Source organism: Cricetulus griseus, chromosome 7 (assembly GCF_003668045.3).
Source record: "Cricetulus griseus strain 17A/GY chromosome 7, alternate assembly CriGri-PICRH-1.0, whole genome shotgun sequence".
NCBI lineage: Eukaryota > Metazoa > Chordata > Mammalia > Rodentia > Cricetidae > Cricetulus > Cricetulus griseus.
The window spans coordinates 129,477,422-129,602,421 of NC_048600.1; the positions used below are offsets into that span (position 1 = coordinate 129,477,422).

At 51.9% G+C, this 125,000-nt stretch overlaps 1 protein-coding gene across 2 annotated transcripts; it reads left to right on the top strand.

Moving 5' to 3' along the window:
- The first annotated feature begins 4,334 nt into the window (after positions 1 to 4,334).
- On the top strand, positions 4,335 to 65,854 carry Mgat5b (alpha-1,6-mannosylglycoprotein 6-beta-N-acetylglucosaminyltransferase B). 2 transcript variants are annotated; one of them, XM_027425561.2, is made up of 18 exons: positions 4,335 to 4,402; positions 8,003 to 8,115; positions 15,350 to 15,497; positions 27,535 to 27,650; positions 28,183 to 28,256; positions 29,146 to 29,316; positions 29,833 to 29,997; positions 30,713 to 30,882; positions 49,265 to 49,396; positions 50,606 to 50,739; positions 55,023 to 55,153; positions 55,840 to 55,845; positions 58,547 to 58,702; positions 60,071 to 60,217; positions 60,360 to 60,476; positions 63,912 to 63,986; positions 65,075 to 65,331; positions 65,656 to 65,854. In XM_027425561.2, the coding sequence occupies exons 1-18, from the start codon at positions 4,335 to 4,337 to the stop codon at positions 65,852 to 65,854; spliced, it is 2,379 nt and encodes a 792-aa protein (XP_027281362.1). The 2 variants fall into 2 exon arrangements, with proteins under 2 accessions (XP_027281362.1, XP_035304217.1); XM_035448326.1 differs by lacking the exon at positions 55,840 to 55,845.
- The last annotated feature ends 59,146 nt before the right edge of the window (positions 65,855 to 125,000 follow it).

Below are 125,000 nucleotides of genomic sequence, written 5' to 3' on the forward strand. Positions count from 1 at the left end.
CAACTACATGGTGGCTCACAGCCATCTGTAATGAGATCTGCAGATATACATGGAAGCAGAATGTTTTATACATAATAAATAAATAAAATCTTTAAAACAAACAAACAAAAAACCCCAGATGAGCCCCCCCGTGTGACCTCTGGGACCTAACTAGAGTAGTGCTTCTGTTTTGGTAAGTTTCACAGCTGAGTCTGCCGTGGCCCAGGGCTGTTGACCTGGGATTCTGAGACTGGGACTCAAGTGCAGTGGTTTGTGTGAGAGCTGATCCAAGAGCAATGACTGAAGAAAGGCAGATGACACAGGGCAGAGAAGGCAGCTGTTCCCTAGCAGTTGGCACCACAGAGCAATGGCCCCCTGAGAAGCGGGAGCACAGTTTTATCAGGATCTTGTGGGGAGTGTGGCTCAGTGTCACACTTGGGGGCATCTGTCTCCTGCTGTGGGTGCTTCCGGGGCACTGCAGTCCTCTCCCAGCTCATCGCTACAGCCGTCAGACAGTCGAAGGGGTGTCTCAGTAACTTGCATTTTAGTGTGTAGAGGGGAATGTAGAGGAGATCCGGGCAGGGCACCTGCAGTGCCAGCCTTGGCAGACGGGAACAACGGCGTGCCTCCACAGGCTCCATCCTCACAGCAACCTCGGGAGACAGGTGCTATAAATAGCCTGATTCACAGTGGGGGAACTGAGGCACAGAGCTGCTGTGTTCAAGGTTGCATAATGCAAGATTGATAATTCCTCGCCTGACATACGCAGCAAGGGGGGCATGTGTGTGTGTGCACCGAACTTCACTGGACGGATGAGGCTGACAAAAGGGGGCAGGAGGCTGGACAGCCTGTCAGATCAAGCATCTCTCGCTCTCTCCCTCTGCCTCTCGCTGGCCCTGAGCCTGCCACTCAATGGTAGAGGGGGCAATCCCTCTGTTACCCGTGTGGACAGATCCAATAGAGCAAGGTCCAGAGGAAGCAGGCAGTGGGGAGCGACCTCTTTTTGAGACAGAGTCTCATGCAGCCTAGGCTGTACTCGAGTTCACTATGTAGCTAAGGCTGCATTTGAATTCCCGATCCTTCTGCCTCTACCTCCCAAGTGCCAGGATGCCAGATGAGCATCATCACGCCAGCTAGGAGGGTCCTTTTCCATCTGGTAAATCCTGATTGAGGGAAGGCCACCTTCCCAGATGGTACACTACGGTCATACCTACTAGGGAGGTATCCAGTCCTACCCTCGGTAAGTATAAATCTGGTGTAAACAAATCTCTTCTTGAGCTTGGGAGAAAGGAGGGTGTCTGGTGGGAATAGACACTGGTTTTCGTTGTTATTACATTTTATCTATTTATTATTTTTTTTTTCCCAAGACAGGGTTTCTCTGTGTAATAGTCCTGGCTGTCCTGAAACTCTCTCTGTAGCCCAGGCTGGCCTGGAACTTACAGAGACCCTCTTGTTGTAGAGTATTACTTTGACTAGGAAGCAGAGGCAGGTGGATGCTGTTTTACCCTGCTGGCTGCACTTACTGGGATTAAAGGCACGCACCACCACTGCCTGGCACGTTTTATTTCTTTTGTGCGCATGTACACCATGGCGCATGTGTGAAGGTCAGAGGACAACTTGAGGGAGTCAGTTCCTTCCTTCTCCCATGTGGGTCCTGAGGCTGGAACTCAGGTTGTCAGGCTTGGTGGCAGATGCCTTTCCCTGTGGAGCCACCTTCCCGGACCCCATTCAAATTTCTCCACTTTGAAGAACTAGGGAAGCCTGAATGGCTTCTAGAAAGTACTCAGTCTGGAGCAGCACTATCCAAGACCAGACCCCTACCACGCACAGATATGACACCCTACTCTCACTAGTAAGTGTCCCAAAGCCTTGGGCACTGAGTACAAAGATGGTTTGTGAGGTGTGCCCCCTCCTTACTCAGGAGAAAACCCTGTGCCCCGTTAGTTGTAGTTGTTGGTTGTTGTTGTTGTTGACACAAGCTAGAATTATCTGAGAAAGAGGAAATGCCGCCATCAGATTGGCCTATAGGCAACCCTGTGGGCATTTCCTTTCCTTACCTTTCCTTTTTTTTTTTTTTTTTTAAAGTGATCTGTAAACTTATGTGTATTGGTGTTTTGCTTCCTTGTATGTCTGTGTGAGGGTGTCAAATCATTTGGAGATGGGTTACAGACAGTTGTGAGCTGCCATGTGGGTGCTAGGAATTGAACCTAGGTCTTCTGAAAGAGCAGCCAGTGCTCTTGACCACTGAGCCATCTCTCCAGCCCCTGGGTTTTCTTGATTAATAATATAGGTGGGCCCAGCCCACTGTGATGGGGCCACCCCTGGGCAGGTAGTCCTGGGTGGAAATAGACTGAGCAAGCCTTGGAGAGCGAGCCAGTGAGCAGCACTCCCCCAAGGCCCTGCTTCAGTTCCTGCCTCCAGGTTTCTGTGTTGAGTTCCTGCCTGACTTCCTTTGTGACAGACTGTGATGTGAACTTGTCAACCAAACAAAACCTTCCCTTCCAGGTTGCTTTGAGTCATGGTGTTTATCCCAACCATAGACACCTAATTAGAGAATCCTTATTGTCTTCCATCCCCAGCCCCTTTGCAGCCTGCCCTGCCCCTCCGGGAGCCTTTTCTCACCGGAGGCGGTGGGTGGGTGACTCATTCTGCCTGCTTTCCCTGCTTCTTCACCAGCGTTCACCCGTCCTATTATCTCATTGCCTTATTCCCCGCCAATGTGAAAACGAGTGATAAATTGGTGTTGGCGGGCTGATGTGTTACCTCAGCTAGGTAACACATTTGCATTGAACAAGGGCAGTCTGACCCTGCCTCAGTCAGAAAGTGACTGATGGTGGAGGGAAATTTGGGCACTCCAGCAGGCTGGCTAAGGAAACGTTTGAGGGCAGTGGGGTCTCTGCTAAGCCTCTAAATCATGCCTCTTGTCTGCGTGCTTCCAGCTGACACAAGCTTGGGTGTCATTCCTGGCTGTCAAGGCCAAAGCCACATTGACGCTAAGGAATGAAGTGACAGGCCAGTAAAAATGGTTAGAGGGTGAAGAAATCTGTCGTTAAGCCCGATAACCTGAATCTGAGCCTCAGAACCCACCCCAAATAAATTCAGGAAGGGTGTGCACAGGGCTCAACAAGGCTAAAATTCAAGCCGTGGGGTTGGGAGTTGAAAGGGCCCGGGTGAGCTTTTTGGTCACCAGTTGTACAGTAGTGGAAAGTCCCGTTAACTCCAGCCCTTCCTTCCTCACTGATGGAGAGGGTCTGAGGCTAGACCCCAGACACGCAGCTGACGATACGACCTGGCTCGCGGCATGAATGCCACAGACCCAGCTTATTATAGACCAGTGACAAGTGGGAGGGCTCGGGGGAGTTTCTGAGGATGGGTGGGCGCTGCTGAGAGAACCGGGGGTGCGGCTGCAGGTACCGAAAGAAGCTCTTGGGGGCGGCTCGTGCCCGCAGGACGGACAGCTGTCCCCTCTCCGCGCCCTTCTCCCCTAGGCTTTGCAGTTGCCGGAGCAGCCTCGGCTGCTGGATTCCCTGGGAAGTTGCGTGGCCGCGGGAGAGGCTCAGCCACGCACGCACGGCCCGTGGCTCCCGCGCTGGTGTCCGCCTCCTCCGCGCACAGCCGGGGGAGGGTGCGCGGCGGGGCCGCGGCCACCAGGTGGCGCCCACGCGCCGAGGAAGCGCGAGGCGGCTCCCGGGCCGCCTCCTCACCGGGAACAATGCGGCGCCTCCGGCTATAGCGCCGCGCGGGACCCCGGAGCGCCGGTGGCCGAGAGATCGAGCGAGCGAGCGGGCGGGCGGGCGGGCGAGCAGGCGAGGGCAGGCGTGCGCGCAGCCGTCCTCCCCCGGAGCCATGGGCGCGGCGGGGGCGCGCGGCTGCCGAGCGGCGCGGCCGGGAGGTGCGAGGGGCGGGGGGCGCGGGCCTGGGGCCGCCTCTAGCCGGCTCGGAGGGCGCGGGCCCCGGGGATGAGGGCGCCCGCCGCGGGAAGCCGGTCTGCGCGCCGCGGCGCCGTCCCGCCCAGCCAGCGAGCCTGAGCAGGCAGACGCGCGGCCGGCGATCTGGGGGCGCGCCGCCTCTCCGTCCCCAAAATGTGAAGCGGGGAGGGCGGAGACGCAGAGACCGCCCGCCCGGCCGGGAGCCCTCGCCGAACCCCCCTGCCCTACGCGCCCAGGCCGCGCCATCCCCCCCCCCATCCCTGTGCGGTGGCAGAGCAGCGAAGCCATCGCGCCCCGCGCGCCCTCGGCGCTGCGACCCTCGGCTGCGGCCCGCAGCGGCTTCGCGTTTCCCGAGGTGGCCGGAGCCGGGCCCAGGACGGTGCGTCCGGCCTCGCCCGCGGCTTCTCGCCCAGACAAGTTTGAACAATGATCGCAGTCAACCCGGATGGGAAGATAATGGTCAGAAGATGCCTGGTCACCCTGAGACCCTTTCGGTAAAGTTCTCTACTGGTTGGCGCGGGGAGATCAAGACCTCCCCAAGGGGGAGCGTGGTGGAGCTGGGCGAGGTCCATCCCCTCCGGGGTTGCAAGTCCGGGTGGCCGGGGAGGTTCACGAGTCTGTCCTCGATGAGGGCCTTGGGGATGGGAAACGGATGGAGATGGGACTGTGTGTGTGTGTGTGTGTGTGTGTGTGTGTGTGTGTGGTGCAGGTCTGGATCTGTCCTGAGTTCATCAAGATCGGGGCGATACTAGGCATGGATAGATCAAAATGGGGTCAGAAAACGCCTAAATCAAGGAGGTCCTGGCTTCCAAAGTGGTCCCAGCCAGCAAGCCTCTTTCCTGCCCCTCACGTCGGTCCCGTCTGAGCCGTGAAGTTACTGTGGGGTGCCTAGGAGGCACCCCTGCTGTCCCGCCTGTCGCCTTCCAGGTCGGCCCGCCCATCCTTTCTGCCTAGTCCAGCCCCCTTTTCCCGCCCTTGTTGCTTTCCCACCCTTCTGGTTGGGCACGAGCCTGTGTCTGACAGGAGGGTCCCCAAGATTGGGGTAAAGGCCCTTTCTGCTGGGGATTTGCTTCCAAATGCAGACCAGATCGTCAACAGCCTACACAGGCGCAGGAACATGGGGCACTGACCGAGTCTGTTTCCCTCCCCTGGGCAGTCCTAGCCAGGCAGGGGCGTTAGTTTGTGAGGGACTCACTAGGACCTGTTGGGCCAGGGAAGGGACCCCGCTTCCTTCTCCCAGAGTCCAGCAGAGCTAGGCCCTCAGGCCAGGCTGGGAAGAGGGTCGTGTGTGTGTGTGTGGGGGGGGCACACGCCGGAGTGTTGCCTTGCTTGGCAGCTGGGCCCCAGATGACCTAGAGAGAGGTGGTCACAGTAGTGGGGTGTGACTAGGCCACAAGTGAAGTCTGGTCATAAACCTTGAGGCATGTGCAGGCTTTCCCTCCAGGCTCTGGGCTGATCCCCGGGTGCCTCCAGACATTCCTCTGTGCCCAGCTGGGTTGGAGATGGGGAGACATGGCCCACCTGGCTGTTGCCATCAGCATGCTGGGCAGTTTGGGGCCTGAGATGACAACCTCTGGGGACAGTTGTCTATGTGAATGCAAAGGCTGCAGAACCAGAGAGCTGTGGGCAAGGCTTTCAGAGGGTTATTTGGAGAGTGTCTCAGAAATCCCTGGCCTAAGGTGCCCCATGGGAACCAGGTCGCCAAGAAGCATCTCTGGAAAGACTCTGGCTTCTCCAGAGAGACCCTGGAATCCTGACCTGCTGGGCAGCTTAAGAGGGTACTTGCTGGTCTCAAATCCCAAATCAGCACTGTATCCGGCTCCTGAAGGTTCCTGGTGTGATGGTTGCAGGCAGCCATCTCCAGCACCACGGACAGCGCCCTCATCCCTGAGCTGGGTTTCCCTCCTCTGTGTGCCTTTCCTTGAGGCGGGATTCCCAGTGCAACCACAAACCCCTTCCAGCCTTACAAGTTCTGCTCCTGGTCTGTCTAGGATGGTGGGGACCCACAGCTACCAGTCTTCTCCGTGTCCCCCTCAGGCCTTTAGACTAGATGCCAGGGGCAACCCTCTGGTTACATCACCCTAACTTGGTTTATCCCCAGGGGAGCTCTGGGGATGCTTCTAGAGCAGAGCTCGGGGCAGGGCCTTTATTTTGTGCATATCCCCGAGATGTCACTTGGATGGATATATGAATGGATGAGACCATTGAACCCACTATAAATGACCACCAAATGCTTGGGGGGGGGGCTGGGCCCCAGCTGTGGTAACTGGTAGAGAGAGAAATGCCAAGGCAACAGATTGGGGTCTCACCTTTTCCATGGCAAGCATCCCTGTCTCCAGTCCTAAATTCAACCCCATGTCAGCAGCATGGGAGGAGAATAGTGGGGCTCCCACATGATCTCCCCGGGTGTGCTTTGAACCCCATTCTGGGCTTGGATTCAATGAGGTCCCTCTGAAGTAAGAGGTGTTCCATGTGCCACCTGTCCTACTGTAGCTCACCAGGCTCTCCCACAAATCAGGAACCTGGTTGTCCCTGCGGGGGCTGTCCTACTGGGACCTCTGAGTATAGGTCCTCCCTATCTCTGACTCAATCTCTGTAACAGCTTCCTTTAAATATGGGCTAAGAATTTGTTGTGTTTCTCCTTTTCTTTCACAATTATGTGTTTTCTGTAATGGACCAAATTTTAATTAAACACTACACTGCCAATTTAAAATAATGAAGATTAAAATGTATAAAGCAAGTCTTGCAGAAAGACACAAACGGGCACCAGGATTGGAGGCGGGGCAGGTGGGAGCATCTGGCATGACTTTTGGGGGGCTCTTCTCGGTCATCCTGGCTCTCTATCAGGTGTGGATATAGGGCCCCTCACTCTGACCTGGGGGAAGGGAGGGTACCTTTGCAGCTCTGCCAGCTCTTCAAGTCCTCTGAATTTGGGTCTCAAACCTCTTTTGCCTCTACCTTCCCTCTGGTCTGGCTGCCAGCTCAGTCATTTTTATGACCAGCATGGAGCACTGGGTCTTGCTGAGCTTGAGGCAAGGACTCTTAGCCTAGATTCCTGCTGTCACTTTGGGTTACTCCAGTGTCTGGCACCTCTTAGAAAATGAGTATGTTTTGAAAGAATGAATGATGTCATGTTTTTGGCCTGCTCTCCCTTCCTGCATGACTGCAGGAACACTTGTGTGACACTCCACCCCTGGGTGAGACGATGTCCTGACTCACGGTGGCGCAGGTTGACAAGCATGACTGACAGAGAAGGACATGGGCAGAGTGGGCACAGAGGGGGTGGAGGGGATGTGCTTGAGATATTATCACCTAAGAGTGATGGGGGCATGTGGCACCCTATGAGGACACAGATAAGTGAGCTCATGACAGATGGTGGAGGTTGTATACACAGTGCCAAGTGTGGCCCAGGTGATTGATGGGAACCAGGTGGGTCTCACTGTTCCATTTGTACCAGTGGTTTTCACGTTAGTGTAGACCAGAATCATTGGGGAGATGGCTAAAACAGATGGCCTGCCCTGTCCCAGGGTCCCATCTAGGAAGGGAGATTTCTAATATCATCTCTCCTGCCCTCCCCATCTCTTGTGCTGGGGTTGAACCAAGGGTCTAGTGTATGCCAGGCAAGCAATCTACTGTTGAGCTACATCCGTAGCCCCAGAACAGTCATTCCTAATGGTTCTTGGCAATTGGTTCACACCCTGTGCTACTCCATGTGAACGTGCCCTATCTGAGTCTGGCCTTGTTCAGGTTTCTTCCTGTGTGCACACTCTTCTTGTTTGTGTTTTTTTTCCCCCATGTGGTCAGTTTCTCTGTCCCATTGAGGTGGGAGCCTCCCAGGTCTGGGAGCTCAAGCCCCAGATCTGATTCTTCCGTGCATGCCCCAGCTCCCCTCTCTTACTTGCTCGTTCTTCATTGGCTTGAGAGCTCATTTAGCAGAAGGTGGACTGGAACTTGCTATGTAGCTGAGGGTGACCTTGAACTCCTGACTCACTGCAACTACTTCACCTGCCGTTCTCTCGTGACTTTCCTGGCTGGGAGTGGGCACTGGATTGTTGGTGTGCCCTGCTGACCTGTCTTGTTTCTCTCTCCTGCAGGCTGTTTGTCCTGGGCATCGGCTTCTTCACTCTCTGCTTTCTGATGACATCATTGGGAGGGCAGTTCTCTGCCCGGCGCCTGGGGGACTCACCCTTCACCATCCGCACAGAAGGTATCTTGAGGGCAAGGAGAGCCAACAAGAAATATGAGTGATCTTAAGTCAAAGGGGAGATGCCTCTGCGCTCAGCCCCTGTAGCAGGCTTTCTGGGACCTTGGCCTCTGAATATGTAAATGTGTAACGGGGTGGGGGGTGCAAACTTGCACTGTGACATGCATGCTGCTTGGGCTCTGGCCCTGTCACTGCTACCAGGATTCTCAGGCCTCGAAGGAGGATCTCCCAAGTGCCAGAAGGGACCCCTGTGTTGCTGGGGTGTTGGGGATGGTGTCTTTGAATGCAACATCCTTTGAGACCCATGTTTGTAGACGTGGTTTTCTGTCCCATCAGCCCTCTCCCAAATAACCACACAGAGACTTCTTATTAATTGTAGGTGCTTGGCTGATATCTTAGGCTTGTTATTAACTAGCTCTTACAAGTTAAATTAACCCATGTTTGCTATCTGCACTTTGCCACACCACGTGGCAGTACCCATGTTTGTTATGTGCGCTTTGCCACGCCACGTGGCAGTGCCTTTTTTCAGCATGTTGGTCTCCTGCTTCCTCTGCATCTGGCTTGAGACTCCCTGTGACTCCGCCCTTCTTCCCCTGAGCTTTCATGTCCCGCCTAACTTCTATCTGCCTAGCGATTGGCCATTTAGCCCTTTATTAAACCAATGAGAACAACAGATATTCTCGGGGTACAAAAAGATTGTTCCACATCGTACGTTCTGCGTCTTTGACCCCAGCAGAGCTGTGGTAGGGGACAGGCCTGCAAAGGGCTCACGGGGTTCCTGTCTGAGCTCTTGTGACGTTGGTCTTACCTGGTCCTTCTCTGTCCCTGGCCTGCACGATGCTGGCTAGGTATGGGGTGGAGATGCAGAGTGTGGGCTTTGGGGAGCAGACAGTCTGCATCTCTAGTCACTAGCTTTGTAGTGTCACTCAAATTCTTAAGTCACAGAGGAAAGGAGAGCGGAGGGGTCAGGGGAGTAAAGACCCTCTCAGGTGTGGATTCCTCTCAGGTGTGGATTGAGCAGAAACCCCCTGGCACCGTGCTGCTGTCACACAGCTTGAAGGTCCTTGGCCCTGCCTTTCCTCCTCTGTACGGCAGCGTGGCATGGCGGGGAGAGTGAGTGAGGCAGGCAGGGCTGCTGGAGCTGTTGGTGTTGTGAGATCCCCTCCTGTCTAGAGTCTCTTGGAGATCACCTCCTTGATGGTTCCCAGTGATGAGTACTGAGTGGCGAAGGTTGTCAGCTCAAGTGGGCTGAGTGGCGCTTACTGTGCCATCTGGTAGCCATCCTGCAGCTCATTCCTTGGCTTAGCACGAGTCTCTAAACTTGCAAAGGCCCTCAGAAGCCAGCAAATACTTATCATCATCAGCTATTCCAGACAAGCACGACACCCTGTCTCTGGCTTCCAGGGACCCTTCAGTATCTGAGCCTCGGGCCCCCTTCTGGTAAGCAGGATGGGGCACTGCCTCCCGAGGGTGCCATGAGCTGTGTTAGTACACTCGGAGAGGGGACCCGAGCAGTGACTGTAGTGTAGTTTCCGTGCTCATGTAGTGCGGATGCTGTGTAAGGGGGGGTGCTGCAGGGGTGGGGCTGAGGGGAGCAGGAGGACCAATGAGGTGTGTGGGTCTCTCTGCACAGGAGATGCTCAAGGGTTGAGGCTGGAGAAGAGGGGGCGGTGTGAAGGCTCCCTGGGGAGGAGACAGGGGATAGATGATTGGGGGCTCAGCACCGAGAAAGATGCTTGTCACCTGGGAATGCCCTTAGAAGTTGGCATACCTGTGTGGGCTTCAAGAACCTAGACCTCCGGAACTTTCCAGAAGCTCAGGAGTCTTCTGGGTGAGAATAAAGCCATTTCAGGAATGGAGATTGTGCCTGGGCTCTGGTTCTTTTGTCTCTCCCCCCGAAGGGCTGGGGCCAAGACTACACCCCCACCTCATGGTCCCTGCCCTGGCCTGGCCTGGCATTGATTTGGGAAGGGTCTAGCTCAAGCCCTACATCTTGTACCAGGGAAGGGAGAGAAACTTCTAGGTTATACATGTAGTTACACTGGAGTTGTGCGCGCGCGCGTGCGTGCGTGCGTGCGTGTGTACACCTGCAGGTGCTTCCCATTTCTAAACTGAAGTCTCAGAGATACAGAGCACGCCCACAGTGCACGCAGCTGGATCCAAGAGCAACATGCTCAGCCTCTGGCTCTCTCATAGGTGTTTCCTGCCAGTTTTTATAGCCCCGGTGTGGCTGTGGGAGGCCCCTCCTCTGGGCCAGTGTACACTTCAGAATAACAAAGCTGTCCAGTTTGAGGACACAGTGTGACACAGTCTCCTGAGATTGAGAAAACTCTCACTGAGTAGGGATCACTTTGGGAGGGACTTGCCTTTGGTCCTGTTCCTCCTCTCTCTGCTCCTGAGGAGGTCCTTGCTTTCTCCTCCTGGAGTCAGACCTGAGCAAGTTTCCTTGCAGACATGGGCAGGAGCTTCTCTAGGGCACATGGGGGCTGGGGGTCCCGGCTCAGCTGCTGTGTCTGCCCTCAGATGATTGCCTGTGTCCTGGCTCTGCTAACCACGCAGGCCCCAGGCCAGACAGTGAGTAGAGGGTGCACCAGGCTCTGTGGATGGCTCTTGGTGGCTGACCATAGATTTGAGGAAGGAGGGGTAACAGGTGGAAGAGCCTCATTGGGCCTCTGGGGGCCTGTCCTGGTCTCTGTAGCCCAGAGCCCACACTTCACTGCCTCAGCAGGGCCTGCTATACAGGAGCCAAAATATGCGAATTTTCCCAGCTGTCCAGACACCTAGTCTGGACGAGCCAGGGAGGGCTCTATTCTCTGGCAGGTGGGGGCTTGATTAAGGTAAAGGGGAGGGATGGAGACACAAAAGAATGGGAGAAACAGCCACAGAGAGGGTTCTGGGAGGGGGGGAGATAGACTAGCTGGCCTCAGGGGGCAATAAAAACACACCCGTCTCTAAGTGCCGGGTCTATTCATATCTGCAGTATTCCAGCCTTCCTTATTTATATGGAAATCAGAGGGGAGTATGTGCATTAGCCGACTTACTGTTGGGGCCTCATAGTAACTTCATTTCAATTCAGTCAATGCCAGGAATGGAAAGTGACTCAGGGAGGGTATGTCAGCTTGCTTTGCTGATAGTCCTGGGGCCAGTGGTGGCATCTGAGAGTGTGTCACTTGGGGAGGGCCTGCCTCCTGGCCCACTCCCTTCCTGGGTACCTGTGTCTGGCTTTATCCTTAGGTATCTCCTCACCAAAAACAAGAGCTTCTCAGGCAGGGTGGAGCTTTTGCAGGACGAGAGGGTCACTCCTGAGCCCCGGGAACGGGAGCAATCTTGCTGTCTTGGTTTAGGAACAGGAGAATGCCATGAGAGCCATCTAAATTGGGTCTCTCTCCTCAGCCAAAGCCATAATGAAACCTGGGCAGTGGCCACTTGCATGTCCCTAAGTCCTCTGGTTTTGGGGTCACACCTCCTGCTGGCTCCTTATTAATTCCTGCAGTGAGGAGTAGACTCTGACCCCCAAATGTCTCCAGAGAGTCTTGTGTGGGGATGACCTATATTTCCCTGTTCATTTCTTCCTCTGATTTCTTGCTTCAGCAACGGAACCAGCTCATGCCCCCTCTCCTGACTCCTTTGTCTTTCTGGCCCTGACTTGTTGGGAAGGACACCCCATTCTTCTCAAGTCCCTTGTCCAAAAGCCTGTGTGTGTGTTGTAATCAGTCGCACAAGGACAAAGAGGGTGGGTGTCATGGGGCAGGGACTTCAGACCACTGCCAGGCATGGAAGACAGATTCTGACTCCTCCAACGGTGGCAAGAAGACCCCCTACCTCACCCCCAACACACACGCCATGATCGTTCCTGCAGAGGGTTTTCCCTGTGTCCTCCTTAGACCTTCTACACTGTCTCTAGACCCCCTTTCTCCAGTCTTCTCAGCTGTGCAAGGAAACTGTCTTTCTGTGTGAATACGCAGAGTCACGTCTCTGTGTTGGTGCCCAGGCCCACCAGCGGCCAGAGGAACCGTGTGAGGCTCCAGTGCCAGCTCTTAGGGACTCACCCATTCCCCTCATTTCTACTTTCATGGGACCCATCTCTTTTTCCTTCCTTTCGATTTCCTTCCTCCCCTTCCTCTCCTGGGATCCCAATTTCTATCGGCACTAAGGAGGTGACAAGAGGAAAGAACTACTAAACTTGGCGTCTTCAGACTCCCCCGCCCCCCAAGGAGAAACTGAGTCAGAGAAGGAAGCGACCTGGTCCGGTTAGGTCCATGGCAGAGCAGGGCTGGAGCAGGGCGGGAGTCAGCCGATGCTTTAATTCTTCCTGCAGCCTGCCCCAGGCGCCCCCTCCCCTCACTCCCAGACTCTGCTAAGCTGTCCTGGGCAGCCTGGATAGTAGTGCTGGAGTGTGGACGGGGCCGGTGATGGCGGTGAAGGCAGTGAGGAGCGCCAAGAAAGCCTGGGCTGGGCTAGGGGAAGGGCAGCGGAAGTGGGGTGGGGTGGGGGTGGGCGGATGGGTGGATCTCTCCAGGAAGCACAGAACTCACCTCCAGTGAAGTCAAGGAAGGCATGGATGTGCTCCTGCCGAGCTGCTGCCAGGCTCTGGGGGCCCTTCCTGCCTGAGTGCTCTGTCCAGTGCATGGCTAAGCAAGTCCCAGTCCTAGGGGGGTTAGCTGTAGTTTTCTTCTTTCTCATCTTGCTCCCTTGGGAAAAGGGCTGCCACAGATGAAGCTATGGACTGTGGTCCCCCGGGGTTGCCCAGGAAGGCTGAGCAGGCTGTACACCGCGCAGCTCAACACCCCTCGGGCATCCACGGTACAGATGGTACCTCTGGGGCTCTGCAGCACAGCGGTCAAGTCAAAACTTGCATTCTCCCTTCTCTTGTGAGCTGAAGTCATGCCCCCCCCCCCGCCTCTTCTTTCTCTTTGGTGCTGCAAGCACTAGCTGAATGCTGGGTGCTGGGTTTGGGCTCAGTCAGGAGACAGAGTGATGGCTGCCCTGGTCTCTGAGAGGCTGGGATGGAGGCTGCTGTTTCTGTCTTGTTGAGGGGACTAATTGCCCGACTCACAGATTGTGTATGAGTGGCAGGGGATGGGTACAGTGATGAGGAAACTCAGGTTGATTTATCTGAGGCTGTTGTGGGATTTCCCCAGGCTGACTTATTTTAGAGGAGCACACTTGAGAACTGGGTGTGTAGCTCAGTGGTGGGGCATTGGCCCGGCATGATGCCTGAGGCTCTAGGCTCTCTTCTCCCTCCCTCTCTCTTCTCTCTCTCTCTGTCTGTCTCTCTCTCTGAGATAGGTTTATCTGGGTGGCCTCAGTTGTCTTGGAACTCGCTCTATAGACAAGTCTGGCCTCAAACTCAGATATCCCCCTGCCTCTGCCACCCAGGTGTTCGCCGCCACCACCTGGCTTGGGCTTAGTCGTTTAATACTACACGAAAATACCAAAACAAAGGTCACCTTCTTGGACTAGGAAGGCCCTTTGCTGTTTCCCTTGCTGAGGGGCTGACGGATCCATTTCCTCTCCCTCCCCGTCCCCTCTCTTCCTTCCTTTGCCCCCCCTCCCCCCCATCTGTCTCCACCATCCGATGTGACTCCTAGAACATCTCCCTCTCCTTTGTCCTTCTCTTTCCACTGAGGACACATCCTCTGTCTCTCATGCCTCTTGAGTGTCTGTCATCTTGGGAGTTCAGCTGTGTGCACCCAGCTGGGCTTGCTGACTGTTTTCATCCTCGTGAGGGGTGAGGAGGGTCATGACACCTCACCGAGTGTCCAGCTTCTCCCTACCACATGCTGTGTGTAACTCTGCCTGGGGGGGGGGTGGAACTAGAGTAGGTAGGGGGAGTTAAGAGGAAGGCTCCCTCTATGCAGCAAGTCCTCACCCCTGCTGGGTAAAGGCTTTCCAGGCTGGCCAATGAGGGAGGAGCGTCCATATCCTTGTAGTAACCCCTCACCTGTGCTCTGTAAGGAAGCCTAGGAAACATTGGTCCCCCCACCATAGTGAACTTTGGTGGAACCACGCCTCCGTTTGTGATGGGGATCTTAAGAGAAAGGGTAGATATTGTTTTAGTCTCCCTCTGAGGAGGGATTTTAGCAGCAGATGCCTGGCTGCTAGTTCCCAGGCGATGCTGTGAGAGATCCCTCCTGGTTCTTGTGGCTTCCCTCTGACTGCAGGCTCTGCTGGCAGGGAAGCCCAGCCTGAGGGGTCCTGTGTCAGTTTGGGGAAGCAGGCAGTGTCTGGGCCTGGCAGAAAAGTGAAGAGGGGATGGGTCCCGGGTAGCCTGGATAGTCCTGAACAGCCACAGCGGCTCTGTCCCTCCCTGCCCTGCACTGGTTCATCGGCTCGTCGCCATCTAGCTGCTTCCCTTGCCTCTCTCTTTCTTCTTCCTCTTGTTCTCAGTGGCTCTTGCTGCCTCTGCAGGGTGCTGGGCTGCAGGCAGGCCTTGATATCCTTGCCTTGAGTTAGGGATGTTTTTACTGTAAGACGCTTCTAAGCCTAAGGTTCTTCATTCGGCAAGACAGTCTCACACGGGGCATACACAGCTGATGGTGGAAGGACCAGAAGAGAGACACCCGGAAACTTGGGGAGTTGTGGGGATCTTAGTGCGCTGCGTGCCTCACTTTCACTCAGGCAGGGGGTGAGGGACTCACCCTGGAGGAGCCTGAGGCTCAGGACAATAGCACTGTCATTTTCTAGAGAGGTTCAAGGAAGTTGGATGGGAAGGGCTTCAGGCCAGGCATGGGTGGGACCAGGAACAGCACACTGGACGCCAGAACACAGGAGGACCCAGTGTCAGAGTCAGTCACACAGGAGGCAAGCACAGTGAAGGTTCCAGAACCCCAGGCCCAGAACCTCAATCAGTGCACAATGCTATTCTTACAGAAACCTGCCTGGGGAGTCCTGGCTCATGCAAGGCACGGGGCTCCAGGCCTCCCCTTCTACTGGGGCCTTCTTGGAATTCACAGACCCTTGATGCCCAGAGCACTCCAGAGGCTACACCTGGAGTTTCATTGTACATTCCACAATCCAGAGGCCAGAGAGATAGAAAAAGTCCTTCAGCTTACCCAGTGGGGAAGGGGCAGGTTAGCCCAACAGATTGACACTTCCACAAGCAAGGTAAAGGGGTCCCTGCGGGGAGAATAGGCAGGAGGCACACTCTGCTGTCCCCTCCTATGAGGTGGCCTGGGAAGATGGAGGTGGGGCTGGGGTGTGACTGCCCCTGACCATGCCCACACTCTGTCCACAGTGCCAGGTGGCTCCGAATCCCGTGGCGCCCTCCGCAAGATGAGTGACCTGCTGGAGCTGATGGTAAAGCGCATGGACGTGCTGGCCAGGTTGGAGAATAGCAGTGAGCTGCACCGCACAGCCAGCGTTGCGCACGTAGCTGCAGACAGGTGAGGAGAGGTGGGGCAGGGCACGGAGCTAGGGGTGCCCCTGGGTCCTGGGGGCTCCGGCATAGCCTCAAATGTACCTATAGAGCTCAACCAAGGTCCCCTTTCTGGTAAACTAGAAAAACTTCAAGATTGCAAAAACCAGGCCTGGGGAGATGGCTCTGCGTGTAAAACCCCTTGCCACTCAAGCGTAAGGACGTGAGTTCAAATCCCCAGCACCTGTGTAAAACCTGGGTCTGGCTGTGCTGCTGTGGGAGATCAGGAAGACCTCTGGGGCTCTGGCCTAGCTCCAGGCTCAGTGAGAGGCCCTGTTTCCAGGGAATATGGTGGCAGAGAATGGTGGAGCAGGACCCAGACTTGCGGCTCTGCATACACACACAGCGTGCAGGCATTTGATTCTCTCACCCCCTCCACCATCAACCCCCCCACACACACAAAAGGTAAAAACCACATCAGAATGCAGGCTTCTCCCTCCCAGACTCAACAAGCATTAGCGTCTTGTCTCAGCTGTAGACTGTCTTCTGTCCTCACTAAATACCGTAGGTGAAAACCAAAGGCCCTACAGCTTCTCCCTGGAGACAAGCCGTTCACACTTAGTACTGAGTTTTCCCATTGTATCCTTTACACACACTTATCATACTCCTTAGAAATGTGTGTGTGTGTGTGTGTGTGTGTGTGTGCTCGTGTGCGTGTGTGTGTGTGTGTGAGTGTGTGTGAGTGTGTGTATGTGTGTGTGAGTGCATGTGAGTATGTGTGAGTGTGTGTATGTGTGTGTGAGTGCGTGTGAGTGAGTGTGTGTGAGTGTGTGTGTGAGTGAGTGTGTGTGAGTGTGTATGTGTGTGTGAGTGTGTGAGTGTGTGTGAGTGTGTGTGTGAGTGAGTGTGTGAGTGTGTGAGTGTGTGAGAGTGTGTGTGAGTGAGTGTGTGTGAGTGTGTGTGTGTGAGAGTGAGTGTGTGAGTGTGTGAGTGTGTGTGAGTGTGTGTGTGTGTGAGCGTGTGTGCGTGTGTGTGTGAGTGTGCGTGTGAGTGAGTGTGTGTGTGAGTGTGTGTGAGCGTGTGTGCGTGCGTGCGTGCGTGCGTGCGTGCGTGCGTGAGTGTGTGAGTGTGTGTGTGTGTGTGTGTGTGTGTGTGATGTGCTGGCTGGCCCAGGATGGCCTTGAACCTACGATCTTCCTCCTTCAGCCTACTGAGCGCTGGGGCAGGGGAGTTGTTAGTGGTCCCCTGTGAGTGAAGAGGGACACAGTATGCTTCTGTGGGTTGGCTTGCTGTTCCGGATTGCTGGTCCTGGGTCACCCCCAAACTGACCTGGCCAGTTGAACAAAAATGCCCCGGGTACCCAGATGGGCACTGTCAGCCACACGCTGAGGGGACATTTAACTATAGAACACTGGATATTTTGTGTCCTTCTCATGGGATCACGTCTAGCACAATCACACATCAACCCGGCAAGAACTGTACAGGATGTATTAGGGGAAACTGAGGCACAGATGTTCAGATGCAGCCAAAGTTGTACCCCTGGGAGGCACTAGGCCAGGCCCCATGGCTCACCTTCCGAACCCTGATGCTCCTCTCTGCCAGCCATCCCTCTGTGGTCCACCATGTGTAGCTCAGGTTTGGTTCGTTGCTGACACTGGGGACTGAACATTTAATGCACGCCATGGCACACAGTCAGCTCCCTTCTTCCACCGCGTGGCTCTTGGGATCCAGCTCTGGTCCTCATGCTTGGCAAAGTGCTTTACACAGTGAGCCGTCTTTCCCCCTTTGTGGGACTTTTCATATTTGTGGATTTACAAACTAGGAAAGAAAATCTTTTCTTAGTTTGCACTCTGTTTTGAAAGTTTTCTTTTCCTCTCTCTCTCTCTCTCTCTCTCTCTCTCTCTCTCTCTCTCTCTCTCTTGAGACATGGTCTCATGTTGCCCAGGCAAGCTTTAAACTCAGTCTGTAGTTAAGAATGGCCCTGGGGGCTGGAGAGATGGCTCAGCACTGACTGTTTTTCCAGAGGTCCTGAGTTCAATTCCCAGCAGCCACATGGTGGCTCACAACCACCCTGAATGAGATCTGGTGCCCTCTGCTGGCATGCAGGGACAAGACTGTATACATAATAAATAAATAAAATCTTAAAAAAAAAAAAAAAAAAAAAGAATGGCCCTGAACAGCCAGGTGGTGGTGGCGCACACCTTTAATTCCAGCACTCGGGAGGCAGAGGCAGGTGGATCTCTGTGAGCTCGAGACCACCCTGGTCTACAAGAGCTAGTTCCAGGACAGCCTCCAAAACCACAGAGAAACCCTGTCTTGAAAAACCAAAAAAAAAAAAAAAAAAAAAAAAAAAAACAAAAAAAAAAAAAAAAAAAAAAAAAGGAATGGCCCTGAACTTCTACGATCCTTCTGCCTCTACCTCCCGAGTACTGGGATTATAGACCTGCACCACTTGGTGCTGGGGGTGGAACCCAGGGCTTTGAGTATGTACCGGCTGAGCCACTCCCTGGCCCCTGTGCTCTGGTTTAGAAAATGTTTTATTAACATTACAGTGCTGGGACCAGGGCTTCAGGCAGGCATCCTGGGCCGTGCCTGCCACAGAGCTGTGATCCCAGAGGGAGCTCTTTCCTCTTCCCCCACTGCAGGGAGCTCTGCCTCCTTGGCTCTGGTTCCCTACTCAGAGCTGATCCACTTGGGATTTAGCATCAAACAGAATAAAGGAGAGAGCTGGATATTGGGGCTACCAAGAGGCAAAGTAAGGAGCTATGTAAAGGCCTGCGTGGGAGGCTGGTGATACCTGTAAGGAGCACATGAGGTCATCTCAGACTCCGGCACAGGCTCCAAAGGATTGTAAGAGGGGTAGTGAGTAATACAGGTGACAAGGGAGGCAGACATGGAGCCGGGAGGAGGGGTGTAAGAGAGAGCAGTAAGTGCAAAGGCCCTGGGGTTGGTGTGGTGAAGGAGAGAGGCAATATGGCGGCTGATAGGGCAGAGTGTGGTGAGTAAGGGGGAGGCCTAAAGAGGCAGAGGCCACGTGGGGCTGTGTCAGCCATCGGACACTGTTCTGAAGAGTCCTGAGTAGCTGTTCATGAGTTACTTATTTATGTGTTTTGCTCTGATTTTTGCTTGTGTATGTGGTGTGCACGCACGAGTGTGTGTTTGCACGTGTATGGGTGGTTGCACGTGTGTGTGTGTGTGTGTGTGTGTGTGTGTGTGTGGGTGTGGGTGCATGAATGTGTGAGTACATGTGGAGGCCTCAGTGTGCCTCTTTTGGTTGCTTTCTGCTTTATTTATTGAGGCAGGGTGTGTCACTGAACCTGGAGCTTCCCGATCCCTCTAGTCTACCTAGCCAGCTAGCCTCACGGATCCCTTTCTGATTCCCCTGTGCTGGGATTGCCGGGGGCCGACACACCTGCCTAGATTTTACATAGGTTCTGGAGATCCAACCCCAGTTCTCATGGCTGTGCAGCAGGTGTTTTATTATTCATTGAGCCCACAGTTTGGGTGTTTTGAGACAGGGTCTCATGCAGTTCAGTGTAGCCTTGAACTTGATGCTCACCTGAGGGTCACCTTGAACGTCTGATCCTCCTGTCTCCGTCTTCGGAGTTTGGGGATTATGGGTATGCACCACCACACCTGATTGGATTTACTTATTTTTCTTTTTTAAATTTATTTTTATTTTTAATTTATCTGTGTTGCGCGCACAGTGTGTGTGTACAGGTGCCATGGCACATGTGTGAAGGTCAGAGGGTAACTTGTGGGAGTCAGTTCTCTCCCTCCACCAGGTTCAACTCAAGATCTCATTTAGGCTGTCGGGACTGGGGGTAGGGATGCCTTTGCCTGCTGAGCCATGTCACCAGCCTGGGGTTTCAAATTTAAATTTAATTTTTGTCTGTGTGTGCTGAGATGCAGGGTTGAATGGATTTATTTAAAAATATATCTCTGACTGCTGTGTAAAAAATGGATTATACATTGGCAAGAGCAGAAGCAGAAGGCTGCTGGGAAAGAGACGGCAAGGGGGCTAAGGTGTCTAGCTTCCTCGAGTCAACATGAAACTATTTTCTCTTCTGTATGGACTGCCATCACCCTTGTGTCAGGCCTAGTCTCTGTCCCTGTCTGTGGCTCAGCTCCACCTTCTGTCTAGGCTCAAGAATAACCTCAGGCCACAGGTGTGTTTTTCAGGGGACAGAGCCCCCCCCCCCCACCCCGCATGGCCCTTGCTCAATGAGCAGCACTGTTAAGGGTCCAGGGACCCAGCTTGGTGGAAAACTGCACATTCACTGACTCTGGCTCCCCAGGGCTGGCCTGCCCCTCCCTCCACTCCTTGCCCTTCATCTGCTCCCGGGGAAGGAGGGAGCCCTGCGGGTGGGGGAGCATGCACCACCTCCAAGCTCTGTCTGGGGAAATAGCAGCCATCCATCATGACCAGCGGAGCCCATCAAACTCCACAGGCAGAGCTATAAATTGCAGGGACACTGTGGCTTTGGGACACAGGGAGAGAGGTGGGGGTGTGCCAGGGCTCATGGGAGTCTGGGTGCTCACATACACCAGCCCTATCCCACCCAGCCACCCTGGGGTTAACCAGCCAGAGCCACAGGGGCACCCTGCAGAAGCCCTCCCACCTCCGCTAGCCAATGTTGTCACCTGCCCTTGGATCCCCACTTCAGAATTGTCTGGGCTGTCCTTCTGTCCTTCTGGAAGCTTCTTGAAGCTTCTGAGCTGCCTTGCCTTCCGCTGTGGCTGGGTGTCCTTGGGGAAAGCAAATTTGCTATTTTAGCCTAGGAAAACATAATTAGGAAGGCAGCTCTGAGGCAAACACCACTGTGTTATGCATCCTACAGCCAGATAGCTATGATCTTTGAATTTCCCATCAGGCTTCTTTGCTGTGGCGATAGCTCTGAAGTCGGCGGCTGGCCGCGTTCAAGTACATCTGTCTGTTGACTGTTCCCTGGGTATGTAGAGTCTGGGCTGGGGGTTCTGGAGTTGGGGAGGGGGGCACGAAAATCAGTGAGGGACTGGCTGGAAGTAATTACAGACAGACCACCACCTCAGCAGCCACACACCCTGTGCCCATCCCGGCCCATGGGCTGTAGGCTGCAGCACCTGAGCCCATCTGAGATGACCCTGGGGGAAGGGTTACCTGCTTGGCACTTGGAAAGGACAGTTTTAAGGGTTATAGGTGTGAGCCACCATGGCCATTCTTAAATGCTGGGATCTGAGTGTTAGGTGGGAAAGCAGGTTCTGGGTGTATAAACAGCACCATAGAGTAATTGTGGAGAACTCAGTACAGGAACTCAAGCGTCAACATTCTTCTCTTCCTTCCTTCCTTCCTTCCTTCCTTCCTTCCTTCCTTCCTTCCTTCCTTCCTTTCTTTCTTTCTTTCTTCCTTTCTTTTTTTCCCGAGACAGGGTTTCGCTGTGTAACGGCCCTGGCTATCCTGGAACTCGCTTAATAGATCAGGCAGGTCTCAAGCTCACAGAGATCCACCTGGGATTACATCAGCATTGGTTTTTTGAGACAGGGTTTCTCTGTGTAGTCCTGGCTGTCCTGGAACTCACTCACTTTGTAGACCAGGCTGGCCTCACCCTCAGATATCCACCTGCCTCTGCTTCCCCAGTGCTGGGATCAAAGGCGAGTGCCACCACCAGCTGGCTTATTCATGTTTGGGGAAAATGAAGCTGGGAGGTCAGCCTCCTGGGGACTGTGTGAGCGCAACTGGGCAAGCTTCTCTTAGGATGACATCAATCTGGATTTTACAAGATGGGTCCCATTTTTTTCAGGTCCTGTGCTGGGCGAGGCTCTGGGTTTGACACAAGGCTGGCTGACAGGAAGGCATTTTGGTAGATCACCCATGGCTGGTCTTCTTTAGGTCTGGAGAGGGACCAGGCTGTCAGGGAGGGACTATGGGAGAGTGGTGATGTCAGCAGCCAGCTAGACCACCTGAGGAACAGGCCTTCAGTGGGTCAGGGTGAGGAGAGGGCAAGTTCAAGGTAATCTGTAAGGAGCCAAAGTCAGGGTATGAGAGCAGGCAAGGCCCTGGGGCCAGTAGGCAGCAGAGGAGGGATTGGGCCAGGAGGCCCAGGTGGCCCTAGGTCCTTCCTGCTGTGTCTTCTAGGCTGTGTTCAGGCAGTGCCTCAGGCCTCTCAGGAAGTCCTCAGAGTGAAACAGACCTGACAATGGCCAACAATCATCCATTATATTAGAGTCTCATCACTGTGGCAAAATACCTGACAAAAGCAATTTAAGGAACAAAGGGCTTATTTTGGCTCACAGTTTGAGGGTGCTGTCGATCATGGCATGGGAAGAGGTGTGGTCTCGGGTGGGTAAGGCCACTGGTCACATTGAGTCCACAGCTGAGAGGGAGACTCGCTGTGTGCCTTTTATTCAGAGACGACCTCAGCCCATGCAGTGGTACCGCCTACTCCAGGTGGATCGTCCGCCTCAGTTAACCCAGACTCCCTCTGTGTCATGCCCGCAAGTTTGTCTCCTGGGCGACTCTAGAGCTTGCCAAGCTGATGAGCTCTTTTGAGGTATCGGGGTGAACTGTCCATTCTCTTCCCACTGAGCAAGGGGCAGGTCAAGCTCATACCGTCTGTTTGCACCCTCCAGACCCCCCTCATCAGGGGATGAGGCTGGGGTGAGCGGAGACAGAAGAGCACAGGAGGGAAAGGCACACTACACAGGGATGTCCCATGTCCCGTAGAGCCTGTGAGATGAGGGAGACACAGAACACACTTCCCACCCACAGTGTGTGTGTGTGTGTGTGTGTGTGTGTGTGTGTGTGTATGTGTGTGTGTGTCTCTGTATAGTTTCGCAGGCACCCAGGCCCTGAGCAACGTCTCGAGGTCACAGGGAGACACTGCAACAGGTTTGGGCATTATCAGTATGGGAATCTGTGGCCCCTCTCACCATCACCACTCAGAGTCATTGTCACAGGTCACCACCAGGCACTGTCACTAGAAGAGAAGTCTGAGGGTATCTGGCCTTTTCCAGCCAGGACCACATGCAAGGTGGCCCTGGGTCCCAGTAGCACGTTGTAGACTCAGTGGACTCTGTTTTAGAATCAATAAAAGTGAGGGGGTGATGACTGAGTGGCCATAGGCAAGGTGACACTCCCCTCCCCCAGAACTCTGGTGAGCTTCATTTTCACCCAACAATGAAGGTGTCCAGGCTACAGACGACAGAGCAAGGACCGCTTCTGATCACAGAGCTGAAGGGGCCAAACCAGGCCTGCTTCGCCTCCACAGGAGAGCCAGTGCCGCAGTGTAACTGCCACTTTGTCGGGGGTGAAGAGCCTGGGATTCTAGGTCAGGCGGAATGGGTCCTAAGAAAGGCACCCGGGCAGTGGAATCCCACCAGGGTGACTGTTGAGGTCTCCGGTCCCTGCCCCTCCCTGCCCATACTGCTTTTCTGGTGCCCACCTGCCCAGGTTAGTGAGGGCTCACACTTGGATCTCTTTCCATGGAAACACCTAAAGAGGGAAAGAGAAGGAGATGAAATGTGTAATTACCACTGGGATCAAAGGGCTCATGGTCACTGCCCCAGCTGGAGGACGTCCTGCTGATTGATGGCCCTGTGGGAACAGCATGGTTGTTGCCAAGGAAACTCTTCAGAACAGTTTTGGCTTTTGCCACCTGCATTGGGGGTGGTTGCACCTCAAAGGCTTCAGTTTGTACCACCTGACCTTTTTTTTTTCAGCCCAGGCCTTACTGAGTGAGGTCCCTCCTGAGTGACATGGTACATTCCTGTCTGTCTCAAATCTACTTTGTAGCACCTCCTTCTTGTAGGGATGAGAAGTTCTCTCTCTCTCTCTCTCTCTCTCTCTCTCTCTCTCTCTCTGTCTCTCTGTCTCTCTCTGTCTCTCTCTCTGTCTCTCTCTCTCTCTCTCTCTCTCTCTCTCTCTCTCTCTCTCTCTCTCATCTCTGATCTCCTGCCTCCACCTCCCAAGCATTAGTTACAGCCACATCCCTGGGCCCAGTTCATGTGGTATTTAGGGGTCAAACCCAGGCTTTGTGTATATGAGCCCAGCATGCTATTGATCGGACCTCAGCCCCTCCTTCCTGTCTACCTGGGCATTTCCCAAGTCACAGATCTGGGTTCTGAGGCCTGAGACTCTGCTTTTACTGCCTTTTGTGGAAAAGTGTCTCAGCGTGAGAACCCTAATTGTCTATTATTTGAAAATAGAAAGTGCTGTGTGAATGGTAAGTCCAGTTTAATAATAGTGACGCCGAGTGATTTTGTTTTGAACGACTTGAACTTGTTAAGTCCAACAGATGCCATGGTGCTATTTAAAACCCATGCTGGCGATATATTTTATGCAAAAACCGCTTATTGTAGGAGAAATGCTGAATCCTTCAAAAAGTTCAGTTTTTCTCAGCTGAGCCTACACCACTTCCTCTTAGGGATAGGGTGTCTGTTTAAATAGGGAAGAGAAGCGTGTCAGCAGAGCTGGGGAGGTACCACAGTGGTAGAGCACTTGCCTAGCATGTGGGAGGTCACAGGTTCAATCCTTAATAAGCACCCACTGTATACCGAGGTGTCGCCATTCTGCCTCAGCTTGAACCCTCCAAGTATCTTTGCTTTGATACCTGGGTTCTGAGAGGTTATGTAACCCTCCCCAGGTCACGCTGCTGCAATGGGAAACCGGGCTTTCTGTCCAGGCCCTCTGGCTCCCAGACTCACTGTACCCAACGATCTAAATAAGTTGTCCAGTCACTGGCTAGGTGGGACAGTCAGCCGATGCCCCTGTCCCCCAGTGAGAGCCATGGCAGAGGATGACGCTTTAGTTCAGTTGGGAGAGTCAGCTAGAAAAGAACTTCCTAACCAATGGAACCTGACAGGCTGAAGGAGAGAAAGCGGCTTCCTTTGTTCAGCAGATGGCGGGTGGTTTGTGTTGTAGGGTAACTAGATGAAGTGACTACAAGCCACATGGCAGAAAAAGGCATTTCATTATCTTCTCCCGGTTCAAGGGGCTGACGTCTGCAGCTGCGGCGCCCTCCCTGGGCTCCGGGTAGGTCCTAGCTTAGCGGGAAACTGCTGACCTTGGACTGCATCACTGTAGGACCCACCTGTCCCTTGGCTTTTGCTGGGAGACACACAGAAACTCCCACTTATCCCAGATATAGCACCCACAGACCAAATAAGTCCTGTTCAAGTCCAGCATGGGGCCTCATAGAGGAGGAACAAGGGTGACTCCAGCAGCTGCACCATTACAAATGCCCATGTCAGCTTGGGTGACAGCTCACAAAACTACATCCCAGTCAGCCTTCCCCTCTATGCCCTTGTACCCCTAAGGCCATGTCCAGCTGGCAGGGTCAGGAGCAAATGAACGGCTAGAGTCTCAGGTGACATCTTTCTTACAGGGGAATGTTAAAACGATGGCTGTGTGACAGTCTTGTGCTGCTGGTCACAATGGCTCTTACTTCAAGATGACAGCATTCTACTGTACCTTGCCTGACCCAGTGTGGTTCTTCCCCACCCCCCTGTCACATGACCTCTTGACAAGGACCCCAGTTATTGGATTTAGTGTTACCCCTACTCCAGCATGACTTCATTTCCCCCAATCTCAAAGACACCATTCCCACGGGGGGCACACTCCCAGTTTGTAGGAGGACGTGAGTTTAAGAAGCTGTTACCCAGCCTACAGTGAGGGGTCCCTGAGCACACCTCTGTTCTGGCAGCGTTGGTCCCTGTGTGTGAAAGCCTTCCTACCCTGAGGACTCTCCCAGGGATCCCATGCAGGCCCTGTGGTGTGGGAAATGGTGGGGTTCAGTGGGAGCAGACAGAGAGATGCCTAAAGGAAGGTGGCTCTGTGGTGGTGAGGTGGCATCAGTTTCATGCCTGCCGGATGCCGGGATGATCCCTGTGTGAGTTGCTTGGCCCTTTCTAATCCTGTGAACCCCAAATCCTGACAGGAGTCACAAGCACAGGCTTAGCTGCCCTCTGGGTCAGCAGCCTGCCCTGGCAGCCAGGGAGGCACCACAGCCTTGTGCTGGGGCACCTCTTCCAGGCGCTTCAGCCCTGGGTTAAACTCACTGCATCTCATAGACAGGCATGGTAACACATGCCCGTAGTCCCAGCTTCTTGGAGGGGAGAGCAGCATTCGTGAGAAGAGGTCCTGTCCTGTCCCTTGTTGGTGTAGAGGACAGCCCCAATCTGCCTTTGGAACTTCCTTAGTGTTCTGTCACTCTCTGCTCCTCCCTGGGTGAAGAGAAGAAAGGAAAGTGGTCAGACATGGTGGTTTGCTGTCCAGGTCTGCTATTGTGCCTTCTCTGGTGGGCAGGTCACCCAGCCTATGAGAGGTGAGGTTTGCATGCCCAGGCAGAGCTCAGGCTGCAAAGACCCTTCATTCACTTTCCAGGCCAGGATCTGTGCAGACCAAATACCTGTCTAGGAATAAACAGAGCGTAAGCAGCAGTGTGTGTGTGTGTGTGTGTGTGTGTGTGTGTGTGTGTGTGTGTGTGTGTGTGTGTGCGCGCGCTCGTACTTGCGTGCGTGCATGTGTGCATGTGCCAGAGGTGAGGTGAGAATCAAAGCAAGTGCAACAAAAGAATCGAAAGCGAGCAGCTTCCTGGAGAAGGCCCCAGGGCTGTGCTTGACAGGAAGATAAGGCCAGCAGAGTGGGATCCATCTCAATCGCAGCTTGTGCAATGAGATAAATACTGCGTCTAACAACTAATACAATTCCCAGGGCACTGGCCAGTCATCAGCAAGGAAATAAATCCTCCAGAAATCAAAGCGGCCCCATGCTGATGAAGGGAAATAAAAGGTTTAGCATCCTCAGCCAAAACTCTTTCAGGATGCAGGGAAGCGGGCTGGAGATGTGGTTCAGTCTGTGGAATGCCTGCCTGGCCCCAGCTCCATGCCCAGCACGGCATGGACCTGATGTGGTGGAGCATGTCTGTCATCCCGGCACTCGGGAGGGGGAGGCGGCAGGAGCAGAAGTACAAGGTCATCCTCTACTACATAGTAAGTTTGAGACCAACCTGGCTGCATGAGACTGTCTCAGAATGATAAAAGGGAGTTGGGGGTAGGAGACTGACGAGATGGGACCGTGGTTAAGAGCACTTGCTGCGCACACATGAGGACTTGAATTCAGACCTTTGCGCCCAAGCTGGGCTACTCACAAATAACTGTAACTCCAATTCCCAGGATCGAATGCCTCTGGCCTCTGCAGGTAGCTGCACACACATGTACACTCACACAGGCATGTACACACATAAAAAAAGAAATCTTAGTTTGTCTTACTTATTTGAGACGCTGTCTCACTCTGTAGCCCTGGCTAACCTGGAACTCCCCATGGTAGACCAGGCTGGCCTTGGACTCACAGTGATCTGCCTGCCCCTGCCTTCCGAGCATTGGGATTAAAGGTGTGTGCCACCTCACCAGCCCATAAAATCTTAAAAATTAGCAAAGGGGGTGGGGCTGGAGTGATGGCTCGGCAATTGAGAGCACTTGCTGACTGTTCCTGCACCTGGGCTGACATATTGTCACATGCCTATTACCCCAGCCCTGGGGGTGCAGACACAAGAGGATCCCTAGACCTCGGTTCCCAGTCTTCTAGCCAACCAGGAAGCTATAGGTTCAGTGAGTAACACTTCCTCAAAATGTAAGATGGAGAGCAAAAGAAGAAGACACCAATCAGCTATGCCCTGCTCCTGCCCCAAGAATGTGTCCTCAGGAAGCCAATGCCAGTTCACTGACGGCCCCCAGATTGCCGGGAGTGTAGTGGGTCATGGTGTGATGCAGAGTGAACAGACTCTGGTGAGCTGGCAGTGGCTAGGAGAAGGCCTCTGTCATCTGGGGGTTCCTGGGCTCATCCATTCAGGGTCTTGTCAGGAAGACAGCAGTTTCTTTGTCTTCAGTCCCAGACGCAGTGTCTTACATACTCAGCACACTGTAAACACACCTGGCTCCTGCAGAGAAGGGGCTTCCCTGCTGCCTGATAGGTGTGAGTTGATGCAGGCAAGCCCAGCTCCACCCCCAGCTGGTTTCCACGGTGGCCTCTGCTGGTTGGGACAGCTGACTGTCCCTGTGCTCACCTCTGGCTCTCCCCTCCCCTCTAGGCTCACCCCTGGGGCTGGCCTCATTGAGAGGATCCAGGCCATTGCCCAGAATGTGTCTGACATCGCTGTGAAGGTGGACCAGATCTTGCGCCATAGCCTGATTCTGCATAGCAAGGGTGCGTTGTGGCCAGGACACCGCCCTGCGTCCCCAGAGGCCAAGGCCCTGCTGGGTAGGGCAGAGCCTCCAGGAGGTCCCATTCCTCTGGTAATGCTAGCCTGGTTCTTGAGGCTCTCGGCAGGGGCACCCGGTCACCCCACCCTGGCCTGCCTGAGGGTGTGGAGGACAGACTGCGTCACTGCAGTTCTAAGAGTAAGGCCACCATTCCTTTTGGATGGGAAAACCATCTGCTCAACTGCCATCCTCAGGAAAAGCAATGGTATATTTGTGGGGAGTCTGGGGTGGGTCCATCCAGAGAGCTGCTCTGTAGCTATTGACAAGAGCTTGCTGCTCTGAGGATGGAAGAGGAGGCTTAGTGTATGAAGGAGGGTAGCGCAGATTCCAGGACTGTGCGGTTGGAGAAACCTCAGGTGGAGGGGGCAGGGACAGTCACTGCTCTGTCGCACCACAGACCTCTCCACCTTGCTTTGTCTACGTGGCTGCTTCCAGGCCCAGGTGCCTCAGTAAGCCATCCTCTTATTTTTTTGCAGTGTCTGAAGGTCGGAGGGACCAGTGTGAAGCCCCCAGTGATCCCAAGTTTCCTGACTGCTCAGGGAAAGTGGAGGTGAGGCCTAGGGCTCTCCCCAAGGCAGGATGCAGACAGGTGGAGGCTTCTTCTCAGGGCTCTGCCCAGCTTACCTCTGAGTTTCTGCCCGACCTGGGCTCTTTGTTGACCAGGTCCCTAGCCCAGCACAAGCTGGTGGCGACCAATTTAGAGAAATATTTTCTTCACTGAGCCTACCCCCCCTACCAATACAAACAGTCACTTTCAGGGCTTTGGCACTCTCTTACACCTAAACGTAGGTGGCCACTTAGAGCCCCATTCTGACACGCTGGCAGGAATGGGCTTCGGTTCTTGGTTCTTCTTGCCTGACTCGAGGCTGGTTAGACCAGGGCCTCTCCTGTCTACCTCCAGGGGCTGCTTCTGACTGCACAATGTCCCTGTATATAGAGGGCCAATCCACGGTCTTAAAGCCAGTTTCCCTCTAGTTCTGAACCTGTAAGGGGGGGAGTCCTGTGGGACAACAAACCCCAACCTTAGGGAGTGTGTGGGGACCTCTGTGGAAAGAACTTCCCTGGCCCTGGTCCCCATGGTCTCTAATTGAGGTGGCAAAGACAAAGGGAACATGGGGTGCAGCTACTGAGCCTCCTGGATCTTTGCACAGGTGCTTGGCCTCTTTATGTCTGCCAAGTCTTGGGTCCCAGTCCCTCTTCTGTGAGTCCTCAGGGAAGGTGGCCCACCTCTTTTTCTGGTCCTCGGTAGCAGAGGGCAGATCTTGGATCAGGCTCCCGATCCAGTCATGTGTCTCCACTCTCTGCATCTTTCAGGTTGGGGCGTGCCTCACAGCTCCTGCACAGCCTGGAAGATTTTGGGGTCCCTGTGGCTGGGGGAGTCTATGAGGTGGTCTGTGGGTGGATTGCTGGCTGCCTGCCCTAGCCTGACTTTCTTCTAGTGGATGCGTGCGCGCTGGACCTCTGACCCCTGCTATGCCTTCTTTGGAGTGGATGGCACCGAGTGTTCCTTCCTCGTCTACCTCAGTGAGATTGAGTGGTTCTGCCCCCCGCTGCCCTGGAGGAACCAGACTGCTTCCCGGAAAGCCCCCAAGGCCCTTCCCAAAGTCCAGGTAAGACAGTGAGAGGGAGCCCCAGTCCTGTCAGCGCCCCCATGGGATGGGGCTCCCAGCTCTGCCAGATGTGGAGAGTCCCCAGCTCACCTACGGAACTTGCTGGAGTTGTCCTGGAGTCATTCCTATTGGGTCAGAATAACAAGTGATAATAGCTATCATGTCCTGAGGGCTTTCCGCTCTGGGGGCACTGTGTTTGTCCTTCTGTGGTTATATTTAATGGATGAAGACTCACAGGACTAGAAAGTTAAAGGTTCAAGGCATCATTGACTGAGGTACCATTGAAAGGCAGCCAAGTCCCTGGTCAGAGCTGACCAGCTCTCCAGGAGGACACAGGGCAGGTGGCAAATGAGAGCTGGAGGGGTGAGCACCGGAAAGAGAGAGCAGAGCCCCTGACCTGATGTTGCAGCAGGTGCCCACCCTACAGTAGGTAGCAGCCTCCATCCTGGGAGAGCGAGGACAGGATGGTGAGGGTGTGACCGGGGATTCAGAGAGCTGGCATGTGGCCCAACACAGGCAGTGTTCCGGAGCAACCTGTCCCACCTGCTGGAGCTGATGGGCAGTGGGAAGGAGTCCCTCATCTTCATGAAAAAGCGAACCAGGAGGTTCACTGCCCAGTGGACCAAGGCTGCCAAGCACCTGGCACAGAAACTGGGGGACATCCGGAGAGACCAGAAACAGGTATGGCATTCTCTCAGGGAGTGCTTGGATAAAGGGCTCTGGCGGGGGAATGGGCACAAGGTTCCAAGAGACAGAGTTGTAAGTGGGAATGAGTGTGGAGTTCCAAGTGGGCACAGGGTTCAAGGAGGACACAGGTTGTTGGGGGTTCTGACTGGGTGCGGTACATGTCCTCAGACCAGTGGCATTAAATTCAGATAGAGGACTTGCAGGTGACGGGGCCAGGATAGTTGGTGCAGCCCCTGGCCCTTTCCCAGGCCGGGGCAGGATGATCATCCCTAGTGGGCCTGCGTCCTTGGGCCATTTTTATCTGGCCAGACAGAAAAGTTATAGGAGTCTGGGAATAATGGGCTGAGGAGGGTTTGCTGGCCCATCTGTCCATCCATCTGTCAATCTGTCTACACTACCATCTATCCATGTAATAGAGCATTGCATGCTTGTCACCTCCCTCTCTGTTTCTTCCAGAGTCCTTGTCATTTCATAAAACTGTCTTGTCTGTGTGTACCGTTGCCCATCTCATCCATTTGCGCAGTAAGCTCCGTGAGGCAATCGCACAATGGCCTCATTGATGTACAGCCCCAGTGTCCTGTCTAAAAGCAGTCAACCAGGCCTGGCCTGGAGACCCTGTGTGCTGTGGGCGGTCTTCTCGGGTGATCCTGGGGGTGGATGTACCTAAAGGCTGCTGCTGCTGCTGACCTCCAGTGTCCTGCTCATCTAGATCCTTGTCCACATCGGCTTCCTGACAGAGGAGTCCGGGGACGTGTTCAGCCCAAGGGTACTGAAGGGCGGGCCTCTGGGGGAGATGGTGCAATGGGCCGACATTCTGGCTGCTCTCTATGTCCTGGGCCACAGTCTACGGATCACAGTCTCCCTGAAGGAGCTGCAGAGGTGAGTGCCCAAAGAGCCATTCACACCCTGGGGGTGGGCAGGGGTGAGGTGGGGTGGGGGGTGGAGCCTGGCCGACCAGCTGATGCTCCACCTGCAGGGCCCACAGCCTGGCCATGGGCTTCTTTCAGATGTTGGTCTCCCTGGTTCCCTCCTGCACCTGCTAGTCTGTTCCCAGGGCCTGTCCCCCGCAGATGCCAGTTTGTGTTTAGAATGCATAGAGGAAGTGTGTTTGTCTAGTGCCGCTCCACAGGCTCCTGACCCTGCTAGCACTGGCACTAGGGCCTGGATTTGTGCTCAGAGGCTAATGCATTCTCTTGAGAGAGGAGTGTGGTATGCGCATGGGGTCCCCTCCTCCTGTCTTCCTAGTGGGCTGGGCGGAGTCTCTTCTGGAGCTGGGCTCATCGGTGGGCCTATGAGGGTGCTAGGATTGGTGGGTAATGCTGACTCTCCCAGTGCTGGGCTTGTCAGGGTGCTTCTGGCACCATGGAACAGAGTGGTAGACACACCCCCTTCCTGGGCTTGTTGGGGATGGGGGTCTAAAAGAGTGTGTGTGAAAATTTTGGGGGATATGGGGAGTGGGATACTAAGGGATTGGAGTGTGTGTGTGTGTGTGTGTGTGTGTGTGTGTCAGAGAGAGAGAGGGAGAGAGAGAGAGAGAGAGAGAGAGAGAGAGAGAGAGAGAGAGAGAATGACAGACAGACAGATACTGAAGGGTAGGAGCCTATGTGTGTGTTGATTTTGTTTGTGTGTGTCTTGTCTGATATCTTGTTTGGGTAATATTTTTTCTTTTAACCACTCATCTGTTGGATACCTCTCTCTCTCTCTCTCTCCCTCTCTCTCTCTTTTTCTCTCTCTCTCTGTGTGTGTGTGTGTGTGTGTGTGTGTGTGTGTGTGTGTGTGTGTGTGTGTTCGAGCGCACGCTTTTTCTGGCTTTGTTATATTTCTGTAAGGCATTGGATACATACAAATGTGCCTCTAAAATGTGTGCTAATGAAGCTGTGGTGCGCAGGAATCAAATGACCCACAGGGCTGTGGCCATCCATCTAAGACAGAGGTCAATGCCAAGGACCCGCGTCCAGGTAGACCTTCCCTCAGCCAGCCTCTTCCTATTCCACAGGAAACCTGTAGCTTGAATTCTGTCTCATGGGCCAGGATCATTGAATGAGGGGGATGAGGAGTTGGGGACCGGCTGTATTGTTGAGAGGAGCACTAAAATGAGCTGGTGGTTTTGGGGGGGTTGTTCATCCCCATGACCTGGATGTCATTCTTTATGGTAATTCTCTTATCTCCAGTGGGCACAGAAAATGTGAAAAATAGTCTGTAGCGAGAGTTGACGGGGACAAGGTAGAACAGCTCTGCTGGGGAGAAGGCGATGGCACTGCTGTAGACAGCTTGCATGCGGGCTGCTGCCAGTGAGAAATGCGCCCCCCCCCCCCCCCCGCCTCCAATAGCCAAAGAACCCCAGGAACTAAAGGATGGACAGGGAGCTGTCCACACGCCCTGGTGCTGAACTATTCCTGGACGTGGGGAGGCAGGCAGCAGTCTCTTGCCTGGGCATCAGTGGGCAGTTTTGTGTGTTCAGCTGCACAGGCCACCTCAGTGCTGCTCCCCAGTGCCTTCTGCCTGAACCACACCCACTTTGCTCACTCAGGCAGGGCTGGCTCAGGAGGTGTGCTGATGAGGATGCTTCGATGGCAACCAACCTTTGCAGTTAATGAAATGACCATTCTCTGCCTAGGAGGCTTCCTATAGGAAAGCCTCCTGGTTCATGGAAATAGGAGGAGGACCAGAGACACAGGTCCAGAGTCTCACACCAAGTAGCGTCAGCAGTCTGGTGGAAATTCAGGCCCCCTGGGTTACAATGGGACGAATACCGAGGATGCCCAGGGACGCTTATCCCAGGCCCTAGCCTCCAAAGACCCTTAGGAGCAGGGACATCCTGTCAGGCTCACCCACCTCACCCTGCTTTGGAATCACAGTTATTGACAGGGCACTCAGCTTGATGCTTTTTTTTCTGACCCACTGGGATCTGTGCCAGAGAAGTGAGCTGTCCTAACCGTACTCCTGAGGGATGGGAGTGTTTTCTTCCACACACCCATCACAGAGCCACTGGTGTACAGTCCTGCTGGGAAGAAGCAGAGAGACTGCAGATCTTTCTGGGAGGCAGAGATTTAATTCAGTTGCTCTGTTGCAGCTCCTGCCAGGGCTCTCTTCTCCCAGCTCCCGCTCCACGTCCTTCCCCGCCCAGAGCACCGCCAGCCCCGCTGTCCACTTCAGGAATGGGGTGCTGAGCCTGAGGTGGCTGCCATTGCTCATCGTGGCCAGAGCAGTGACTGTGGGGTTCCTGGACTGGTAAAAGTCATATGACTGAACAATGTCGAGCCGTAGCTATTCGCTTGTGAGTTACATGTACCCGTCTATGCACATATACACGCCTCCACATGATCTTATGTATGCTAATACTCACATGCATGTATGTCAGGGATGTATGCATGTAACATACATTCACACATATGAACTTATGTAACACCCATATACATATACATACATGAACTTATGCATATAGCACATGCATTCACATGAACCCATATATGCATGTGAATGTGTAACATCCACATCCATGCACACATGTGAATGCGTGCATGCAACATCCACATTTACACACGTGAATTTATGTGACATCCACATTTACACACATGAACTTATGTGATATCCACATTTACACACATGAACTTATGTAACGTCCACATTTACACACATGAACTTACGTAACGTCCACATTTACACACATGAACTTATGTAATGTCCACATTTACACACATGAACTTATGTAATGTCCACATTTACACACATGAACTTATGTGACATCCACACGCATAAACATGAACATTTTTGCATGCACACATGTACTGCTACATGAAGACATGTGCATGTTCACCTGCTCACACACATGTACAATGTGTCCATATAGCCTCTTCTCTCATGTGCACATGTCGGCTATGTACCCATGCATACATGATCACATGTGTGCCTATATGCTTATGCATGTGCAACACACACATGTAACCCCAAACACGTCACCAGAAACTGTCTTTTCCCTAATTCCAGCAGGGGCCTCTGCAGTGACCCCATCTCAGAACTGCTGCTCAGAAGTTGGTGGGCCTGGCTGTGCCTAAGTGCCCGGGACTTGGTCCCCTGAGGGACATAAGTGTGAACGAAGGTGCCCTGACAGGATAGATGGGTGTAGACAGCCCAGCCCCTCCTGGGGTATCCTCAGAAGGATGCTTTCAAGACCCTGTTACCAGACACAACGGAAAAATGACTAAGAGTCCAAAGAAAAGCAGAACTGCCTTCCCCGGGGGATTCCCACCCAGGGCTAGTGCTCAGTGTAGGGCTGCATTCCTGGCTGCAGCAGGCACCTGCTTGCTTTGAGCATTTGCCAGCACAAGGATCCCACTCTTGACACTCTGGTTCAGTGGCTCTCAGCCACGCTCATGAGCGTTACGGTCAAGATGCTGCAAAGCCCCAGAGCTGTGGCTTTTCTCAGTGGCCTCCCTCTGTGTAGTCTCAGTGCTGTGAGGCTGGGAAACCATACAGTGGGGCCGGCTTTGCCTGGCTTGTGCAAAAGGGCTGTCCTCGGTGTACCTAGGCCAGGGCCAGGGGAAGGGTTAGGGCCTGAAGTGTAGCTTAGCCTTGACAGATTTGTAGGAGTGTGAGGGCTCCTCCTGAGGCCCACTCATGCCTGGGAGCTCTCAGGATCCCCTTGGCTGTAAGGGCTGAGGCAGAGGGGTGAGCGCTGAGACAGAGGGTTGAGGGGCTGAGACAGTAGGGGTGAGGGCTGAGACAGAGGGGTGAAGGGCTGAGACAGAGGGGTGAGGGGCTGAGACAGAGGGGTGAGGGCTGAGACAGAGGGGTGAGGGGCTGAGACAGTAGGGGTGAGGGGCTGAGACAGAGGGGTGAGGGCTGAGACAGAGGGATGAGGCCCCGGGGTGGGAGATTAAGGCAAAGAGGATCTCATTGACCTGGTTCCTTTTTGTCAGTTTGATACAAACTATAGTCACCTGAGTAGCAGGAACTTCAATTGAGGAATTACCCAGCTAGGCTTCCCTCAGTGTTGGCGTGTGACCTGAAAGTGTAAGGTGACATAAATCCTTTCCTCCCTCAAGTTGCTTTCGGTCATGGTGTTTATCCCAGCAACAGAAAAAGTAACTAGACAACACTGGAGGTGACCTAGGTAAGGAGGCCTCTGGTGTCCTTCCTTGAATACCAGAAGGGACCTGCTGGCCCAGAGCTTGTGGCCTCACACTTTCTTAAATATACACACCTTTTTTCTTTCCTACTGTAATTGGAGGGAAAACTGACAGGTGTAAACCATGTGGATGCTGAGTTGTGGTCCTCAGTACACACTCTGGCGCTACAGAAACACAGGCCTTTCTCGGCAAAGGACAGTTGAGTACAGTGTGGGACGTGCTGGTTTTCTCTAGCGCTGTGGCAGCAAAGGCGTGATGACTCGGTGGTTTAAACAGGTGCTTCCTCGTGGCTCTGGGGGTTAGAAGTCTGAGATCTGCTGTTGCAGGCTGAGCCCTCCTGAGCCCTCAAGGAAGGTCCATTGTGGGCTGCTTCTGGAGCCTGGGTTGCTTGGCTCAGGGTTAGCGTGTATCTACATCAGCCTTACCCCTGTCTCCCTCTGCTTGGCCTCCTCCGTGAATACGTATCACTATCCAAAGCTCCTCCATTACAAGGACTCAGTCCTTCATATCTGTAGTCCCGGCACTCAGGAGCCTGAAGCAGGAGAATTGCCATGAGTTTGAGGCCAGCCTATGCCACGGAATATGACCTTGTGATAGGTTTTTGTTGTTGTTGTGTTGTTTTGTTTGTTTGTTTTCTGTTTTTTCAAGACAGGGTTTCTCTGTGTAGCTTTGGAGCCTATCCTGGAACTCACTCTGTAGACCAGGCTGGCCTTGAACTCACAGAGATCCACCTGCCTCCACCTCCCGAGTGCTGGAATTAAAGGTGTGAGCCACCATTGCCCGGCAACCCTGTGATAGTTTTGTCAACTTGATACAACCTAGAATCGCAATGAGGGGTTGTCTAGATAAGCTTGGTCTGTCGGTATGTCTTGATTACTTTAACTGATGTGAGAAGAGCCAGCCCATCGCAGGCGCCACCATTCCCTAGGCAAGGAGTCCTGGGCAGGTAAGAATAGAGAGATAGCTGAGAATGAAGCATTTGTGCATTCACTCTCTCTGCTCCTGACTGGACTATAACTGGAATTGCAGTCATAGGCCCCTTTCTCCCCTGAGCTGCTTTCTGTCAGGGTATTTTTTATCATAGCAACAAAAGTGAGGCTAGGACAGACAGACCCTGACTCAAAATTCAGAAACATGTCACAGTCACATGGGGCAGGATCCAACCTACTGAACCAAGTTTCTTAAAAAAAAAAAAAAAAAAGGGTTTTTTTTTTTTTTTTTTTTTTTTTTTTTTTTAAATGCGTATGGGCATTTTGCCTGTATGTATGTCCATTCACCACAGGTGTTCCTGGTGCCCGTAGAGGCCAGAAGACAGCATTGGGGTTCTCTGGAACTAGAGTTACAGATGGTTGTGAGCGGCCATGTGGGTGTTGGGAACTGGACATGGGTCCTCTGCAACCTTTGCTCTTAAAACCATGGGGCCATCTCTCTAGTCCTTGTTTTATCCTCTTTGTAAAGATGCTGTCTCCAAATAAGTCTACATGCTGAGAAACTGGGGGAGGGGTCAGTATGCAACCTGTGAGCTTTGTGGGGGAGGGAACAAGGCAACCTATAGCAGTACAGCCAGCCTGGATGGGCCCAGGACAGAAACCACGGAAGGATGGAGTAGGAGGCATGGTCATCCTTGTTAGCTCCGGGCAGCAGGATGAGGAGGTGGCGACCACTGCATTCTGAAAGCTCTCTTGGCTGCAACTAGGCCCTGTGTGGGGCAAGCATCGGACAAAGACACGGCTTGTACACTGGTCATAGCTCACTCACAGATGTTCCCGCCAGGTGTCTCGTCCGCAGACTCTCAAGAAGTCTGGATGGATGAGCCAGCTTTTCTCTGTTCCTTGTGTTTTGGTGTTTTAATTAACCGGCTCACTGGAGGGATGTCTAGGGCAGTGTGCAGAATCCACATTGGCTCTGGTGCAGCAAGACATTCCCAGATGAGGGAGGTGGCGTGCAAGAACAATGCCCTGGATAAGTATGCAGTGAGGAGGTGTCAGACACCCACCCCTGGCTCCTGTGGGTCGTGCACAGGGAAGGAGATGTGAAGCCAGGGACTCTGTCCCCTGGCGCATCCCGAGCCATCGTCTCGAAGGCTTGTCTCCACAGTGGATGTTTGAAAGGGAAGCCTTGCCCTTCCTCCCTGTGGAGAATTGGCAGCGCTCATCAATTTTATTTGCATAATTTCAAACATTAACAATACATGGCACAGGAAAAAAACGATGGGGCTCTTCCTCCATCCATGAGTGAAATTGGGTTTAGGAGAAAATTAGTTGACTTAACTGGCAAATGATGGGAGCTTGAGAGAGGGGGCATTTAAACAAGGAAGCCAAGGAGGGAGGACTCATGGCTGTCAGTGTGCAGCCAGGCAGGGAATCGGACTCCAACACAGGGGCGTTTGTTCTCAGGTCCATGGTAATGTCAGAATCAGGGACCACATCTGGTTCATCTTGTGCAGCCTGCCTTGGCCAGCTGTGCCTGTTAGACTTCTCTTTACAATGACACTTTAAAAGGAGGGGTGATTTATTTTTAGCTTATGATGTACGCTGATTCAGTCCAGGGTCCACTGGATCCTTTGCTTCAACATGAGATGAGACAGAGAGAATAGCACGGTGGGAACACGTAGCCTAGGCTGCTCACATCAAGGCTCCTAGGGAGAAGAGAGCAAGACAGGAAGGGGTTGGGGAGATGGCTTGGTGGGTGAAGTACTTGCCGTGTAAGTGTAAAGACCAGGGTTGGGTCCTAGAGCCCCGTGCTCAGGAAGTAACCACACAATCCTGGGGCAAGAGGCCTGGCTGGGCTGCCTGTGTGGATGAGCTCTAGCTTCAAGGAGAAACTCTACCTCAATATATAAAGTGGAGAGTGTGCCAGGCACACGCCTTTAATCCCAGCACTCAGGAGGCAGAGGCAGGTGGATCTCTGAGTTCAAGGACAGCCTGGTCTATAGAGTGAGTTCCAGGACAGCCAGGGCTACACAGAGAAAAACAAAAATATAAAATAAAAAATTAGGTGGAAAGTATTGAAGGAAGACACCTAATATCAACTTCTGGCTTACACACACACACACACACACACACACACACACACACACACACACACGCACTCACTCACGTGCGCGCACACACGTGCACACACACGCATGTGTGTATATGCATGCATGCACCCCCCTCTCAAATGTGCACCCACATGGGTGAAAGTGCATATACTTACATACACACACCACACATACATAAAATATGACGGGAAGGGAAGAGAACAAGATACCTTTAAGACATGCTGCCAATCACCTACTTCCTTCAACCAGCCTCTACCAGGTCCTAAAGATTCTACCACTCCTCAAAATAGCACCACCAGTGAGGGACCAAGCCTTCAGACCAGAACCTTCGGGAAATACCGCCTGTGGAAAGTCCTGGGATTTGAACCTGTACAGATCTGTAACTGTTCTGAGCCAATGGAATGTGGCCCAGCTGTTATCAGCAGATAGAACCAGAGGTAGGCGATTGACAACAGTGACTGGGTGGAGGTGCTGCTGTTCTCTGAGGTGAGCTATGGTGTGTCCACTTGACACCATTTAGAGTTGCCTGTGAAGGGAGTCTCAATGAGGGATTGTCTAGATTAGGTTAGCCTGTGGACATGGCCCTGGAAGATCATTTTGATTACATTAGTTGAGGTGGGAAGACCCACCCACTGTGGGTGGCATATTCCCTAGGCAAGGGATCCTGCCCTGTATATGACCCACTGTGGGTAGTGTCATTCCCTAGGCAAGGGATCCTGCCCTGTATATGACCCACTATGGGTGGCATCATTCCCTAGGCAAGGGATCCTGCAGTGTATACCAGTGCAGAAAGCAAGCTGTATACCAGCATGAATTCACAGATTCATTGCTGTCTGCTCTGGACTATAGATATGATGACTAACTGCTTTAAGTTCCTGTCTTGACCTCCCTCCCCACTGTGACGTACTGTAACCTGGGCTTGTACGTTTAATAAACAATAAACTCTTAATTCCGTAAGTTGCTTTTGCCAGGTGTTTTATTACAGACACAGAAAAGAGACTAAAATGGAGGGTGTCCCCAAGACTCAAGTCTTGTGAGTAAGAGACTTGCTTGTCACAATCATGTGAATGGCATTTGGAGGTAGGGTCTTAAGGAAGTAATCAGGTTAGGTGGGTCCCCAGAATGGCACTTATGACTGTAAGAAAAGGGAGAGAGACCAGAGTTAGCACACTTGCTGTCTCACCAGGTGGCACCCATGTAAAAAGGCCAGACATGGCCATGTCCTTTAACCCCAGTGCTGTGGGATTAGAGGCTGAAGGACACTGGGGCTTGCTGGCCACCAGCCTCCACCCAGGTCCAATGAAAGAGTGTCTCCAGAGAATGAGGCAGAATGCTAGAGCAGGGTGCTTGGCATCCTCTTCTGGCCTCCACATGCACATAGGCATGTGTACCTGCAAATAAATGCACACACACACACACACACACACACACACACACACACACACACAGTAAGAAACCAGCCAGGATGTGCACCTCTAAACTCACTACTTGGAGTAGTGAGATAATTGTCCTCTTGGAGATAAGAGGACAGATAATTCAGGGCCAACCTGGACTACATACCAACACCTTGTCAAAAGGTAATCAAGGAAAAGAAAATACACTGTTCTAGTTAGGGTCACTGTTGCTGTGATGAAACACCATGACCAAAGCAACTTGGAGAGGAAAGAGTTCACTTGGCTCACACTTCCACATCAGAGTCCATCACTAAGAGAAGTCAGGACAGGAACTCAAGCAGGGCAGGAACCTGGAGGCGGGAGCTGCTGCAGAGGCCCTAGAGGGGTTTTGCTTACTGTCTCGCTCCCCATGGCTTGCTCAATCTGCTTTCTTAAAGAACCCAGGACCACCAGCCCAGAGATGGCACCACCCACAATGAGCTGGGTCCTCCTCTATCAATCACTAATTAACAAAATGTCCTACAGGCTTGCCTACAGCCTTATCTTATGAAGGCATTTTCTTTATTGAGGGTCCCTTCTGTCTGATGACTTTGGCTTGTGTCAAGTTGACATGTGTCAAGTTCAACATATCCACCAATAAAAGTCATGTAAGAAGGGACGGAAGCTGGGCGTTGGTGGCACACGCCTTTAATCCCAGCACTCGGGAGGCAGAGGCAGGCGGATCTCTGTGAGTTCGAGGCCAGCCTGGTCTCCAGAGAGAGTGCCAGGATAGGCGCCAAAGCTACGCAGAGAAACCCTGTTTCGAAAAAACAAAAAAAACAAAAAAAACAACAACAAAAAAAGGAAGACGGAAAGGTGTACAAGGAATTTGGTGACACGGGTGTCATTGCCAACTGTTGAGTGAGATATTTTGGTTGAGTTGTGAGCACAAAGACTATAGAAAGAGAAGACAGTTGGGTAACAGTGACTGGGTGGCCTCGTCCACGGTGAAACCTGATTGAAGGAGGGAATGATTAATCAAAATGCCACAGACTGGGTCCTGCCATTGTAGGAAAATGTTGCCTAAGGTTCCGAAGGCTGGAATCTGGGGTTAGTGCTTGGCAGGGCTTAGGCCTTTTGAGATGGTCCAGCCCCGGGCCTGCTGTGGGGGCCTCTGTATTCCTGGCTTGCAGGTGACCCGTTCCTTGGCCTCCTCACCCTCTTCCCTCAGAGTGTGTCCCCTCTGTCACCTTCCCTCCTTTACTGGGAACACCAGCCATGTTAGATTAGGGTTCCACTCAGCGACCCCATCTTAGCACAGATTCTATCTGCTAAGACCCTTTTTCTAAGTGCCATCATAGCCATAAGACCTGAGGTGAGCACTCGTGCCTTCTGTTGACATAGACTCTGTCAGAAGGTTTGCAAGGTGGGAGACGTCTTAATGCTGTTGTGAAGGGACCCACTGAGGGGGGGTGTTGGGGAACCATTGCTGAGGGTAACCCTCGGGATAGCCCGAGACAGAGGTTCAGCCTTCTGTACTAACAGGAGAGAAAAGAGGGGGGAACCTAGCATTGTGGGCAGACAGGTCCAGTGATGGGGATCAGGGAAGTGACCATCACCTGTGATGACTTCTGCTTTGAGACCAGATGGCAGAGGTTTTGTGGCAAGTGGGGTAGGGTTGGGAGATGCAAGGAGGACGAAAGAGGCTCTCCTGGCAGCCTCTCCCCACACTCACGGTGCGTTATTCTGTAAAGCAAAATAATTAAGCCAAATGTGGTTGCTATGAGGTCAGAGCCAGGCTGGGTAGTGGAGATGCAGTATTCGTGAACTCGTTATATTGTTTTCTATAATTATCTGGGTGCTTTGAATATTTTCTAATGTGTAAGTAGGAGCAGGAGAAGGAAGGGGTGAGCCTGCTTGGACTTGACAACTCCTCTGTACACAGCGCCCCACCCCCAAGAGGAGGCACAGCTATCTCTAATGGGGCCAGTTGAGCTGGTCACACTCCGGCTCTCCCTAACCTTCCTCATTGCTTAGGCTCTCCCCTCCATCCTGATCCTCCAGCGGTGCCTGCTGGGTCCCTGGTTGGCGCTGCCCACTCTCCCTGCCTGGGGGCCATAGTGGGGCATTCCCCTGAGCCACCTGGCCAGGCTTTGGCACCAACAACTGGACACTGGGTCCCACCCACCAGACCCACTCAGCCTTTTCCTGGGAGTTGGGATCAGGCTGTCCTGGTCCAGCCCCTCCTCTTCTTTCTAACCCAGGACAAAAGCATCCTTGCGAAGCCATCTCCTTTCCCTTCATGTTCCAGCCTCTCATTTAGGGGTCCATGCTTTGTGGGCCCCACCACACACAGGGCAGGGGGAGTTCTGTCAGGTGGTGACTGGGAAGGAGGAGGGAGGGGATGGACCAAGAGCCCTTAGGAAAGCAGGAGAGTGCCACCCCCAGAAAAGCCCCAGGTCTGCTCCCTTGGGAGCAGCCTGGTGGGGCTGGTGGAAGTACTAGATAGCATGGGTAACCCCTAACACCTCCAGATTCTCAGCTTATAAGGTGACAGGAACAACTTTTCCTGGGAGCTGGGCTGAGCTTGCTCCCACTCTTCAGGGGGAGATTCCCAGATCCTTGGCTAGTCTCACTGGGAACACTCAGGCTGCTTCTTTCAGCCCGAATCTCTTGTAGGAAGTCTTGCTCTGGGGTTGGAAGCAGAGCCCCGCCATCTTTGTGTATGCCAAGACCTCTAAACAGATTGCTCCTCAGGGGAAACTTTGTGGGACAGCACTGGCTCATGAGAGTGGCTAGGATGTGATGCTCACCTGGGAGATTAAGGAGAAAACATCCCAACACTAGACCCCACCTGAGAGAGAGCTCCTTAGGGATAATGACCACTGAGGGCGGCTGAGACTGCCTGTGCAGCTCCTTGGCAACACAGTGTGGGTGAGAGGGTCTGTGGTTGTGCCCACGTTAGCAGAGCTGGGTTATATAAACCTGCCACTCCTCACTTCTTCCCAGAGCAGCAGCAGCTCCATAGCTGGAGGGGTGAGCGTGCGGCTTCCTGGACTCTCCTGGGAGAGCCACAATCCTATTATTAGCCTTGAGTTTGCTAACCCGCAAAGCACACCGGGGAAGAAGGTGTTAGCCTTAGACAACCCGCTCACCGCTCACCGTGTCTGCCCAGCACTGGGAGATGTTGCTTCCTGAGTTTCCGTTTTGATCCCCCTGGTCCAGGGCCTCAGTGGCGAAGGGGCAGCCCATGTCCCTGAACCTGTCTCTGTGCTCCGTTCCCTCTGAGTCACTCGTCTGTGGGAACCTGGTGGTTCTCCTTGGCTGTGGTCCAGAACACCTGTGCATGCTGCAGGGTAGCCAAGGACACGCCTTTCCAGGAGGCGGGAACTCAGGGTGAGCTCATTGGGGTGGCATCAGAAGCCCTATCTCAGACAAAGGATGGCGGGCACTGCTGGCTGGAAACTGTAATTCCCCTAAGAAGCTCGACAGATGCCCAGTTAGGTCTCTGTGTCCCTTCTTTATGCCTCCTGATGCTCTGGGACGGGGACAATGACCTGCGGTAGCGATGGATTGTGGGAGAGGGAAGGGCAATGTCAGTGATGTTAAAGTGATGGGACAGCCTCCAGGAGAGACAGAGGCCGCCTGGTCACGCTCCCAGCGGCGCAGCACGTCTGGGGAAGCCGAAGACCCCTGGGTGCCCTTGGCAGTGGATCCAAAGGTATTTGAGCACTTTGTAGCAAAGTGTTTTAATTAGATCCCTCCTGTATACATATGCGAGTGTGTGTGTGTACACGCGCGCGCGCGCGCACACACACACACACACACACACACACACACACACACACAGGGAGGGAATGAGAATGAAAATAGTTTCTCCCCAAATGTGAGCAGTACCTGGAGATTATTTCCAGCCCTGGACCAAGGGCACAGAGAGAAGTAGAGTGGAGGATTTTTAGCTTAGGAGAGACAGCAGAGATGTGTCTGAATAACAGTACAGAAGCAGAGGCAGACAGCAAGGAGATAGATGCAGGGGCTTCCGCAATATGGAGAGCCCATGTCCACAGAAGTTGTTCGTTGCTCCAGAATCCATCACATTGCTTCCTACTCTGCCTCATCCTACTCTGATCTTTTGGCAGAAAATGAGGGAGCTGATTTTTGCCCTGTGCTATCTGCAGCCAGCTAGGACTCCCAGGCAGGATGACATACCCCAGTGCCTCTGGGAGGCAGAATGCTGGGCACTGAGCATATGGAGGAGGTGGCTGTTTTAATTATTGTAAAATTCACATCACATAAAACGTGTTGTCTTAACCATTTTACAGGGTACAGTCTGATGGTTTCAGGCCTGGCAAACTTAAGACTGTCCCCGCTGTTCTGTAGATCTGTTCCTCCTCTCCCCAGAAGCCAGCAGCGTGTGTGCATATACATGATTTATCCACATGCATGTGTGTATACATGCTAGTCCATGTGTGTATGTGCAGAGGACAATGTTGAGTGTCTGCCTCTATCATGCCACTTTATTCTTTAAAGGTATTATTTGTATTATTTTTGGTTATATGTATATGTCTCTGTGTGGATGTGTGGATGTGAACTCGGGTGCTTGCAGAGGCCAGAGGCATGGGATCCACCTGGAGCTGTTGGGAGCCATCCAGTGTGGGTGCTGGGACTCACACTCAGGTTCTCTGCAAAAGCAGGACATGCTCCTCACTGCTGAGCCATCTCTGTAGCCCCCTCCACCTTACTTTGTGAGACAAGCTCTCTCGGTTTACCTAGAGTTCCTGGAATCCTCCTGCCTCTACCCCCAAGAGCTGAGGTTTCAGGCTTGGGTTGCCACACTCAATTTTTCAAAAGAGATTTGTTTATTTTTATTTTGTGTTTATGAGTGTTTTGCATGTATGTCTGTGCACCACGTATGTGCCTGGTGCCCACAGAAACCAGAAGAGAGCATCGGATCTCCTAGAACTGGAGTTACAGACAGTTGTGAGCCACCTGGTGGGTGCTGGGAACTGAACCAGGCCCCAGTAAAGCTTTTATGTAGGTTCTGGGGTTACAAACTCAGGTCCTCAAGTTTGCTTGGCAAGTACTTTGGCCCCTGAGCCATCTCTCAAGCCTGTACCTTGTTTTTTGAGGAAGTATCTCTCACTGGGATGTGGAGCTAACTGGCTAGGCTAGGCTGTCTGGCTAGAGAGCCTGCGGGATCTGCCACTCTTGCCTTGACAACACTGAGTTTATATATACACACTGCCACCTCCAGGTTTTTACAGGCTTGCAAGGCTCATGCTTGCAAAGCTACTGGTAGCCATCTCTGTAGCCCGGGATGCTGCTTTTCTGGGTGGATTGATTTGTTTTGAGCACAGAGATGGGGGTGGAGGGACCCAGGTGACCTGTGAGTATGTTCCATGTCCTTAGTCAACCACCCTAGCCACCGCCTACCACTGTGTTAAATTGTGTGTGTGTGTGTGTGTGTGTGTGTAAATCAGAGGACAACTTGCTCCAGTCAGTATTCTAACACCATGTGGGTTCTGTGGATCAAATACAGGCCATCAGCCTTGGCAACACGAGCTTTTGCCGGCTGAGCCCTCACACTGGCCCCTCTGCTTGTGTAGATTCCACCCAGGTGGCCCAGGGGACATCTCTCTGGCCACCAGGTTTGGCAGTTCTAAAAGTTTGCAGTGGGGTGACCTTTCTCCGGGAAGCTCTGAGATCTGATTCTGTGGCTATGGGTCCATGGAACAAGACCTGGTCCTAGTGATGCTGAGGCATCAGGAGAGTCTTCCGGCTGGAACAGTGTGCAGCCGCCTGAGCCACCTCTGGCTGGAGACTGTCAGGCTGGCGTTTTCTCAATTCAAGTGGCAGCTCTAGCCAGCCACTTAGTGGAAAATCGCCCATAAAAGTGCACTTGAATTATAGGCCATAAACCCACAACCCCCCTGAGTAGCTGACCTTTCTGCTCCCTGGAACTCAGGTGCCTTTGGGATCAATGAAGCTCTGCCCGCCTCCCCTCAGGGAATCAGCAGAAGGTGAAAACACACACAACACACTCCTGGCTGCAGCTTCTCATTCCCTCCTCCCAGAAAAAGGCACAAGGGAACCAGCGTGCTCCTTCTCCCCGGCCCCTTCTGCAGTACCTTCTCCTTCTGTACGGGGGCCCTGGTGTCAAATGGCCAAGGGGCTCTGTTAGATGCTGCTCTCCACCTGGGCTAACCTGGGCTAACCTAGCAGGTGCTGGATGGAGCGCCCGCATCTAAACTGCCCCCCCAACCCAGGGTCACCACATGCTTTGCTCTTTATTCCTCCGCCTAGAGAGAGTCATTTGGCTGACATTATTGGGTAAGATCCTGAACTCAGTCCTGAAACTTCAGATCTGACCTGCTTTCTAGGAGCCCACAGTTGAGACAAGGTGACTTAGGGCAGGCATTAGGTATGTCTCCTGGTGTAAGATAACAGGAAAGGGAGAGGCAGCTGGAGGGGTGGCTGGAAGTTGTCAACTGTGACCAAAAGAGGACAGAGAATTGAGGGGGCTTCTGGTTCCAAGTCTGGACGTCTGCTTGGAGCTCTAGCTAATTATATGTATATAAAAAATACAGAGCCATAACTTGTGCCTTTCTAGAGGAATGGGCAAATCTTACCGAGTGCTATTTAGAATTACAATAGTCACAGTGCATTAGTTTAGATAGAGCAAGCCTAAGGACCTGGGTTCGGATCCTGGCACCCATGTAAAAAACAATACTTGGCATACTCCCAGAGATGTGTTTCCATGTAAATTCAGTCAAGGTGACAACTAAGACAAACTGAGGAGTTCAGGTGTGGTGTCAGACAACTTTAAACCCAGCACTGGAGAGGCAGAGGCAGGTGGATCTCCACGGATTCAAAACTAGTCTAGTCTACATAGAGAGTTCCAGGCCAGCCAGGGCTACAACATAGTGAGACCCTGTCTCAAACAAAACCAAACCAAGGAAATCTAAGAGCAGGGTGACACACATTGCCTGGAAGCAACCAGAAAGATGTGAGGAGACCTGTCATTTCATAGGTGTGGGCTCCTGGGCCCAGATCCGATCGATCCTCCTCTGATTCAGATTTTCAGAGCTGTCTTCATTTTACCAACCCAGATTCCCATCAGGAGGAGAGTAGCCACCCCTTTCTCACAGCCGAAGGAGACCAGGGTCTTTCGTCTGTAGTTCTCAGCTGGGTGAGGCCAAGAGAAGGGCCGGCGCTGCCTCCCACTCAACAGGTGCTCTAGAGGTCTGCAGCAGTGAGGCTCCTTTGAGGGGTGATGGTTTTGCTACAGGAGTTTGGAGGTGAAGAGGACACAGCAGAGATACCCCGCACAGTAGAGATGATGGTTCAGCCCTGGAAAAGTTTCCGACTGGGAGCTGGGTACCACAGCTCATGAGCTCCCTGCACATTCCCTATCGCTGGTTAGCTCAGGAGATCCTTGCCTTAGAAGCCCCTATTCTGTGACACTTGGGTGGTCATGGGAAAGTAGTCCCTGGAAGGGAGGAGGGACAGGGCAGAGGCTGTGTGGCCAGATGAAAGCTTTCATATGTAGGAATGAGGTCCTCAGGGTCTTTATTTCCTGGGCTCTGCAGCACAGCTTCTGGCATTAGGGGAACATGTGGTTGGGGGACAGCTCAGCAAGTCAGGTTGCTGGTCCCACCCTTCATGCTGTCATGGCCCATAGGGACAGATCCACCCTGATGCCACTATAATCATCTGTAACCCCAACCCTGGCATCTTTGCTTTGCAGTTCTTTGGGCAGGTGCCATCTACATCACTGGAAAGGGACCACTGTGGATGGTCTGCTCAGAGGACAGTGTGAGCCAGCCCCTCCCCCAGCCTGGAATGGGCTGAGCACGCAAGGACAGTGCATTCTGGGCTGGTACTTTTCCACCTGGCTTGAATTATTTCAGAGAGCCCGACACACAACCAGGCAGTGGATCAGTCATGGCCTCATGTCTTTAATGAATCTGTCCTTGTCAGAGCCGTCACCTCCCTGACCCAAGGTTGCTCATGGTGTGGGCTTCCAGGAGGCTTTGGGGCCTCTTCCAGCATCCTGTTTTTGCAGGCAACCAATGGCCTGCCAGAAGCAAAGGGTGGGACACCCAGCTCACTGACAGGCCACTTTGCGTCCCTAGGAGCTGAGATAGGAAGACAAGGGCTCTTAGCATCCTTGGCCTATTTGGCCATGGTCCTCCTTGCTCTCAATACCCAGTCAGCTCCCAGCAGCTGGACCAGATGCCTGCCCTATCTGCACATAGCTTCATCCCTCTCCAGGCCACTAACTCTTCCTGGAGAGTCTCACAATCCAAGGACCACGAGTTTCACAGGGCACAGGGCCTGGCGCCCTGTAATATCCTACAGAATATGTGTTAAATGGGAGCACCTGAGGGGGTGATACATGTGCCCAACAGGCACAGCACCTGGTGTTATTTCAGCCCAGGGCTTTATACTCTGACTCAGTATAAGGTGAAGGCGGAGGGGGTCATGGGTAGCAGTGGCTCATCCTCCATCTCACACTGGGGCTCAGTGCAGACTCACCGAATGCCAGAGCATGAGGCCCAAGGGGGAGAAACCAGGGGGCTTCCCAGTCAGTTCTGCAGGGGCCCAAGTGGGAGGTGATGATTTTATAGACTGAGAGCAGAGTGCTTATTTAACAATGTTGAAATCGGCAGCTGTGGTGGCTGTGCCAAGGCTTAGAACCTTCTCCAGGGAGACCGCCGGGCAGATGGTTGTTCTAGAAGAAGCTGCAAGGCCATGGCCATGTCCTTCAGGCTTCAGTGAGATGAGCTGACTGACACCTGGGTTCCTGCCAGACAACAGAGGGTCACCACTCCCTCTGACCCAGCCATAGCTTCTGGGTCACTGAAAGCAGCCCTGTCCCAGGCAAAAAACATTGTTTGTAAAGTGCCATGTACAGGCAGGCCTCTGGTCCCAGGAGACTCAGTGCAGGGAGGGGGGTCTCAGAGGCCTGTCTAAGCTGGGTCAGCCATGGCATTTGGAATCCTTGGCACTGAGTGAACACTGAAGGGACTCTGAGGACTTTGGCTCACATTCATGGCACTTTGTGAAACAGACTTGTTCTCCAAGCAAAGCTAGCCTTGTTGGAGTTACAGAAACCCCCTTCCTCCTGGCAGGTGGACTAGGCCAGGTGTACTGCTTGGCAAAGTAGCCGGGGTGGATTTCTGTGTGTGTGTGCATGAGTGTGTGTCCTGCATTGTGTGTGTGTGTGTGTGTGTGTGTGTGTGTGTGTGTGTGTGTGTGTCCAGCCCTGTGTGTGTTCAGCCCATGTCGTGTGTGTGTGTGTGTGCGTGTGCGTATGTGTGTGTGTGTCCTGCTGTGTGTGTGCATGTGTGTGTGTGTGTGTGTGTCCTGCTGTGTGTCCTGCATTGTGTATGTGTGTGTGTGTGTGTCCAGCCCTGTGTGTGTACAGCCCATGTCATGTGTGTGTGTGTGTGTGTCCTGCTGTGTGTGTGTGTGTGTGTGTGTGTGTGTGTGTGTGTGTGTCGCCCCAGGTGGATGCCCTTGTACAGTGGAAAGTCCATATGACTGTAGAGGGCCATCCCATTTGATTCATCTCTGAGAGTGTGCTCTTGCCTCCCTGACCTTGGGCTGAGTCCCTTGGCTTTCCAGCCTCGGCTGTGGGAATGGGGTAGGTGCAGGGCTGGTTGAGAAGGTGGGTTTCTCTGGGCTCTGACTCTAATGGGCTCTTCTCTCAGTAACTTAGGGGTGCCTCCAGGCCGGGGGAACTGCCCACTCACCGTGCCTCTGCCTTTTGACCTCATCTACACGGACTATCATGGCCTGCAGCAAATGAAACAGCACATGGGGCTGTCCTTCAAGAAGTACCGGTGAGAGGCCCAGGGACCATGGGACCACAGCTCGTCACCACGCCTTTCCTCCTGCCAGCTAGCCCAGGACGGAGCACTACACGACCCCCCTTCTTCCTGTTTCAGCCTTCACCTTCCCACCCCAACCAGATCACTGACAGCCCTCAAGAGCCCTCCATCCCTCTGTGGGATGGGAGGTGACCTGGAAGGAGGCCCCGAGGCATCCTGGGGCTGAGGAGGGTGGGAGAGAGCCCCTCTGGGGTCATGAGCTCTGCCCTGGAGCCTGGGGTGGGAGAGTCGGTCAGTGCCCTTCAGTGACCCCAGGATAAGGCAAGTGTGCTGCAGCCGGCAGCAGAGGGTTCGTTTTGCACTGTTTATTCCTGTGCTCTAATGCCATCAATACCCAGTGTGATTTTATTAGAGGAAGGTGACGGCCGGCGTTATTGCTTTTATTATTAATGTGTGCTGTCTGAGCATTGCCATCTTGCCCGTCCCGCCCCCTCTCCCTGGGAATCAGGAATCCTGCTGGCCTCAGCAGTCTGCAAGATTCTGGGTCACCCGGAAGGATGCTGGACGCTGGCAGCTTCGTGTGGGGGTGTCTAAGTGTCAGTGTCTTTCATTCACTCAGGGTAGGATGGGCGGGTGGGGTTTCTAGAGCTGTGGCCTCAGAGGTGACCTGGTCCTAGGTTAGCTGATCCTGTGAGAGCTCTGGGCTTCAGACCAGAAACTTTGGGGATGGGGGTGGCAGTGGAGTACGGAAGCCGGGGTCGGGACCTCTTTTGAGACCTAGGAGGGGTCACCCTTGCAGAGGAGGCTTGGGGCAGCCTCCCAAGCCCAGTCTCCAGGCCCCTACCCATGGACACTGTTCTTCCCAACAAAGCATAGCTTACAAATGACTCTGGGCATGAAGAGTTGCCCCAACCCCTTCAGATACCACCACACTTCCTAGCCTTCCTCCAGTGGAGGTTTGGCTTCTGGGTACCAACCAGGGGCCAGGCATTAAGAGTGACCAAGCTACCCTGAGGCAGCTGGACTGCTATTCCTGTCAGGGAGGCTGGCACGGAGAGGGTGAAGCTCCTGCTACGGTCACACAATGAGGCAGCGCCTAAGTGAAGCTCTTGCCAAGCACTGTACTTCCCTGACCTAGCCACAGCATTGTCACAGGGGTGGCCCTAGTCCAGGGGCACACAAGGGTATGACCCGAGTCCTGTTTCTCCCGGGGGAGGGCAGGTGCAGAATCCGAGTCATCGACACCTTTGGAACGGAGCCAGCGTACAACCATGAGGAGTACGCCACACTCCACGGCTACCGGACCAACTGGGGTTACTGGAACCTTAACCCCAAGCAGTTCATGACCATGTTCCGTGAGTGCTACCAGGAGAGACGGGGTCTCCCCAAATGTGCAGGGGTGGGTCTCCCCAGGTATACAGGGGTGGGTCTCCCCAGGTGTACAGGGGTGGGTCTCCCCAGGTGTGCAGGGGTGGGTCTCCCCAGGTGTGCAGGGGTGGGTCTCCCCAGGTGTGCAGGGGTGGGTCTCCCCAGGTGTACAGGGGTGGGTCTCCCCAGGTGTGCAGGGGTGGGTCTCCCCATGTGTGCAGGGGTGGGTCTCCCCAGGTGTGCAGGGGTGGGTCTCCCCATGTGTGCAGGGGTGGGTCTCCCCAGGTGTGCAGGGGTGGGTCTCCCCAGGTGTGCAGGGGTGGGTCTCCCCATGTGTTCAGGGGTGGGTCTCCCTATGTGTGCACTCTTCCTCTCAGGCCAGTGGAACTCATCAAGCCCCTGTCATCCCTTTGGGTAGAGGGAAGCAGGAATCACAGAGACTGAACGAGGCGTGCCCAGTGCTGACACAAGGCTGGGAGTCCTGAGAAGCACCTAGCTCAGAGCAGGGGGCCCAGTGGCCTTCCTTCCAGAGGTTTCCCAAACCAACCAGAGAAACTGGGGGTGGGGCAAAGGGATGGCAATGAAGCAGGTGAATGAGCTTGAAGGGTGTGAAAACTTGGAAACTCCAGGCCTGGGGTGAGCCTGAGGAAGGGAGTGAAGGAAGCCGTGGAAGGTGAGCCTTAGGAGCCGAGTGTCAGCCATTTGTTTTGTTTGTTTGTTTGGCTGGTGTTTGCTTTCTCAAGACAGGGTTTCTCTGTGTAGTCCTGGCTGTCCTGGCACTCGCTCTGTAGACCAGGCTGGCCTCAAATTCAGAGATCCACCTGCCTCTGTCTCCAGAGTGCTGGGATTAAAGGCATGTGCCACCACCGCCCAATTGAGTGTCAGCCATTTGTATCTTGCTTTTTATTTCTGGTGCTGGGGACCACATGTAGGACCTTGTACATGTTAGGCCAGTTGCACCCCAGTCTCTACCTTTTAAAACTTTGAGATAGGGAGCTCAATATGTACCCCGGTCTGGGTTTGAACTCCTGCCTCAGCCTCCCAAGTGCTGGGATTTCGTTCCTGTGTGGTTCTTGCCTAAGGGCCTATTAGGTATCAGTTATTCCATTTATTTACTCTTTTGTGCTTACTGGGGGTGGCGGCATTAGAGCACACACATGCTGTGGAGGTCACACGACAACTTACAGGAACCTGTTCTTTCCTTCTGACCCTGGGATCGAACTCAGGTTGCCGGGCTTGGCAGCCGGCACCTCCCCCACCCTGAGCCATCTGCCTGGCCCTCAGCTGTCACTCTTAATTGTAGTCTTCCTTTGCTGTGAGCAGAGTAGCATCATAAGCATCTAATTTGTGACACTTCAGAGGCTCTGGGCCAGAAAGCCAGATAAGCCGCCTCGTTAGGGATGTGTCTAAATTAAGAGCAGAGTGGGTTCCGCGCAGTTCCCGGGGCCTTGCAGAGGATATGATCTTTATTTACGGCGTCAGACTCATGGCATTTCTGTCAATAGCTTAGGTTCAGACTGCACTGGGCAGACAGGAGATACCATGGTCAGAGAGTAATGGCTTCACTAACTTCCAGAACTGGAGTACAATTCCTGCAGCCCAGGGTCTAGATTAGGAAACTGAGGCCCAGGGAGGTATTGCACCCTGTCTGGGGGCACACTGCTCTGTGGAGATCACTGTTTACAGGGGACCCCTTTTGGAAGTTCTGTGGGGCCCAGAGGGAAGTGTGGTTCCTGTATAATGTGGAAAGCCTCTGACAGTGGCACACTGCTCTGGTCAGTGTGGAGACAGAAGACAGAAGAGGCTAAGAGGTTTCTGCAAGAACCTGACAAGATGGCTCACCAAGTACAGGAGCTTGCCTCTCAGCCTGATGACCTGAGTTCAATCCCTGGGGCCCACACTGTGGAAGGAGAGAACCGACTCCCACAAACTTCTCTGACCTCCACACATGCACTATATAACACACAAGTGCACACACGTATGCATATACACAGCTAATTAGTTAATTAATGCTAGAAAATATTTTACAAGAATCTGCATGGGTAGAGCTCTTTGAACGTGGAGTTCTAGACTTGGCAAACTCCAGCTCATCCTCCTGAACCCCAAGTCAAATGTGCCTTCTTTCTCTCATTGCTTACACTGGTCTCCTCGTCCTCTGTTCCCCACAGGGTGTGCTTCCTTACCTGATCATTAATCTGTCCTTCCTAGTATTTTGAGACAGGGTCTTGTGTAGCCCAGGCTGGCTCTCTTTTCCTCCCTGGTCTAACCTTCACCTGCCCTTAGAGCTCTTTGTGTAATTGTGCCTGTCATTTTAATTGGTCACCATGCTTCCCTGTCCATTCACACTGACTGATTCAGCTAATTATATATTCTAAATCTGTCCCTTCTGGTGCAGTGCAGGGCAGTCCTGATGTGTCCTCAGCTACTGAGCTGAGGGAGGCCACCAGCCCAGCTGGAGGCAGAGGGAAGGGAGGCAGCCAGGCATCCATCCAGGAGGGTCTGACTGCCTTTCTGGGGGTGCTTCTAAAGTTGAGAAGAGTCTAGGTGACAACAGGACTGTCACCTGTCCTCGTTACCACACGGAGAGCTCCGGGCAGGGCTCTGCCTCACCTTCTGAAGCCAAAAAAAAGGCCTGGGACTGTGCTGTAACCAGCCAAGGGCCATGAGCATTCCCAGGCATTGTGGTGGGAAGCACCAGGGGCTGGGTGTGTGGTCCAGTTGGCAGAGGGCTTACTTAGCATGGATGGGACCCTGGGTTCCCTCTCCAGCATCACATAAGCAGGGCATGCAGGCATACACCTGTAATCCCAGCAGTTAGAAGGCGGAGGCAGGAGAATCAGAAGTTCAGGATCACCCTCAGTTACACAGGAGAGAGCCTAAAATGCCCCAGGTATGGATTGGAATGTCCTGTGGTGCCCACCTCTCCCTGCTGAGGGAGGCTAGGGCATGGATCATTAGCATCTGGAGTAGGAAATGGGGTGACAGGAGTTTAGATTGTCCCAGCAGACTGAGCACGCCTTGCTTGCAGCCAGCACTCCCCAGAGTTCCACCCTTTCAGGAAGGCAGTGAGCTCTGGAGACACTTGGTTCCAGGTCCGAGCCCCTCCCAGGAAGGCTATCTGAAGATGGGCAGGTTTACCCCCGTTGGATCCCAGGACCTCAGCTGTGTTCAGTACTGCAGACTGCTGCAGGAGGAGGAGGAATTTCTTCATTACCTTAATTTTTAAAAGCATTACTTAAATAAGGAGAGAGCCCTTTTGATTATATAACCTGCTGGGCAAATTGTATGTATTGGGTAATCTTTTAACAATAATGCAATAACAATGCTTTTCTGAAAATCTAACCAAATAATAAATAAATTATTAAAAGGAGCTAAAACTCACTTTGCCCCTGAGGGGTAGTGAGGAAGCCAGACCCTGCCTGGGGCTGGGGCTCTGGAAGTGAATTCTCTGGAAGAGAATCTTTATCTTAATTCTCTGTTGTGTTCTCAGGAGAGAAATGGTCAGGGGACCCCAAGGGAGCCTGGTAGACCCCAGAGAGACTCCTGAGGGTGTGTGTGTGTGGGGGTAGGGACCCTGTCAGAAAAGGGAGGGGCTTAGTCCAGGCAGAACAAAGGCAGGAAGGTGTGATAGTGAAGGTGTTTTGGCTGGGGACACTGAGGTGAGCTGGGGACACTGGTGAGCTGACACTGCTGAGACCTGACCTTATTCCGGCAAGAATAACTGAATAGTCTGTACTAGAACTTCCTCCAGTCAGAGAGTGCCATGTGGAAGACTAGGCCCCCAGGGTAGAGGATGTCCCCACCTGGAGTGGGTGGAGCCTGGAGATTGTGAGAGGGAGCACCCCTACCCATGGGGCTTTGGGCAGGGTTAGGAACCTTATAGGACCCAAGTCAGAAAGGATTGTTCTAGAGAAAAGAACTTTGGAAACAGGGAGACAGCTGTCAGTGTGCTGGGGACTGTAGAGGAGAAACCCCTGTGGTGACATGTGTGGGGTGGAGAAAGGAGCCAAGATGGAGACAGTGCCCTGGAGAAGGGAGTGAGCAGAGAGGGGAGTCCCAGCTGGGTTACCTAGACTCAAGTCAGCCATCTGAAAACAAGCCGGAGCCAGGTGGCCCTGCTGGTTCTCTTCTCCAGGCCAGACCACCCATGGGTGCTGTCCCCATGTGCTCAGTGGGAGTTCCTGGGAGAGGTAGGTCCAGGGAGGCCGGGGCTGCTGCTCAGATGTTTGTTTGATAACCCCGTCTTCCCCTCTCTGTGGCCCAACTGTAGCTCACACCCCAGACAACTCCTTCATGGGCTTCGTGTCTGAGGAACTCAATGAGACTGAGAAGCAGCTCATCAAAGACAGCAAGGCCAGCAACATGGCGGTGGTGTACGGCAAGGAGGCGAGTATCTGGAAGGTGAGCCCCGGCAGGCCCACTGCCCTGCTCCAATGCAGGCCATGCCCACTGCAAAGCCACGCTTGCCAGAATGTAGGCCACGCCCATGCCTGTGCTGGACATAGCCACTGTACTTGCCATGCCGACTCAAGTATAGGCCACACCCATTCTGGCACAGCCCATGCCCACTGCACTAAGTGCCTGCCACAGCCACACTGCTGCACCTGATTCCAGTGCAGGTCACATGCAAGACTGAAGGCTCCAGCCACACAATCACAGGACTTGTCCAGCCCTGTGTCGGCGAAGCCCATGGCCGTGCATGGGTTCAGGGAATCCAGAATGCAGCTCCATCTACTGCACTGCACCCCAGAGGAGAGACTGTATGTCTTGCTAATGGTTCAGGGCAGTCCCCAATAAGATGGTGACAGGCCCCCTCACCCCTGGGCTCTTCCCAGAGACCTAGATGGTTTCTCAGTGGAGGAAACCCCCTATCCCCACTTCTTGGAACTGATGAATGAAAGAAGCCCCACAGGCAGGCTTAGGCTGGACGGGAACTTTGTGGGGTGAGAGGTGGGGGTGGGGCTTACAAATTAGAACCCTACCTTCCAGCTTGGGTCCCCCATCCCGGGAAACTTGTGAGGGGTGATACCTGCTTCTGGTCACTAACCTGCTCTCTCTGTTCCCTGTGCTCCGTGGTGCTGAGGCAGCTCCAGGTATGGAACAGACCCCTCCCTCCCCCCACTGCGTGCGTGCATGCCTTCCTCCAGCAGTGGCTACATTGTGGGGTCTCTGTGAGGATGTGTCCTTGACTCTGACTTGAGCTTCACGGATGTACCAGGGTGGGGAGGGGTGAGTGGGGAGAGCAGGGTCCAAGGAGCAGTCTTCCCTGGGGTCCCTGTGAGGACAGAGACAAGTTCCTGGGCACAGCCACAGACAAGGCTGAAGGTGGGAGGGACAGAAGACAGGCAGGAAGCAGATTGTATGAAGTCAGATTTGGGCTGGGGAGTGTGGCTTATCTGGAGTGCACAAAGCCCAGAGTTCAGGCTCCAGTACCCATAAGCATCGTGGTCGGAACAAGCCTGGAGTGTCAGAATTTGGGAGGTAAAGACAGGATGATGACAAGTTCAAGGTCATCCTGGGGTACATAGCTAGTGTCTTGCATCAAGCTGGTGACACTTTGTCTTATTTGAAAATTCTCATGCCAGATTGGGTAGGATTAAGTCAGCTGTCACAGGTTTATAGTAGTCTGACAAGATGGGTATCTCTGAAGACAGGGTCTTGCTGTGTAACCCAAGGGCTCTGAATTTACTATGTAACTCTGGTCATGCGTGTGGCAATTCTCCTGCCTCAGCCTCCCAAGTGTTGGGGTTACAGGTCTGCACCACACCTGGCTAAACCTTGACTTTAATAGAAATCAAAGGCTGTCTTTTATGGACAGTACTTCTGGTGCTGTGGCCAAGAAGTCTGTTTCCCCCAAAGTCTCAGCTTCTCTGCTTTCCTCTGTCAGTATCATGGTTTTAGTTTTTGCTTTTGAGTCTATGATCCATTTTGAGTTAAGTTTGCCATGTGATGGGATATACGGATTCAAATTCTTCCAATTCTGAGTTACCCCACTGGGTCCCAGGCTCGGACAACCTCTCCCTTTCTTTTGTGTGGATGGCAAGTGCTCTAGATCTCTTGTTGAAAATGCCTTCTTCCCCCTCAGAAACCCCCTCCCTATTCAGCCGTGGGGTGACTGGGTGTGGGATCTCAGTCTAGACTCATATGTCATCACAATGTCAGTACCACACTGTCCCCACCGCTCCTGCTGCACTTAGATCTGGGGTCAGCTATTCTGTGAGTCTTTCCTTGGACTGCCAGCTCCCAAATAATGACACAGAGACTTCTAAGTATGAAAGCTTGGCCTTAGCTTAGGCTTATTCTCAACTAGCTCTTATAATTTAAATTAACCCATTTATATTAATCTATATTTTGCCACGTGGCTCATTACCTCTGCTCAGTACTGTGTGTCTCATTTCCTCCATGTCTGGCTGGAGAATCCTGACTCCCCCCAGAGTTCCTATCTCTTCCCAGAAGTCCCGCCTTGCCTCTCTTGCATAGCTATTGGCCATTTAGCTCTTTGTTAAACGAATCAGAAGGTGCCTTGGCAGAGACACATCTTCACAATGCACAAAAAGATTATGCCACAATAGCTCCTTCTGCTGATGCTCTTGTCCAAAGTTGTACCTCAGTTTTAAGTCCCCAGATTAGTCTAACCCCATTCATTTCTGCTGCAAAGCCTTCTGGGTTTTTAGTAGGATTTTTTTGGTTGTCTTGAATTTTTTTATGTGTTCTGGAAACAAATATGAAAAAAAGGCATAAGAATAATTTTTTTAAAGATTTTATTTATTATGATTAATTTATTATTATAAAGATTTATTATTATGTATACAACATTCTGCTTCCATGTATATCTGCACACTAGAAGACGGCACCAGGTCTCATAACGGATGGTTGTGAGCCACCATGTGGTTGCTGGGAATTGAACTCAGGACCTCTGGAAGAGCAGTCAGTGCTCTTAACCTCTGAGCCATCTCTCCAACCCCGGCATAAGAATAATTTGAAATCAAAACTGATGCCATTTTCTTCCAGAGAAGATGAGCTTTGACTCCTAGCTTGTAGCTGGGGTCCTAACCGTCCCAGATCACCTCAATAACTTATAACAACTGAAACAATTCAAGTCAGACATTTCTCCTGTGAGGGCGCTCTAGCTCACTTTCAGCTAATACCCTAGGTCTCCAATCTTCCACCACCTTCTTCCTTCCTAGATGAAAGGAAGGATGCATGGATGAGTGGGTGGAAGGATGGATGGACAGATGGATGGATGGACAGATGGATGGATGGATGCATGTGTGGGTGTATGGGTGGAAAGGTGGGTAGAGGGATAGATGGGTTGATGTACTTCTGGGTGGGTGGGTAGGTAGGTAGAAGGATGGATATGTGAATGGATGGTCATGTAGATGGATGGATGGATGGAAGGACAGACAGACAGGGTATGTGTAAACAGATTCATGGTTGCATTGACAGAAGGATGGGTGAATGTGTGAGACAGTTCCAGAGAGCTCCACGGATCCTCAGAAAATTCAGGTTCACGGCTACATTTAAGTACTGGGTCTCCTTGGACTTCTTTGGAAAACAGTCAGTTCCATGGCTAGAGCCAACCCTAATGCCTCTGGTTTAGTTCAAGCCCTGAAACTCACAGATGAAAATCTTGAGGGTCAGAGAGGAGAGGGACCTTGCCCAAGTCTAACAGCAAGTTAATAATCATTCCAAAAGAAGGCCCGGTCTTCTGATGCTGGAGCAGGGGTGCCTGATGTACCAGCTCTGCCTTCTGAGTGTTAGGGGAGGCTCCCCCATCTGCTCCTCCTCGTGCAGGGCAAGGAGAAGTTCCTGGCCATCCTGAACAAGTACATGGAGATCCATGGCACGGTGTACTATGAGAGCCAGCGGCCCCCTGAGGTTCCTGCCTTTGTAAAGAACCATGGTCTCCTGCCACAGCCTGAGTTCCAGCAGCTGCTGCGTAAGGCCAAGGTGAGGCTCTGGCCGATGTCCCACCCTGAGGGCCACATCCATGGATGAGCAAGCTGGACACCTCCATGTGCTCTGCCTCCCAGAATCCTAGCAGACTTGCAGGTATCAGGCAGGCCGGGAGACCTCCATTGGGAGATCTATGGGAATGGAGCTGTGCTGTACCCCTCTCCCCTCTCAGTCCTAGCAGAGTCCCAGGGCTGGCCAAACTGTAAAAGCTGTGGAGGGGCAGCCACACAGCTGAGGGTCTCCACAGGGCCATTAGTCCCAAGAGGCTGCTTCTGTTAATCCCCAGAGTTGGATCTCTGCAGCTATACTAAGTACACTGGGAATGACCCTGTGGCTGGCCCTGGAGCATCATCTGAGGCCAGAGAGTCTCCCACTGACATCCAGTCCCTCTCTGGCCTTTCCTTGGGTCTCTTAGATATGTATGTGTTGGGAGCAGGAAGGATGAGGTAACCCCCACAGTGGCCCTGGACTAAGAATTACTTATTGAACACCTTCCTGGAGTGGATATGGTCACTAATAGGATGGATGTTTAACATCTCGAACAAGCCAAGGGCCCTTGAGAGCTGGGATATCTGGGGTGGCTTCTCTTTTCCCTCCAAAAGAATAGCTTGATGGAGCTGGGGGGAGGGGGCATTTATAGAACCAGACTGTTCCTTTCACAGTGGGGAAACTGAGACCCAGGGAGGGGAAAGGCATCTTTATAGCCCCCAGTGATCTGTCTATACTGCCCCTGCAGCCTCCTGTGAATGCTGAGACCATCCTTGCCTCTGGCTTCTGGAATCCTGGGCTGAGCTGGCTCAACCTCCCTAACCATTGGCTCACCCCACCCCACCCAACATCTGGGTCTCAGTTCTCTCCTTCCACCGTGTGGGTTCTGGGTGTTACAAGTGGGTCTGGGGTCCTATGGAAATGACTACACAATCCAAAGTATTTCATGAAAGCCAAAAAGGTTTTTGCAGAGGGAGCATAGCCATGTAAGGAGGGTTTGTATTTCCAGCGCAGAGGGGTCCTGTGCCTCAGTCGAGTGGTCAGAGCTCAGCCTCATGCTTTTAGCTGATTGGCTAACTCAGTGCAGTCGAGCACATCCTTTTGTCTTAGAGAAATGCTGACTGGGGGAGGGGTTTTTGCCACATGGTGTCTTCTCTAATTTCTTTAAATGTAAAACGTTCTTCATCTCATTTAACCCACTGAAGAGAAACAAAACAAAACAAAAACGATGTATTTCATTTTCATTTCCCACGTGGAAGCTGAGCTCGGGTCATCAGGCTTGGTGCCTTTACCAGTTGAGCCATCTTCAGGCTTGGTGGCAGGCAGGTGCCTTTAGCGCCTGAGCCGTCCGTCTTGCCTGCCCTCTGCTTCCAGCTCTTTATAGGGTTCGGATTTCCCTATGAGGGTCCGGCTCCACTGGAGGCCATTGCCAATGGTTGCATCTTTCTTCAGTCTCGCTTCAGCCCGCCCCACAGCTCCCTCAACCACGAGTTCTTCCGGGGCAAGCCCACCTCCAGGGAGGTGAGCCGAAGGGCCCTGCTCCAGATCTGGGAGTCTGAGAAGGGGTGCTGAGCCTTGGGGTGCCGAGAGGGAAGGGATCAGGGTGGGTGCCTGAGCTCGGCCCAGCTGCAGGCTGAAGCAGCCTCCTGTTGGTCCTGGGCAGGTCTTCTCCCAACATCCCTATGCAGAGAACTTCATCGGCAAACCTCACGTGTGGACTGTGGACTACAACAACTCAGAGGAGTTTGAAGCAGCTGTCAAGGCCATCATGAACACCCAGGTGAGACCCTGACAGAAGGAACTTCCCAGAGAACTCGCTCAGGCTTGGAAGGGAGTCCAGCCCGTTCCTGCTTAGCACAACCCTGAATCAGGCCGCATGGACTAGAAAGGGAGGCATGGGTCCCTTCCAAACTCGGTGTGTAGGGAAGGGAAGAGAGTGCCTCTCTGCTGTGAGCAACCTGCACCTCCTTATTTGGCAACTGTGGGTCAGAGACCATTTACTAAGCCCCTTGGAGGGCCAGGCCCTGCAAGCACTCTTGGCACAAGTGAGGAACTTAGCAGGTGTTCTCAGGGTGCCGCCAGCATGGGTCTGTGCCCTTTGGGCAGCAGTTAGTAGTTGTGATCACACCCAGCTGTTCTTGGGACGCTGCTTCACTTGCAAGTTCTAGTTCAGCAAGCCATGTGTCATGTGTGGATGGCCACAGAACTGGTTCAAGGACTGCCTATTGAATACCAAGAACAGAGAATTGGGAGCCCTTTAGTGTGGGAGGCCTGGTGTGTGGGCATTTGAGGGATGAGGGTGAGAAGGGTGGAAACCTGAGAAGCAGGTGTCTTCACAGCTTCCAGTCACTCCTTGTGCTGAGCACGTTATTCCAAGAAAACTTATTCCTTTTTTAAAGTGTTTATTTTATTGTTTCTATTTATAAGGGTGTGTGTGTGTGTGTGTGTGTGTGTGTGTGTGTGTGTGTTCATGCTCACAGAGGCCAGAAGAGGGTGTCATGTCAGCTCCTGTGGCGCTGGAGTTATAGGGAGGTGTCAGCTACCGCTGTGGGTTCTGGGAACCAAATTCAGGTTCTCTACAAGAGCATCAAACACTTCTTTAAAAGATTTATTTCTTTTTATTTTATGTGTATCAGTGTTTTGCCTGCATGTGTGTCGGTACCAAGTGTGTGCCTGGTGCCCACAGGGATCCATCCCCTGAAACTAGAGTTACAGACTGTTGTGAACCTCTTACAAGAATAGCCAGTATTCTTAACTGCTGAGCCATCTCTATAGCTTCCCCAAGAGAACTTATTAAAAAATGTATTGAGCTGAGTGTTTCCAGGTTTCCATCCATCTTGGCCGGGAGGGCGTGGTAGATCACAGGATGGACAGAAAGCAGTGAGAATATCCACCTGTGCTGCCCGGTGACCCTGTCCCTTAACTGTCTCTCAAAACACCTGCAGACACTCAGAGGCATGCTTCCTTGGCTCAGAAGCAGGTGATTGTGGCAGGACCCAGCACAGGGAGTCACTTCTGCTGGTGACTTCCAGGTGATGGGCAGTGTCAGTAGGAGAGAATGTTTTCTTTTTACCCTTTGAGTCTTGCTTTGTCTTAAGAAAGAAAGAAAGAAAGAAAGAAAGAAAGAAAGAAAGAAAGGAAGGAAGGAAGGAAGGAAAAGAAAAGACAAAACCCCGAACATCTGTTAATCTAAAAAATAAAACAAGAAGGAAAACAGTAGGTATTATCCATCTGAGAGGGATCCCAAAACAGCTAGAGTCGCAGCTCTCAGCCTTCTCTTCCCCTGTAGCCCAGAGAGGCTCAAATATCTCAAAGATCCACTCCCTTGGAAGCTAAGGCAGGAGGGTTGGGGATTCTGGGGCACCCTGGGCTACATAGCCTGAGCAGGCTGGGAATTCACAGCACAGAGCCTGCGCCAGCCCCCTTAGCTGTGGCCTTGAAATCTGCATTTCAAACAGACACCCTGGGAGACAATTGCCCTATTTCAGTAGATAAGCTTGGGAACAGCTGGCTGGGTCTCAAGGGAATGTGGCCACCTTGAGGAAATGTCCTGGCTTGTTCTGCAAGTGTGGGGCCTTTGAGAATTCAGGGAGAGAGGGAGGGAGGAGGAGGAGCCAGGAGGCTGGCAAAGGAGACTGAAGCTTCCCAGGTCAGCATGCCCCACCCCGAGGAAAGCACAGAACCTGAGCTGTGACTCCTGCCTGTGGACACATGGCCCAATGGGGATGTTCCAGGTGGGAGGACAGGAGGAGACATGCTACCTCTGAGTGACCTCCCTCATCCCCCATTTTCCACGGGACTAGTCCTTGTCACTGTCAGACAGATGGCAGCTGCTCCTACAGTTTGACCCAGTGGGGTCATCTCCAGCTTCAAGCTGGCTGGGCTGCCTGGGAAGGCACCTCACACAGGGGACCTTTGAGTTGCCTGTGACAGGGGCTATTTGCTGTCACTCAGGAACAGAGAAGCTTCATGTGGAGGGAGATCTCCCTCCCAAGACCTGTTTATAGCTGTTTCCAAACCTTCCCCCACAAGCCCCAGAGGCATCCAGACCAGAGCTAGGTGGGCCCTGGTATTCTGACTGAGTTTCCGGCTTGGGCAGCAGCTAGCTGCTGGTCATTCAACCATCAGCTCAGAAACCAGAGCAGGGTGGGACAGGACTGTGGGAAGTATAACTTGGGAAGTGTGGTTATGTTTTTGTTTGTGTTTTAACAAATAAAGCTTGCCTGAAGATCAGAGTGTAGAGCTGGCCACTAGTTAGCTCTAGAGGCCAGGCAGTGGTGGGGCACACCTTTAACCCCAGCACGTGGGAGGCAGAGACAGGTGGAGCTCTATGAGTTCAAGGCCAGCCTTCATTTTTTGAGTCAGGGTCTCTCACTGAACCTGAGGCTTGTCCATTTGGCCAGGCTGGCTGGCCAGTGAGCTCCAGGGATCTCCTCTCTCCTGCTCCACACCAAAGCAGGGTTTATAGGAGCATGCTGCCCTGCCTGGCTTTTCTGCTGGCTTCCTAAATACTCCATCCATCTGCCTAGTCTAGGTTGCTGTACAGCATCTAGACACTTGCACAGACACCACAGGGCCTTTCTTTGGGGGTGTGACAAAATTCATCTTGTTCCATCCAACTGGGATGTGTAAGTGCCCTGTGCTCCTCAGTGTGAATGCTCTGGGTTTTGTGTGGGATACAGGGTGGGTGTAGGTGCTTCTGTATGTGTGGCTGGCTCCTGAACACCTGCTGTGTGCCAGGTACTGTGCCAGAACAAGGGGGCCAGTGGTGGACAAGCCACAGTCCCCACCTTCAATGGCTTTGCAGGCTCATGCAGGAGATGGGGGATGAACAGGAAATGGTGACCCTAGGAGAGGACCGTTAGGGTCCCTAGCAGTCAGTCCTGAGAGCCACTGAGAACACATTCCTCACCCAAGGATGGCTAGGCTCAGGGTGGCTCAGGGGTGGGTAGGTGATGCCTGAGAGGGATGAAGAGTTGGGAGTGGAGCCTCGGGGAGTGATGGGTTTTGGAGACGGGTGGGGCTGGAGGACTGGACTGTATGAATCCTAGACTGACACCCCTGAGGGTATCTCTGGGGACAGGCTGTGTGAGCTAGTAGAGGGGCCAGGTGGATGGTTGGCTGGCTTTCTGAGCTGAGAGTGCCAACCTGGTCTCTGATGCTGAGCATGCGTGTGGCTCCGGCAGCCAGGTCCCTCTGCCCATTTCTTGCACAGGTCGAGCCTTATCTGCCCTACGAGTATACATGTGTAGGGATGCTGGAAAGGATCCATGCTTACATCCAGCACCAGGTAAGTCACCCTGCGACCTCTGCCCCAGGGACTTGAGGCTGTCACTCCAAAGCCTATCACTGCAGAGTGGGGCCATGCTGACGCTGGGGTCTATGCAGACTGCAGTTACGGGCAAGCCATACACTCAGCTCTGCTCTCCACGGTGGGGGTTTGGGGGATGGGATCCAACAGTCATGGATATCAGTCCCCACCCTGCCCCACAGACGAAAACACAGAGGCTAGTTTTGGTTTTTTGTTATTTTAGTCATTTTTAAGTTTGAAAACTGAGCTAATGGAACAGGCAGGAGCCCCTGCTCACCACCCTCAAGGGAATCAATGAGATAGGGGCTTGCATAGAGGTCTGCCCTGAGAAATGGGAGCAAGGTCTGCTCCTGAGTTGGCTCAGACATACCATACAGCCCCAGTGAGCACGCAGCAGACAGGCAGCCATCTTCTTAAAAAGTTCAGAATTTTGAACAGAAGCCAGCCAGTGAAGCACAGGTCAAGGGACCTGCCCAGACCTCATGATCTGAGCTGCCATAAGCTCCAGGTGGCCTGGCTGTGCTCTATCAGATTCCAGATGTGAGAGAAAGCCAGAAGATGCAGAGCTGTGGAGCTCGGGACCTTGGCTGTTAGATCTGGGCAGATGCCATGTATGTCTGAACTTTGGCCGGCCACGGTATGAGCATTAGGACCTGGAGGCAGGTTCTGAACTGTCCCTCTGCAGATAAGATTCCAGAGGCCCCTGAGGAGAGCCTCGGAGGCCAGCACAAGGCTCTGTCCCCATGCTGAGCAGGGCTCATGGGCCTCAAGCTGACCCTGAGGCTGACCCCAGAAGTGAGGTCATGCAGGGTAGATGACTCCCAAACAGGTGAGAGTTCAGAGCCCGCCTCTCTGCCTTCCAGGCCCGAGTCCCTCCCTGGCTTGTGTCCTCTACTCTTTGTGCAATAATTAGCATCCATTCTCTGGGCAAGTTGGTATTGCAGAAACAATGCTTGAGACGGCTTGGCCCTCAGTAAGTGCTCAGTAGTGGCTCTTACTGAAATTGTAGTGCTGGGCACTCTAGACAAAACCCATCTCCTTCCCTAATACCTCTCTTTTCCTGACAGGACTTCTGTGCAGGTCCAAGCCCGGTCCCACCAGGTGCCCACACTGCCCAGAGTCCCTTTGTCTTAGCTCCCAATGCCACTCATCTCGAGTGGGCCCAGAACATCAGCTCGATTGTAGGAGTCTGGCCCCCCACCAACTCTCTGCGGGCCTGGCTGGCAGCCCCTGGGAGAGCCTGCACAGATGCCTGCCTGGACCATGGGCTAGTCTGCGAGCCTTCATTCTTCCCCTATCTCAACAGCCAAGATGCATTTCTCAAGTGAGTGTGAGCCCCTCCCCGTGTCCCCACCATCCCACCTGCCTGGCTTCCCTGTGGATGGGGGTTTAATACTTTTGATTCAGCCAAGAAAGATCCATAGATGACATCCCTTCTGGCCTTGCCCTTTCCCACCTCCTTTGGCCCCTTCCCAGCCTGTGTGGCATCTCTCCAGCTGGTCACCAAGAATCCAGGCCCGTGGCTTCTCAGAGCTCTGACAGATGGCTTGTGTTTTCTCTGGTCCAGGGACGGGGTGGGCCATGCTAAGCTGGGGGCAGCTGTCATCCCACTCAACCAAGAGTGATGATGCTGATGGCACCTTTGCAGGCTGCAGGTGCCCTGTGACAGCACAGAGTGGGAGATGCATCACTTGTACCCCGCCTTTGCCCAACCCGGCCAAGAATGCTACCTACAGAAAGAGCCGCTGCTCTTCAGCTGTGCCGGTGCCAGCACCAAGTACCAGAGGCTCTGCCCCTGCCGTGACTTCCTCAAGGGCCAGGTGGCCTTGTGCCAGGGCTGCCTGTGAGGCCGGAGGCCACCCTGCCAGTGTCTGCCCACCCCTGGTTGGCAAGCAAGCACCAGCACTTTCTGAGTTGCAGCCGTGCTCACTGCACGGCTCCTGGCTCCTCGTTCCCTGACCAAGGGCAGGAAGAGGAGGCTGAGGAGACAGCAGCTCCAAGCCTGCAGCTCCATCCTAGGGGCCTCCTTGCTCTTACCACAGGACTCATGGCCAAGCACATGAGCTGACCTACCTGTCTGGTGGGCCCAGGGGCACGTGAATGGAGACCCCTTGCTTTCTGAGGCCTGGATCAGCTGGAGGCCTGACCCTGGCCATTCTTGGGCTCAGGATAGACCTTCCGATTTACAAGAACATGGCCATGTTGCACCCTAGTTCACCAGAGTTGTTAAGGAATGGGGAACAGGCCACAGCCACACCTGCTGTGAGGGCCACATCCTCTTATGATTCAGCAATTCATGCAGGGCCAGTGTGTCCATCGTTGTTTGGGGTGGACAAAGCGCAGAGAACTCGGGGAGGCTGGGGAAGGGACTCTGCCCTCTTCCTAGGCCACCATCCCTGTCCCTCACTCCTGCTTCTCCAGCGGGTTTCACTCTGGGCCTCTTCTGAGACCCAGGTCTGGCATGATCTGTGACTGGTCCACAGCGTCCATCTCTGCCCTCCGGGGGCATTTCCACCACAGCCTCTGACAACAGGCCCAGACCACCAAGGCGTCCTCTGCAGGCTCTGACACCGCTCCCAACCTTTGGCATCTCATGCCGGCCAGGCTAGGCTGAAGTTTCACCCGTGGTACACTTGGCTAGTTCTGGTTCACAAGTCTACCAGACCTTCTGTGGCCCCCACCCGTTTAGGCTCCATCCTTGTCACTCCCTTCTGCTTCCGGCAGCCTCAGGCCACTTCCAGAGTTCAGTACCCATCTCTATGTGGCATGCCCACCTCCAGTGCAGGGTAACCCTTCCCTGTCCTAACCCCAGGGCCTGCCGAGTCCAGCCAGGCCTCCAGGAACACTGCCATGTTCATGTATGGCCCGCCCTCAGCCTCATGAAGGCAGTCTCCCTGGGCCCAGACAGTCATAGGAAGGGCCAGCCTCTGTGGGACTTGCTGGTGCCCCCTGGCCTGGTTGGCCCCGGTGGCGGCAGAGCCCAGGGCAGCAAGAGACCTGTGATTCCGAGGATTTGACTGTCAGAGGAAAGCAATAGAGACACTCTTCTCCCTTTTTTTTTTTAAAGACTTATTTCTTGAAATAAATATTTTAATGGGATGTGATATGATAAAGAAGAAATGTTATTTTTTTTTCTTGTCTTTTCCTGGGACCTCCAGGGCTGGCTCAGCATGGTGGAGACCGGCTAGGATCCCCAGACACCGCTGTCTTGATGGATCATGGCACTGGGCTGGAAAATGAGGTGCTGCCTGCACCCAATAGAGGTCCTCACAGCTCTGTGACCACAGGGCCCTCCTGTCAGTGGGCCCTCCATACCTACCTGCCTCAGCTGGCCTCTTAGCCAAATGTGGAAGTGTGAGGCCAGAGAGCATCAGCCCACTGTGGGAGAGCTTGAGGTCACCAGTCAGAAATATGGAGGCACTTTTGGGGTTCCCTGTGTGTAGGACTCCAGGCTGGGACTGTAATATCCAAGTTCATCCATCCTATCAGGTGTCTGCTGCCCTGCTCCCGATACAGGTGAGCAAACACTGGGCTGGGACCATGTCCAAGGTCTCATTTCAACCTCAGGTGTCCTATCAGGTGATGTCACCCTATCAATCAGGTGTATGTTACAAGTGAGCAAATGGAGGCAGAGTTAACTCCCCAGGTTACACGGCCCATGACATCAGGTCCATTTCAAAGCTGCCATGAGGACCCGGGTCTGGGTTTTTGCTGGGCTTAAATATGTGGAGACATTCTAAAAGTCAGAGAACCTCCTTCAAGCCAGGGATTCTCCATAGGGGCAGTTTTACTCCCTGAAAGTGTCCAGACATGTCCTGTCCTGAGTTGGGAGATGGCTGCTTACATGGCAGCCGGTGGGTGTAACCAGGTAATGCAGGTTAGGCCAGCTTCCTGCAACTCACAAGATGCCCCCTGTTTGCCCCCACCCCCATGCAGAGAACAATCCAGCCCACAGTACCAGCAGCAAGGTGAACCCTGCACTAGGGCAGCGAGTCTCAGATGTCACCAGCATCCCTCAGCTCAGCTTCTCAGAGGAGAAGCTGAGGAGCCTCAGGAGGCTCTCTGGTCCTTGATGAGTTCCCCTGAGCTACTGCTGCAGCCACCAAACTGTGGCCTGAGGTTTTAAAAACCTGGTCTAGACCCAAGAAGTCACTGTAGATATTTCCAACTTGTTTCCAATATGCTAATGTTTATCCTGCTTATTTAATGTGTGTGTGTGTGTATGCATGTCTCTATCTATCTATCTATCTATCTATCTATCTATAGTGATATATGTAGATAGATAGATAGATAGATAGATAGATAGATAGATAGATAGAGATATATATCTTTCAGATGGGGTCTTCCACAGCACAGGCTAGCTTCAAACTCCCTATGTAGCAAAGGAAGAACTTGAAGTTCTGATCCTCCTGCCAGAATGGCAGGTGTGTAGCACCAGCCCACTTTTGTTCAGTGCTAGGGATCAAATCCAGGACTTCACATATGCCAAGCAAGCATTCCACTGGGCATAGCCATATCCCCAGCCTGAATACAGTCCCCTGTGGGCTCATGGGGGTGGATGTGAGGTTTGGAGCAACTTTGCAAGCCGTTTGTTAGATGGCCAGCATCTGCACACCAGCCATGATGGGCACATTATAGCAGGGAAGCTGCAAGCCTCCTCAGTCTTGCTTGCAATCCTCTTTGCTTTGGTCCCTCCAGGCCCATGGCCAGCCACACTGGAGCCCATATGGGTAGCAACTCAAGTATCAGAGTCCCACATTTGTCCCAGCATTTGACAGCAATGTGAGTGTTCAGGGCTGAACAGGGCCCTGCCTCCCGTTTACCTTGGCTCAGGGAAATAATTAATAATAATGAATGAAAAACTGAATTTATTGAGAACCATTTACTACAAAAGGCCTCAGGGCACCTTGCACTCTGGTGTAATTAGAGGTGGCCTCTTTTCAGCTTTGGTTTGGACTGGAAGTAAGTTCTGCAGCCCAGCAGCCCCTATGGCCTCTCAGCTTCAGGTTCTGTGGAGGAACCTGGGGCTGGGGAGGGGCCTTCCCTGGAGGGTCAGAAAGTTTCTGGTGGAGGGGCCCAAGGTCAAAATGGGCCTCTGAGTCTGAGATGCCACAACTGAGCCCACAGCAGGAAACTGGAAAGGCTGGGGGCCGGGGGTGCCTCATGAAGAAATGGACCAAAGCCAACGATCTTAGACCCTGACTCTTGAGGAAAAGGGTGGTGGCTGTCACTCAGTCTGTTCTCAGCTTGTGACAGCCCAGTGCTAATCTTCCCAAATGGAAAGGCATGTAGGTGGCAGTGAAGGGCCCAGGAGAGGGTCCACAGAGTTACTGTACTCTGAGACCCACTCCCCAGGAGAGGGATAATGGGCGGGTTACGTGTTAGCAAGAAGGCCTGTAGGGGAGAGAAAACTGCAGAGGGTCCAGATGGCATGGGTACCTGCTTGAAGCTGAGGATCCTGCCACTGACTCCTGAGTCTCTTTGAAAAGACAGGGAAAAGGAAGGCCACATGGAGGACTCAGGACTGTGGAGTGACATGGAGGACCCATGACTGGGACTAGTCAGGTATCTTCACCTCTGAGAGCAAGTCCCCATCTGCACAGGGGCCAGGCTGATGGCTGCAACCTCAGCTTCTGCTTCCCTGTCCACATCCATCAGCCCTCCAGGGCCCAGATGGTTCTGATGACTCACTTTTCGGGCCTGGAGAGATGGCTCAGTGGTTAAGAGCACTGGCTGCTCTTCCAGAGGATCCAGGTTCAATTCTCAGCACCCACATGGCGGCTCCAGTTCCAGGGAATTTGTCTGATGTCCTCTTCTGACCTCAGTGGACACACAAATACTCAGGCATACACACATATAAGATAAATAAATAAACAATAAATAAATAAAACACTTTTGGTGACTGGAGAGATGGCTCCATGGTTAAGAACACTGCTCTTAAAATGACCCAAGTTCAAACCTGGCATTGTTGGCCACGTCTTTACTCCCAGCGCTTAGGAGGCAGAGGCGGGAGGAGCTCTGTGAGTTTGAGGCAGCCTGGTCTACAGAGTGAGTTCCAGGACAGCCAGAGCAAACACAGAGAAACCCTGACTCAAAACAAACAACAAAAACCAAGTTCAATTCCCAGGCCCCCACATCCGGCTGCTCATAATGCCTGTAGCTCCAGGTCCAGGGGATCTGATGCCCTTCTGTAGTTTCAGCCGGGGTCCAAAGTCACACCCACACACACACACACATACACACAAACACACAGACACACACACACATACACACACACACACACACACACACAGAGACACACACACACACCACACACACACATACACACACACACACACACATACACACACACACAGACACACACACACACACACACACACACACACACACACACACACACACGAATCCTAGCTGGGCATAGTGCCATAGGCCTTTGATCCCCGCACTCAGGAGGCAGAGGCAGATCTCTGAGTTCAACCTGGTCTACAAAGTGAATTCCAGGGCAGTATAGTGAGAACCTGTCTCAGAAGAAGTCACCTTTTGGATGAGGCTGGAAGACAGTAAGTAGCCTCTGGGTGGCAGGCAGCTTGGAGGGGCAAGAAGTAAGAGATCACAAGCTCAAGGCAGGATCTAGATCTCAGAGTCCCTGCAATTCCCATTTCGTTTGTATAAAAGGCACAAACTGAAGCTGTGCTGGGGTGTGGTGTCCCTTACCTGTAACCCAGCACTCACCAAGAAGAGGCACGAGGATTAAGAGTTCAAGGTTATCCTCTGCTGCATAGAAAATAGGAAGCCAGCCTGGACTGTGTGAGGATCTGCCTCCAAAACCAAAAGACCAAAGTCGATGCAGCCCAGAAGGCAACAGAGTCAGCCCTAATTCTGCAAACTTCCAAACAGCTGTCTTGGCCTTTGAAGCACTGTGTCTGTCTGCCCATTCACTCATCCATCCATCAATTAAAAAGCAATTTCTGAGCACAAAGCCCAGCTGGCCCCAAGCTGAAGCTAGAGATGAGCTCTCAGCCCCTCCAGCCCTGGATCAGGGCTTATTCTGTGCTCAGTGCTCTGTGGGGCCAGCTGTGAAAGAGAAAGAAACGCATGCAGTAATGATGAAAATATTAATTTCCTGCTTTAATTATTCAGTAGAAATTAATGAAAATATAAGAGGAATCTCTGAGTTTGGATGAGTAGTCAGAGTAGGGACAGGAAGGAGCAGAACTCTGGGCCCAGCCCCTCCTGTGTCCAGCCAGCCAGGTGTGTTCCCAAGGCAGGAGATGAAAGTGCCAGTCTATACTGGGAGCCACGCCGATGCTGGGGAGGTGGGAGGGACCAGTGTTACCTTTAGAGAACTCACAGCCCACAGGGGACAGACTGCCCCCCCCCAGGATAAAGCCACAGAGGCTGCAGATCTGCCGCCTGGAGGAGATTGGGGCACAGGAGAAAGAAAGGATCCCAAAGTGTTCTAGTTTCATCCCGTTGCTATGACAAATGCTGGGAGCAGTTGGGTGGTAGTGGCAGCGCTAGCCTTTAATCCCAGCACGTGGGAGGCAGAGGCAGGTGGATCTCTGTGAGTTCGAGGCCAGCCTGGTCTCCAGAGTGAGTTCCAGGACAGCCAGGACTACACAGAGAAACCCTATCTTGGAATAAACAAACAAATAAATAAATACCACAAGCAAAAGCAACTTAGGGGAGAAAGAGTTTACGAGAACTTCCAAGTCACAGCCCATTACTGAGGGGAGCTGGCAGAACTGGAACAGGAGCGTGATGGCAGGTCTATTCACACAGCACAGGTCTATTCACACAGCGAAGGCCTGTTCACACAGCACAGGCCTGTTCACACAGCACAGGCCTGTTCACACAGCACAGGCCTGTTCACACAGCGCAGGCCTGTTCACACAGCACAGGTCTATTCACACAGCACAGGCCTGTTCACACAGCGCAGGCCTGTTCACACAGCGCAGGCCTGTTCACACAGCACAGGCCTATTCACACAGCGAAGGCCTGTTCACACAGCACAGGTCTATTCACACAGCACAGGTCTACTCACACAGCACAGGTCTATTCACACAGCGAAGGCCTGTTCATACAGCGCAGGCCTATTCCCACAGCACAGGTCTATTCACACAGCACAGGCCTATTCACACAATGCAGGCCTATTCACACAATGCAGGTCTATTCACACAGCGCAGGTCTATTCACACAGCGCAGGCCTGTTCACACAGCGCAGGCCTGTTCATACAGCACAGGTCTATTCACACAGCACAGGCCTGTTCACACAGCACAGGCCTGTTCACACAGCGCAGGCCTGTTCACACAGCGCAGGCCTGTTCACACAGCGCAGGCCTGTTCACACAGCACAGGCCTGTTCACACAGCACAGGTCTGTTCACACAGCACAGGTCTGTTCACACAGCGCAGGTCTATTCACACAGTGCAGGCCTGTTCCCACAGCGCAGGTCTATTCACACAGCGCAGGCCTGTTCACACAGCACAGGTCTATTCACACAGCGCAGGCCTGTTCACACAGCACAGGTCTATTCACACAGTGCAGGCCTGTTCATACACCACAGGCCTGTTCACACAGCGCAGGCCTGTTCATAAGCACAGGTCTATTCACACAGCGCAGGTCTATTCACACAGCACAGGTCTATTCACACAGCACAGGTCTATTCACACAGCACAGGTCTATTCACACAGCACAGGCCTGTTCACACAGCACAGGCCTGTTCACACAGCGCAGGCCTGTTCACACAGCACAGGCCTGTTCACACAGCGCAGGCCTGTTCACACAGCACAGGCCTGTTCACACAGCACAGGCCTGTTCACACAGAGCAGGCCTGTTCACACAGCGCAGGTCTATTCACACAGCGCAGGCCTGTTCCCACAGCGCAGGTCTATTCACACAGCGCAGGCCTGTTCACACAGCACAGGTCTATTCACACAGTGCAGGCCTGTTCATACACCACAGGCCTGTTCACACAGCGCAGGCCTGTTCACACAGCGCAGGCCTGTTCATAAGCACAGGTCTATTCACACAGCGCAGGTCTATTCACACAGCACAGGTCTATTCACACAGCGCAGGCCTGTTCCCACAGCACAGGCCTGTTCACACAGCACAGGTCTATTCACACAGCACAGGCCTGTTCACACAGCACAGGTCTATTCACACAGCGCAGGCCTGTTCACACAGCACAGGTCTATTCACACAGTGCAGGCCTGTTCATACACCACAGGCCTGTTCACACAGAGCAGGCCTGTTCATAAGCACAGGTCTATTCACACAGCGCAGGTCTATTCACACAGCGCAGGCCTGTTCACACAGCGCCACCTCTGACCAAAAGGATGGATGTGAGGGTGTGTGTTAGAGTTCAGTTGACTAACAGCTGGGCCCACAGATGTCTTGTGGCTTCATCTCAGCATGTTTGCAAATGCATTTGACATCCCCAGATGACGACATACTTGTTTCCAGAATTCTCTTTTGAGCACTGGGTTCCAGCATAAAAAAAAAAAAAAAAGTCTGATGCCTGTTGTTTTCTACTTAATGGAATTTGGAACCATGATTTTGCCTTTATAAAAATGATCCTCCGGGGCTGGAGAGGTGGCTCAGAGGTTAAGAGTTAAGAGCACTGACTGCTCTTCGAGAGGTCCTGAGTTCAATTCCCAGCAACCACATGGTGGCTCACAACCATCTATAGTGGAATCTGGTGCCCTCTTCCAGCCTGCAGGCATATATGCAGGCAGAATATTGTATACACAATAAATAAATTAAAAATAAGGATCCTCCGGTATGTCTTCCAGCCCTCAGGGTGGGAATGTACAAGACCCACTCATGTCGCAGAGCAAGAGCACAGAAAGGTCAAGGAGCTGGCACCTAATCACCCAGCCGGAGTGGCAGGGCCGGGGATTTGCCGTCTGGGGTCTTCAGGGTGCTGACCTTGCCCTGCTGCTGCTGCTGCTGCGAGGGAGATGTGTGACCTCTGACATCTCAGTCAGGACCAAGCCCACCCTGTAAATTAGGCACATTGATGACAGGTGAGACAGGAAGGGTTAGAAAAAAGAAAAGGGTAGCTGCTCGTAGGAAGGAACTGGCGTGAGCTGACCCTTCAGAAAGAGCTTTCTTAGGACAGATGGTCACCTGACCTCAGACAGTCCCAGTGGGGCCAAGAGGTGGGAGAGATTCATACCTGGTTAGTTTTGTTTATTTGTTTGTTTTGTTTTTTTCTCAACTTGACACAAGCTAGAGTCATCTGAGAAAAGGAACCTGAATTGAGATAATGTCTGCATCAGATTGGCCTGTGGGAAGTCTGTAGGGCATTTTCTCGTATGATTGAGGAGGGATGGGAGGGCCCAGCCCCTATGGACGGTGCCACCCCTGGTCAGGTGGTCCTGCATTAGAAAACAAACTGAACAAGCCAGTAAGCCAGGAAGCAGAACTACTCCATGGCATCAGTTCCTGCCTCAGATTCCTGCCCTGACTTCCCTCAGTGAAGGACTGTGGTCTATAAGATTAAATACCTTTCCTCCCCAAGTTGCTTTGGTCGTGATGTTTATTATAACAATAGAAAGCAATGTAAAACACCATGTGACTGGCCTAGCCTGGTCTAGCCTGGTCTAGCCTGGCCTAGCCTGCAGAGGCAGACACTGGGTTGGGACCATAAGTGTATCCCAACTGAAGCAGCAGCTAAGGCTGCAAGGCCACAGCATGGTTTCACCTCCCTTCTGTCTGTGGGGAGGGGCGCGGTCTGATTTCTAGGAGAGAGAAGGGCAGAAGAAGCTCTGAGCCTAACAGGAGACCCAGCAAGGTCAAACAGCTGACCCAAGCTCACACTGTACATTACCAGGGACCCAAGCGCACACCGTGAAGTAGGAGATTTGGCTGTGGAGGGAGGTGTGGGCATCAGAGCTGGGGGTCAGGCGCCACCGTGCCAGAGGGATCCAGTGCAGCTGATGGAACCCAGCCACACCCCAGGCCAGACCAAACACTGTCATACAGGGAGGCAAGTGTGCCCATTCCTTCACACCTCACAACCGCCCTCCAAGGTCAATGCTGTCACTGTCCCCTACCACACAGTACCACACGGGGGGAGACTGGGCATGTGGAGGCTTCACCAAGACTTTCTTCCTCTGTCTTATTTGGAGTCTGGCTCTGTAGGCACACGCACCTTCACCAGGCCCTGTTGGGGGCTTCCTTAAAACCAGGGCTGGGTGTGACCCTGGGGGTCCCAACACCAGCCTGCTGCCTCCACCCTCCCCTGACTTGTGAAGGCTGTGGTGGTAAGCATGGCTAGACCTGCAGGCCTCCTCACTCAATGTATGGCGAGGACTCTGGGGCACCAGAGAGGAAAATCTGCTCATGACCAGTGGGAATAGGGTCTCATCTCCCCGGGTTTCAGCGGGACTCTGTGGGGTTGGGGAACCAGGACTCTGAGGGGCCCACCTGGCCTCATCTACTTCTGGATACCGGTCAGGCTAATTGAAATGTGTGCGCCAAGTGGCTGCCGGGGCTGTGAGCCTACTGCTGTGCTGATGAGGAGTTAGCAGAGAGCGGCCGCCTCATTTGCAAGTAAAATGAATGGAAGGCCTCATTTGCAATCTCTGGGCCGGAGGTTTTGATTAGCTGTGGAGGAAAAGGTCTCTCTGTTTTATTCATGAGGACTGGAGCCTGGGAACCCCCTTCCAAACACATCTCCGCCCCGCCAGCTCCTTCTCTCAGGTGGGATGGTGGAGAGGGGTCTGGGAGAGGAGGGGCCCCAGAGGGCTGGATTGATCCTGGAGCTCAAGGGCACCCCTTGTGGTGACAATGGGAAATACTTTTCTGTAGTGGAGGGGATGGAACCCACGGCCTCGCGCACGCTGGGTGAGCATTTTGCCACTGAGCTACGTTCCTGGCCCGAGAACATTAATTTTTTTGCAAGATTCCCCCCCCCTCCTCAGCCATACAGTGGGACCCCAAGCCCCCTTCTGAAGATCTTGAGAAACTGAAGAAGCTCATCCTGCTAGGTGGGTATCCTTAGTAGGGGCTTTTCTGGCTCCAGCACCTTCCCAGGGCTCCATGCACACAGCGAGACCTACTGGGCGCTGCCCCGCCTCATGGGCTCTCTGATCCAAACACTAGTCTCCTTCAGCGCAGACTTCTACCTGGAAGGAGACCTGGAGTTGGATGCCTTTGTGATGCTCTATCCAGAAGGAGGTCCTCCTGCGGCCTCCATGGCTGGAAACACAGCTCGGTAGGTACACCGTAACCATAAGCGTGGCTCAATCACCAGTACTGGAAGAAAGATGGGGGACTGGGGAGACAGTGCAACTGGAGAAGTGCCTTGCACGCTTAAGAAGCTGAGCTTGACCTCCTGGAGAGATGGCTCAGCAGTTAAGAGGACTGACTGCTCTTCCAGAGGATCTGGGTTCAATTCCCAGGATCCACATGGCAGCTGACAACTGTCTGTAACTTCAGTTCCAGGAAATCCAACATCTTCACACAGACATACATTCAGGGAAAACACCAATGCACATAAAATAAAATATAAATAAATTAAAAAAAAATCCCAGTGCTGGGGAGGAGGCAGGCAGGTCTCACTGGCTTGTCAGCCTGGCCTGATCCGAAAATCCCAGGGCAATGAGGGATCGTGTCTTAAAGGAGAAGGTGGAGAGCTCCCATGGACAGCACCTGACATTGTCCTCTGACAAGTACACATATGTGTTGAGCCCACCCTGTCACTTGTAGGGACTGGGCCCACACATATGGCTTCCTAGTTGCCCCTCAGGGAAGCCTGGAGTCTCCTGGGGGAAACCTGGTGTCTGCCATTTTCTTGTGTCACAAATGAGGTGAGACTCAGAAAGCCAGGCTAGGGCCTGCAGGGACAACTTCAGCTGCCTGGTGTTGACTTTGGTGACTTCTGAGGGCTGAGGCTGTGGTGGTTTTGGAGGCCACTGAATGCTGCTGGGTGGTTTGTATCTGGATTTCATGTCAAATAAGTGGGACTTAGAATTTGCATCTGTTTTTAATTAGCTATGTGGGTTGGAACAAGTTTCTTCTTGTAAAATGTCTGTGATGATGCTGAGAAGCAAATGAAATCAAGCAAATGACAGACAGGTCCTGTCTTGGTCTGAGCATCAATGAATGTCCGGTCTTGTCTGTGTCACCAGAGCCTCCGAGCCTGCCTAGTTCACGTTACTCTTGGGGTGGAACGTCCTTCTGAGGTCTGTGCACAGGAGAAAATTAAGGGGAGGGGGGCTGGAGAGCTGTCCAAGAGCATTGGCTGCTCTTGTGGAGGACATGGGCTCAGTTCGCAGAACCCACAAAGGTCTCACAACCATCTGTAACGCCAGTGCCAGGGGATCCCGAAGCCTCTTCTGGCCTCTGTGGGTACTACACACAAATGGCACACACATACATTCAGGCAAACATTCATACACACATTTTTTTTAACCTAAAAAAAAAAAAAATACTAGCCAGGCATAGTGATGGACACCTTTAATCCCAGAACTCAGGAGGCAGAGGCAGGTGGATTTCTGTGAATTCAAGACCAGCCTGGTCTTCACAGTGAGTTCCAGGACACCCAATACTATTATACAAAAGAAACCCTGTTTTGAAAAATAAAACAACAGGGCTGGAGAAATGGCTCAGTGGTTAAGAGCATTGACTGCTCTTCCAGAGGTCCTGAGTTCAATTCCCAGCAACCACATGAAGGCTCACAACCATCCACTATGAGATCTGGTGCCCTCTTCTGGCGTGCACACAGGTGCACATGCAGACAGAACACTATACACAATAAAAAGAAAAAGAAAAAGAAAACCAACAGACAAAAGGGGTATACTATGGGGTGGACCCACCTCTCTCCAGATGCTTGTCAATCTAATTTCTAGGGGAACAATGTGGAAAGGAGGGGACTTAGGTCATGAAGGTTCTGCACTGTGAATGAGTTAATGTTATCAGTGGATTGGGTTAGTTACCATGGAAATGGGTTACTGGTTAACCCATTTACTCTCTCTCTCTCTCTCTCTCTCTCTCTCTCTCTCTCTCTCTCTCTCGTGTGTGTGTGTGTGTGTGTGTGTTTCTCTTGTCTCTCTTATCTTCCCCCTCCCCCACTCCCTGTGGTGCAGATCTGGACTTCTCTGCCTTCAGACCAAGCACTAAGTAAGTATCTATTGTTTGTTATGTATCTGTGTTGTTCCATTATAGAAATCTAAATCAGATGAATAGGGTATCTTCCAAGTTCCCACTAAAACAAAAAAGTATGCATATAGGAGGAACATTCTGGGCATAAAGATAGTTCTAGGGAGGTGAATTCACTCATTCCTGGAAGAGAGGCCAGGATGGAGGATGTCAGGCTATACAGTGGAGAGTGGGGGAGCCCAGGATAGCCCTCCATGGCACTGTAGAATGAGAGACGGGTGAACAGCCAGCCAGAACCCCCAGAGCTCTGAGCAAAACTTCAGAGGGAACCAGCTACTAGATGGTTCAATTAGTCTTTTGCCCCATACCCAGGTCAGACTACCAATTTGCATGTCAGGACGGCCACGGACTTCCACCAGAGCACGTGGGATTGCCAAGCAAAGTAGGACTCACGAAAGATCTGTTTATGAAGCAACTGTATGAGGAGTGGTGTGCCCTTCCCATCCCAGGTGTACCCCTGATTCGTCTTAGAAAGAGAGCCACTGTTGTTTGAAGGCTTCTGAGCAGCAACACACCTGCCCAGCATGGTTGGCACCTGAGGAGATCTGTTGGTCTTGTTCTGGGAAGGCTGTGGGGTCTCCCTGGTAGAGGTGGGTGACTGGGGGTGGGTCCTTGACAGTTATTCCTGCTTTTGACCCAAGCTCTGTGCTTCTTAATCCATCACGACATGAAGGAATTTTCCTGCCTCCACAAATGAGACTGTGATGCAGTGTGCCCTCCAAACCATGAGCCCAACAATTCCCCTCTCCCTAAAATCGCTTCTGTCAGGGATTTGGTCACTGAAAAAATATTTAGAAATTTGACAATGCTAGAGGGAGCAGTGGTTTTGCTGAGGAAAGTGTGGGTAGGCACGTACCCTGGTATCAGAGAAGCACTGTCAAAAGTTGATGCCACTTGAAATCAAGGGTTTCGTGGGTTAGAGTTAAATAAGGACACAAACAACAACACTGCAACAATGGGAATTTTCAGAGCTAAGAGAGCGGCAGAGCAGGGTGCAAGAGGAAGCGAAGGGGTGGGGTGGTGAACTCTGGTGGTTCCCAGTGTGAGGCCAATAGCTTTCAGCTAAAATTGAAAAAGTAAGAATATAGGGCATTATCTAGAATTTCTGGATAACCACCAGATAGACAAAAATCAGAAGTGGTTGAAAGGGGTTCCCTGCAGGGGGTGAGCAGGGCGCCGGGAAGGTAAGTCAGGGGATGGATTCCGCTCTGGGCTCTAATGCTCCATACAGTTTCATTTGCACCAGGTGAGTTATCTCCACAAAGGCAGAGACGCCAGGCAAACAGAATGAAGACAAGCACTGATCATAGATCTTGCCACTCTCCGGCTGCCTTCTCTGGAGGCCCTGCTGTGGTAATGGCTGCACTTAGGCCTGCTTTTAAGGAAGGGAAAAGCAAGCCACCTGCCCTGACAGCTGAGTTCGGAGGGCCTGTCCTGCAGTGTGACGATCTCTTGGGAAGGGAACAAGAACCTTGTAGAATATATCATATCTCTCTCTCTTTAATTGGGACTAGAGAGACGACTCGGCAGTTAAGAGCATGTACTGCTCTTTTGTTGTTGTCTTGAGACTGGGTTTTTCTGTGTAACAGTCCTGGCTGTCCTGAAACTCATTTTGTAGACCAGGCTGGCCTCGAACTCACTGAGATATGCCTGCCTCTGCCTCCCCAATGCTGGGATTAAAGGTGTGCACAACCACTGCCCAGCACTTGTACTGTTCTTGCAGGCTTTATCTGGGGAAATGTGTCAATTTGATTTGATTTGAACAGTTGGGTTTTTGTTTGTTTTCCAGACTGCACACTATGTGTCATGTAAGCCAGAATCTTGTTAAAAGCATTTGTCAGAGAGGGATTTCTAGGCTCACACAGACAGAATGAAGTTGATCCTCAAATTACAAGAGACACTGCCTGGGGGTGGAGGGGCCCTAACACCAGTCTTGTTGCCATTTGGATGTGGGCGAGTGAAATCCTTAACAGAACATGGACACTCTGCTCCTCTCTGTTTTCTTATTATCTTGTGGCTTTTCCCGTATGAACCACCTGAGCACCCAGTTGACATATTCCTGCTGGTGTTGCTCCATCTTAAGTGGCAGGTGTTGTGGAATATTGAACTATATAAAGATATGTTACATTTGTTTATGTTGTGGAATATTACTTTAACTATGTAAAGATGTTCGTGTTACATATGTTTCTGCTGCCTTTGTTTAATTATGTTAGGATGCGTTGCATTTGTTTCACCTTGCCTGCCTCAGGCACCTGATTGGTCTAATTAAAAGTGGAACAGCCAATAGCTAGGCAGGAGAGGGATAGGTAGGGCTGGTGGGCAAAGAGAATAAGTAGGAGGAGAAATCTGAGCTGGAGAGAGGACAAGGAGAGAATGAGGAAGAAAGAAAACGACATGCCTGGACCAGAAGCCAGGCAACCAGCAGCCAGCCAGACACAGAAGCAGTGAAAGTAAGGTTAAAAGCCCTGAGGCAAAACGTAAAGAGAAACAGATTAAGTTATAAGAGCTAATGGGACAAGCATAAGATAAGGCTGAGCATTCATAACTAATAAGTCTCTGTGTCATGATTTGGGGGCTGATTGGTGGCCCAAAAGAAAGCCTGCTACAGGCAGGTCTCCATTTTTGAGGACCTTCAAATAGAGGGGTCATTCATCAGCAGAGAAGCAAAAGACAGGCTGGTGTGCTGGATGACTGGTTCCACCAAAGGCCTGGGTTTCAAAAGACTTCAATGCGTATATTCTCGAAGAATAGGGAAAAAATGGAAGCATGTTCACGGAACCACCCTGTAACTGATTAACTTGAGGATCTGCAATGGCTTTCCCAGCACCCACTCCAGGCAGCTCCCAACTCCTGATTCCTGCTCCAGGCGTCCTGATGCCCTCTTCTGGCAGCTGCACTCATGCCTGTACCTAACCTTACACACATATACCCTGTTGTAATCCAGGCAAACCTGGTCCTGCCTCTCACCCACCTGGGCATGGCAGGTATATGAACCCTGTCTCTTTAAAAGAAAGACCCTTCCCACTTAGCTCTTTCCTACTGTTTCCCTGGGGCAGACAGGACTTTTCCTGTCTCCCTCTTCTCTTCTGTGTCTCTTTACCTCTTTTCTCTTTCCTCCCCACCCCACCCCTTTTTTTTGAGACAGGGTTTCTCTGTGTAGCTTTGGAGCCTGTCCTGGAACTTGCTCTTGTAGACCAGGCTGGTCTCGAACTCAAAGAGATCCACCTGCCTCTGCCTCCCAAGTGTCCCTTTTAAATAAAAATTCTGACTTAAGCTCTGTCTACCCGGCATCTTTGTCCCCCACCTTGGTCACCCTCGCCTACCATGGAATCCACCAAGGTCCCCCACAAGCTTTATTATAACATATAGATAATTAAAATTTTTAAACACTACATAGACCCTGTCTCAAAAAGAATTTAAACAATAAAATCTTCATAAAGATGACAAGAACCAGGCCGGTTAGTCCTGTTCTAGATCCAAGCTAAGGGTCTGGCTCTCTCTCCTCTGGTCTTCCACCCATGATTCCCTCTTCAAGCAGCCCAAGGATTTGAGCAAACACAGCATCTTCTGGAGCCAGAGCATATAAACATTAAATCCACCCTTCCCTGTATCTAACTGCTCTCTTTTATTGAGATGAATAAAATCTCATGAGCAGAAATAGAAAATTCTGCAAAAATATATGCCCATTAATATAATAGTCAAAATCCCTGGGGCTTTATAAATTGGAGGAGGATGTCTGTCTCGGGGACTCTGCCTCGGGGAAGATGGAAAGAAACAGCCTGAGCCTCCTAAGAGGGCCTTCTACGTATGGTGTGGGTGGGACCTGAGAAACCTGGGGGGTCTCTAAGCTGAAATCCCTTTCTAGTTAGTGCCCCAGAGGTTCAGGTGTGGCAGAAAGTCATTATTATGCAAATAAGCCCCCCTCCTTTACTCTTTTGGTGAATCAGATTCACTTTTCTGATGCCCAGGGCTGGAAAGCCACCACCTTCAAACCTGGCTGTGGGTCTAGGTTTACTGTTGGATCCACAGGGACCAGTTGTCATTTAAGAAAAGCAGCACACGAGAGAAAGAAAGCCATGCAACAGGTTTCAAGCAGAGGGTTTTTTTGTTTTGTTTTGTTTTGTTTTGTTTAATTAGGGAAAGGGATCATAAAAGGGGAAAGAGGAGGGGTGAGACCAGTCTCCAGGTATAGGAGCAGAAGGAGAGAGGGAAAGAGAGGAGGATGGGAGGCAGGCAGGGTCCTTTTAAAAGGGAACGTAGTGAATGTGCACAGGTGGTGCTCTTAGTGGCTGCAGCTGAGGGTGAATCCTGTCAGAACCCCAAGGGAGGCCAGTACAGATGCCTGAATACTAACACCTGTAGAGAATAAAGTCCCCTTAGAATTCATGCAGAAGTGCTGCAAGGGCTTTGAGAACTCCTGTTACTTCACAGATGTAACCTTACTGGGTTGAAAAGATTCCTTTTTCTACCTAGTCCCTTCCCTTCTTCTACCATCCAAGAGTGGGTCACCCCACCCAAAACACAGCCATCCCCTAAAACTGGGGACTACCATTAGATCGAAGCAGAGGGACACCTGGGTCCCACAGGATGAGGACCAAAGCCTGCTCTGGGGACACTGGCTGTAAAGTAGTATGTGTCTGCAGGAGGGTTTCCCAGGCCACCCTCCTTTCTGATCAACTGCTACAAATTTGGGATTACTTCCTTGTTAGGTCCAAAGAGCCCTGCCTCTCAAATGCCAGTGCAGGTGACAATGTCCTAAACAAAGGACTGAACAGGAAAACAACAGGATTGTTACTGGGTAATCTGAAGTCTAAATTCAGCATCCCTCAAGCTTGTTTCCATTTGCTGGAACCCTCCTTTAATCCACCCCACAAAGGTCAACAAACTCTGGCAAGAGCATCTAGTTCTCAGCCAAGCAGAACAGCTTGTATCAGCCCAAAGGCCCCCTCCTGCTGACTGTCACAAAATCCACTTACTTTTCTACCATTTTGTCCCCACCCCCCATAGCCGTGGTAGTTTGAGCCCCAGCAAACCTTTCTTTCTACCCGTGGAGAGGTCCTGTTCCATGGTTTCACTGTGCCCTCATTGACTCCCCTAATGTCATCTAGAAGGCCTCCCAGAACCAGGTTCAGTGGAAGGCCAGAGGCGAACTTCCCTCCATCCTTTGGGTGTGGCTGCATCTCCTCTTTCCTGCCCTTCTCTGCCCCCTAGAATCCTGCCTGGGGTGAGGTCCTAAATGCCATCATATGTACAAAGCCTCTCTGTGGGGGAAGGTGGAGGGTTCACGAGGACTAAGGTGTGGATTTCTTCGGGGGCTGATATCCCCACCCCTACCACCACCCCAACACCCACCCCACGCCCACAGTCACCACACCCTAGGCCTGGTACTCAGTGACTTTCCCGACCCCTGGTTCTGGAGAGGATGGATGTGCCTCCGTGGCATGCTGGCACCCTGAGCCCCGAGCACCTGGCATGGAAGGAGGAGAATTATGACACAAGAAGTTAAGGCCACAATTCTCAGGATCAGTGGAGTGGGCAGAGCTGCCTAAGGTGACTGTGGGGCGTCTGGGAAAGGACTCTATCCTGAATAGCTCTCTCCCCGCTCCTCCCCCAAGGCTGTCTCATTGCACCTGACCAGACACCTGACCAGACACAGGATCTGCATGGATTGAAGTGTGGAAGGCAAGGGTTGGCCCCCCTTCCCACCAGGGCATGGAGAGGGAGGCAGACCAGACCCTCACCTGTGATCTCAATTTCCTGCTCTGTTTGGGTGAGTCCCGGGCTGCCACCTGCAGTTGTTTGGGGCTTTGCATTGCAAACCCAAGGTCGCAATGCTTAGTGGTCGAGCAATCCAGGCCAGGCTCTGTCCTCTGGTCAGGAGCCTACTCACAGTGCCTCGACTGCCCACAGAAGGCGCCCTTTCCAAGTCTGCCCCAGGTACCCTAGGAGCTAAAGGCTGCCCAGACACCTTGATGTAAGAAACAGGAAAGGCTAACTAATGAATCAAGATTATGCAGCTGTTTGGCAATAACCAGGGTTCACATCAGGCCCCTCCGACTTGTACCATTGTCTAGAGAAAAATCTTCTTTATTAAATAACACCCAGACAGGGTATGTGTGTGAAGAAAGATGGGTGTCTGGCTGCCGAGGCCTCATCTGGTTGAACCTTGGGAAATATGAACTGTGAACCTTGGGAGATATGAACTGTGAACCTTGGGGGATATGAACTGTGAACCTTGGGAGATATGAACTGTGAACCTTGGGGGATATGAACTGTGAACCTTGGGGATATGAACTGTGACCCTTGGGGGATATGAACTGTGAACCTTGGGGATATGAACTGTGACCCTTGGGGATATGAACTGTGACCTTTGGGGATATGGACTGTGACCCTTGGGGATATGAACTATGACTAACGGAAAACCACACGCTGAAATCCAGGCCCTGGCTGTCTGGCACTGGCAGATAGTTCACATCTCCAAGCCTCAGTTTCCCCCGTGTCAGAGACAGGAGTGTTAGCCCTGAGTGTGTAGACTGTTGCAGAAGTGAGAAGTGGGTGGAGCCTGCGCAGCACTCCCCCGAGGGAGGGCTGCTTTCGAAGCACTGAGGGTTGAGTGCTGGTTCAGCCACCTAAGAAAACCAGAACAGAGAGAAGGGGGTCAGAATCGGGTGGGCACAGGAGGTGGCTCTGCTGGCCTTCCGCTCAGAGGTCCAGCGTGCTCCCAATGCAAAGCCACAACAGTGCCCTGACCTGCAAAACTGAGGCCAACAGGCCTGGGAAAGTTATTCTTTGACAGTCTCAGGTATCCCTGGCCTCAAACTAGACATGGAGTGACCTTGCAGGCATGTGCGGCCTTACAGGGTTCATGTGATGCTAAGACTTGAACCTAGGGCTCCGTCCACACTAGACCAGCACTCTGCAACTGAGCAATTGGTTTGAATGTGCCCTCACAGGGCACACCCTCTGGAGAGTGTGGGACCCACAGGCATCTTGCAGACCCTTTGGAAAGGAGCCTGAGCACAGCAGAGCAGGGGTTTGGGGGAGAGTCTGGGGTTGGGGAGAGGGTCTGGGGTTGGGGGAGGGTCTGGGGTTGGGGAGAGGGTCTAGGGTTTGGGGGGAGGGTCTGAGGAGGGCCTGGGGGAGGGCTGGGGTGATATTTGCACTGACTGCATTTGCATAAGCTCTTTCATCCTCCATTTAAATGGGAGAGACAATGGTCATTGCAACCTCAGACTTCCTACTGGGGTCAACGACATCCATCATTGTTCTTGTACAAATTAATAGTGTGGCCCACCCCTGGTTGCTATGACAACGGTCCTCCCCTCCCCTGTGCTTTTGTGAGCATGAAATGGAATTGATCGGAAATGCTTCCTCGTGAACTCCAGATAAGCGGAACAGAGAGAGAAATTACCAGAATCCTCAGCACCTCTCAGCGGGTCTTTGTTTTTAGAAGGGCTCAGTCTGTTCCACGAGAGACCCAGAAGCCACCCCAGAAAAAGACAGAGCTAATTAAGGAAGGCTACAGAAGTCGCCCCGGCACAGCGAATCCCACACACAGCCCCTGAAACCGTGAGCGACCCAGAGCTTTCAAGAAATGTCAAAAACAACGAGGTTCTCTTTTCCTCCCCCTCCCTCAGTGTCTCCAGCTTCCCACTTCAAGCTGCCGTTCTGCAGATCCTGTTTTGAGGGCTGCAGAACGGGCCCAGCCCCAAAGCAGCAAACCCAGGACTCCCCAAACTGGAGGCTGCTGTCAAGGGGCTCAGGGCAGACAGGAGAACCAGGGGTCCCCAGCTTGGAGCAGGGTGAGTGGACCCACTGTAAAAGGAAACTTGTTTGCGTTCCAGTCAGCCCCACACTGCCAAAACAGAACAGAACAAAAATAAATAAAATATACTTTTTCCCAATTACGTAAGTAATTCAGATTTCAAGATTGTAGAAAGTTTGATGAGGTTGTTGTACTAAAAACTTCACTGGTCGTGGCCTGCACAAGACTGAACGGGGGAGGGGAGCTCCACAAGGCCCCGCCCTCCCCGAGGGACCCAGTTAGGAGTTGTTGGGGGGCTGGGCAGACACTTTGTTCAGTAGTGTAGCTTTGAGTCCTGGCCCTTGCTCCACCGAATAACCTCCCACCCACTCGCTGGCAAGAAAAATTCTGGGTCCCACATAGACGACATGGTATGGGGGGGGCGTTGAGAATAAAGGGTTCTAGTGGGAGAGGGAGGGGGATGGGGAATGACTAAAATTCATTATATAGACCTATGAAACTGTCCAACAACTTAGAAAAATTAAAAAAATAAAACCCCAGGGGACACAATGAAGCCAATTACAATGCTATGCTCACTCCAAATTGCTGCCACTATGTGGGCACACTAGTCCCTTCTGTGTTACTAAAGTGAACTCCCTACTGCAGTCTGAAACACATTCCGGAGGCTGCAAGTAAACAAGCATGGTGGGTGGTAATAGCTGTCAAGGGCGAGGGCGAGGGCCCTGTGGGACAGGTTTGGGGAGGAGACTCTGAAAAGGTTATTCTCAGGCTGGAATGACCCTCACCCCAAGCCACAGGACAAGACCCTGGGGACCCCCATTAGGCTCTGGCTCTCAAAGGCCCCAGGCTACCTCTTCATATTGCCCCGGGGTCAAGCTTCGAACACAAGAAACTCTGAGACAGCAAAGCCCAAGCGTAGCGGGCAGGGCCTCTCCGCCCTGCTCCTTTGTGGAACTTGCCTTGGTGGCTCCTCTCCTGTCCACAACACAATACCGCTTTGATTTTTGTCTTGGAATCTCATGGTCCAGCAATGAGAAAGGGGCAGATCCGAGTCCCCACCTGAAGATGATTCAGGTGTAATTTTGCATTGGTGTGAGAGCTGTGGGCGGGTGATACTTAGTTTGATGCTTCTCTGGATGCCAGAGCAAACATGACCTCCAGTTCCCAGCCAGCCATGCCGGCCCTGTGACAAGGGGAAACAACAGCACCCCAGCACTGTTTCCACTCCAGCTGTTCATCTTACAATCAACGATGGTGAATGTTAACTGTAACTTAACAGAATCTAGGATTACTGGAGGGCCCTCTGGGCATGCCTGTGGTAGCCTCGGGTGTCACCTCCTTCCACAGTGTGCCCCAGTTTGGCCAATATGAGAACAGATTAGAACCAGACAACTGGCCTCCTGCCTTTGAAGGGACCAGCTCCCCATTTCGGCACCATGGCAGCCTAACACGTGCTTGCCTGATCTTGCCTTGGTCACTAGGTGGTCAGATGCCTGCCTCGTGACAAGGAACCAATCAGAAGTTAGCTGGTGGTGCTATGCTTTATGGCTTTGGGTATGCTTTACGGACAAGTGCACAGCAATGAGGTGCAGAGCATAACAACCACCCTGGGAGGGCCTATGGGCCATAGCAACCAGTTGACTAATCAACACAGGGCAAACCCTCCAAGCCTGGAGGCACACCAATCCTGAGCCTGTGCGTACCCCTAGACACTCTCCTTATGCCACCCTATAAGATCTCTATGCTGCGGCTTCTCTCCGTCTTTCCTAGCCATCGCCATGGTGGATAGATGAAAGGCCCCAGCTAACATGGGGTTAGCTCGTTAAACAATTACAATAAAGCATCAAGCTTTCGCCTCTGCATGGTGATTGGGGTGGCTGAGGTCCTGGACCGAGATCCTGGGGGCCTGAGCCTCCAGGGGTCTTTCACCTTGTCACTGTACCTTGGAACTTCCTAGGTGGCATGCTCTCTATACAGAGTCACTCTTCATTTGACAAGTGAACTGAGAAACTTCTTGGAGCATGTCCCCATGGGCAAGAGGACAGTTGTGATGTTATATGGGGTTCCCCTTTCTATTTCCCCATGGGGTCATGAGTATGGAAAAAAGCATGAAATCAGGGAGCCTAGGAGCTCTGGTTTCTAGAGACGTGAGTGTGAGCCAGCATATTGGGAATCAGTGTGTGAGAACTGGGGTGTGTACATGTGTGCAGCTGTGTGTGTGTGTGTGTGTGTGTGTGTGTGTGTGTGTGTGTAGGACAGGGGTTGGCTTTGGGCCAATCTTTCTCCATCTTATTGTTTGAGATAAGGTCTCTCTCTGGTCCCTGGGATTTGCTGCTATGTCTGGGCTGGCTAGCTTCCCCAGTGTTGGGAGTTAGAGTCATACAGCACTGTACCCAACTTTTTATATGGGTGTTGAATATCCAAACTCAGGTGCTAACTGTTATGTTTTTGTTTAAATTAAAGATAGAGAAAAAGAGGCAGATGAGACATGTTAACTAGTTTATTATATGCCCGGCAGAGTAGGGAGACTAAGAGAGAAGAGGAACAGGGGTAAAGAGAAGCAGAGAAAGCACTTAGATGGGAGAAGAGCGAGCGAAGAAGCAGCAGAGAGAGAGAGTAGAGAGCGAGCAGCAGGGAAGTTGGGACTTTTAAAGGGAAGACTGCCCATGCGCACTGAGGTTCCTCGCACGCCCAGAGTCCTCACGCAGGCCGTAATGCGTGGCGGGTGATGTAGTACTTTTCCTGTGCGTGCCCTGACTGTTGTCAGGGGTCGGGGTCTGTCTCTTAAAGAGGTAGAGCCGATCAGCAATTAAAGCCTGAACCTTTCACTAACTTTACCATCGAGCCCCAGAAAGCTTTGCTTTAAAAAAAATTAATTGTACTTATGGGTGTTTTGCCTGCATGTGAGTCTCTGTACCCTGTGTGTACCCAGTGGTGTTTTGCCTGCATGTGAGTCTCTGTACCCTGTGTGTACCCGGTGCCCTTGGTGGTTAGAAGAGGGGGTCAGATCCCATGAAACTGAAGTTACAGATGGTTGTGAGCCACCATGTGGGTGCTGGGAGTCTAACCCCGGTCCTCTGAAAGAGCACAGAGTGTTCTTACCACTGAGTCATTTCTCCAGCCCCAAGCTTTGCTTTTTGACATTCTCAAATGATTTGATTTTCCCAACCAGTAGACTCCACCCCCACCCACCCCAAGTGTGTCAACCACAGCATGAAGAATTGAAACGTGAGGCGAGGCGTAGGCTAGGCTAGGCTCCTGGAACACAGCAGAGTACCTGGTAGTTTGTGACCATGGGAAGCAGCCTGAACTGCCTTCCTTTGCCCCTCCCCAGCAGAACCACTCAGCCTTGCAGTTCCCAGCAAAGGCCAGAATCTGATCTGGGTTCAAAGGCTGGAGACCACAACGATGGGCTGGTGGGGTGCTGGGCAGGCTGAGGAGCCGCAATCACCCGGGTTTACGTATAGATTTCCCAGGGCGGAGCTGCCTGCTCTTTCTGCTGGGGTGAAACCATTCTTGATTTTTTTCTGATTACCAGGATGCTGCCTTGAAGAGGCGGTGCTGCTCACTAGCGCTCTGAGTTGGGGGGTGTAGAGTACAGCAGAAGATGCTGCATTTATGGGGAACCCTTCCAAAAGCCAGGCTGCAATGAACACATGCCTTCTAGAGTGGGAAGAAAACTGTACGCTCACCCCCCTCACTTTCATTTCTGTCCTATTTCTGCCCTTCTGGCTAATTTTGCATTTCTTGTGGAGGCCGCGGCTGGGCTGGCCAGCTTAATGAGCCTCCTCGACTTGCCAGCAGATAAATGGTATGCCATTAGCCGCCTGTTTAACGGCCATATTTCTTTGTCGGGATGAGGGCTCAATATCTCTCGAATGAAATATGGCCCGAGGAGCCCCCGGTCCCCAATGGGAAGTACTGAGCGATTACTCAGCGGTGACTCCAGAGCTTGGCAGCTCATGACAGCTGCCTCTTCCGGCTCATCTCCTTGTGTTGGATGGAAATGGGGACCAGGCAGGCTTCCATTTTCCCCAAGACTGATGTCTTCTCCCTGGTCCCCTTTCCCCCACTTTGGTTTTCCATGAAGCTCAGTCCTCTAGCATCCTCACCCTGTCCTTGTCTGTAGTCCTTGTTCCTTCCCCTCTGAGAGTCGAGGAAGGTCTTCCATGGCCGACCACGCTGTGATCTGTGGTTCCCAGGGCCAGAGGAAATTAATGAGATGTGTCCAGGGTGTGGCCTTCTGAGGCCACCTCCCCAATCACACCCACTCCAAGCTGCCAACACAAGCAGGTTATTCTCTGATCTCAAACTGGATCTCCTGAAACCCATCCTGGAGGTCACCCTGAGGACCGCCCCCCATCATCCAGGCAGCTCTCCACCGTGAGTCCTGCTTCACTCTTGGCCCGCCTTTCACAAGGGTTCTATAAATGTGTCTATATTTGTGTTACTCAGTGAGCACAGTGACGGAAGCGTCCCACCAAGATGGCCACTAAAGGAATTAGCAGCTCAATACACTGGACTCGAATCTTACAGTACGCACAGGCAAAAGCAAGCTCAGCGGAAAAGGGAGACCCGTTATTGGCGGCAGGGAGAATACAGGGGTTACCTTCGGAGTTGCACCATCACTAAGAAAAGGAAGCACGGAGATTTATCTGGGGATCCCACATGTATCCACACGGGAAAGCCATTTAGGGGGCATCCTATTCCCAAACGTGCTCAGTTTAAGAAGTGTCTCACTTAGACAGGCAGTGCTGGCACACGCCTTTAATCCCAGCACTCAGGTAGGCGGATTTCTGTGAGTTTGAGACCAGCCTGCTCTACAAGAGCTAGTTCCAGGACAGTTTCCAAAGCCACAGAGAAACCCTGTCTTGAAAAGCCCAAAAAGAAAAAAGAAAAAAAGAAGTGTATCACTGAGCATGCTCTGTTCACGAAAGATGGCAGATTGAAAGACCCTGCCCCTTGGCTCGTTCTCTCTCTCGGTGACACTCCCGTACGCGCGCGCACCCACACGCCTGGCGGCTGGCTCCCTCCCAAGCAAGTTCACCCAGGCGGGGCCACCCAGGCTGGGGCCGAGCAACGAGCACCAGGTGGGCCGGCACGAGAGCGAACACCAAGTGAGCCGTGAGCCGGCCTGGGGCCCTGCCCCTGAGCCCCGCCCGATGAGAAACACTCCGTCCTAAGGCCCTCGCCCCCAAGGTCAGCCATCTGGACGCGGAGGGGGGAATGGGGAATTGAGTCTGTTGTACCAGACACCAGACCTTGAGAATATGCTGATCTGGAATGGCTCTGTGTCTCATTTGAACCATCCAATAGAAATGACTCTGTACTTTACCTCATTTGAATGACTCTGTGTTTCACCTCATTTGAATAACTCTGTACTTTGCCTCATTTGAATAACCCTGTATAGCGCCTCATTTACATTGACCAATGGGAATAGCTCTGTACAATGCCTCATTAGAATTATCCAATAGAATCCCTGCTTCTAGCTTGCGCCTTTTTCCCTATATAAGGACCCCTTTCCCTTGGCTCGGCGCGCTTAGCCACACAGAAGCTAAGTCGCCCGGGTACCCGTATCTCCAATAAAGCCTCTTGCTTTTGCATCCAAGTCCGTGGTCTCGCTGATTCCTGGGTTCGGGTCTCCTTCTACGAAAGTACCTCTTCGGGGGTCTTTCAAGATCCATGTGTGATGTTTAGCCAGGGTCATAGAGGCCATGTCTAAAAGGTTAATGTGGTGGAGAAGAACACTTCCCAGTTATGTTTTTCTTGTAAAGATAGAAGAGGGATGCTTCTAGAAATATCTAGTCTCTTTTCCCAAAAGTGGTTTAGTTGCAGCCAAAGGAAAGGATGCCTTGAAGTTGCCTTAATCCAACAGTTTGCTCTGTAAGGGCGCCTGCCTGGCTCAGCCTCCGACAGACCCGGGCTTTCTCTCTGCAAAGATGAACAAATCAAAACACAACTCTAGACAGAACAGTCACACGCCAAAGAAAGAAAGGGGGGTGTGGTGGCACATGCTGGTAAACCCACGCTTGGAATGCTGAGGCAGGAGGATTGCCCTTCTTCACTGGCACCCAACTGTCTTAACACAAATATAGACACTTTTCAAAGAGCCCTTGTGAAGAGCAGGCCAAGAGTGAGGCAGGACTCACAGTGGAGAGCTGGCTGGATGATGAGGGAGGAATCTTCAAGGCCAGCCTGGGCTATGCAGAGAGATCCTGTCTCAAAAAGGAAGGGGGAGGAGGAGGAAGAGGAGGAGGAGGAGGAGGAGGAGAAGGAGAAGGAGAAGGAGAAGGAGAAGAAGAAGAAGAGGAATACAACCCGGGCACGGTGTGATTTTTCCCCTCCTGGAGAGGTTGAGGCCAGTCATGAAGCCAACATGAAACTGGTTCAGAGCCTTCATCCCCCTGAGCTTTGGCAGGAGTGGATATGAAGTTGCCCTACAGACATAGTTTTACAAACACAGACATGCTGCACCCTTGCAGGGCAGGGGCAAACACTTTTAATATAGACTCCCAACCAAAAATACAACAGAGAAATGAACATCCATAAACCACCTTGAAAGAGGAGACAGACGAAGTAACGAAAGGAAAAACTGAACATCCAAGCATGACTTTATGACATTCATGTATTTGTGTGTGCATTCACAAGCATGGCATGCTTGCTGGGCCGGTGTGTGTGTGTGTGTGTGTGTGTGTGTGTGTGTGTGTGTGTGTGTGTGTGTCAGAGGACAACTTGTTCGAGTTGGTTCTCTTTCTTCCACTCAGGCTGCCATTTGGTGGCAAGCACCTTTCCCGGCTGAGTCATCACACCAGCCTCCATGCATGGCTTGAAGGGGAACCTAAAATAATGTGGGAAAGAAAGGAACTGGAGTCATGAAGAAAGAAGGGAATGCATTGAAATGAGAAAAACAAACACAGAATCTCAAAACCCCAAACCCAACAATGACAACCTAATAGTTGCTGTGATGGTGAGTTTTGTCAACTTGACAGAATCTAAAGTCACCAGGCAAGAGCTGGATTGTCCAATCAGGTGGGCTGTGGGTGTGTCTGTGGGTGTTGTCTTGATTCTGGAAGTAGGCGGTCACAGCCTAAATGTGGGAAGAGCTATTGACTGGGTTTGGAGCCTCGGATAAAGAAAGGAGAAAGCAAGCTGAGCTGAAGCACTCTCTGTCTGCTTTTATAAGTATTGAGATAATAAATAAATGAAGTTTGGGAGACATCAAAGGGTGAGAGAAATAGGAGACATCATCATCCAAACTGCAACCTAGAGACAAAAAGATGAGCAGTATGCACGTGGAGGGAGATGACTCAGAGGTTAAGAACACTGACTGCTCTTCCAGAGGTCATGAGTTCAATTCCCAGCACCCACATGGTGACTCCCAACTGTCTGTAACTCCTGCTCTGGGGGATCTGGTGCCTTCTTCCGGCCTCTGTGAGAACCAAGCATGAATCTGGTGCACAGACATACATGCAGCCAAAACACCTGCACACATGAAATACTTTTAATGGAAACATGCAAATACGTAAGTATGCTAAATCTGGAAGGCAGGTTAAGTAGTTTGAACATACATAGATTTAGAAGAGAATAAAGACAATCCAGGCTAGTGGGTTGGCTCAGTCGATAAAGGTACTGCCTGCCACGTCTGATGACCTAAGTCTGGGGCCCACATGATGAAGGAGAGAACTGACTCCAGCAAGTTGTCCTCTGACCTCCACACGTGTGCTATGGCATGTGTCTGTGCACCCTCACAACCTTAATTAGTTAATTAAAAGCAATAAGGCAAAGAGGGAGGGACAAAAATCAACCTGCAAATATGCCTGGAGTTTTCTGTAACTGAAGAAATGAGTCATCAGAGTGAAATTCCAATATTATCCAAACATGAGAAATAAAGAATAGATGTACATCTGGACACGGGAGAAACCTCTAAAGCTACCAAGATCTTAAACGCAACCGAAGAGCTAAGAGTCCCTAAAAAGAAAGGACAAATCGATTGGCAGAATTCCCTGCGTCACCAATGGCTGCCAGAAGGCAATGCTTTGAAGCACTGAGGGCGTGTATCTGTTAGCCCAGAGTTTTATGCCTAGCTAAACTATTAGCCACAATCGAGTGTTGTGATAGGGACACTTCAGATAGATAGAGACTGAAGGTTCCCTACTCTTGAATCCTCACTGGAAGGATGTAAGAGATTTCCTTGACTTGTAGTAGAAATCAAATCTGGAAGTCCACAAGCAATTGTAACATAATACTAATTATTATTATAATTATAAGTAGTAATAATGATAATGATGATGAGCCAGAGCAGTTAAACAAAATAATTAGAATTCTAGCCAACAACAACATGCAAGATGGGAGGGAGAAATTATTAAAAACCACAAAAGAAATGCATCAGATATAATTCTAAATTTGCCAGTTAAGGCCAAATGTATCCATAATTTTAGTCATTGTACAATGTCCTAATCTTATTTATTAACTGTCAGAATCTAAGTAGAAAAAGATATATGGCCTAGTTTTTTTGTTTGTTTGTTTTGCTTTTGTTTATTTGAGACAGGGTTTCTCTGTGTAGTCCTGGCTGTTCTGGAACTCGCTCTGTAGACCAGGCTGGCCTCGAACTCAGATCCACCTGCCTCTGCCTCCCAAGTGCTGGGATTAAATGTGTGTGCCACCACTGCCCTTTGTTTAGTTTGGTTTCTGTTGCTGTGATAAATACTATGACCAAAAGCAACCTGGGGAGAAAAGGGTTTATTTAGCTTTAATGATGGGTGATAGCTTTAATGATGGGTGATAGCCCATCATTAAAGAAGGAAGTTGGGGCAGGATCTCAAGGCAGAATCTGGGAGCAGAAACTAAAGCCCAGATCATGATGGAATGCTGCTTCCCGGCTTGTCTCCAGCCACCTTTCTTATACAGCCCAGGCCCACTGGCCTAGGGATGGTACCACCCACAGTGGGTTTGGCCTGCCTGCATCAATCCATAATTGAGAAAATGTTCCACAGACAAGTTCATAGTCCAGCCTGATGGTAACACTTCCTCCATGAAACTCCCTCTTCTCAGGTGTGTCAAGGTGACAACTAAGTTGAGCCAACAACACAGAAAGGTTGTGTTGAAAAGATATGCCCCAGGCAAGATGCTACAGGGTATCAGGATATCAAGGTGGGAGGGGGGTTATTGAGGGAATATCGGGACTGGTGAGATGGCTCTGTGACCCCCTAAAGGCATGAGCTAGATCAACCTTTTCTCCTCATAGACGACCATCTCTGTTCTGGTGACTCACAGCTAGCTCACAGAGGGAGTCTCAATAAACACCAGAGAATTCTCCTGGGGAAGACTCCCTCCTCCAGCCTGAATAATAAAACCAGGGACCCACACACTTAGAAGCCTAAACGGTACTTCTAAGTAGTTCGGAAGATGAATCACAATTTTTAAAACATCAAATATTTTGAAGTAAATGACAGTGAGCAAATGTGCATACCAAACAGGGTAAAACTAACACAGCAGTCTCGAAATTTAAAACACTTGCTGGTCAGACACGGTGGCACACGTGGCACACGACTTTAATCCCAACACTCAGGAGGCATACAGATCTCTGTGACGTTGAGTTCCAGGACAGCCAAAGTGAGACCCTGTCTCAAAAATAAAATAAATAAAAGAAGAAAAACCCACTCACTATACTGGCTGGTTTTGTGTGGCAACCTGACACAAGCTAGAATCATCAAAGACAAAGGAGCTTCAGTTGAGGAAATGCCTCCATGAGATCCAGCTGTAAGTCATTTTTTTCCAATTAGCGATCAATGAGGGAGGGCCCAGTCCATGGTGGGTGGTGCCATCCCTGGGCTGGTGGTCCTGGGTTCTATAAGAAAGCAGGCTGAGCAAGCCATGAAGAGCAAACCAGTAAGCAATACTCCTCCATGGCCTCTGCATCAGACCTGACTCCAGGATCCTGCCCTGTTTGAGTTCCTGTACTGTCGGGACCCAAAAATATCGATTATGATATTTTGGGGTACAAAACTCAGATTGATCCCAGGAGCTTGAATCTTCCATTGTCTTTCAGATGCCAGCTGGTTACCTCTGGATGCCTGGCCTTTGAGGGGAATGGTAGTTTGTGTAACAATGGACCTGGAAACTAGTAAGCGGCTAGCCTGGTAGAAGGCAAGGGGGCTTGTATATGTGCCTAGGGACTGGTGAGTGGCTGGCGAGGACGTGCAATTCTAAGACTACCTCTAGGATTAAAGGAAATACTTGATATCAGCTTTATACATGATAATAGATGCCTTTTGCTATTACCCCCACTGTTGGAAAGCTATTTAAGAGGATGCTTGAATAAACCATGAACTCCAGTCTCCAGCATGGACTAAGAGCCCTCCTGAGATGACAAGATGTGTCTGTCTCGTCCTTAATTCCTCGGGCTAGCTAGGATCCACACTCTCCCACTCAGGGCTCCGAATGCAGGCCCAAAGACATCAGTCCAGAATGGATGGCCTCTGTAGCGTGGGACTGATTCAGGCCGGACCCCGGCACTATCCTGACTTCCTTCAGTGATGTTCAGCAATGTGGAAGTGTAAGCCAAGTAAACCCTTTCCTCTCCAACTTGCTTTTTGGTCATGGTGTTTTGTCGAAGCAATAAGAACTTTAACTAAGACAAGTTGGTTCCAGGAGTGGGGTGTTGCTGTGCAAACCCGACCATGTTTGGGGAGGGTTGTGAAGGACTCTGGAACTTCGGGCTAGAAGAGCCATGTGTGTGATGAGTGTGATGAGCTCAGGGGGATGTCCTGTGGGAACTTGGAAGATGAGAATGTGGAGAGCAGTGCAGAGAATGGAGGCCTGGCTTGTGAAGTTTTAGAGGGGGGGTTGAAAGACTCTGTTGGGGCCATTTGTTATTTTGAATAAAGATTCTCTGGTTATGGTTAGCTGGGTGTGAAGGACCATCTGTGATTAACAAGATACCAGAACTGCTAAAGCAAAACTTTGCTTTGCTGGGATACTTGATGCTAGTCAGTTGGAACTAAGAAATTAGCAGAAAGAAGAGACAAGGAGAGAGAGGGAGGGAGGCAGGGAGGGGAGGAGAGAGAGAGAGAGAGAGAGAGAGAGAGAGAGAGAGAGAGAGAGAGAGAGAGCAGCATCACTGAGGTGAAAACTTCCACGAAGTGTTTCCTGAAAGCACAGAGAAGCTGTGTTCCAGAGGTGGCCAAGGTTGTACCTTGTGCTGGTAGTCAGAGTTGGTAAAGTGTAAGTCATCCAGGTAGTACTGGTTTTGAAGGCATGAAGGGATCATGGAGAACAGCTGAGGCTTGGATCTGTGAGAGGCCAGGAAAGGACACTGGTGAAGGTGCAGCCTCCCCAGAGAGAGAGAGAGAGAGAGAGAGAGAGAGAGAGAGAGAGAGAGAGAGTCATTCCATAAGTTCTGTGACTCTAGAGAATCCTGACTACATCCGAGTGTGGTGGGATTCAAAGCTACACAGAGAAACCCTGTCTTGAAAAACAAACAAAAAAACATTTTAAAGCAGTTGAAATGGCCAGATGTATACATAATGAAATGATTGAAAATTGTGGCTGGACCGGGAGCTCCATGGGTAGGGAGCTGAGCCCAGTGCCTGAAACCCAAGCTTAAAAACAAAACATGCCAGCCTGGTGGTGTATGCGTGTAAGTCCAGCTCTGGGGAGGTGGAGATAGGTGGTTCCTTTGGGAGTGTCTGGTCAGCCAGCCTGCTTGGTGAGTTCCAGGCCAGTGAGAGACCCTGCCTCAATAAATAAGATGGGCAATGCCTACAGAATGACAGCCATGGGGTATAGCTCAACGGTAGAGCATTTGACTGCAGAACAACAGCCAAGTTGTCCTCTGGTTCCCATATGCACACATACACTTGTGTGCACACACGAACACACAAAACAGTTGACAAAGGCATTTCCACAAGTCCTAGAATGTTAGAGCTGTTAACACACGAACCAGTCAACTCTCAAAATATAGGAAGCTCCAGGTCTGTCAGTAATAGCCAAAGACAGTGTTACCTCTAGCTCAGCACCTCACCAGGTACAAACTGTTCCATCAAAGTTTCCTGAGAAGCAGGGGGGGCTCCCCAACTCCAATATAACGGTGGCATAACTTCAATACCAACGGCAGGCAAGAACAGGATGTACCCATGAGGAAAATATGAACACAGAGGCACAGCTCCTGAATCAAAAGGAACAAACCACGCCCACCAAGTCTCTATGGAAACACTTCATCACAAATCCAAAGATAACTCAGAAATATAAAAACAGTTGACACCAAAATATCTGCTGCAGTAACTCACCACAGGAAAGCATCAAAGCAAGCAGCGTGTTACGCCACAAGCCCTGAGGTAGGAGGGTTTCAAGTTCCAGGACGAGTTCTTATGTTTTCAAATTTTATTCCCTGCTGCTCCCTGAGTGAAAGTTTATCTCAACTGTCAACTGGTTGAGTTCTAGAACCTCTTGGAAGATGGGCCCCTGGGCGTGCCTGTTGGGAATTATCTTGCTTAGGTTTACTGAGGAAAGAACACCGCCTGCTGTGGGTGGTGCCATCCTCTGGGCTTGCATCCTGGACTGTATAAAAAAGAGAAAGTGAGCTGCTCACTCTGCTCCCTTCCCGACTGCTGCCTTGCTTTCCCCGGTGTGACCAAGAGTCCAAATACATGCTTCCTTAATCTGACTTTGTCTTAATCAGGTCTTTGTTTCCTGATTGTTTTAGAATCGGGAAAAGTGACTAAGATACTTCCCGTGTGATGGTTCGGAGCAGCTGACCGTGGGGAACTGGCATTTAGGATGTAAGTTACAGGTGAATTAAAGGCCTTGAGACTGGCTCAGATGGTAGATTCCTTGCCTAGCCATGTATGAAGGCCTGGGATGGACCCCAGCATCCCAGGAAGCAGGCACGGTGGCCCATGCCTATAATAATATCACCACTTGGGATGTAGAAGCAGAAGGATCAGAAGTTCAAGGTCATCCTCAACTTCATAGTCCAGTGCCCAAGCTACATGAGATCCTGCCTTAGGCGTCAAAGCATGGGTGCTGGAGAGACGGCTCAGAGGTTAAAAACACTCGCCACTCTTGCAGAGGACCTGGGTTCAATTCCCAGCATTCACATAGCTGCTCCTAAATGCAGATAACTCTAGTTCCAGGGGGTCCAATGCCCTCTTCTCGCCACCAACAACTCCTGCCTTTGTGTGGTACAAGGACACAGGCACACGCATAAAACAAAATAGATACATAAGAAAAGGCAAAATTCTTTAAAAAGCATTTAAAAGCATTTCAGAAGATAAGAGATTCATTCCCATTAACATAGAGAATTAAGATTCAGAAACCACAATTATACAGAAATGAGATAAATCTAGTTTAACCAAAGAGACAGCATAAGGAAGAAGGTAGACAAACCGCACTCAGGGAGATCTTTCAAAACCACCACATGGGTCCAGCAAGACGGCTGCACAGGTAGAGGGACTTGTCACCAAGCACGACAAGCAGAGTTAGAGTCCATATGGTAGAAGGAGAGAACCAACTCTCACATGTATTTTGTTTTGTTTTTTTACTAAATCTTAGTGGTTCGATTTTACCAATAAAGACTCAGGAGTCAGATGCTGAGGTGAAAGCCTGCTAGCTCAGAGAGGCAGAGAAAGCACGCAGCTGACCTTCCTCCTCTGTTGACATCCCAGAAAAACAAAACAAAACAAAAAAAAACCCTCTCTCTTCTGTCTCTTCAAATAAAAAAAAAAAAAACCTCAAAATGGATGTCCCTCCCTTCTACTTCCTATGTGTCTCTCTTCTCCTGACTCTCCCTTTTTTTGTTTGTTTGTTTTTGTTTTTTTGAGACAGAGTTTCTCTGTGTAGCTTTGGAGCCTGTCCTGGCTCTGGCTCTGTAGATCAGGCTGGCCTCGAACTCACAGAGATCCACCTTCCTCTGCCTCCGGAGTGCTGGGATTAAAGTGTCACCAATGCCCGGCTCTCCTGACTCTCTTACTCTCTATTATTTTTTGTTCTTGTTCATTTCTTGCCAACTGGTTTCTTGCTCCACCCTCTGACCTATCTTTGACTTCATTTAATCCTGTTTACAAAAAGCAGAGCACTCTGGAACTAAAGGTGTGGGCTAGGGCTAAGCCATACCACAATTAGAGACAGGTTTTTCCAGTAAATAACACGATCTGGGACTCACAGTGTGTGATCAGATACCCTGCAACAGTCACAAGTTGTCCTCTGACTTCCACGTTTCCACAGCTCCCCCACAATCAACCCATGTTAAAAAAAATAATTAAAAACTGAACTGGCTGTGTACCACACACCTTTAATGCCAGCGCTGGTCGGGAGGAGCAGAGGTAAGTGGATCTCAGGCCAGCCTGGTCTACAGAGTGAGTGTCCTGGCTCCAGGACAGCCTGGGCTACACAGAGAGCCTGTGTCAACACCTATTGCTCAGTAGCCCTGGGTGAGCGGCAGAGCGTGACTGGGAAGGAGGGTTGTCGGTAAACGGATGAGAAAACTGGTGAATGGGTGCATGGATGGGTGAGTGAGAACAAACAGAAACTGAGGGGTAGGCGGGGTGGATGCATAGGGGTTCATAGACTGTGCATGGGTGGGAAGTGAGGGGTGACTGGAAGGTGGGTAGATGGTGGGTGGCCGGCTGGATGACACGATGGATGGAAGGATGGGTGTGAGTGGATGGACAGGTGGACAGATGGAAGGGTGACGAGTGGGTGGGGGGATGGGGGGATGGAGGATGACAGGTGGATGGATGGGTTCAATGGGTATAAAGAAAGGTACTAATCTAACTTCTGCCTGTCCTGGAGACAGGAAAGACTGAATGTTTGTTACTGCTATAAAACAATGCATTAATATAAAACTTGAAGTCAGTACCCACCTGACCCCAAGCCTGGTGCTCAGCACTGGGCCCAGGAGGTAACTGCCATTAAAAAGATAGTTTTTTACCCACAGTTTATAGACAGGGACCATGCACACCTTGGGGTGAGAGTGGGGACACCCTGGGGAAGCGGCAGGGGCACCAGGCAGGGGTAGAGGAGAGAATCACAGGTAAGTGTCTTTACTGAGGTTTCTGAAGGAATGACGGATAAAGCGGGGGTGGGTGGGGGGGTGGAGGCTTATACTAGTGATCTAAGCCACTTCTGTGTGCTGGGGCATCACGGTGACCTGGGCACCCCAGTTGTGCTGTTCCTAGCCTCAGGGAGGCCAGAGCAGGTAGATCATAACCTGATCTGGGCTGTGAGTTCAGGGGGAGGCTCCTTGCAAGTTGGGGGAGTGTGTGTGTGTGTGTGTGTGTGTGTGTGTGAGAGAGAGAGAGAGAGAGAGAGAAAGAGAGAGAGAGAGAGAGAGAGAGAGAGAATATAATGAGAGAGGCAGAAGACCACTGTAAAGTGAGCTAAGCAGTCACACAGTTCTCCAGAACAAGCTGAGTCTGGAGCTGGTATTTGCAGCCATCGTGCAGACGTTAAAGCATCCAGTTTGCAGACCCCAGGCATGTGCTTGATCCCGTTTCACTGCGGTGTCCCCGCCCCTCCCCTTCTTGTTTTAATTACCTTTTCTTGGTAAAGGCTGCTCCTTCTGGAACCTTGGGAGACAGGGATGAATTAAAGTGCCAGAAGCAAGAGTTTATCTTTTTTGTGTGTACCCTACTTTAAGTACCCAAGGCCCACCGGAGCCTCTCTGAGCCCTGGGTTCTTAGCCATCACCTGCTTTGTCAGGCAGAAGGACGAAGCTGGAAGAAGGGACTCATCATGTACACGCTTGGCAAGCGTTTTCCCTCTGAGCTGCAGCCTTGCCCCCACTGAGTCCTCTTGAAGCCGCAGCTTTGGGCTATTCAAACACCAGCCCAGCTGTTCCGTTCTCCACTAGGAGAGGTACAGTGAGCTAGATGCTCGCTAGCTGCCCACAGCCCACAGCACTGCAGCAGCAGCCAGACCCAACCAGGCCTCTCCAGCAGCTGCTGTGTGAGGAGCTGCCTCCAGCAGGTGCCTTCTCCAAACTTTGAATCAGGAAGAGCTCCACCCCCGCCTAGGTTTCCATCTACCCAGGACTGGGACCCAGCCTCCGTTGCCGCGGAAACACCTTTAGAGGTCCCAGCTGTAACCTAACTGTGCTTGGCAGCCTTGCTGCTAGACTTTTATTGTGAAATGTCCCCAAAGGCATACTGATTGCTCAGTCTCCAGCAGATAGTGTTTTGGAAGGCGGTTGACATTTTAGGAGGTGGGGCTGGGGGGCATTGAAGATTACACCCAGTCCCCAGTCATTGTGACATCTCTGGTTCCTATCTGCCTTGAGGTGTGCAGCCTTTGTCACACGCTCCCAGGTTGTGTGGTTTCCCTGGGGAGATGTGAACAAGAGTTGTCTATCCGGCATCAGCAGAGCAAAGCAAGCAATCCTACAGGATTTCGAATACCCAGGCCTGGGCCAGCCTGCTAGGTGATGGTCACGGGGACCAAGAAGTCAGGCGGTTGTCTTTGGGCCAGGGAACAATGACTGGGTGATTAGAGTGGAGGCTCTGGCCATGGAAGCTGAGCTATCCAGAAGCTAGGGAGCTTGTTGGTGCCTGGCCCCTTGGTGGGGGAAGCAGGGGTTTCTTTGAGCCCCAAGACACACAGGCTACTCCTGTGAGCTGGAATCAAACTAGCAGCCTAAGTTGGTCCACAGATGGGAGGAGCCTGGAAGGAGGCTTTTTAAGCCAGCCCAACTCAGTGGGAGCCCGTGCAGAGCAAGGTTGTTCCCAGAGCTTTAAGACATTGATTCATAGCCAGGCTCACACAACACTGTCTGCTTACAAGGTTGCTTATCAACCTTTCTTATTCATTGGCACACATTTTCTCCAATTCCACCCCTATCTCTTCCCCAAGTTCCTCTCTGGCCACACACCAGAGCTGCTGGGAGATGGAGCTGGGACAAGGGACTGGAGTAACCACACCACAGTCCCAGAGTAGGTGGTATGACACACCACACAGGCGTGTTCTCCTGAGGACAAACCTTACCTACCCTTGCCTGCTTTCGTCTGCTCTAGCCTGTGGTTCCTCATGTTGGGTGAAGGACGGGGTGCCCTCTAGTGGACTGTGCTCGGTGGCTCCAGGCTAGCTGCTCAAATGTTAGTTAACCATGGCTGACTGGAGGCTTTCAGATGCCAGCTCATAGGGACAGGTGAATGGAGGTTCCTACTGGGGAGCCTCCATGTGCCCAGAAACCATGTTCCGTTTCTCATGGAGCTGCTGTCTGGGCACTGGTTGGTTAAGGTAGTCCTAAGCCAGTTCCTGCCTGGGGCTCTACACGTCCTCATGTCAGTGTGCATTCCCCTCTGGGATGAACATTCTGGAAAATGCAGCTAGAGCTCAGAAAAAAAGAATCTGACCAAACATGAGCCCCAGCTAAGCAAATTCTGATATTGCAGTAACAGGATTTTAAAAATTGAAATATGTGCTGAGGGTGTAGCTTGGCTGACAGGGCGCTGCTTAGCACGCATAATACCCTGGGTTCGAGTCTCACAGCATAAACCAAGTGAGATGGTGCACACCTATAATTCCTGTGCTCAGAGAGTAGAGGCAAGAGGATCAGAAGCTCAAGGTTATTCTTAGATCACAGGGAGGCTAGCCTGGGCTACGTGAGACTCACACACAAGCACAAAATCTAAATGTGTAGACAATGAACAAACAGGGATGTTTAGATTAAATAATATATGTTATGTACTTGTTTTCACGCCAGGGCCTCGAAACTGCCCGTGGCACTTATTTTTAGAGTATGGAAATGTGTGTCGTTCTAAATCACAGGAGTCTAAAGCACGGCAAAGGCACCAAGCAATCAATGCTAATTAGGTTCTTATCTTGGTTAATGAAAATAAAATATCGAATTTATGGGAGAAGTCTGGGGTGGGCCCTGCGTGCAAACAAGGCTGAGTCTATTTTCAACCCACAGAAGCTTCTGTGACCTGCCCTGTGAGTGGTTTCCACGTTGACTCCTGTTCCAGCACCCACAGCCTCCTTCCAGTGCCCTCTGGGATTGGTGCCCAGTGATGTCCAGAGGAGACAGACATCTGACCTGAGACTGAGGCTCACCCTCTTCTACCTCCCCACAAGCCCTGTGCTCTGGGTTGTGGGCCTGGTCTGCCCTGGATGAACTCAGTCTTCAGCACAACGCCCTGCGTTAGAGGAGCAAGATCCTCTATGGGAGATGGAGCTGGGCCAAGGGACTGGAGTAGCCACTCCACAGTGCCAGACTAGGTGGTGTGACACACCAGAAAGGTATGTTCTCAGCCTGGAGGCCTGACCCTCCAAGGTCATAGTCCTGGTAGACTCCATATGGTGAGAGCCGGACTCACAGACTGTTCCTCCTTTCCACGCCCTCGCAGGGCTGAAGGGACAGCGGGAGCTCCCTGGGATCTCCTTTATAAGGATGCTCATTCCACTCATGGATTCTGCCCTTTGCCTGAGTCACCTCCTAGGGTCTTGTGTCCCAGATCCATCCCCTTGGATCTTGGTTCCACCATACGGAGGGCCTAGTATGTTATGCTGGTCTAGTGCAAAGCGATTGCAGTGTTGAATACCAACAGGCCGTGGTGAACACCCCCTCTTATTGTCACGGTTTCCTACCACTAACACCCAAGCTGGCTGATCCAGAGTGTGCTGCGGTGATTCTCCTTGTGAAAAGCTTCACAAGAGCCCTCTGGAGCACTGGCTCACGCAGGCCTTCGTGTGTCCACCCTCTGTCTCAGGCACCCCGGATGAGAACTGGAGGCCAGGCCCTGCATGGGGCTGAGCCTCATCTGTCTGTCTGAGGATGGCTCCTTCAGACTGTCACTTGACAGGACATTCAGATGTCCCTAGGAAGCTTGGGGAACTGACACAGGAGGATGCCTCAGGCTCAGACTGTGGCTCTGCCTTTGGGTCAGCTGGGAGGCCTGGGCCACTCAACCTTCATGAAGCTTCAGACGCCTTCAGTATGAAAAGGCTGGGGTGAGTGACACTTCTTGACAGACAAAACAAATGTGTGTGTGTGTGTGTGTGTGTGTGTGTGTGTGTGTGTGTGTCCCCTGCTAAAGCCTCTGGGCAGGCACCACGACTACTTGTTCCCTGTGTCACTGCTGGGGCTGCAGCAGGTGCAGAGCCAGTGGGGTGAGTGCTAATAAGAAGTGAAGAAAGCAATAAGATGAATGAATGAGGCCATGGTAATAAGTGATGAAGGGATGAATAATGAATGACTCTAACAATCGTCCAGAGACAGCTTTCCCGGGCCAGGAGCAGCTCTAAGAAATTTACCACTTATTTATTTATTGTATATATTTTAAGGATTTATTTTAGTATTTTGACTTCTGGGTCTATGCATGCCGTGCCTGTGGAGGTCAGAAGAGGGCATCGTGTCCCCATGGAGCTGGAGTCACAGGTGATTATGAGCTGCCTGATCTGGGTGCTGGGAACTGAACTTGGGTCTTGCAGAAGAGCAGCAAGTGCTCTCAACTGATAAGCCATCTCTGCAGCCCCCAGTTATGTGTTTTTTGAGACAGGGTCTCACATAGCTCAGGCTGGCCTTGAACTCATTATGTGGTCAATGATTCCTTTGTATTTCTGGTCCTCCTGCCTCTGCCTCCTGAGATCACAGGTGTGTGCCACTACCCCTGGTCTGTGCAGCCCTGGGTGTGCAAGGCAAGCAATCTACCAAATGAACTCTGCCCCCAGGCCTGAAATTCACCATATTGATCCAACAAATGTTTGCAATTACCTTGTGACGTGAGCCCTGTGTAATATACACTTCGAAGATGGGGAAACCGAGGCCCCAGTGGTTTTTCAAGATTCCACAGCCCACAGGGGGCAGGAGCCAGAACCTAACCCAAGCTGTCAGCTCAGGGCCATTAACTAGCATGTTCTACAGCTCTTGAGCTTTCAGATCAAACCCCATCTCTTTGCAGACCAAGGGGAATGGGGGGGATGGGGACTGAGGTAATGGAGGGGGCATTAGATCAGTCATCCACTGAGTAGCAAAGGGACTCACAGCCCTCTCACCTAGAAATAAAGTGTAAAGAAGATGTCAATAGCCGGGCATTGGTGGCGCACGCCTTTAATCCCAGCACTCGGGAGGCAGAGGCAGGCGGATCTCTGTGAGTTCGAGGCCAGCCTGGTCTCCAAAGTGAGTGCCAGGATAGGCTCCAAAGCTACACAGAGAAACCCTGTCTCAAAAAAAAAAAAAAGAAGAAGAAGAAGATGTCGCTATGTTCCTGGCATCTGCAGACCCTGACAGTTCACAGGGGATAGAGAGAAATGAAGACAGACAGCCAGGCTTGGGGACATTAGTCATTTGTCTGCTTTCCATGGAGTCCTAGCATCCTCAAGAGCCTGCACCTGCAGAGGGGGCCATACCCTCCTATGGGCTCTCCAGGTGGTCTCCCAAGCAGGAACCAGGGCGGGCAGGTGATTTCCATAATCGACTCTAAATTAGATTAATTGGGGCCCAGCTCTGTCTTCCTAAGGCGAAAGATTGAATTCCAGACTGTTGGCTGGTTGAACAGCACACAGCCACCAGATGACAACTCAGGGTCTATCTAGTCAGCTGTCTTCTGCTTCTAGAATGAATAGAAGGGATGACTATTGACTATGACGGCTATTGACATCTTCTTTACACTTTATTTCTAGGTGAGAGGGCTGTGAGTCCCTTTGCTACTCAGTGGATGACTGATCTAATGCCCCCTCCATTACCTCAGTCCCCATCCCTTCTAGAAAGTCAGTTTGCAACAGACTTTCCATTGTGTATGAATACAACCCTGGGGTGGGGGTGGGGGTGGGGGGAGAAAGGGCCAGCCAAAGAAACACCCTGAGCAGAGCCAAAGAAACACACTTTGGCCCTGCAACCAGAACCAAAGAAATGCAGCCTGACCCTGAAACCAGTGCCAAAGAAACACACTTTGTCCCTGGAATCAGAGCCAGTGAAAGAAATACACCCTGGCCCTAAAATTAGAGTCAAAAGGCTAAAAAGGACCAGTGAAAGAAACAGACTTTGGCCCTGAAACCAGAGACAAATCGGACCCTGAACTGTGCAGAAAACCAACCAATTCCTGGGCAGAAGATCTAGCCAATCTGAGCTCAGGGATTGAAATCTGACCAATCCCCACCCTGGAAAAACTCCACCCCTAAGAAGCCCAATATAAACCCTGTGCCTGTTCAGCTGGTGGCTGTCTGGCTGCTTCATTCATCCCTGGTAGAGGCAGCTGCTCTCTTCCCTCCCAATAAATCTCTTGAATGAGGTTTGGGTGAGACCTTCCTTGGCGGGAATGGAGCAGACAGAAGTAACAACTTCTGGCAATCAGGAGCCAAAGCAGAGCAGAGAGGAGCAGCTGAGCAGGGCTGTAACACTTCCCAGGGCTGGGAAACCTTCCTCTAGCAGAGAGGAGTTAACACTCCTGCTCTCTCTGCTCTCCAGGGGACAGGAGCTGAACTGTAACAACTTCTCTGAGGAAGCCCTCCCCTGCTGTTACACTGGGGAAGCCTTTCCCTGGAGCAGGGCTGTAAGCTGCTACACTTACTGTAACCTGTGGTATTCCTTGGCTCCTCAGTGCCAGAATACCTTTCCATCTGAGATGTAACACACAGTATTCTGTGGCTCCTGAGTGCCAGAATCCCCGTCCATCTGACCTGAGCTGCCGCAATGCTTACAGACCAGGTGTCAACACTTATTCTACCACCAGCCCAAGACAAACAAGTCTGCGTGGACACAGCCTTCCCTGCCTGCCGTCACCTCCCAGCCATACCTCGTGACCCAGACCTGGCGTCACTTCCCACTACCCTGTGCAATTGCCTTTCCTCTGAAACCATAGAATTCACCACAGCAGCTGTCTGCCTGAAATCTCATGTTGCCTCGAAGGAGGAGTCCCAGCTCCCTCCACGGAGCACTGCCCATTACCAGTACCTGGGCACATGGCATGGGCACACCAGCTCTGTGCAGATAACACAAGACTTTCAGGATTCGTGCTAGAGAGATGGCTCGGTGAGTGCAATGCCTGCTACTTCAGGTCCTCAGAACCCAAATAGAAATTGTGTACCTGCAACCCCACCCCTAAGTGAGGGACAGAGACACAAGAGTCCAGGGCCTCACTGGCCCACTAGGCTAGCTGAAATGAAGAGTTCCTGGTTCCATGAGAGACTCTGTCTCAAAAAAGATGAAAGCAGTTGAGGAAGGTACCTGACATCAAACTCTGGCCTCCATAGGCACGCATACCCACCCTTTCAAACACATGTACCCGCAGGAACATTTTATACACCCCTACACACACACACACACACACACACACACAGAGAGAGAGAGAGAGAGAGAGAGAGAGAGAGAGAGAGAGAGAGAGTTGTACCTCGGTACTAACTATAAACCAGTGACACCCAGGGATGGCCTCAGAACCACTGTGATTCTGTAACCGTGGAAGTGTAAATGTCACTGTTTTGGTGATAGCAGTTTTTCTGTGTTTGCAGTAGAAGAGAATGATAGATGTCAGGTAGACACTGGCAAAGGAGCTACCTCCCCAACCCCGTCTACACTCGTGGAATTCCTAAACTCTATCCAAAAAACCCTCCGTCTGGATGCTGCTTTTAATCTGTCAGATTGGGCAGGAGTGAGAGGGCATTGTCAAGGCAATAGAACACACCCTCAGGCATGCTGGTCCCTGTGCCACAGGAGCAGCTGGGCCATCGGGCAGTGTGATCAAGGGGTTTTGCAGCATGTCTGCAGCCTGTAACTACACCAGCTCTCAGGAATAATGAATTATGGATAGTTGTTGCAGTGGTACAGGAAAAACCATAAATGATAAAATATTGGAAAGAATATACAGGGGCTGAAGAGATGGCTCAGTGGTTAAAGGCACCAGCTGCTCTTGCAGAGGATCTGGGATTAGTTCCCAGCACCCACATGGCAGCTCACAACTCCATCTGTAACTCCAGTTCCAGGGGTCTAACGCCCTCTTCTGAACTCTGTGAGAACTGCACACACATAATGCATATAAACTTTAAGATACACAGACATAAAAATAATATATATAAATTTAAAATCTGGGCATGGTGATACATGTTTTTATCCCAGCATTTGGGAGGCAGAAGCAGGCAGATCTCTATGACTTTGAGACCAGTCTGGTCTATATAGTGAGTTACAGGCCAGTCATAGCTGCATGGTGAGATTCTGTCTCAAACAAAACAAAACAAAACAAAAACAGGTGGAGGACCGTTTAAATAAATGGCAGCTGTTCATACAGCTTTAGGATGTGCCAGGAGAAAACAGCAGGAGCAGAGTGTGTTTGAAAAATCCATTTGTGTGTATTCAGACAAGAAAGAACACACACAGAGAGAGAGAGAGAGAGAGAGAGAGAGAGGAGAGAGAGAGAGAGCATCCTAGAAAAGCATGCAGGAGACAGGGAGGGTTCACTTGTGGGTGAAGACTGAAGCCTCCAGGAAGCCCCAGTGAGCCTCTTGCTGGCATCTTGCCCTGTGTTTTCCTCACCCTTGTGGTGGGATTGGTGGGCTTACAGCTGCCCTAGCGGATGGATGCAGGCCAAGTCATAAAAGATACTGTGTGTTCCTGTGCGTGCTCTCTCTCTCTCTCTCTCTCTCTCTCTCTCTCTCTCTCTCTCTCTCTCTGTGTGTGTGTGTGTGTGTGTGTGTGTGTGTGTGTTGGTGAAGCCAGTCAGCTGCCAGGGAGAGCCTACATGGTACAGACCTGAGACCCCCTGCCAACAGCCGATGGAGGGAAGCACCATAGTGGATACTCTATCTCAGTAAAGTCCCCGGACCAATGAACCCTGAGGATGTGCTGTGCCACTTAAGGACAGCTTTACTATGGCTGACCGTGTTTCCCCAAACCTGGTTTGGTCATGTTGGCAGTCACACAGACCTGCGGTGCCTTGGTGCACCTGTGCCTGTGTGGATCCAGGTTGGCAGCCATGGGCCCAGGCCCAAGGAACAGGTGAGCTGCTGCTTGCTGTCCTCAAAGACCCAGCCCTCCCAGCAGCCCTCCTGAGGCAGCCTCATCCCCAGCAGCTGCGGCCTGAGGGAAGGCTTGGGTGACTCACAAGGCAGAGTAAGCTTTCGGGAGAGCCATGTTTGCCTGCCTGCCTGCCCTCGCTGCTGGTTTTAGAGGCTGACATGGGAACATTGCTAGGTGACTGTATTTTCAAAGCTCAAATTGAGACAGATGGCCTGCCCGAAGATGTTTTCTCAATTTAGCCATTTGCTTATATAAAAAGCCCAGCAAGGGAACTGGAGAGATGGCTCAGAGGTTAAGAGCACTGACTGCTCTTCTAGAAGACCTGAGTTCAATTCCCAGCAACCACATGGTGGCTCACAACCATCCGTTATGAGATCTGGTGCCCTCTTCTGGTGTGCAGATATACATGGAAGCAGAATGTTGTATACATAATAAGTAAATAAAGTCTTTAAAAGAAAAACAAACCCAGCAAGGAGTGTACATCAACTCCTGCTGGATTGTCCACTAATGAACCCCCTTTGAGAAGTTGAGTGAGAGCTGGGAGGTGTGGCTCAGTCGGTAGAGCGCTTGCCTAGCATGCATGAGGCCCTGGAATCCATCCCAACACCACAGAAACTGGATGTGGTGGAGTATTCCTACAGCCCCAGCACTAGAGAGATGGAGGGTGAGAAGTCCACAGACAGCCATCACTACACAGCAAGTCTGAGGCCAACCTGAGTTGTGCCTCAGTCAGGGAAGGAGGTGGGGAGCAGGGCTGTGCCTCAGTCAGGGACTCAGTCAGGGAAGGAGGTGGGGAGCAGGGCTGTGCCTCAGTCAGGGACTCAGTCGGGGAAGGAGGTGGGGAGCAGGGCTGTGTCTCTGCCACCCGGGATGCCCCCACCTGGATGGAGGTATGGGTTGACAGAGAGCCACATGGGGACCTCCAGAGGGATAATGTCCGCTCCAGAACTACCCGAGGACATCCCTGCAAGCCCAATTCAGGGTTAGTCAAGAATTGACTGACTTCAGCTACAGAAGCTGAGGTTCACCCTAGAAGTATGGGGAAATATTTGAAACTCAACAGCTGGCTCTTTACCCCAAGCCATCACCCTCTGAGGAAAGATCTGGGAGGAGATGAGGCTCACCCTAGGGTTCAAGGGGGAACCCTCACCCAGGTCCTACTGTGGCTGGCACAGGGCCTCCTGTCTCTGCCGAGGCACAAAGGCAGTAGTAACAACAGTAGTAAGCCTTCCCACACATCGTCAGTTGGATGCGGCCACAGTGTCCCAGCTCATTAGCACAAGGCCAAGGCCACAGGCTTTCAACATTTTCCCATTCCCACTGCCACAGACCTGAGAGCTCTCTCTCTCTCTCTCTCTCTCTCTCTCTCTCTCTCTCTCTCTGGTAAATTTTTGTTTATTTTATGTGTATGCATGTTTGCCTGCATGCATATGTGTGCAGTGTGTATAGGTGCCAGCGCTCCTAACGGTTGAGCTGTCTCTCTAGCTCTACCGTCTACATTTGGTTCCGTCCCGAGGAGGGTCAGGCACTGCCACATTAACCCTGGATTTTGCACAGGCACAGAGAGAAGACAATGACTTGGTCAAGGCCACACAGCTTCTAAGCAGCGGCAGCAAGACTCAAACCCAGGCCCGCGGGACTCAGCACTGGCCTGTGCACAGTCACCTCCCTGCTTTGCGCTGAGGTCTCTGTCTCTGCTGCTGCCTGGAGTGGGAATACTCTTTTCTCACAGCCTCACTGTTGCCCTCTAGCAGTTGCTTCCCAACTGCTCTCTTTTCTCTCAGGGATGCGTGAATTCCTCCTGTCTCTGCCCCCGGTGCTAGAACTGCAGTCACCTCACCAGGCAGTTTACGTGCATGCTGGGGATCAGCCCCAAGCATTTTACACGTTGAGCCATCTCTCTGGCCCCTCCTTTCTTTTACTGTCACTGACCACCCTACAATACCTGATCACAGAAAGCCACAGGCTCTTCCTTGGGTAAGGGACGCCTGCCAGGGCTCTCCAGGGGCTAAGTGTATGTCCTGCAGCTCTCCATAGTCCAGTCTGTTATCTCTGTGTCCCACGTCCCCTCTCAGGCTCCCCTCAGCTACTCCATCCTGCCTCTATCTTGCTCAGAGTCCTGTGAAGGCTGTTCCTTCTACCTGGAGCCTGAGTGACCCCTCAGCTTTGCGTACCTCCTTAGCCTTCCTGCCGCCTACTTCTGCCTGCACCCACACGCTAATGTCTGCTCACCCCATGGCCCTCCTGCTGCCTCCTGCGCTGTTGTGGTGTCACCTGTGAGGACAGAGGGCTTAGTGTCTCACTAACGCTGAGTCCACAGACCACATTTGCAAGCACAGATTGTCCCCACTCCACAGGAGACTCCCTTTGCAAATGATAAAGCAGAGACTCAGAGAGGCTCAGCATCTAGCTGAAGGTCACACAGCAAGGAAAGACAGACTGGAGACAGGAATGGACTTCTCCTCCCAAGAGAGGCTGCTCCACACTCTGGTGGGACAGCATGATTAGGATCGGGTCCTACCTCTCTGACCCATCCCTGTCCAACATAGCTGAGCAGAGGCTTTGTGTGACGTCTGAATCTCCTTTTTGCTTCGACTTGCTTTAGCTAAGAGGATGTGGGGTAAGAACAGGGCAGAGGCAGGCCAGCTTAACTCTCAACATCTGCTTTCTCTTTGGATGCTGTCCCACACTGACAGCAAGCTCCGGCTGGGCAAGGGAAGGATGACAGAGTCATGGAGCTGGCTATAGTTACCCTGGACCAGCCATCCTTTGCCACCTGAAAACACAAGCATGCAAGAGCTTAACTGAGCCTTGCCAAGCTAGGGCCTCCCTGGGAACAGAAGATATTCATTATTCAGAGCTGCCAAGGGCTTGGTTGTTGGGTGGTGTTTCAGTGGCATTAGCAGCTATCCAATGCCCCTGGGCAAGAACCTGCATCCATCCAGGGTGTTGGTGGTCCACCTGCAGTGCGTACCAGGGAAGTCTGTGATGAGCCAGAGCTGGGACCAGATCCCGGTTCCTCTCCAAGGCAGCTAGAGCCCTGGAAGGAATTGCTTCACCCTGGTTTGTCCAGTGTTCCTCTTAGACATGGCTTCTCACACACCAGCCCACACACCGAAGATGTCACTGAGTTGACTGCGTGTCCTTTGTTTCTGTTCTCCAGATCTGGCAAGGGGGTGTAGACACAGTGAATGCCTCCCTTTCTCCTTCAGTTAGCCCTTAGAATCAATCGGCTGTAGACACGGAGAGCTCATTGTAGGGTAACATGCTGAGCAGGAGGCAAGGACACGGAGACTGAGGATGTGTGAGGAGCCCGAGGCTCAGACCCTCACGGGATTGGAAGCCACCATCCCCAGGTAGGAAGCTGGCACTTCTGCAGCTCAGGAATGCTCAGAGTACAGGCTAGGGGAGGTGTGTGACGCCACCACCAAGCAGTGGACATGGGCCCCTGATACCAGCTGCCACTCCTCAGATGGCCTTGTCCACCTCTCCAGTCCCCTCCCACTCTGGATATGCCAGGCCTCAGTCCTTTGGCCTCTTTCTACAAGACTGAATGCCTATGTGAGAGCTGGCTCAACCTTGCACCTCTCCCCTTGTGCCCTGCAGCCCTTTGCACCAGCCTCTGTTATGAGGACAAGGAGCATACAGTGGGCACATTCCATGTCCCATGTATGTACAAACCACTTATATGAACCATTCTGAAGCGGGTGCAGGGGTTCAGCATTGCTTAGTCCAGGATCCAAGGGCAAAGTCACATGGTCAGAAATGGGGGCCTCAGGACTTGAATGTCTGCCTTGTCTGGCTGCAGCCCAGGACCCAGACCATCACAAGCTACACCTTGATAGGTGTGGGTCTCTCTCATCTGGACATTGAGTTCCAGGTGGCACATCAGCCACCAGGACCCAAGTACAATGCCGCACACTCAGGGGCTGCATCTCACTCCATCACCAGGACAGATGGAGCCGGCTGCGAAGCTTCCCGGCACAAGCTCCCTCAGGCAGCCAGCCGCCAGCAAAAATAGCCATCTCATTTGCATGGAGTTGCATGGGGGAAGAAGCAAGAACTCAACTTCAGACAAAGGAAAAATTTCAAATTAAAAAAAAAAAGAAGAAGAAGACGACGAAGAATTAAGGCAGTGAGCAGCCAAGCCCCCACGGAACACTGCTGCAGCCTGCCAATTTAGCACGCTTAGCTGGAGACGCAGCCCCACTCAATACTATAGCGGGCACGTTATCAGGATTGCCACAAACCATTATTCATTATCTCTGGGGCTTGCTGAACCATCGGGCCTTCTCCTGCACTCAGCTGTGTTTTAATCAGTCACATTGGGGGGAGGGATGTCCCCCCAGAGAAAACGGTGGCGTCATCCGTGTGTCAGCCAGCTTGCAGATCGGAATTGGGATGTTCCAGGGTGCCGTGATGTCATGTGACATTGTTCGAGTTAATCTGCAGAGAAATTAAACATCCGGTAGAACTGATCGAGAGAGCTAAGTGGGGTCTGGCTCCGTTTGAGACGCCACTGAGATGGCCTTGGGGTGTGCATGCCACAGGAACCATTTGCAAGGATTCGTGGTGGTTCAGACTTCCACAAAGGAGACAGTCTGCAAGCGAGAGCCACAGATCACAAACTGGTGTCATGACAGACATCTACAAGGGCTGTAGGGAGCTCTGGGGGCTGGGGGAAGGCTGGGGGAGGGGAGCAGGATCCTTCTCCTCTGTACACGTTGCCTGAGCCCTTTCTATGGTGGTCTTGACCTTGAGGGACAGAAGGGAAGGTACCCTGGGCTGCGGAGATGACTCAGGGGTACAGTCCTTCCTCACAGGCATTAGGACCGGAGTTTGGATCCCCAGTGTCTGTATCATAGGCCAGACGTGATGGCATGTGTCTGTCTCCCCAGCCCTGGGAAGGTGGAGACGGGAATCTCCGGAACTCATTGGCCAGTTAGTGCAGCCGATTGACTGGTCCAGGTCCAGTGAGAGACTCTGGAGAAATAGGATGGAGAGCAACTGAGGAAGACACTCCACCCTCACCCGCACACCCGCTTTCTCTCCACAGAACCATGTATGATCGCTTTTACCTGCAGTCTTTACACTCAGGGGCCTGAGGCAGAAGAATCTTAACTTTGAGTCTACCCTCAGCTACATAGTGAGAGCCTTTCTCAAAAACCCAAGAGCTACCAGACAATAGTGGCACACACCTTTAATCCCAGGACTCAGGAGGCAGAGGCAGGCAGATCTCTGTGAGTTCAAGACCAGCCTGGACCTCCATAGAGCAAGTTTCAGGATAGCCTGGACCACACAGAGAAACCCTGTCTCAAATAAAAGGTGGGGGGGGGGCTGGAGAGATGGCTCAGTTGTTAAGAGCATTAGCTGCTCTTCCACAGGACCCAGGTTCAATACCCAGCAACCACAAGGCAGGTCACAACTGTCTGTAACTCCATTTCCAAGAGATCTGACACCCTAATGCAAACATGCATGCAGGCAAAAAGCCCTAATACACACTAAATAAATTTAAAAAGACAAACAAAATAACAATACAAGATTATTGTATTAAGTCATGAAGTTTTAAGGTGATTGTTCCAAAAGCATTATTGGGGCAGTAGCTGTGACTAGATACTGTCCTATTTTCTTCTTGACTTCTGTCTTGCTTTTTGCTTTTTGCCTCAGTCTGGGATGTCCTTCTTGGCTTAATAAATATTTCAAGACCTCATCAGGGTCCTCCTCTCCAACCTCTAGAAAGGCATTGTCTCTGACCCTGCATCCAGGGAGAGAACATGTTAGCAGGTGCACGGTGGAGAAGGGGCTGTGGGTTGTCCCGTGCCAGGGTCCAGGGCATTTATCCTCACCTCCTCCCACTCCTTGAGGTCCTGAGACCTCTCTGGGCCACCGGCTATTTGCGTCTCCTTCCCAGTCACACTGTCCCCAGAGCCTGTATAGTTAGCCAGTGAGTAAGTGAACGCCATGCGATTCCATGCTCTGGAATTTAAACAGCTACTTCCACCTCCCTGGAAACACTGTGTTTTGTAAGTAGCCAGCGCGCATTTTAATTTCAGTCTCTCTGTTCTTTCCAGCTTTTATCACGCACCAGAGATTTCTGTGCAAACACAAGTACATCTCTGACACATCTTTGACAGGCTCGACAATCCCTCTGCTCCCTCGCCTGGTGCTGATGGAGGCCTTCCTCAGGCCTGCCCCCTCAGGAGTACACACACACACACACACACACACACACACACACACACTCACACACACACATATACACATTCACACATATACACATTCACACACACTCACACACACTCACACACACTCACACACACATACACATACACACTCTCACACACACACACACACACACACACACACACAGTTTCAATGCTGCAAAACAGCTCAGCTTAAAGGAGCTGTGGGTGTATTTTCCCAGACTTCAGGGTTCATTTGCCTCCGTGGCAGCTGGCAGTTGCTGGCTTCTCCTGTCAATTACCACCCCCCACCCTCAGGAACCACAGAGGGCTGCAAGGGCAAAAGCAGGTCCCACCGGTGCAAACTCAACTCCGACACACACACTGTCCCCTTCTGTTAATGTTTCTCCTTAGACTACTCAAGCTGGAATATAGACCACCTCTCGAGAGCTGGGGTGTGAAGAGTTAAACTCCTTCAGCAAGCCGGGCCTTTAATCCCAGCACTTGGGAGGCAGAGGCAGGCGGATCTCTGTGAGTTCGAGACCAGCCTGGTCTACAAGAGCTAGTGCCAGGACAGTCTCCAAAGCCACAGAGAAACCCTGTCTCAAAAAACAAAAACAAAACTCCTTCAGCAAGTACCAGCTCTATACACTATGAGCAGTCAAGGCTACCAATGGGAAGCTTGACTTTGGGCCTGTGGTAACAGAGTAGATGGAGGCTGAGTGCACTCTGTGATTGGGTGCAGCCTCTTGCAGACCTGCCTGCCACAGAGAACAGGGCATTCACCCCTAGTGACTGTGGGTCCAGTGAGGAGCAGACCTGGACTCTGCCTGCAGACTGAGGATTGCCCCAGCTAATTTTACTCTGGGGAGGACCAAACAAACAAACTCTTTCTGGCCCAGACATGTGACTGAGAAATAAATGTTCATCGGTGAGCCTTTACCGATGTTTGGAGTTGCTTGTCAAGTGATGGCCACAGTGTGCTAGCTGTTTTTTTTTTTTTTTTTTTTTTTTTTTTTTTTTTTTTTTTTTTTTTTTTTTTTTTTGTCAACTTAACACAAAGGAAGTTCGTCTGGGAAAAGGGAACTTAAACTGAGAAAATGTGTCTATCAGATGGGCCCATAGGCAAGTCTGTGGAGCATTTTCTCCATTAATGACTAACGTGGGCCCAGACCACTGTGGGCAGTGCGATTCCTGGGAGGTCGCCCTGAGTGGTGTAAGAAAGCAGGCTGAGCCAGCCAGTAAGCTGCACTCCTCCATGGCCCCTCCTTCAGCCCCTGTCTTGAGTTCCCTTTGTGAAGGACTGTAAGCTGTAAGAATGAAATAAACCCTTTCCTCCCCAAGTAGCTTTTGGCCATAGAATAGCAAGCAAACAAGGACAATTGGTTAGTTCAAAGGGGTCAGGCTTCTAGACTTCCTCATTCTCCCCAGCTGTTCTCTGAATGCAAAACTAGCAGAAGTGGGCATTTCTGGCCTTCTTTAAAGACCATGATCTTTACCAGGAGTGAGAATTCTGTCTCACTACTTTCCCCCCAGGATCCCCAATAAATAATCACCCTTTATCGTCTATCAGTAAGGGGCCTGGGCTCATAGCTCGGTTGGTAGACTCCTTGTCTTCTGAGCACAAGGCCCTAGGTTCCATCCATAGCACCTCATAAATGAGACCTGGTAATGCATGCCTGCAATCTCCACTTAGGAAGCAGAGGCAGGAGGATCAGAACTTCAAGGTCGTCCTCAATTATCAGAGCAATTCTAGGTCTGTCAGGGATACATAAGACCCCATATCCTGCTTTACAGTCAACTTGACCCAAGCTAGAGTCACCTGAAAAGAGGGAACCTCAATTGAATAATTAATTGCCTCAATCAGATTGACTATGTCTTAATTGATTGTCTTAATTGATGATTGATAGGAGAGGGTCCAGCCTACTGTGGGCAGACCATCCTTAGACAGATGGGCCTGGGCTGTGTGAGAAAGCTAGTTGAGTGGGAGTCTGTGCATGGCTCCTGCTTCAGTTTCTGCCCTGACTTCCCTCAGGGATGCACTGTGACCGGGAAATGTCAGCTGAAATAAACCTGCTCCTCTAGGTCCCTGTCACAGCAACAGAAAGCAAACTAGAACATCCTGTCTCAGTAGAGTGAGGCTAGTCCAGCTACTGAAGTCAACTGGTCAGTGACAGGCTCCAGGTCCATGCTCTGGCCCCAACAGCTGGAGTCAGCCAACTGCTAGCAAGTAAGACCATCCCAGCACCCTAGGGGACAGTGACATAGAGACCCACCCCAGCACACAGAGGACAGTGACATAGAGACGCACGCCAGTACCCTAGAGGACAGTGACAGAGAGACCCACCCTCAGAAACTTGGTCCTGTCCAGCCTCGGAGGTGCTGAATTGAGACTGGTTTTGAAAGTGGATCTAGAAGCCTGAGTACCCGGGACTCCCCGAGGGTATATGGAGATATATATTCATCCAATGAGCTGAATCCTCAAATCACCCAGATAATCAATATTCACCTACTGTGCTCCAGAGCAAGGCATCGATTCGCTGCCAGCCATCACTAGGCAACCAGAAACTTACACGCTATCCTCATCCAAGACAGCGGGGCAGCCCCCTGGGCTCGGTCCTGAATGACTGGTGGCATGTACAGCCATGTAACCATGGAGCTCTGGAATGTGCTGCTCTCAAGCCTCTGGTGTGCTTTACCCAATTCACTAACTTGGAGCAAATTGCTTGATTAAAGATCCTTTTTATTGTAGACAGTTTCACATTGATACACGCAGAGATGCTATGACAAGTACCCATGGACTCATTATCCAAGTGTAGACTCTTGGTGATTGGGTTTCATCCTACGCCCTGTCCTGCTTGCGACCCATCCACCAGGTCATAGATGGCAAATCTCCATCCATGGGTGTGTCAATACGCACAATGGTCACCTGCAGTCTACCTGATTAGACTGAGGAGGACCGAGGTTGGCAGAGGGGGTCTGTGAGGGTGTTTTAAGAGACAACTTAACTGAAGGAGGGACCCACCCTGGATGTGGGTGACACCAATCAATAAGCTGGGGACCTGAATGGAACCTATACTAACCTACTAGGTGTCTTAGTTACTGCTCTATTGCTGTGAAGACTGACTATGGACGAGGCAGCTTCTAACACCAAGCACTTAATTGGGGGCTGGCTCACAGTTTCTGAGGGTGAGTCCATGACCACCACGGTGAGGAGCATGGCAACAGGCAGGTGTGGTGCAGGAGCTCACATCTCATCCACAAGCAGGAGGCAGTGAAAGAAACGGGGGGCAGGGCGGCAACTAAGCCAAGTATGGGCCTTTTGAAACCTCAAAGCCCACCCCACAGAGACACACCTCCAAAGAGGCCACATCTCCTAATCCTTGCAAAGAGTTCCACCAACTAGAGACCAAACACTCAAATAGATGAGCCCTCGGGATTCATTCAAGTCACCACAGTAGGTGTGCTCTCTCCTGCTGTGGCGAGGCTAACAATTTTGCTTTGCACAGTCTTACATTGATGCTTGCCTCACCCTGACTCAGCAACAATGGGGCCAGCGAGCTGTAGGATGAGTCTCTGAAGCCAGGAACTGTAGATCTTCCTTCTTGTAAGTTTTTCTTCCTGCAGATTGCTGGGCTGGGCTAGGGGCGGTCAAGAATGGACTTCGGGTGTCTTCTATGTTGGTTTTGAGTCAGTCTCTCACTGAACCCGAAGCTCACCAGTCTACTAAATGGCTGGCTGTGGAGCTCCAGGGATCTTCCTGTGTCGATGTCCCTAGTGATGAGATCAGGAAGGTAGAGAGTACTGAGCATCCGAACTCGAGTCTTCATGCTTGAGCAGTAAGTGAGCCATCTCTCAGGCCAGCAGCGTTTTTTGAAAGGGCTAGTCCTTGAAGAGGCCCCCCACAGCCTGGACATCGTGAGCACAGAGTGATTCTCCATCCTGCCTGTTGCCATGGACTGAAGGTCAGGCAACTTGTCCAGATGCTGGCCCACATTTAATACTACTCCCTTCTCAGAACTCCTCCCAGCAGCCTGCTATGCCTGGCTGTCTCTTTCTTCTCTAATCTGCTGTTGACGGCCATGAACCAGATCTCCAGACCATCAAACAAAACAGTCGCTGTTTCTTCTCTGTTTCTCCTCCTGACAGAGCCTCATGGAACCTGGGCTGGACTTGAGTTTACTATGTAGCCAAGGATTTCCTTGAACCCCTGAACCTCCTGTCATATGAGTTATTAACCCATTTGATAGGTTTGAAAGCTGCTGGCGATGAAAATCCCACACTGTCCCGTGCCTCCTGAGTGCTGTGTGATAGGTGTGTGCCAGCACACCCAGATCAAACCACTGGTCTCCCCAACCTGGGACTCATCAAAACATGAAAATCAATGAAAGCTCAGACTTCCCTGGTGGGAAAAGAAGAGACATCCAAATACAACGATTCATCAGAAACTCACTGTGACCACAAGAGTGGGCTACTGTGGAGAATTAAGGGATCGGTCTTCCAAGTCTGATTAACCAGAGTTCACCTGGAACCCAGATGGGATCCTCTGACAACAAACAGGGTTAAAGTCAACACTTCTCAAGTCCCCTTGCCACAGCCACAGATGGGGAAGACCCCACAGCCCCATAACCCGGCTCATCCTCGGAGACCACTCCAGGACAAAATGCACAAACCATAGTAAATTACTTCACAGCTTTTTCCTCTCGATTTTTTTTTAATTAACTGAAGTAATTTTGTAATAATTCCCACAGCTCGTGTCTTCAAATGGCAAGCAGTTCAGGACAGAGCCCCTTTTCCATCAGGGTTTGTCTAGTCCTGGGGCTTGAGTCAGAGAGCCCTGCCCCACAGGGGCCCTAATAAAACCCACAGAATTTTTTGACTGCACTTCATCCAAGCAGATGGTAACTGTGGCAAGAGCATTTAATTAGCCCCTGCATTAGCTACTGATTTAACGGGCCTTGGCTAGCCAGATACCTGTGATATGTGAATCTACAGAGGCATAAACTTCTGAAGGGCTATAAAAAGCTGTTTGAAAATGATGGCTTGGAGTGCTCTGGGTTCCCAAGCTGTCATAAAAGGCAAAGGCCAGGCTCCCGTTCTTCAGCGTGGCAAGGCCTGCATGCACTGCACTCAAAGCTTCCACAGGCAATTAATTCCACAGCGTCCAATTCCACAGGGGGTCAGGGGCTGTGCACACAGCTTCATGGCTCCTCTGAGCCAGTGAGTCGGTGCCTGCACATAAACCCCAGTGTTGCTATGTCTCTCACAAAAGGGCCCTCAAAACCCATCCTCCCCCATTAGCGTGTTTCAGCCTCACAAATCCCCATTTAAGCAGAACAGTTAGTTATTAACCCATTTAACAGGTTTGAAAATAGCAGAACAGTTATTAACCCATTTAACAGGTTTGAAAATAGCAGAACAGTTATTAACCCATTTAACAGGTTTGAAAATCGCTGGTAATCACACTGCCACAACATCCACTTGCCCCCTTTTGGAATCCCCGGTGCAGACCCCAGGTAGCTTGGCACCCATGAGGGTCCCAAAGCAGGGCTGTCACCATCCAGGAGCTGAGGTGGCCCTGCAGTTCCTTCCCCACCATGCCGTCCTTCCAGGAAAAGCAAATCTGATAGAGCAGGAAGAAACCAGCCTGGGCTGTGGTCACGAGGAAGGAAACCAAACCCTACTGCTTAGCTATAAGCTTGGTTCCCGGTGTCCTGAGATTGGTAACCCTTTTGTGAGAGGCTCTGCACACTTGGATAGTGATATCCAAGTGATGCCCAGTGAATGAGGTCTCTAGGATTCACACCCGCATCCCTCAGTCTCTGCCATGGGAAAGCTTGTCTTCCACTGTGAAGGACCGACCTCCACCAGTCCGGGGGAGAGATGTCTGTCTCCATCTTGCTGCACCATCACAATCCCACGGGCCTCTCTGCAGTTAGTGGGGGCCTGCACTCCCTAGTGTCCTTCCTGGTCTCCCACTTGGCCACGGAGGGAGTTATATATAACGCTGGCCTCTGAGGCACCACTGTTCTGAGCTTTTGCCGTCTTGTGTATCTGCATCAGCAGAGACGGTGACAGGAAGTGGCTTAGAAAGAAATGCCAGCACCAGCCATGGAGCCAGAGCCAGCGGCGGAGAAGGGCACCAGCTCACTTGGCTCCTCCAGGCAAAGGCACAGCTTACATCCTGAAGCTGAGGGAGGGGCTCCCATGGTGCCTGGATGCTCTCAGCCTGACAGCCAGGAGCCTGAAAGAATCCAGGAGGCACACAGCCACGGGTCCCCTAGCTGGCCTCACCTGGGCCATCTGCATTGCTTATGTCCTAAGTAAGTGTTTTAGGGTTACTTGTGGCTGCCATGAGACACCATGATCAAAAGCAAGTTGGGGAGAAAAGGGTTTATTCAGCTCGCACTTCCACATCCCTGTTCATCACGGAAGGAAGTCAGCACAGAACTCAAGCAGGGCAGGGACCTGGAGGCAGGAGCAGAGGCCATGGAGGGTGCTGCTTACTGGCTTGCTCAACCTACCGTCTTATAGAACTAGGCAACACAGCACGGAAGCCACCTCCCCAGGTTGAGGTTGCCCAGCCAGTGATGTGGCATGCCTCTGTGTGAAGATCCAGGCAGGGTGTCACCCCCTCAGAACCTCCAGGGCATGCACTTTGCACCTTGGAATTCTACAGCATGGTGGAGTTCTTGGCGAGTTTTAAACTACTGGAGCCAAGACCCCCAAGTCCCGATGCAGCAGCCTGGAGGGCAGTGCAGGGGGGGGGCTTTAAAAGCCTCTGGATAGCTGGTGCGGTTTCGCAAACTGTAACCCCATCACTGTAAACAAACACCAACAGAAACTGCTCAAGAGCGGCGGGGCTTATTCTGGGTCTCGGTTTCCACAGGTTCCATCAGGAGAGGGAGGAGTTCATGTCATAGACACCAAGAAATAGGAGGGGAGGGGAGGGGAGAGGAGGGGGAGGCGGGGAGGGCAGGAGAGGAGAGTGGAGAGGAGAGGGAGGGGAAAATGGAGGGGGAGGGGGGAGGGAGAAGGAAAAAAGGAGAGAGGAGAAGAGGGGAGGGGAGCGGAGGGAGGGGAGGGGTCTGGAGAGAAGGAGAGGAAAGTCAATGCAGTGGGCTTTTCTCTTTGCTTTTCCCTCTGGCTCCCAGACTGGGATGGCATTGCCCACCAGGCTCCTCCCCTAATCCTCTGTGGAAACACCCTCTCAGACACACCCGTTACCTGCTCAGCACTTCTCAGTCCAATCAAGTTAACAGTATTAACCATCATACCAAGGCTAGCTCAGGCCAGTAGCCAAGGACTAACCCCTGACACCCAGGCCAAGACCCAAGGACTGACGACCCCCAGGCCAGTATCCAAGACAGAACCCCCAGGCCAGTACTCAAGGCCTGGGCTCATTTCCCCAGTACCCGCATAGTGGCTCCCAGCTGTGCATAGCTCCAGTTCCAGGGAATCCAGCGCCCTCTTGTGGCCTCCACCAGCACTGCATTACATGATGCACAGACATACTCGCAGGCAAACACTCTTACACACACAATAAAATAAACGTTTTTAAAAGCCAAGGCAACAGTTAACACCAAGAAAAACAAAAGGCTGTAGGGGAAAGGGCAAAGTATTTCTACAGAAAGCATACACACAGTAACTATTTACCTAACCAAAGAGTGGAGCATGCTGTGTTAGAACCTGGGGGGAGATGTGGGATGGGGGTGGGGGGGAGTGAGAGTATAAAGCCAAATTCTCACAGGCTAGAAGGGAAAATAAACAGGCAACATTGCTACAGAGTCAGCCCGGGAGAACAAACAAGCAGCATGAGCAACCTGCTGACAAGGCAGGAAACGGCTGCCCCCCCCCACCCCCAGCAAGGCTGAGGCGCTGGGCCTGAAATGCCCGGTCTCTAAGGTCTCCAGTGTGAGCATATCGGCATTCACATTGAGCTCCACTTTAAAAGTGGGAAAGACATTTAAAAACAAAACAAAACAAGACAGTGAGCTGTTAAGCCAGTGTCTCTCAGGAGACCCAAGCTATGGCCCCAGTTAACTCCAGCAGGATGGAGAGAGGCTGGGCACCCCTCGCTGTACCAAGGACACTTGTCAGCTGCCCTCTCCCCTCTTCCTTGTTTGTGCTCCTACACAAGCCACAGCCAGTTCCTGGCAGCTAGTGTCATTTCCCAAGCACTGATGGTGTTTGAGATCTCTCCCAAACATCTTGAAAAGAAAACATGAATTGTAAGCAGACATAGTAGCTCACCCCTGTAATCAGCAGTGGGGAGCAGAGGCAAGAGGCTCCTACAAGTTCAAGGCCAGCTGAGTCACAAATGACTTCCAGGCTGTCCAGGGCAACCTAAGGAGAGCCAGCTGTGCACTGATGTCAAGGCTCAGCAGGCTCAGCAATGGCAGTGGGATTCCTGCCTCTACCATGTCCTCTGCACTTTGTGAGTATGGGGCAGCCTCGATGTCCTGCCAGGCTGCGTGTGTTTTAAAATGTCCCTAAATGAGCTAGACTTGCAGCCCAGGCATCTAGGGACTCAGGTCTGTTGCCTGACACACACACACACACACACACACACACACACACACACACACACACACACACACACGGCTTTCCTGAGAGCCTCAAGTCCTTCTCATGGATGGCTGTCCACCTCCTGTCCTCCTCTCTGGCCTCACTATCCAGTTCCCACCTCTCCTGTCTCCAGTACCAAGGCCTGAGGAATCTTCTGGAAAGACAGGGTTTCTCTGTGTAGACCTGGATGTCCTGGAATTCACTCTGTAGACTAAGCTAGTCTTGAACTCACAGAGATCTGCCTGCCTCTGCCTCTGCTAGGATTAAAGGCATGTACTGCTGCCTGATAACAGTGTCTATTCCAATCACTTCTTTTCACCCGCTGGCATGAAGGGTTTCCCTCCCTGGGGCTGTGGGGCGGCTGAACC

Coding starts and splice junctions, on each gene's coding strand:
- Mgat5b (XM_027425561.2), top strand. CDS start 4,335: ATGATCGCAGTCAACCCGGATGGGAAGATAATGGTCAGAAGATGCCTG. Junction 15,498..27,534: donor GCGCACGTAGCTGCAGACAG/GTGAGGAGAGGT, acceptor CCTCCCCTCTAG/GCTCACCCCTGGGGCTGGCC. Junction 29,998..30,712: donor TCCGGAGAGACCAGAAACAG/GTATGGCATTCT, acceptor CTGCTCATCTAG/ATCCTTGTCCACATCGGCTT.